This window comes from Oncorhynchus nerka, linkage group LG15, assembly GCF_034236695.1.
Source record: "Oncorhynchus nerka isolate Pitt River linkage group LG15, Oner_Uvic_2.0, whole genome shotgun sequence".
NCBI classification, from domain to species: Eukaryota; Metazoa; Chordata; class Actinopteri; order Salmoniformes; family Salmonidae; genus Oncorhynchus; species Oncorhynchus nerka.
Genome location: NC_088410.1, coordinates 6,129,247 through 6,273,425, shown reverse-complemented (window position 1 = coordinate 6,273,425; position 144,179 = coordinate 6,129,247). Strand labels below are relative to the sequence as shown.

General features: G+C 43.1%; 4 protein-coding genes across 5 annotated transcripts in view; 2 read left to right on the top strand and 2 right to left on the bottom strand.

The window, feature by feature from the left end:
* The first annotated feature begins 44,228 nt into the window (after positions 1–44,228).
* Positions 44,229–47,300, top strand: LOC135560368 (zinc finger protein 776-like). Its single transcript, XM_065002262.1, has one exon. It carries the CDS (start codon positions 44,379–44,381, stop codon positions 45,195–45,197), a length of 819 nt encoding a protein of 272 aa, XP_064858334.1. The 5' UTR covers positions 44,229–44,378; the 3' UTR covers positions 45,198–47,300.
* A 25,920-nt stretch (positions 47,301–73,220) lies between these two features.
* LOC135560314 (zinc finger protein 850-like) lies at positions 73,221–110,521 on the top strand. Its single transcript, XM_065002171.1, has 8 exons — positions 73,221–73,710; positions 74,150–74,247; positions 74,381–74,555; positions 81,459–82,594; positions 103,815–104,046; positions 104,442–104,539; positions 104,673–104,850; positions 108,087–110,521. Exons 1-8 carry the CDS (start codon positions 73,494–73,496, stop codon positions 109,103–109,105), a joined length of 3,153 nt encoding a protein of 1,050 aa, XP_064858243.1. The 5' UTR covers positions 73,221–73,493; the 3' UTR covers positions 109,106–110,521.
* A 1,730-nt stretch (positions 110,522–112,251) lies between these two features.
* Positions 112,252–127,550, bottom strand: LOC135560348 (zinc finger protein 85-like). The gene is made up of 6 exons (XM_065002234.1): positions 126,826–127,550; positions 126,334–126,430; positions 126,023–126,200; positions 120,418–120,515; positions 120,108–120,282; positions 112,252–117,580 (listed from the first exon to the last, which is right to left on the bottom strand). The coding sequence occupies exons 2-6, from the start codon at positions 126,334–126,336 to the stop codon at positions 116,766–116,768; spliced, it is 1,269 nt and encodes a 422-aa protein (XP_064858306.1). The 5' UTR covers positions 126,337–126,430; positions 126,826–127,550; the 3' UTR covers positions 112,252–116,765.
* A 7,464-nt stretch (positions 127,551–135,014) lies between these two features.
* The window catches only part of LOC135560352 (zinc finger protein OZF-like), a 44,076-nt gene continuing 34,911 nt past the window's right edge, over positions 135,015–144,179 (bottom strand). Inside the window, exons 5-6 of one of the 2 annotated variants that reach the window (XM_065002239.1) lie at positions 142,259–142,265; positions 135,015–138,251 (exon numbers count right to left, since the gene is read on the bottom strand). In XM_065002239.1, the coding sequence (XP_064858311.1) occupies positions 137,305–138,251; positions 142,259–142,265 (954 nt within the window). In that variant the 3' untranslated portion in view covers positions 135,015–137,304. Of the gene's footprint in view, positions 138,372–141,621; positions 141,795–142,258; positions 142,266–144,179 lie in introns of those variants that run through there. The other variant, XM_065002238.1, reaches the window with a different exon arrangement.

Here is a 144,179-nt window from a genome sequence, read left to right as displayed (position 1 = left end):
CATCCAGAGGAATGCACTAAACCACGACTGGATAAACATCCAGAGGACTGAAACCAACCACGACTAGATAAACATCCAGAGGACTGAAACCAACCACGACTAGATAAACATCCAGAGGACTGAAACCAACCACGACTAGATAAACATCCAGAGGAATGCACTGAAACCACGACTAGATAAACGTCCAGAGGAATGCACTGAAACCAACCACGACTAGATAAACATCCAGAGGACTGAAACCAACCACGACTAGATAAACATCCAGAGGAATGCACTGAAACCACGACTAGATAAACATCCAGAGGACTGAAACCAACCACGACTAGATAAACATCCAGAGGCATGCACTGAAACCAACCACGACTAGATAAACGTCCAGAGGACTGAAACCACGACTAGATAAACATCCAGAGGCTTGCACTGAAACCAGGACTAGATAAACGCCCAGAGGACTGAAACCAAAACTAGATAAACATCCAGAGGAATGCACTGAAACCAACCACGACTATATAAACATCCAGAGGATTGTACTGAAACCACGACTAGATAAACGTCCAGAGGAATGCACTGAAACCACTCACGACTAGATAAACATCCAGAGGAATGCACTGAAACCAGGACTAGATAAACGTCCAGAGGACTGAAACCAACCACGACTAGATAAACATCCAGAGGAATGCACTGAAACCAACCACGACTATATAAACATCCAGAGGATTGCACTGAAACCACGACTAGATAAACATCCAGAGGAATGCACTGAAACCACGACTAGATAAACATCCAGAGGACTGAAACCAACCACGACTAGATAAACATCCAGAGGAATGCACTGAAACCAACCACGACTATATAAACATCCAGAGGAATGCACTGAAACCATGACTAGATAAACGTCCAGAGGAATGCACTGAAACCAACCACGACTAGATAAACATCCAGAGGAATGCACTGAAACCAACCACAACTAGATAAACGTCCAGAGGAATGCACTGAAACCAACCACAACTAGATAGACATCCAGAGGAATGCACTGAAACCAACCACGACTAGATAAACATTCATAGGAATGCACTGAAACCACGACTAGATAAACATCCAGAGGAATGCACTGAAACCATGACTAGATAAACGTCCAGAGGAATGCACTGAAACCATGACTAGATAAACATCCAGAGGATTGCACTGAAACCACGACTAGATAAACGTCCAGAGGAATGCACTGAAACCAACCACGACTAGATAAACATCCAGAGGAATGCACTGAAACCAACCACGACTAGATAAACATCCAGAGGAATGCACTGAAACCACGACTAGATAAACATCCAGAGGCCTGAAACCGACCACGACTAGATAAACATCCAGAGGACTGAAACCAACCACGACTAGATAAACATCCAGAGGACTGAAACCAACCACGACTATATAAATGTCCAGAGGTGTGCACTGAAACCACGACTAGATAAACGTCCAGAGGAATGCACTGAAACCAACCACGACTGGATAAACATCCAGAGGACTGAAACCAACCACGACTAGATAAACATCCAGAGGAATGCACTAAACCACGACTGGATAAACATCCAGAGGACTGAAACCAACCACGACTAGATAAACATCCAGAGGACTGAAACCAACCACGACTAGATAAACATCCAGAGGACTGAAACCAACCACGACTAGATAAACATCCAGAGGAATGCACTGAAACCACGACTAGATAAACGTCCAGAGGAATGCACTGAAACCAACCACGACTAGATAAACATCCAGAGGACTGAAACCAACCACGACTAGATAAACATCCAGAGGAATGCACTGAAACCACGACTAGATAAACATCCAGAGGACTGAAACCAACCACGACTAGATAAACATCCAGAGGAATGCACTGAAACCAACCACGACTAGATAAACGTCCAGAGGAATGCACTGAAACCACGACTAGATAAACATCCAGAGGATTGCACTGAAACCAGGACTAGATAAATGTCCAGAGGACTGAAACCAACCACGACTAGATAAACATCCAGAGGCATGCACTGAAACCAACCACGACTATATAAACATCCAGAGGATTGCACTGAAACCAACCACGACTAGATAGACATCCAGAGGAATGCACTGAAACCAACCACGACTAGATAAACATTCAGAGGAATGCACTGAAACCAACCACGACTAGATAAACATCCAGAGGAATGCACTGAAACCAACCACAACTAGATAAACGTCCAGAGGAATGCACTGAAACCAACCACGACTAGATAAACATCCAGAGGAATGCACTGAAACCAACCACAACTAGATAGACATCCAGAGGAATGCACTGAAACCAACCACGACTAGATAAACATTCAGAGGAATGCACTGAAACCACGACTAGATAAACGTCCAGAGGTGTGCACTGAAACCACGACTAGATAAACGTCCAGAGGACTGAAACCAACCACGACTAGACAAACATCCAGAGGAATGCACTAAACCACGACTGGATAAACATCCAGAGGACTGAAACCAACCACGACTAGATAAACATCCAGAGGACTGAAACCAACCACGACTAGATAAACATCCAGAGGCATGCACTGAAACCACGACTAGATAAGCATCCAGAGGACTGAAACCAACCACGACTAGACAAACATCCAGAGGGATGCACTGAAACCACGACTAGATAAACATCCAGAGGACTGAAACCAACCACGACTAGATAAACATCCAGAGGCATGCACTGAAACCACAACTAGATAAACATCCAGAGGACTGAAACCAACCACGACTAGATAAATGTCCAGAGGAATGCACTGAAACCACGACTAGATAAACGTCCAGAGGAATGCACTGAAACCAACCACGACTAGATAAACGTCCAGAGGTATGCACTGAAACCACGACTAGATAAACATCCAGAGGACTGCACTGAAACCATGACTAGATAAACGTCCAGAGGAATGCACTGAAACCACGACTAGATAAACATCCAGAGGAATGCACTGAAACCATGACTAGATAAACATCCAGAGGACTGAAACCACGACTAGATAAACATCCAGAGGAATGCACTGAAACCAACCACGACTAGATAAACGCCCAGAGGTATGCACTGAAACCACGACTAGATAAACATCCAGAGGACTGCACTGAAACCATGACTAGATAAACGTCCAGAGGAATGCACTGAAACCACGACTAGATAAACATCCAGAGGAATGCACTGAAACCATGACTAGATAAACATCCAGAGGAATGCACTGAAACCACGACTAGATAAACGTCCAGAGGAATGCACTGAAACCATGACTAGATAAACATCCAGAGGACTGAAACCACGACTAGATAAACATCCAGAGGAATGCACTGAAACCAACCACGACTAGATAAACGCCCAGAGGTATGCACTGAAACCACGACTAGATAAACATCCAGAGGACTGCACTGAAACCATGACTAGATAAACGTCCAGAGGAATGCACTGAAACCACGACTAGATAAACATCCAGAGGAATGCACTGAAACCATGACTAGATAAACATCCAGAGGAATGCACTGAAACCACGACTAGATAAACGTCCAGAGGAATGCACTGAAACCACGACTAGATAAACGTCCAGAGGAATGCACTGAAACCAACCACGACTAGATAAACATCCAGAGGAATGCACTGAAACCAACCACAACTAGATAGACATCCAGAGGAATGCACTGAAACCAACCACGACTAGATAAACATTCAGAGGAATGCACTGAAACCACGACTAGATAAACGTCCAGAGGTGTGCACTGAAACCACGACTAGATAAACGTCCAGAGGACTGAAACCAACCACGACTAGACAAACATCCAGAGGAATGCACTAAACCACGACTGGATAAACATCCAGAGGACTGAAACCAACCACGACTAGATAAACATCCAGAGGACTGAAACCAACCACGACTAGATAAACATCCAGAGGCATGCACTGAAACCACGACTAGATAAGCATCCAGAGGACTGAAACCAACCACGACTAGATAAACATCCAGAGGGATGCACTGAAACCACGACTAGATAAACATCCAGAGGACTGAAACCAACCACGACTAGATAAACATCCAGAGGCATGCACTGAAACCACAACTAGATAAACATCCAGAGGACTGAAACCAACCACGACTAGATAAATGTCCAGAGGAATGCACTGAAACCACGACTAGATAAACGTCCAGAGGAATGCACTGAAACCAACCACGACTAGATAAACGTCCAGAGGTATGCACTGAAACCACGACTAGATAAACATCCAGAGGACTGCACTGAAACCATGACTAGATAAACGTCCAGAGGAATGCACTGAAACCACGACTAGATAAACATCCAGAGGAATGCACTGAAACCATGACTAGATAAACATCCAGAGGACTGAAACCACGACTCAGATAAACATCCAGAGGAATGCACTGAAACCAACCACGACTAGATAAACGCCCAGAGGTATGCACTGAAACCACGACTAGATAAACGTCCAGAGGACTGCACTGAAACCATGACTAGATAAACGTCCAGAGGAATGCACTGAAACCACGACTAGATAAACATCCAGAGGAATGCACTGAAACCATGACTAGATAAACATCCAGAGGAATGCACTGAAACCACGACTAGATAAACGTCCAGAGGAATGCACTGAAACCATGACTAGATAAACATCCAGAGGACTGAAACCACGACTAGATAAACATCCAGAGGAATGCACTGAAACCAACCACGACTAGATAAACGCCCAGAGGTATGCACTGAAACCACGACTAGATAAACATCCAGAGGACTGCACTGAAACCATGACTAGATAAACGTCCAGAGGTATGCACTGAAACCACGACTAGATAAACATCCAGAGGAATGCACTGAAACCATGACTAGATAAACATCCAGAGGAATGCACTGAAACCACGACTAGATAAACGTCCAGAGGAATGCACTGAAACCACGACTAGATAAACGTCCAGAGGAATGCACTGAAACCATGACTAGATAAACATCCAGAGGACTGCACTGAAACCACGACTAGATAAACGTCCAGAGGTATGCACTGAAACCACGACTAGATAAACATCCAGAGGAATGCACTGAAACCACGACTAGATAAACATCCAGAGGAATGCACTGAAACCACGACTAGATAAACGTCCAGAGGAATGCACTGAAACCACGACTAGATAAACGTCCAGAGGAATGCACTGAAACCATGACTAGATAAACATCCAGAGGACTGAAACCACGACTAGATAAACGTCCAGAGGAATGCACTGAAACCACGACTAGATAAACATCCAGAGGAATGCACTGAAACCAACCACGACTAGATAAACATCCAGAGGACTGAAACCAACCACGACTAGATAAACATCCAGAGGAATGCACTGAAACCACGACTAGATAAACGTCCAGAGGATTGCACTGAAACCATGACTAGATAAACATCCAGAGGACTGAAACCACGACTAGATAAACGTCCAGAGGAATGCACTGAAACCACGACTAGATAAACATCCAGAGGAATGCACTGAAACCAACCACGACTAGATAAACATCCAGAGGACTGAAACCAACCACGACTAGATAAACATCCAGAGGAATGCACTGAAACCAACCACGACTAGATAAACATCCAGAGGACTGAAAGCAACCACGACTAGATAAACATCCAGAGGAATGCACTGAAACCAACCACGACTAGATAAACATCCAGAGGAATGCACTGAAACCACGACTAGATAAACATCCAGAGGAATGCACTGAAACCACGACTAGATAAACATCCAGAGGACTGAAACCAACCACGACTAGATAAACTTCCAGAGGAATGCACTGAAACCAACCACGACTAGATAAACGTCCAGAGGCATGCACTGAAACCACGACTAGATAAACGTCCAGAGGACTGAAACCAACCACGACTAGATAAACATCCAGAGGACTGAAACCAACCACGACTAGATAAACATCCAGAGGACTGAAACCAACCACGACTAGATAAACATCCAGAGGAATGCACTGAAACCAACCACGACTAGATAAACATCCAGAGGAATGCAATGAAACCACGACTAGATAAACATCCAGAGGACTGAAACCAACCACGACTAGATAAACATCCAGAGGAATGCACTGAAACCACGACTAGATAAACATCCAGAGGCCTGAAACCAACCACGACTAGATAAACATCCAGAGGAATGCACTGAAACCAACCACGACTAGATAAACGTCCAGAGGAATGCACTGAAACCACGACTAGATAAACATCCAGAGGATTGCACTGAAACCATGACTAGATAAACGTCCAGAGGACTGAAACCAACCACGACTAGATAAACATCCAGAGGAATGCACTAAACCACGACTGGATAAACATCCAGAGGAATGCACTAAACCACGACTGGATAAACATCCAGAGGAATGCACTGAAACCAACCACGACTAGATAAACGCCCAGAGGTATGCACTGAAACCACGACTAGATAAACATCCAGAGGACTGCACTGAAACCATGACTAGATAAACGTCCAGAGGAATGCACTGAAACCACGACTAGATAAACATCCAGAGGAATGCACTGAAACCATGACTAGATAAACATCCAGAGGATTGCACTGAAACCACGACTAGATAAACGTCCAGAGGAATGCACTGAAACCACGACTAGATAAACGTCCAGAGGAATGCACTGAAACCATGACTAGATAAACATCCAGAGGACTGAAACCACGACTAGATAAACGTCCAGAGGAATGCACTGAAACCACGACTAGATAAACATCCAGAGGAATGCACTGAAACCAACCACGACTAGATAAACATCCAGAGGACTGAAACCAACCACGACTAGATAAACATCCAGAGGAATGCACTGAAACCAACCACGACTAGATAAACATCCAGAGGACTGAAAGCAACCACAACTAGATAAACATCCAGAGGAATGCACTGAAACCAACCACGACTAGATAAACATCCAGAGGAATGCACTGAAACCACGACTAGATAAACATCCAGAGGAATGCACTGAAACCACGACTAGATAAACATCCAGAGGACTGAAACCAACCACGACTAGATAAACTTCCAGAGGAATGCACTGAAACCAACCACGACTAGATAAACGTCCAGAGGCATGCACTGAAACCACGACTAGATAAACGTCCAGAGGACTGAAACCAACCACGACTAGATAAACATCCAGAGGACTGAAACCAACCACGACTAGATAAACATCCAGAGGACTGAAACCAACCACGACTAGATAAACATCCAGAGGAATGCACTGAAACCAACCACGACTAGATAAACATCCAGAGGAATGCACTGAAACCACGACTAGATAAACATCCAGAGGACTGAAACCAACCACGACTAGATAAACATCCAGAGGAATGCACTGAAACCACGACTAGATAAACATCCAGAGGACTGAAACCAACCACGACTAGATAAACATCCAGAGGAATGCACTGAAACCAACCACGACTAGATAAACGTCCAGAGGAATGCACTGAAACCATGACTAGATAAACGTCCAGAGGACTGAAACCAACCACGACTAGATAAACATCCAGAGGAATGCACTAAACCACGACTGGATAAACATCCAGAGGAATGCACTAAACCACGACTGGATAAACATCCAGAGGACTGAAACCAACCACGACTAGATAAACATCCAGAGGAATGCACTAAACCACGACTGGATAAACATCCAGAGGACTGAAACCAACCACGACTAGATAAACATCCAGAGGACTGAAACCAACCACGACTAGATAAACGTCCAGAGGAATGCACTGAAACCACGACTAGATAAACGTCCAGAGGAATGCACTGACACCACGACTAGATAAACATCCAGAGGACTGAAACCAACACTAGATAAACATCCAGAGGACTGAAACCAACCACGACTAGATAAACGTCCAGAGGAATGCACTGAAACCACGACTAGATAAACATCCAGAGGATTGCACTGAAACCAACACTAGATAAACATCCAGAGGACTGAAACCAACCACGACTAGATAAACGTCCAGAGGAATGCACTGAAACCACGACTAGATAAACATCCAGAGGATTGCACTGAAACCATGACTAGATAAACGTCCAGAGGACTGAAACCAACCACGACTAGATAAACATCCAGAGGAATGCACTAAACCACGACTGGATAAACATCCAGAGGAATGCACTAAACCACGACTGGATAAACATCCAGAGGAATGCACTGAAACCAACCACGACTAGATAAACGCCCAGAGGTATGCACTGAAACCACGACTAGATAAACATCCAGAGGACTGCACTGAAACCATGACTAGATAAACGTCCAGAGGAATGCACTGAAACCACGACTAGATAAACATCCAGAGGAATGCACTGAAACCATGACTAGATAAACATCCAGAGGATTGCACTGAAACCACGACTAGATAAACGTCCAGAGGAATGCACTGAAACCACGACTAGATAAACGTCCAGAGGAATGCACTGAAACCATGACTAGATAAACATCCAGAGGACTGAAACCACGACTAGATAAACGTCCAGAGGAATGCACTGAAACCACGACTAGATAAACATCCAGAGGAATGCACTGAAACCAACCACGACTAGATAAACATCCAGAGGACTGAAACCAACCACGACTAGATAAACATCCAGAGGAATGCACTGAAACCAACCACGACTAGATAAACATCCAGAGGACTGAAAGCAACCACAACTAGATAAACATCCAGAGGAATGCACTGAAACCAACCACGACTAGATAAACATCCAGAGGAATGCACTGAAACCACGACTAGATAAACATCCAGAGGAATGCACTGAAACCACGACTAGATAAACATCCAGAGGACTGAAACCAACCACGACTAGATAAACTTCCAGAGGAATGCACTGAAACCAACCACGACTAGATAAACGTCCAGAGGCATGCACTGAAACCACGACTAGATAAACGTCCAGAGGACTGAAACCAACCACGACTAGATAAACATCCAGAGGACTGAAACCAACCACGACTAGATAAACATCCAGAGGACTGAAACCAACCACGACTAGATAAACATCCAGAGGAATGCACTGAAACCAACCACGACTAGATAAACATCCAGAGGAATGCACTGAAACCACGACTAGATAAACATCCAGAGGACTGAAACCAACCACGACTAGATAAACATCCAGAGGAATGCACTGAAACCACGACTAGATAAACATCCAGAGGACTGAAACCAACCACGACTAGATAAACATCCAGAGGAATGCACTGAAACCAACCACGACTAGATAAACGTCCAGAGGAATGCACTGAAACCATGACTAGATAAACGTCCAGAGGACTGAAACCAACCACGACTAGATAAACATCCAGAGGAATGCACTAAACCACGACTGGATAAACATCCAGAGGAATGCACTAAACCACGACTGGATAAACATCCAGAGGACTGAAACCAACCACGACTAGATAAACATCCAGAGGAATGCACTAAACCACGACTGGATAAACATCCAGAGGACTGAAACCAACCACGACTAGATAAACATCCAGAGGACTGAAACCAACCACGACTAGATAAACGTCCAGAGGAATGCACTGAAACCACGACTAGATAAACGTCCAGAGGAATGCACTGACACCACGACTAGATAAACATCCAGAGGACTGAAACCAACACTAGATAAACATCCAGAGGACTGAAACCAACCACGACTATATAAACATCCAGAGGAATGCACTGAAACCACGACTAGATAAACGTCCAGAGGAATGCACTGAAACCAACCACGACTAGATAAACATCCAGAGGAATGCACTGAAACCAACCACAACTAGATAAACGTCCAGAGGAATGCACTGAAACCAACCACAACTAGATAAACATCCAGAGGAATGCACTGAAACCAACCACAACTAGATAGACATCCAGAGGAATGCACTGAAACCAACCACGACTAGATAAACATTCAGAGGAATGCACTGAAACCACGACTAGATAAACATCCAGAGGAATGCACTGAAACCATGACTAGATAAACGTCCAGAGGAATGCACTGAAACCATGACTAGATAAACATCCAGAGGATTGCACTGAAACCACGACTAGATAAACGTCCAGAGGAATGCACTGAAACCACGACTAGATAAACATCCAGAGGCCTGAAACCGACCACGACTAGATAAACATCCAGAGGACTGAAACCAACCACGACTAGATAAACATCCAGAGGAATGAACTGGAAACCACGACTAGATAAATGTCCAGAGGTGTGCACTGAAACCACGACTAGATAAACGTCCAGAGGAATGCACTGAAACCAACCACGACTGGATAAACATCCAGAGGACTGAAACCAACCACGACTAGATAAACATCCAGAGGAATGCACTAAACCACGACTGGATAAACATCCAGAGGACTGAAACCAACCACGACTAGATAAACATCCAGAGGACTGAAACCAACCACGACTAGATAAACATCCAGAGGACTGAAACCAACCACGACTAGATAAACATCCAGAGGAATGCACTGAAACCACGACTAGATAAACGTCCAGAGGAATGCACTGAAACCAACCACGACTAGATAAACATCCAGAGGACTGAAACCAACCACGACTAGATAAACATCCAGAGGCATGCACTGAAACCACGACTAGATAAACATCCAGAGGACTGAAACCAACCACGACTAGATAAACATCCAGAGGCATGCACTGAAACCAACCACGACTAGATAAACGTCCAGAGGAATGCACTGAAACCACGACTAGATAAACATCCAGAGGCTTGCACTGAAACCAGGACTAGATAAACGTCCAGAGGACTGAAACCAACCACGACTAGATAAACATCCAGAGGACTGCACTGAAACCAACCACGACTATATAAACATCCAGAGGATTGCACTGAAACCACGACTAGATAAACGTCCAGAGGAATGCACTGAAACCACGACTAGATAAACATCCAGAGGACTGAAACCAACCACGACTAGATAAACATCCAGAGGAATGCACTGAAACCAACCACGACTATATAAACATCCAGAGGAATGCACTGAAACCACGACTAGATAAACGTCCAGAGGAATGCACTGAAACCAACCACGACTAGATAAACATCCAGAGGAATGCACTGAAACCAACCACAACTAGATAAACGTCCAGAGGAATGCACTGAAACCAACCACAACTAGATAAACATCCAGAGGAATGCACTGAAACCAACCACAACTAGATAGACATCCAGAGGAATGCACTGAAACCAACCACGACTAGATAAACATTCATAGGAATGCACTGAAACCACGACTAGATAAACATCCAGAGGAATGCACTGAAACCATGACTAGATAAACGTCCAGAGGAATGCACTGAAACCATGACTAGATAAACATCCAGAGGATTGCACTGAAACCACGACTAGATAAACGTCCAGAGGAATGCACTGAAACCAACCACGACTAGATAAACATCCAGAGGAATGCACTGAAACCAACCACGACTAGATAAACATCCAGAGGAATGCACTGAAACCACGACTAGATAAACATCCAGAGGCCTGAAACCGACCACGACTAGATAAACATCCAGAGGACTGAAACCAACCACGACTAGATAAACATCCAGAGGAATGCACTGAAACCACGACTAGATAAATGTCCAGAGGTGTGCACTGAAACCACGACTAGATAAACGTCCAGAGGAATGCACTGAAACCAACCACGACTGGATAAACATCCAGAGGACTGAAACCAACCACGACTAGATAAACATCCAGAGGAATGCACTAAACCACGACTGGATAAACATCCAGAGGACTGAAACCAACCACGACTAGATAAACATCCAGAGGACTGAAACCAACCACGACTAGATAAACATCCAGAGGACTGAAACCAACCACGACTAGATAAACATCCAGAGGAATGCACTGAAACCACGACTAGATAAACGTCCAGAGGAATGCACTGAAACCAACCACGACTAGATAAACATCCAGAGGACTGAAACCAACCACGACTAGATAAACATCCAGAGGAATGCACTGAAACCACGACTAGATAAACATCCAGAGGACTGAAACCAACCACGACTAGATAAACATCCAGAGGAATGCACTGAAACCAACCACGACTAGATAAACGTCCAGAGGAATGCACTGAAACCACGACTAGATAAACATCCAGAGGATTGCACTGAAACCAGGACTAGATAAACGTCCAGAGGACTGAAACCAACCACGACTAGATAAACATCCAGAGGAATGCACTGAAACCAACCACGACTATATAAACATCCAGAGGATTGCACTGAAACCACGACTAGATAAACGTCAAGAGGAATGCACTGAAACCAACCACGACTAGATAAACATCCAGAGGAATGCACTGAAACCAACCACGACTAGATAGACATCCAGAGGAATGCACTGAAACCAACCACGACTAGATAAACATTCAGAGGAATGCACTGAAACCAACCACGACTAGATAAACATCCAGAGGAATGCACTGAAACCAACCACGACTAGATAAACATCCAGAGGAATGCACTGAAACCAACCACAACTAGATAGACATCCAGAGGAATGCACTGAAACCAACCACGACTAGATAAACATTCAGAGGAATGCACTGAAACCACGACTAGATAAACGTCCAGAGGTGTGCACTGAAACCACGACTAGATAAACGTCCAGAGGACTGAAACCAACCACGACTAGATAAACATCCAGAGGACTGAAACCAACCACGACTAGATAAACATCCAGAGGCATGCACTGAAACCACGACTAGATAAGCATCCAGAGGACTGAAACCAACCACGACTAGATAAACATCCAGAGGGATGCACTGAAACCACGACTAGATAAACATCCAGAGGACTGAAACCAACCACGACTAGATAAACATCCAGAGGCATGCACTGAAACCACAACTAGATAAACATCCAGAGGAATGCACTGAAACCACGACTAGATAAACATCCAGAGGACTGAAACCAACCACGACTAGATAAACATCCAGAGGAATGCACTGAAACCACGACTAGATAAACGTCCAGAGGAATGCACTGAAACCAACCACGACTAGATAAACGTCCAGAGGTATGCACTGAAACCACGACTAGATAAACATCCAGAGGACTGCACTGAAACCATGACTAGATAAACGTCCAGAGGAATGCACTGAAACCACGACTAGATAAACATCCAGAGGAATGCACTGAAACCATGACTAGATAAACATCCAGAGGACTGAAACCACGACTAGATAAACATCCAGAGGAATGCACTGAAACCAACCACGACTAGATAAACGCCCAGAGGTATGCACTGAAACCACGACTAGATAAACATCCAGAGGACTGCACTGAAACCATGACTAGATAAACGTCCAGAGGAATGCACTGAAACCACGACTAGATAAACATCCAGAGGAATGCACTGAAACCATGACCAGATAAACATCCAGAGGAATGCACTGAAACCACGACTAGATAAACGTCCAGAGGAATGCACTGAAACCATGACTAGATAAACATCCAGAGGACTGAAACCACGACTAGATAAACATCCAGAGGAATGCACTGAAACCAACCACGACTAGATAAACGCCCAGAGGTATGCACTGAAACCACGACTAGATAAACATCCAGAGGACTGCACTGAAACCAGGACTAGATAAACGTCCAGAGGAATGCACTTAAACCACGACTAGATAAACATCCAGAGGAATGCACTGAAACCATGACTAGATAAACATCCAGAGGAATGTACTGAAACCACGACTAGATAAACGTCCAGAGGAATGCACTGAAACCACGACTAGATAAACGTCCAGAGGAATGCACTGAAACCATGACTAGATAAACATCCAGAGGACTGAAACCACGACTAGATAAACGTCCAGAGGAATGCACTGAAACCACGACTAGATAAACATCCAGAGGAATGCACTGAAACCAACCACGACTAGATAAACATCCAGAGGACTGAAACCAACCACGACTAGATAAACATCCAGAGGAATGCACTGAAACCAACCACGACTAGATAAACATCCAGAGGACTGAAAGCAACCACGACTAGATAAACATCCAGAGGAATGCACTGAAACCAACCACGACTAGATAAACATCCAGAGGAATGCACTGAAACCACGACTAGATAAACATCCAGAGGAATGCACTGAAACCACGACTAGATAAACATCCAGAGGAATGCACTGAAACATTTACATTTAAGTCATTTAGCAGACACTCTTATCCAGAGCGACTTACAAATTGGTGCATTCACCTTATGACATCCAGTGGAACAGTAGTGCATCTAAATCTTTTAAAGGGGGGGAGGGATTACTTCATCCTATCCTAGGTATTCCTTAAAGAGGTGGGGTTTCAGGTGTCTCCGGAAGGTGGTGATTGACTCCGCTGTCCTGGCGTCGTGAGGGAGTTTGTTCCACCATTGGGGGGCCAGAGCAGCGAACAGTTTTGACTGGGCTGAGCGGGAACTGTACTTCCTCAGTGGTAGGGAGGCGAGCAGGCCAGAGGTGGATGAACGCAGTGCCCTTGTTTGGGTGTAGGGCCTGATCAGAGCCTGGAGGTACTGAGGTGCCGTTCCCCTCACAGCTCCGTAGGCAAGCACCATGGTCTTGTAGCGGATGCGAGCTTCAACTGGAAGCCAGTGGAGAGAGCGGAGGAGCGGGGTGACGTGAGAGAACTTGGGAAGGTTGAACACCAGACGGGCTGCGGCGTTCTGGATGAGTTGTAGGGGTTTAATGGCACAGGCAGGGAGCCCAGCCAACAGCGAGTTGCAGTAATCCAGACGGGAGATGACAAGTGCCTGGATTAGGACCTGCGCCGCTTCCTGTGTGAGGCAGGGTCGCACTCTGCGGATGTTGTAGAGCATGAACCTACAGGAACGGGCCACCGCCTTGATGTTAGTTGAGAACGACAGGGTGTTGTCCAGGATCACGCCAAGGTTCTTAGCGCTCTGGGAGGAGGACACAATGGAGTTGTCAACCGTGATGGCGAGATCATGGAACGGGCAGTCCTTCCCGGGAGGAAGAGCAGCTCCGTCTTGCCGAGGTTCAGCTTGAGGTGGTGATCCGTCATCCACACTGATATGTCTGCCAGACATGCAGAGATGCGATTCGCCACCTGGTCATCAGAAGGGGGAAAGGAGAAGATTAATTGTGTGTCGTCTGCATAGCAATGATAGGAGAGACCATGTGAGGTTATGACAGAGCCAAGTGACTTGGTGTATAGCGAGAATAGGAGAGGGCCTAGAACAGAGCCCTGGGGGACACCAGTGGTGAGAGCACGTGGTGTGGAGACGGATTCTCGCCACGCCACCTGGTAGGAGCGACCTGTCAGGTAGGACGCAATCCAAGCGTGGGCCGCGCCGGAGATGCCCAACTCGGAGAGGGTGGAGAGGAGGATCTGATGGTTCACAGTATCGAAGGCAGCCGATAGGTCTAGAAGGATGAGAGCAGAGGAGAGAGAGTTAGCTTTAGCAGTGCGGAGCGCCTCCGTGATACAGAGAAGAGCAGTCTCAGTTGAATGACTAGTCTTGAAACCTGACTGATTTGGATCAAGAAGGTCATTCTGAGAGAGATAGCGGGAGAGCTGGCCAAGGACGGCACGTTCAAGAGTTTTGGAGAGAAAAGAAAGAAGGGATACTGGTCTGTAGTTGTCGACATCGGAGGGATCGAGTGTAGGTTTTTTCAGAAGGGGTGCAACTCTCGCTCTCTTGAAGACGGAAGGGACGTAGCCAGCGGTCAGGGATGAGTTGATGAGCGAGGTGAGGTAAGGGAGAAGGTCTCCGGAAATGGTCTGGAGAAAGAGGAGGGGATAGGGTCAAGCGGGCAGGTTGTTGGGCGGCCGGCCGTCACAAGACGCGAGATTTCATCTGGAGAGAGAGGGGAGAAAGAGGTCAGAGCACAGGGTAGGGCAGTGTGAGCAGAACCAGCGGTGTCGTTTGACTTAGCAAACGAGGATCGGATGTCGTCGACCTTCTTTTTCAAAATGGTTGACGAAGTCATCTGCAGAGAGGGAGGAGGGGGGAGGGGGAGGAGGATTCAGGGGGGGAGGAGAAGGTTGCAAAGAGCTTCCTAGGGTTAGAGGCAGATGCTTGGAATTTAGAGTGGTAGAAAGTGGCTTTAGCAGCAGAGAGAGAAGAGGAAAATGTAGAGAGGAGGGAGTGAAAGGATGTCAGGTCCGCAGGGAGGCGAGTTTTCCTCCATTTCCGCTCGGCTGCCCGGAGCCCTGTTCTGTGAGCTCGCAATGAGTCGTCGAGCCACGGAGCGGGAGGGGAGGACCGAGCCGGCCTGGAGGATAGGGGACATAGAGAGTCAAAGGATGCAGAAAGGGAGGAGAGGAGGGTTGAGGAGGCAGAATCAGGATATAGGTTGGAGAAGGTTTGAGCAGAGGGAAGAGATGATAGGATGGAAGAGGAGAGAGTAGCGGGGGAGAGAGAGCGAAGGTTGGGACGGCGCGATACCATCCGAGTAGGGGCAGTGTGGGAAGTGTTGGATGAGAGCGAGAGGGAAAAGGATACAAGGTAGTGGTCGGAGACTTGGAGGGGAGTTGCAATGAGGTTAGTGGAAGAACAGCATCTAGTAAAGATGAGGTCGAGCGTATTTCCTGCCTTGTGAGTAGGGGGAAGGTGAGAGGGTGAGGTCAAAAGAGGAGAGGAGTGGAAAGAAGGAGGCAGAGAGGAATGAGTCAAAGGTAGACGTGGGGAGGTTAAAGTCGCCCAGAACTGTGAGAGGTGAGCCGTCCTCAGGAAAGGAGCTTATCAAGGCATCAAGCTCATTGATGAACTCTCCGAGGGAACCTGGAGGGCGATAAATGATAAGGATGTTAAGCTTGAAAGGGCTGGTAACTGTGACAGCATGGAATTCAAAGGAGACGATAGACAGATGGGTAAGGGGAGAAAGAGAGAATGACCACTTGGGAGAGATGAGGATCCCGGTGCCACCACCCCGCTGACCAGAAGCTCTCGGGGTGTGCGAGAACACGTGGGCAGACGAAGAGAGAGCAGTAGGAGTAGCAGTGTTGTCTGTGGTGATCCATGTTTCCGTCAGTGCCAAGAAGTCGAGGACTGGAGGGAGGCATAGGCTGAGATGAACTCTGCCTTGTTGGCCGCAGATCGGCAGTTCCAGAGGCTACCGGAGACCTGGAACTCCACGTGGGTCGTGCGCGCTGGGACCACCAGATTAGGGTGGCCGCGGCCACGCGGTGTGGAGCGTTTGTATGGTCTGTGCAGAGAGGAGAGAACAGGGATAGACAGACACATAGTTGACAGGCTACACAAGAGGCTACGCTAATGCAAAGGAGATTGGAATGACAAGTGGACTACACGTCTCGAGTGTTCAGAAAGTTAAGCTTACGTAGCAAGAATCTTATTGACTAAAATGATTAAAATGATACAGTACTGCTGAAGTAGGCTAGCTGGCAGAGGCTGTGTTGTTGACTATGTAGGCTAGCTGGCAGTGTCTGCGTTGTTGACACTACACTAATCAAGTCGTTCCGTTGAGTGTAATAGTTTCTACTGTGCTGCTATTCGGGGCTAGCTGGCTAGCTAGCAGTGTTGATTACGTTACGTTGCGTTAAAAGTCGTGGTTGGTTTCAGTGCATTCCTCTGGACGTTTATCTAGTCGTAGTTTCAGTGCATTCCTCTGGATGTTTATCTAGGATTGCACTGAAACCACGACTAGATAAACATCCAGAGGAATGCACTGAAACCAACCACGACTAGATAAACATCCAGAGGACTGAAACCAACCACGACTAGATAAACATCCAGAGGAATGCACTGAAACCACGACTAGATAAACATCCAGAGGAATGCACTGAAACCATGACTAGACACACATCCAGAGGACTGAAACCAACCACGACTAGATAAACATCCAGAGGACTGAAACCAACCACGACTAGATAAACATCCAGAGGAATGCACTGAAACCACGACTAGATAAACGTCCAGAGAAATGCACTGAAACCAACCACGACTAGATAAACATCCAGAGGACTGAAACCCCGACTAGATAAACGTCCAGAGGAATGGACTGAAACCACGACTAGATAAACATCCAGAGGAATGCACTGAAACCAACCACGACTAGATAAACATCCAGAGGACTGAAACCAACCACGACTAGATAAACATCCAGAGGAATGCACTGAAACCACGACTAGATAAACATCCAGAGGAATGCACTGAAACCATGACTAGATAAACATCCAGAGGAATGCACTGAAACCAACCACGACTAGATAAACATCCAGAGGAATGCACTGAAACCATGACTAGATAAACATCCAGAGGACTGAAACCAATCACGACTAGATAAACATCCAGAGGAATGCACTAAACCACGACTGGATAAACATCCAGAGGACTGAAACCAACCACGACTAGATAAACCAGAGGAATGCACTAAACCACGACTGGATAAATATCCAGAGGACTGAAACCAACCACGACTAGATAAACATCCAGAGGACTGAAACCAACCACGACTAGACAAACATCCAGAGGAATGCACTAAACCACAACTGGATAAACATCCAGAGGACTGAAACCAACCACGACTAGATAAACATCCAGAGGAATGCACTGAAACCACGACTAGATAAACATCCAGAGGAATGCACTGAAACCATGACTAGACACACATCCAGAGGACTGAAACCAACCACGACTAGATAAACATCCAGAGGACTGAAACCAACCACGACTAGATAAACATCCAGAGGAATGCACTGAAACCACGACTAGATAAACGTCCAGAGAAATGCACTGAAACCAACCACGACTAGATAAACATCCAGAGGACTGAAACCACGACTAGATAAACGTCCAGAGGAATGGACTGAAACCACGACTAGATAAACATCCAGAGGAATGCACTGAAACCAACCACGACTAGATAAACATCCAGAGGACTGAAACCAACCACGACTAGATAAACATCCAGAGGAATGCACTGAAACCACGACTAGATAAACATCCAGAGGAATGCACTGAAACCATGACTAGATAAACATCCAGAGGAATGCACTGAAACCAACCACGACTAGATAAACATCCAGAGGAATGCACTGAAACCATGACTAGATAAACATCCAGAGGACTGAAACCAATCACGACTGGATAAACATCCAGAGGACTGAAACCAACCACGACTAGATAAACATCCAGAGGAATGCACTAAACCACGACTGGATAAACATCCAGAGGACTGAAACCAACCACGACTAGATAAACATCCAGAGGACTGAAACCAACCACGACTAGACAAACATCCAGAGGAATGCACTAAACCACGACTGGATAAACATCCAGAGGACTGAAACCAACCACGACTAGATAAACATCCAGAGGAATGCACTGAAACCACGACTAGATAAACATCCAGAGGAATGCACTGAAACCATGACTAGACACACATCCAGAGGACTGAAACCAACCACGACTAGATAAACATCCAGAGGAATGCACTGAAACCACGACTAGATAAACATCCAGAGGATTGCACTGAAACCACGACTAGATAAACGTTCAGAGGACTGAAACCAAACACGACTAGATAAACGTCCAGACGACTGAAACCAACCACGACTAGATAAACATCCAGAGGAATGCACTGAAACCATGACTAGATAAACATCCAGAGGACTGAAACCACGACTAGATAAACATCCAGAGGAATGCACTGAAACCAACCACGACTAGATAAACATCCAGAGGAGTGCACTGAAACCACGACTAGATAAACATCCAGAGGAATGCACTGAAACCACGACTAGATAAACATCCAGAGGAATGCACTGAAACCACGACTAGATAAACATCCAGAGGACTGAAACCAACCACGACTAGATAAACGTCCAGAGGACTGAAACCAACCACGACTAGATAAACATCCAGAGGAATGCACTGAAACCATGACTAGATAAACATCCAGAGGACTGAAACCACGACTAGATAAACATCCAGAGGAATGCACTGAAACCACGACTAGATAAACATCCAGAGGAATGCACTGAAACCACGACTAGATAAACATCCAGAGGACTGAAACAAAGTTACAAAGTTGTATTTTTAGTTGTCACCCTGAAATGTCCCCTGATGTTGATCCCTGTACGGGGAGCGCAGCCATAATTAACCTCTTATTGCTGCATCCCTTGTTCTCAATTTCCGCCTGAAGACATACCCTAATCTAACTGCCTGTAGCTCAGCCCCAGAGGCAAGGATATGCATATTCTTGGTATCATTTGAATGGAAACATTCTGAAGTTTGTGGAAATGTTAATTGAATATAGGAGAATATAACACAGTAGATCTGGTGGAAGAAAAGAGAAAGAAAGAGCATACGTTTTCTGTTTTTATTGTTGTATCATCATCTTTCATATGTACTGGAATAGCCACACAGTCAGATAGGATGATGGAGATAATTTAGATGGATAACACAAGAGGGCAACTGTGGGTGTGCAAAGTTTCAGACTGAAAACTTCAGGAATGGGTGAGCTACATGACATTTAGCATGAAGTCACCTAGGTGTCCCACACAAGTTGCCCAAATGTACCCAAGTGGCCGAATTGGTGAAATGACCTATAACTATATACAACAGTGCAAATAACTATATACAATTTATCAAAAATCTATTCTAACACACACAAAAAAAATATATATATATATTTTTTAAATATTAGAACAGAATATTTTTCTGCCTGTGCCATGTCCCATAGCAGTCTCTTTCTGCTACAAAGCAGAGGCAAACTGAACAACTGGTGCAGATGATGGGGGACTTCATGTGACAAAGAACACAACAACACCTCCATGCTCCGCTCCTTTGTCTCAGAGGTACAGTCACGCCTGCAGTAATGAACTGTGGTATATGAACACCACTGGAGGCAGGAGTAGAGGCGGCAGAGGTAGAGGCGGCAGGGGTAGAGGCGGCAGAGGTAGAGGCGGCAGAGGTAGAGGCGGAAGAGGTAGAGGCGGCAGGGGTAGAGGCGGCAGGGGTAGAGGCGGCAGGGGTAGAGGCGGCAGAGGCGGCAGAGGTAGAGGCGGCAGAGGTGGCAGAGGTAGAGGCGGCAGAGGTAGAGGCGGCAGAGGTAGAGGCGGTAGAGGTAGAGGCGGCAGAGGTAGAGGCGGCAGAGGTGGCAGAGGTAGAGGCGGCAGAGGTGGCAGAGGTAGAGGCGGCAGAGGTGGCAGAGGTAGAGGCGGCAGAGGTAGAGGCGGCAGAGGTGGCAGAGGTAGAGGCGGCAGAGGTGGCAGAGGTAGAGGCGGCAGAGGTAGAGGCGGTAGAGGTAGAGGTGGCAGAGGTAGAGGCGGCAGAGGTAGAGGCGGCAGAGGTGGAGGCGGCAGAGGTGGAGGCGGCAGAGGTGGCAGAATGTGATGCAGTGGACTTGCTGTAGCCAGCAAGCTCCTTGATGAGCAGCTCCCTGAAGACTAGCTGTGAGATGGGGGGCTGTCCACAGCTCCTGGCCATTTCCTTCTGGAGGATGAAGGAATTCACCACAGCAATGTCAATGAAATGATAAAACAATGTCTTGTACCATTTATTTGTCTTATGTAGAACATTGTAGTATCCTATAAGAGCGTCTGACAAGTCTACACCTCCCATGCTCTGGTTGTAGTCCTTGATGGCTGCAGGAATGGGGACATTTTTGGTGGTCCATGCCCCAGTAGCGTCCTTCACACGCCTGATGACGTGATCGCCACTGAAGGACTTGTGGATAGTGGAGCACATCGCCACCTCTCTGGTGTCCATCCACTTCACAAACAGCAGGCCATCTTCACGGATCCATCGCATGGTCCCCCGCTCAGCCCGCTTAGGCATGTCGTTCACCCTGGTTTTCGGAAAGCCCACTCTGTTGGACCGAATGGTGCCACAGGCCCACACATCCAGCTTCCTCAGGTCTGCAAACAGGGTAGGGTTTGTGTAGAAGTTGTCCACAAAGAGTTTGTAGCCCTTCCCCAGCAGTTGAAAATCCAATAATTCCATTACAGAGTCATAACTCAGTCCTTTACCAGTCGCACACGTGTTCTTCCCCTCATTGACAAAAAAATTGCATGTGTAGGCACACACAGAATCAGCCAAAACAAACAGCTTGTAACCCCACTTAGTTGGTTTGTTACTCATGTATTGTTTTAGGCCAATTCTGGCCTTTGAGGCTACCATCCTCTCATCTATGGACAAGTTCTGGGCGGGCTGAAAATGGGCCTTGCAGGCTTCAACCATGCTGGAGTAGAGAGGTTTGACTTTGCAGAGCCTGTCAAACCTTGCGGTGCCTTTCCTCCTGTCATTCTCCTCATCAACATCTGGGTCACTGATTTGAAGCGCCCGTGAGATATTTAAAAACCTTGTAGAGGACATGACAGTGCGGGGGAAAGGCAGCTGATAGAGTGTGGCTGTTTTCCAGTAATCCTTTAGGGTTTTTAACTTCACCAGCCCCATGTAAATTACCAGTGAAATGTAGCAGAAAAGGTCTGACCTGGAAATGGGCTTCCATGTCTCTTTCTTGCCTTCCTGCTTCTTAGCTCCGTACTTATTAGTGTTCAACACCAGGGAATCAACAACTGCCGAGGTGAAAAACAACTGAAAAAGTTGCATGGGGCTGTACTTGGAGTTCATGTCCAGCTGAGGACCTGGTGGCCTCTTTGGTCTGAAAATTGGAGGTGGTGGGGCCACATCTTCCTCCAGCACAGAGTGCCAACGACCCCCCTCCACACTGCCAGCAGGTTCCACACTTCCCTTCCTCCGCTTCTTTGTGACCGGCTTCACACCTCTTGATGGCCGGGCGGGGGTAGGTGTGGTGCCGGAGACAGCAGGGGTCCGGCTGGATGGACCAGCTTCAGTGGGGGATTTGCACCTCGGCAGTATGGGCTCCCAATCAGAATCGCTGGGACTGTGAAATGAAGACAAAACAGACACAGATTATATATAGAGTAAGTAAACATCCACTAAGGTGAGGTGTTGTATTTTATCAAACATGGAATGGACATGTAAAAATATATGTAATATATACAGACACACCCACAATGTAGAGCAATGTTTACTTTATACATATGTGTACTTTATATTTCATGTCCTAGTCATAATTTTATATATGGCAAAACATTTTTTTTATCTCAAACAACTCAAATGAATAATATTTGATATTATTCATTTCAAACAACATTACTCATCAATCCAACACAGAATCTTCTCCATTTAGAGTCAAAACAATAGTCACTGTCTGACTGATGTCTGACTCATCTTGTAGGAATTCACTCTCTATCTCTATCAATCTCATCTCGTCAAGGATATTGTGTAGATCTGTATACTTTGTATTTGCCTTCGATTTTAAAGATTTACTTGGTGTATAATACTTGTATGTTTGAGGAATTTTAATTATGGGATATCTGTTGTTTTTAATCTGGCGCCCTGCAATTTCACTGGCTGTTGTCGAGGTGGGACGCACTTGTACCAGAGACGTTAACAAGAAATTTATGGAGTGGTTGAAAAACGAGTTTTAAGGACTCCAAACTAAGTGTATGTAAACTTTGACTGTGTGTGTGTGTATGTATATATAAATAAATATGCAACCATTTAAACAACTGCATTAGCATGAGAAGTAAAAACTTGTTTTACTTACATTTCTTCCGCGCTGGAATCAAAACTCTGGTCACCCACAGAGTCCTCATCCATTCCTTCTGTGTCACTCTCCTGGTCAATTTCTGCAACAATATCATCAAAATGATTATACTTGGACTGAGATTTAGCTTTTCCACTCTTAGTAACCATGTTTAACTTTTTCAGACTTGAGAAGTCTGTAGAAGAGAACGAACTGCTGTGAAACGTAAACTACCGTGCATCTGGTTTCCTTTCACCAGAGAATGAACTCTGTTGTGCACAGCTCTAGCATGATGGCTGTTTGTCCTACAAACGGCGTTCACATACTGCTGGAAATCCCAGCTCATTGGCTACCTAGCTAGGTTTCAAAACGATAGGTGGTCATTGGTCCAAGAACCTTCATGGGCTAATTCAGGTCTTGTATAGCCAATACGTAATGTAGAATTATGAAACATGTTAGGTTGCCTTCTAGAGTGTCTGAGGATTGCACAGAAACCGAACTTGACCGTGTTAAGCTATGTTTGATTGCTGACAAAATTTGATTTCATAAAATTGTTTTGTTGCAAGTTGAAAGAGTCGTAATTCATGCAGAATGCTGTTTACAACACGGATCGTGTTAGGATATACATGTCCTTTTGTCAGTTAAAATAACAAATTGATCATAAATGCAGTGCAGACATTGTTAATGCTATAAATGACTATTGTACCTGGAAATGGCTGATTATTTGTGGATTATCTATATAGAGGCCCATTATTATCTACAGAGGCCCATTATTATCTACATAAAGGCCCATTATTATCTACATAAAGGCCCATTATTATCTACATAGAGGCCCATTATTATCTACATAAAGGCCCATTATTATCTACATAAATGCCCATTATTATCAACAGAGGCCCATTATTATCTACATAGAGGCCCATTATTATCTACATAGAAGCCCATTAGTATCTACAGAGGCCCATTATTATCTACAGAGGCCCATTATTATCTACAGAGGCCCATTATCAGCAACCATCAGTCCTGTGTTCCAATGGCACGTTGTGTTAGCTAATCCAAGTTTATCATTTTAAAATGCGAATCGAACATTAGAAAACGCTTTTGCAATTATGTTAGCACAGCTGAAAACTTGTTCTGATGAAAGAAGCAACAAAACTGGCCTCCTGTAGACTAGTTGAGTATCTGGAGCATCAGCATTTGTGGCTGTGATTGTCGATGTTATTTTAATGGACCAAAAAAAAGTTTTTCTTTCAAAAACAAGGCCATTTCTAAGTGACCCCAAACTCTTCAACGGTAGTGTATATATAGAAATACATGTTTAAAATTTGCACCAATTGATTGGTGAAAAGAACAGGTGGCTAAGTCAAACAATATTTTTATTAGTCGGGGACAGCCCCACTGGTAAAATATACTAGTCCATCTTCATGTCAACTAACAGAACTCTGCTGGTTGTCCTGGTAACAGATACCAGTGGGAAGATCTATTATATTTGTTCAAACTAAACTACAGGACTTACTTTGATGTGTCCAATCTGATCCTTTCTTCTCTTCTCCTCCTCTCACAGTTCCACTCAGCCCCGTTGTTTTCCTGCAGTCCACCAGCAGCACAGACAACCTCTTCATACCCAGCAGTAAGGTGCTACCGGGAGAGGTACGAAACGGGGACTCCGGGAGGGAGGGGCTAGCGTTGTCCTGGTAACCATAAAGAGGGGACACAGACGCATATCATTATGGATGCTGATGTCACTGTTGAAAAAGTGCTTTACAGAAGCCCAGACCAGACCCTGAGAGCAAGCTGTATGCTAGACCAAACCAAGCTGTACCATCTGGTGTTCTGATCTGGAGAGACTCTTCTCTACCTCGTCAGCATCAGGATGTTGTTGAGGCTCCGCAGAGGATCCACCATAGTCATGTCTCTCTCCTGTGTGAATGAGAACATCAAACATATGGTAAACAGGAGGAATGAATACATATCTAAAAGGGGACTAAATTAGCCACTTTAATTATGTTTTTTTAAATATTGTTTGTGATCAGTGGTGTAAAGTACTTAAGTAAAAATACTTTAAAGTACTATTTAAGTAGCTTTCCAGGGAATCTGTACTTTACTATTTGTACTTTTACTTCACTACATACATTAAGAAAATGTACTTTTTACTCCATACATTTCCCTGACACCCAAAAGTACTCATTACATTTCGAAGGCTTGGCAGGACAGGAAAATGGTCCAATTCACTCACTAATCAAGAGAACATCCCTGGTAATCATTACTGCCTCTGATCTGGTGGACTCACTAAACACACGTTTCAATTGTAGATTGTCAGAGAGTTGGAGTGTGTCCCTGGCTATCCGTCAATAAAATAAAAACAAACAAGAAAATGGCACCATCTGGTTTGCTTAATATAAGGAATTTGAAATTATTTATATACTTTTGATACTTCAGTATATTTTAATTTTTACTCAAGTAGTATTTTACTGGGTGACTCACTTTTACTTGCGTACTTTTCCCACCACTGTGATGCAAATGTAAAAGGGACGTTCCACAAAATGGGTGCATTTTGCGTCCACTTGATATTTGAAGTACAAATGCACTGTATATTATATTTTAAAACCCGGCTATACTAGAATAAGTGCACTTTAATATAGACCACATAGAGAATTCAATAAATCCATTTTTGAAGTTACAAAAATATATGTACCAATGGCAGATTGCCCCAAACAATTCCTACAGTACTGAACAACATATTCAAGTGTAGAACTTCAGTATAATGCCCCTTTAAAAACAACTGCATAGTTTGTGCCCGTTTTTAAGACAGTACTCACTGGTGGTAATCGGATCTTCAGTCTCATTTTTCACTCCCAAAACGTCTTCCTCTTTTATTGAGATATCCTCCTCTTTTACTCCAAAAGGGTCTTCCTCCTCTTTCAATTTTACGGCATCTTCCTCCTTTTTGATTCTGAAAGCTTCTACCTCTTTTTCCACTTTGACAACCTCGTTCCCATATTCATCTTTCACTGTAATATCATCCTCTTTTTTCAATGTGATAGCCTCCTTATTCATTCTTCAAGCTTCTTTGCCTCCTTTCACCAGTTTCTTTCTCCGTCTAGATTAGTGAGTTTATGCTTCTGGAGATTAGCCTAGTGCAGTATCAATGTAACACATTTGCTAATTTAACAAGCAAATTACGTTTAAATGAACCAGTAGATATGTAAACAGAATGTTGAAAACACTAAGAGTAATATACACAAGATTGGTCTAAAGAGCTACAATTTTTAGGTTTGCTAGCAAAGCACAGCGTGGTTAAATCAGAAGCCTTTTGTCGCTGTTGAAGAAGCCTCCTGTCCCGTCCACTAGATTATACGTCACGCAAGAAGCATCACCTGAAAAATTCATATCGCCATCTGCTGACTGGAGTGGGTAACGCAGACTGAAAAATATGAATTACAATGTTCAGTCTGGCAAGCAATGTCATAAGAAGTCATTTAAAAATAACCAGATGTTATGTTCTTACTTCTTACAGCCAATACTTTCCTCCAGGATGGGCCTGCCTATTAGGCAGGATTAGGTATGTATATAGATTCTCTTTTTTTTCTACTGTGTTATTGACTTGTTAATTGTTTACTCCATGTGTAACTCTGTGTTGTCTGTTCACACTGCTATGCTTTATCTTGGCCAGGTCGCAGTTGTAAATGAGAACTTTTTCTCAACTAGCCTACCTGGTTAAATAAAGGTGAAAAAAAAGGTGACAGATAGAATAGGGTGGCATACTCTGAGCTAAATTGACCAAGGCTCATCGCGAACAACACATAACACTTCCTATGGTGGCATATGGGCTATTTAGGCAAGTGTTGGTGTCTCCCATCTCCACAGAGGAACTCTATATCTCTGTCAGAGTGACCATCAGGTTCTTGGTAACCTCCCAGACCAAGGCCCTTCTCCCCTGATTGCGCAGTTTGGCCAGGCGGCCAGCTCGAGGAAGAGCCTTGGTGGTTCCAAACTTTTCCTTTTAAGAACGATGGTAGCCACTGTGTTCTTTGGGAACTTTAATGCGGCATATTTTTTGTTGTCGTCTCCCTTCCCCATATCTGTGCCGGCGCTCTACGGATAATTCCTTCCACTTCATGGCTTGGTTTTTGCTCTGACTTGCGCTGTAAACTGTGGGACCTTATATAGACAGGTGTGTGCCTTTCCAAATCATGTCCAATCAATTGAATTTACCACAGGTGGACTCCAATCAAGTTGTAGAAACATCTCAAGGATGATCAATGGAAACAAGATGCACCTGAGCTCAATTTCGATTCTCATAGCAAAGGGTCTGAATACTTATGTAAATAAGTTATTTCTGTTTAAAAATACATAAACATTTGTAATACTTTCTGAAGGCACTGTATGTATAAACATTGTTTTCCACTAACCCTATCACCCCTTCCCTGATTGGAGGAAACTAATGCACAACAACTTTCAGGCTTCTATGTCCAGCTTATTCATACTATGTACATTTTACAGACAATGTGTTATACAATAGTTATATTTAGTTTGTTTTTAATCCTATCCTTCAGTTACCCTAAACCTCTCCCATCTATCTCTGAAGACCACCCAGTCCTATCCTTCAGTTACCCTAAACCTCTCCCATCTATCTCTGAATACCATCCAGTCCTATCCTTCAGTTACCCTAAACCTCTCCCATCTATCTCTGAAGATCATCCAGTCCTATCCTTCAGTTACCCTAAACCTCTCCCATCTATCTCTGAAGACCACCCAGTCCTATCCTTCAGTTACCCTAAACCTCTCCCATCTATCTCTGAAGATCATCCAGTCCTATCCTTCAGTTACCCTAAACCTCTCCCATCTATCTCTGAAGATCATCCAGTCCTATCCTTCAGTTACCCTAAACCTCTCCCATCTATCTCTGAAGACCACCCAGTCCTATCCTTCAGTTACCCTAAACCTCTCCCATCTATCTCTGAAGACCACCCAGTCCTATCCTTCAGTTACCCTAAACCTCTCCCATCTATCTCTGAAGACCACCCAGTCCTATCCTTCAGTTACCCTAAACCTCTCCCATCGATCTCTGAAGATCATCCAGTCCTATCATTCAGTTACCCTAAACCTCTCCCATCTATCTCCGAAGACCATCCAGTCCTATCCTTCAGTTACCCTAAACCTCTCCCATCTATATCTGAAGACCATCCAGTCCTATCCTTCAGTTACCCTAAACCTCTCCCATCTATCTCTGAAGACCATCCAGTCCTATCCTTCAGTTACCCTAAACCTCTCCCATCTATCTCTGAAGACCACCCAGTCCTATCCTTCAGTTACCCTAAACCTCTCCCATCTATCTCTGAAGACCACCCAGTCCTATCCTTCAGTTACCCTAAACCTCTCCCATCTATCTCTGAAGACCATCCAGTCCTATCCTTCAGTTACCCTAAACCTCTCCCATCTATCTCTGAAGACCACCCAGTCCTATCCTTCAGTTACCCTAAACCTCTCCCATCTATCTCTGAAGACCACCCAGTCCTATCCTTCAGTTACCCTAAACCTCTCCCATCGATCTCTGAAGATCATCCAGTCCTATCATTCAGTTACCCTAAACCTCTCCCATCTATCTCCGAAGACCATCCAGTCCTATCCTTCAGTTACCCTAAACCTCTCCCATCTATCTCTGAAGACCACCCAGTCCTATCCTTCAGTTACCCTAAACCTCTCCCATCTATCTCTGAAGACCATCCAGTCCTATCCTTCAGTTACCCTAAACCTCTCCCATCTATATCTGAAGACCATCCAGTCCTATCCTTCAGTTACCCTAAACCTCTCCCATCTATCTCTGAAGAACATCCAGTCCTATCCTTCAGTTACCCTAAACCTCTCCCATCTATCTCTGAAGACCACCCCGTTTGATTTCTATTTGCCATATATTTTTAACTGTGCTGTTTCACAAACGTTCTTGACCTTTATTTTCTCATAGTTGCTACAGATAGTAAATTAAAAATAAACATGTTTGCTAAAAGTATTATTATATTATTGATCAATTGACTATGATTTTTCAAATCCCCCAGTAGTGCTGTCTGCAGAGTTAGCTCCAGGTAAATGTTGCCATTCCTTCACCTGCGACCAAAAACAAGCTACATATGGATAGTACCAAAACAAATTATCTAAAATGATCAAATGATTCTGTCTCTTTGTAGCTAAATCTGCAGAGGTTCATAATGTTCTTTAACCAATTTTGGTCTTTAATTATTATTCATTTTTTTTCACCTTTATTTACCAAGGTATGGAAGTTGAGAACAAGTTCTCATTTACAATTGCGACCTGTCCAAGATAAAGCAAAGCAGTTCCACACATACAACAACACAGAGTTACACATGGAGTAAAACAAACATACAGTCAATAATACAGGAGAAGAATAAGTCTATATACAATGTGAGCAAATGAGGTGAGATAAGGGAGGTAAAGGCAAAAAAGGCCATGGTGGCGAAGTAAATACAATATAGCAAGTAAACCATTGGAATGGTAGATTTGCAGTGGAATAATGTGCAAAGTAGAAATAGAAATAATGGGGGTTTTATTATTATTATTATTTTTATCAATTAGTAACCAGAATGTTCTGTCTTTTCTGGTGGATTAAACTGAAATTGCAACCAACTTCCTATGGCTTTCATTGTGCATCTGTAAAACTGTGTGAGGGTTTTAGGTGACAAGCCTGATGTTGAAGAGGCTCTGTTCCACCTTCTTCACCACAGTGTGTTCTTGGGGTCATTTCATTGTGCATCTGTAAAACTGTGTGAGGGTTTTAGGTGCCTCCTGATGTTGAAGAGGCTCTGTTGCACCTTCTTCACCACAGTGTGTTCTTGGGGTCCTTTAATGCTGTAGAAGTGTTTTGGTACCCTTCCCAAGATTTGTGCCTCAACGTAATCCTGTCTCGAAGTTCTACGGACAATTCCTTCGACCTCATGGCTTGGTTTTTGCTCTGACAGTCTCATAGCAAGGGGTCTGAATAATTACTGTTATGTAAATAAGGTATTTCTGTTTGTTACTGTTTACTGTTCTTCACTGTACGTGCAGATGCACTCACACCTGCCTGCTGCCATTCCTGAGCAAGGTCTGTACTGGTGGTGCCACGATCCCGCAGCTGAATCAACTTTAGGAGACGGTCCTGGCGCTTGCTGGACTTTCTTGGGCGCCCTGAAGCCTTCTTCACAACAATTGAACCGCTCTCCTTGAAGTTCTTGATGATCCGATAAATGGTTGTGTCACGACGCTGGCCTGGGGGTAGGTTTATGACAGTCATAAATACCCCCCCCCCTTTTCCTCTCTCTACCCTACTGATGTGACATTTGAAAATCCCTTGGTTAACATAGAGATTCTGGGAACATCAGAAGGTGGGGGGAAATGAACCATATTTTGGTAATCCGACCAGTTGAACATATGCGGTGGTACTTAATGAATATGATGTCAGTTCGGTTGTTATCTGAGACATTCTCATCAATGATAGGATGACATAAACTCTACAGTGGAAAGTCTGCACATTGTAGTTATCGGATTCACATGGAATTGTTGTTCAACTTAAATGTTTGAATATAAAATTATTGGTGAAAATATTAAATGTAATTTTATCTTCCAAATGAGAGATTTGGGTTTTCATAAGGTTAGGGCTCTGCTCAATCAGTGGTCCGCCCCTGTGAAGAGACATGGGTTATAAAACTATGCAAACACACCCTTCTCCCTCCACTATTTAAAGCCTTGACGAAAATGTAACCTCCTGTTCCGGAGATATTAGGATGACGATCCGATGTCAGAATGGTTCAGATAATAACTACAGAACAAAGCCAACCTCAGCGTGAACTTTGGTTGCGAATGGTTTGAACTTTGAACTCTCATTCACTACAGAAGTGATACCTCCTAGCCTTTGAGTTAGCAACAGCAGCTGCAAATGTGGGCTAGGAAAGAACAGACAGAGTATCCCGTCTACCACACAACGACGTTACTACAACGTTTCCCGTTCACCACCAGAGACACTCTTCAAAGGACTCTGTTGGGCAACACGGCTTTCCATCTGCCACCAACCTACTGAAGCGCAGCTCAGAGTAAATATTTATTGCATTTTCCTTTTCCAAATGGGTGATAATTTAGAATGCATAGGATATTGTATTTACAATAGCACATCTTCTCCCTTTGTTCCTCAGACTTCCCGCTCTTCCATTCTTTTTCACCCATTTTCTTTTGTGTAACCAGCTGTCATATCTGCTTTGTCCGCTAGGGACGTTTTCCTTTATGACATAATTTGTAATCGAGGTATGATTAATTATGTGTATATGTAATTCTGTGTGATTAGTTAGGTATGTAGTAAATAAATAAATAAACCCAATTTTGTATTGTTGATTCAACTTGTTCACCAGGGTTCGTGAAGATAACCAAGAATTTAAAACTTTCAGATGAGACTGAAATAAGGTGACGATTAATATTGACTGCTATTGATGTAAAATGTTACTAGGTCTTTAAGAGTTTATTCGAAAGATAACTGCTCTATAAATATTATTTTGTGGTGCCCCGACTCTCTAGTTAATTACATTTACATGATTAGCTCAATCAGGTAATACTATTACAGAGAAAGGATTTTATAGAATAGCATGTCATATCACTTAATCCGGCATAGCCAAAGACACAACAGTTGATTTAGTTGCAATATCCTTGCCTTTGAAGCCCTTTTTGTGCAAAGTAATGATGACGGCACGTATTTCCTTGCAGGTAACCATGTTTGACAGAGGAAGAACAATGATTCCAAGCACCACCCTCCTTTTGAAGCTTCCAGTCTGTTATTCGACCTCAATCAGCATGACAGAGTGATCTCTAGCCTTGTCCTCGTCAACACTCACACCTGTGTTAACGAGAGAATCACTGACATGATGTCAGCTGGTCCTTTTGTGGCAGGGCTGAAATGCAGTGGAAATGTTTTTTGGGATTCAGTTCATTTGCATGGCAAAGAGGGACTTTGCAATTATTTGCAATTCATCTGATCACTCTTCATAACATTCTGGAGTATATGCAAATAGCCATCATACAAACTGAGGCAGCAGACTTTGTGAAAATGTATATTTGTGTCATTCTCCAAACTTTTGGCCACGACTGTACAGTGTTGGTAGGCTACCTACATGGTGAGATTATTATGGATAAGAGATATTATTTTATTTGTCAAATGACAACCAAGCATCGATCATCATGTCACCAGAATAAGACCATCAAAATGTATTGGAAAGGAGCATCAAGCTCATCACATGCAGTTTCACCACCCTGTGAAGTTCATAACTTATTTAATCTGTAGCCTAATAAACTGCATGGTTTCCCAAGTCATAGTGGGAGGACCAATCAACATATCATCACATGACTCCACGTTTAACTTTGATATGATGGTTATTATATAAATACTTGCGCATAAAGGAGTTTCCACTGCCATTTATCACTTATTCATTTTTACTGACACAAAAAGACCCACCATGTAAAACAAACCAACAAATTGTCTGTCTTCATTTATAAAATTGTAAAAGCATATCCTGTTTCCATCAGCCCGGTCATTACTTTGGAAATGGTTGGATCAATATCCACCTTCAAGATATGGATGAAGCCTAATTTGGAATGTCTGAGTCATTCTATCTGATGTCATAATACACCCCTCTGATAGTGATACATTTGCTCCATTGTTTCCATGTCAGTTGGTTTCCCACTCTGATGATTTATATCTGACAGGGGGGCTTGAAATAAATAGTATGGTCACATTTTACAGATTGTGGCTCAGTATGTTGATGTAAACTATTTATTGATAATGTATTTTACTATTCAGATTATACATCTGCATAGACTCAAACAGTATTTTAAAGTTGATTAAAAATATATAAATTGTACACTTCTATTTTCACAATTTGAATTATTATTAATCATAAACTCCTATAGCAACAATACACTGCAGCTTTGACATCAATAAGAGAACGGGCTGATGGGTGGGGGTGCTGCTCTATAGGTAAGGCTGTCCAATATGAATGTTCAATACACACAATAGGTTGATCAGTAGCCAGTTAGCTACCTGCTACAGTCAAATATGAATGTTCAATACACACAATAGGTTGATCGGTAGCCAGTTAGCTAGCTGCTACAGTCCAATATGATTGTTCAATACACACAATAGGTTGATCAGTAGCCAGTTAGCTAGCTGCTACAGTCCAATATCAATGTTCAATACACACAATAGGTTGACTGTTGACCAATATGAATGTTCATAATGAGGGAGAAATAAAGATGGGCTCTCCTGTCAACATGGGGCTCCTGCTGCACGTAGCCTAGCGGTTAATAGTGTTGGGCCAGTAACTGAAAGGTCTCTGGTTTGAACCCCAGAGACGACTAGGTGAAAAATCTGTCAATGTGCCCTTGAGGGCAGCAGGAGCCTCATGTTTCTCACATTCTTCTCTGCAGATCCTCTATAGCTCTGTCAGGTTGGATGGGGAGCGTCGCTACAAAGCTATTTTCAGGTCTCTCCAGAGATGTAGGACGGGTTCAAATCCGGGCTCTGGTTGGGCCACTCAAGGACATTCAGAGATATCTCCCAAAGCCACTTCTGCGTTGTCTTGGCTGTGTACTTAGGGTCGTTGTCCTATTGGAAGGTTAACCTTTGCCCCAGTCTGAGGTCCTGAGTGCTCTGGAGCAAGTTTTCAAAATGGTCTCTCTGTATTTTGCTCCGTTCATCTTTCCCTTGATCCTGATGTGTCTCCCAGTCCAGTCCATGCCACTGAAAAATATCCCCACCATGCTTCACCGTAGGAATGGTGCCAGGTTGTAGCGGTATTTATTAGAGAGGGGTAAAGAAAGATTTTGTTCGGGCGCCAGGCAGGTATTAACCATGCCGAAAGGAAAAGAGTAGAATAGAGAGAGTACCACTACCAGACCCACACACATCAGCAGAAGAGACTGCCTAGAGAGTAGCCTGTTTACCAGATAGCCAGTGGAGAGAAAAGAGAATACACACCATATAAAACCCACATCACAGCACAGGGGTAACCTAAACACGAATACCTCATACAATAATACTAATACTAATAATGGCAGAGCAATTCAACAGCAACTTCATACAAGAACGAACCCAGTCATCAACATAGGATTTGCAATAATCTGTATTATTTTCTAGTGGATGAGTGCACAGGGTATGAATGTGGGGGGTGTTCATCGACACAACAAAGGCCTTAAAAATGTCCACAGTCTTCTCGGCTACATGTCATTAGTACACCCCACCTCAATAAAGTTCACATAATATACAACTTGCAAGCAACCTACTAAAATGTCCATCCAAATACTTCTGGCAGGGAAATAATAGTCCAGCTCTAATGAACTTCAATGGGAAGTGCATTTAAAAAATAGAGAGTCTGTTGCAGGGTAAAGCACTGGAATGAGAGGGAAGAGAAAGAGAGAGAAAAAAAGATAAGAGAGATCTTAGCTGTGGTCTTCAGGCGTGCAGGTGTACTGTCTGACTGTCCAATGGTTTGTTGGTTTGTATGTTAAAGCTTCGCAACAATGTTGCTACTAATCCATGCGATTCATAACGGGCGCGGTCCCAAACGAAAACAACCTGACCGAGAGGGTAAACCGAACCCTGAAGGGGATGATTGCTTCATTCGTGGGGGATCAGCACACAAGGTGGGATCAGCATCTCCCTGAATTTCGCTTTGCACTGAACTCTGCCGTGCAGGAGACTTCTGGGGTCACTCCCGCCGAACTCCACCTGGGAAGACCACTAAAAGGTCCGATGGACAGGGTCTTAAATACCGCTACAGAATTGGCGCCCAAACAGGGACTTGAACCCTGGACCCTCAGATCCTCCTTCCTTACTGCTCATGCACTTTTAAAGTGCCAGCGCATGGTGAAGGCTCCGTGCAGATTTCGCCACAAGGTTTCCTCCAGACGTGACCCTTGGCATTCAGGCCAAAGAGTTAAATCTTGGTTTCATCAGACCAGATAATTTTGCTACTCATGGTCTGAGAGTCCTTTGGGTGCCTTTGGGTAAACTCCAAGCTGGCTTTCATGTGCCTTTTACTGAGGAGTGACTTTCATCTGGCAATTCTGCCATAAAGTCCTGCTTGGTGGAGTGATGCAGAGATAGTTGTCCTTCTGGAAGGTTCTCCCATTTCCACAGAGGAGCTCTGTCAGAGTGACCATTGGGTTCTTGGTCACCTCCCTGACCAAGGCTCTTCTCCCCCGATTGTTCAGTTTGGCCGGCCAGCCAGCAGTAGGAAGAGTCTTGGTGGTTTCAACTTCTTCCTTTTAAGAATGATGGGGACCTTCAATGCTGCAGAAATGCTTTGGTCCACTTCCCCAGATCCGTGACACAATCCTGTCTCGAAAGGAATATATCACATCAAATATAGGCTACTTAAAGTTCTTGAGAGAACACACATATGTTCGTACTCTTGTCTCATTTGTACAAAAATAGATTTGTGCTTTTGGTCATGCAATATTTTCTTTATATATGTACACTGATCATGCCAAACATTTGGAGAGAAAAAGCGTCCTAATATGGACTAGGAACCTCCTCCTTTTCCTTCAGAAGAGACTCAATTAGTCTCTTCTGAGGGAATGTGTTGTGTTGTGCAATTGAAGTCCAGAAACAAAGGGAGAAGGTGATAAGAGGAGAGAACATAGATGCAAGAAGGAATACAACGTGTCTGTAATGAAAGTGAACTGTGTTTATGCATGATCAGGGGTGTATTCATTCCGCCGATTCTGTTGACAAATGTTTCTTAAACGGAACACAACCAGGATAAACATACGTGAATTTGTCCAATAGAATCTCTATTTCAGCTAGATGCAGGCGAGAGTGTGCAAGTCGATATTGAATGTGTCACTGTCAGTGACCTCAAAATTTTCTCTCGACCTGTGTGAACCTACATTCTAAACTTTCATTCATAAGCTAGGTTGTTACCTCATGATGGGTATAGGGAAAATTCTAGTATCATGTTGTAGCCTAAACCTACCACTGTTACATTGAACAAGGTGAATGGAATATGAATGACAGTCATCTAATATGCTGTAATAGAAATAAGGCCATGAAAAAACAAATCGTCCTGCCTCAACTTAAACGGCAGTGACCGCCACTGTTTGGATGGTGGACCACTCTTGGTACACATGGGGAACTGTTGAGCTGAAAAACCCAGCAGTGTTGCAGTTCTTGACACAAACCGGGGCGCCTGGCACCTACTACCATCCCCCGTTCAATGTAACTTAAATATTTTGTCTTCCCCATTTACCCTATGAATGGCACACATGCACAGTCCATGTCTCATGTCTCACTGATTAAAATTCCTTATTTAACCTGACTCCCCCCTTCATCTACACTGACTGAGGTGGATTTAACTAGTGACATCAATAAGGGATCATAGCTTTAGCCTGGATTCACCTAGTCAGTCTACGGTCATGGAAGGAGCAGGTGTTCTTAATGTTTTGTCTACCCAGTGTAAAGCACTACAGATAATCAAGTGCTATTTGCATGTGATGCATTTGTTCTGTTGTTTACAGGACGATTTGTATCTTACCCACTCCAGCCAGCAGATGGCGATGGGCGTCTTTCAGGTGATGCTTCATGCGTGACGTATAATGGACTGAACGGGACGCTTCTTCAGGAACCACAACACGGCTACTCTTTCAACCACCTCGGTAGCTTGCTAGCCAACATAAAACCGATAGATTGACGCTTTACACCGTGTTTGTGTACATTAGCTAATCTCAGTGTTTTAAACGCATTTCTGTTGACTTATCATCATTCTGTTGACTTATCATCATTGACTCATCATCATCTTGTTAAATTTGAAAACGTGTTAAAGATTGATACTGAGGTTAACACTAGGCTAGTCGCTAATGCTAACTAACTAGCTCACATCCCTGACCATGAGCTCACTAAACTACTCCTCCCTTGCTAAAGAAGAGGTGGTCTGCTGGACGGAGAAAGAAGCTCTGGGACTGAACATTGTCGTGGAAAATGAGGCTGTTACAGTGAAAGAAGAGGAGGCTGTTATAGTGAAAGAAGAGGAGGCTGTTATAGTGAAAGAAGAGAAAGAACCTTTTAGAGAGGAAGAGGATGCTATCTCAATAAAGGTGAAGGAGGAAGACGTTATGAGAGTGAAAGAGGAGACAGAATATCAGATTAACACCAGTGAGTACTGTCTTAAACAGGGGCACAAACTATGCCCCACAAACTATGACTTTTAAATTAGATTTATTGAATTCTCCATGTGGTCTACATTAAAGTCCACCTCATCTAATATAACAGTCTTTTAAAATTCAATATTGGTGCATATTTTCTACTTAAAAGATCAATGGGATGCAAAAGTCAACCAATTTGTGGAACGAGCCTTTTACATCACAAACAACATTTTCGGAAATCATGATGAAAGTGGGCATTTTAGGCCCTTTTTAGACATATTAATGCCTCTTGTAAGACGCTATGATTGCAATAGATGATCATAAGTTTACCGTCTGTTTGATGTTCTCATTCACACAGGAGAGAGACATGACTATGGTGGATCCTCTGGGGAGCCTCAACAACATCCTGATGCTGACGAGGCAGAGAAGAGTCTCTCCAGATCAGAACACCAGATGGTACAGCTTGGTCTGATCTAGCATACAGCTTGCTCTATCGGGTTCTGGGCTGAGTTTCTGTAGAGCACTTCATGACAATAGTGACATCAGCATCCATAATGATGTGTGTCTGTGTCTCCTCTTTATGGTTACTAGGACAACGCTAGCCCTTCCACCCTCCCGGAGTCCATGTGTCGTGCCTCTCCTGGTAGCACCTTACTGCTGGGTATGAAGAGGTTGTCTGTGCTGCTGGTGGACTGCAGGAAAACAACGGGGCTGAGTGAAACTGTGAGAGGAGGAGAAGAGATGAAAGGATCAGATTTGACACATCAAAGTAAGTGCTGTAGTTTAGTTTGAACAAATACAATAGATCTGCCCACTGGTATCTGTTACCAGGACAACCAGCGGAGTTATGTTAGTTGACAGGAAGATAGACTGGTGGATATGGATGTTATGAATATCATAACACTGAAAAAGGATTCTGCCAATGAAAAGAGAGAAACCAATAGACCATATAAAACCTTGATGAAAGTTAGCTTCAGAGAGAAAGTTTCAAGATGATCCAATGTAAGGTGCTCGTTTTCCAAAAACTTTTCCTTAAAACATTATGGATATTACATTGGCTGTCCCAATCAACCCCCTATCTTTACAAGACTGTAGAACAGGCAAACTAAACTCAAGACACTGTTAATTAATTAACTAATACTGGAGGAAAGCTGTGATCATGCTGCCCACTCAAGAGAAAGCTTCAAACTGTAACCAGTGCTGGCAACCTGGTTCAGGTTATCAGTCAACCTACCAGGGTAGTTACAAACAATAGAGGAATGAAATCATCAACATATTTTGATCATATCTTTACTAATGCTGCAGAAATGGGTTTTAAAGCAGCATCCAGATCCATCAGATGTAGTGATCACAATATAGGAGCCATGTCTAGGAAAACCACCGTTCCAACGGCTGTGACTAATATTGTGTATAAGAGGTCATACAATTTTTTGTGGTGATTCCTATGTTGTTGATTTAAATAATATTTGTTGGTCTGTGGTGTGTAATGATGAGCAACCAGACGCTGCCCTTGACACATTTTAAACTGCTTATCCCAGTTACTAATAAGCATGTGCCCATTAAGAAAATGACTGTAAAAACAGTTAAATCCACGTGGATTGATGAGGAATTACAAAATGGTATGATGAAGAGGGAGGCAAAAGAGATGGCAAATAGGTCTGGCTGTATAACTGGTTGGCAAACGTATTGCAAATTGAGAAATCATGTGACTAAACTGAATAAAAAGATGAAGAAACTACACTCTGAAACAAAAATAAATTACATGAAGAATGATAGTAAAAATCTTTGGAGCTTCAATGACATTTTTGGAAAACAAATCAACAATGACATGTCACCGGTGTCTGACAACGTGGATGGAAAATTGAGGATAATAGCAGCCAATATTGCCATTCCTATTTGCCTTGTCTTTAATTTAAGCCTACTAGAAATTGTGTGCCCTCAGGCCTGGAGGGAAGCTAAAGTCATTCCACTACCCAAGAATAGTAAAGCTCCCTTTTACTGGCTTAAATAGCCGACCAATCAGCCTATTTTCTTTTTTTTACCTTTATTTTACTAGGCAAGTCAGTTAAGAACAAATTCTTATTTTCAATGACGGCCTAGGAACAGTGGGTTAACTGCCTGTTCTGGGGCAGAACGACAGATGTTGTACCTTGTCAGCTCGGGGGTTTGAACTTGCAACCTTCTGGTTACTAGTCCAACGCTCTAACCACTAGGCTACCCTGCCGCCCCGACCCTTATATTTTTGGAAAAGAAATAGTTTGGCCAGATAGAATGCTATTTTACAGTAAGCAAATTGATACTTTCAGCTTATAGGGAAGGACATTCAATAAACACAGCACTTACAGATGACTGATTGGCTGAGAGAAATTGATGATAATAAAAATATTGTTGGGGCTGTTTTGTTAGACTTCAGTGCGGCTTTTGACATTATCGATCATAGTCTGCTGCTGAAAAAAATGTATGGCTTTACACCCCCTGCTATATTGTGGATAAAGAGCTTTTTTTTTTTAAAGGACTCTTTATTTAACAAGGCAAGTCAGTTAAGAACACATTCTTATTTTCAATGACAACCCACTGTTCCGAGGCCAACTGCCTTGTTCAGGGGCAGAAGGACAGATTTTTACCTTGTCAGCTCAGGGATTCAATCCAGCAACATTTCGTTTAATGGCCTACCGCTCTAACCACTAGGTTACCTGCCGCCCCAGAGCTACCTGCTTAACAGAACACAGAGTGTTCTTTAATGGAAGCCTGTACAACAAAATCAAGGTAGAATCAGGAATTCCCCAGGGCAGCTGTTTGGCACCTACCTTTTTCAATCTTTACCAACGACATTTGAGTAAAGCCAGTGTGTCTGTATGCGGATGACTCAACACTGTACACGTCAGCTACCACAGAAACTGAAATGACAGCAACACTTACAAAGAGCTGCAGTGAGTTTCAGAATGGGTGGCAAGGAATAAGTTAGTCCTAAATATTTCAGATTACCTTAAATTACATGGCCTACTATGCTAATTCTGTAGCGGTATTGTTAGAGGGGGTTAAGATAAAGTTTTGTTGGGACGCCAGGTAGGTATTAACCCTAGTTATTAAAGTTAGTTGAATAGACAGAGTAGTGCTTCCAGACACATTCTAAACATGATGGAGTCTTAAAGGAGGACTGTAGCATCTAATGATGAATTACTATGGAGTCTGATGCTTTAAAGGAGAAGTTTACCCAAAATCCAGTAACTTCTAAGTGATTCCATACATTGAAACTAGTCCAGTGGATTTTTTCAGTTTTAGAAACTTCCAAGTATTTCTCTCCAATATGCATAGTAATATGCATATATTAGCTTCTTGGCCTGAGTAGCAGGAAGTTTACTCTGGGCACACTTTTCATCTGAACGTGAAAATGCTGCCCCCTATCCCAAACAGGTTAAATTAGGACTGTAGCATCTAATGATGAAACATTATGGAGTCATATAAAGGAGGCTTGTTGCATCTGATGATGAATTACTATGGAGTCTGATGCTTTAAAGAAGAAGTTTACCCAAAATCCAGAAACTCCTAGGTGATTCCATACATTGAAACTAGTCCAGTGGATTTTGTCCCTCTCCCCCTCTCTCTCCCTGTGGTGCTGTACTGAAACAGCTGCTCCCCCTCTCTCTCCCTGTAGTGCTGTTCTGAAACAGCTGCTCCCCCTCTCTCTCCCTGTAGTGCTGTTCTGAAACAGCTGCTCCCCCTCTCTCTCCCTGTAGTGCTGTACTGAAACAGCTGCTCCCCCTCTCTCTCCCTGTGGTGCTGTACTGAAACGGCTGCAAAAACGAGACTCGTGACGTTGCTGGATGCGGGCCTCACTCTGCTGCTTTGCCAGTTAATTTGTTATTTTATTACAGCTATGGCCTTTGTCTTTCACCTGGAGTTGTTTGTTTATGTTTGAGAAAAAAACACCTTTCAACTCATAAAACGTACAAAATAAACTCAGCAAAAAAATGTATGTATCTTTTCAGGGCCCTATCTTTCAAAGATTATTGGTAAAAAATCCAAATAACGTCACAGATCTTTATTGTAAAGGGTTTAAACACTGTTTCCCATGCTTCAATGAACCATAAACGATTAATGAACATGCACCTGTGGAACGGTCGTTAAGACATCAACAGCTTGCAAACGGTAGCCAATTAAGGTTACAGTTATGAAAACTTAGGACACTAAAGAGGCCTTTCTACTGAATCTGGAAACACCAAAAGAAAGATGCCCAGGGTCCCTGCTCAACTGTGTGAATGTGCCTTAGGCATGCTGCAAGGAGGCATGAGGACTGCAGATGTGGCCAGGGCAATAAATTGCAATGTCTGTACTGTGAGACGCCTAAGACAGCGCTACAGTGAGACAGGACGGACAGCTTATCGTCCTCGCCGTGGCAGACCACGTGTAACAACACCTGCACAGGATCGGGACATCCGACCATCACACCTGCGGAACAGGTACAGGATGGCAACAACAACTGCCCAAGTTACACCAGGAACGCACTATCCCTCCATCAGTGCTCAGAGTGTCCTCAATAGGCTGAGAGAGGCTGGACTGAGGGCTTGCAGGCACTGCAGTACTTAATGCAGCTGGTGGCCACACCAGATTTTTAATGTATTTTTTACCTTTATTTATCTAGGCAAGTCAGTTAAGAACAAATTCTTATTTTCAATGACGGCCAGTGGGTTAACTGCCTGTTCAGGGGCAGAACGACAGATTTGTACCTTGTCAGCTCGGGGATATGAACTTGCAACCTTTCGGTTACTAGTCCAACTCTCTAACCACGAGGCTACCCTGGCACCCCATATACTGACTGTTACTTTTGATTTTGACACCCCCCCCTTTGTTCAGGGACACATTATTCCATTTCAGTTAGTCACATGTCTGTGGAACTTGTTCAGTTTATGTATGTTGTTGAATCTTATGTTCCAACAAATATTTACACGTCTTAAGTTTGCTGAAAATAAACGCAGTTGACAGTGAGAGGATGTTTCTTTGTTTGCTGAGTTTAGATTGGCGAGGGGGGAAAACAATTTAATCAATTTTAGAATAATGCTGAAATGTAACAACATTTGGAAAAGGTGAAGGGGTCTGAATACTTAACGAATGCACTGTGTCTGTGTGTATACTGAACCAAAATATAAACAACCATTTCAACGATTTACAGTTCATATAAGTCATTCATTGTAAATAAATAAATTAGGCCCTAATCTATGGACTTTACATGACTGAGGGGTGCAGCCATTGGTGGGCCCTTGAGGGCATAAGCCCACCCATTGCGGAGCCAGGCCCAGCCAATCAGAATGAGTTTTTCCCCACAAAAGGGCTTCATTACAAATAGAAATACAACTCGGGTGGCTGGTCTCAGATGCTGTGGAGATCCTGGGCTGGCGTCGTTATATGTGGTCTGTGGTTGTGAGGCCAGTTGGATGTACTGCCAAGTTCTCTAAAATGAAGTTGTGAGGTGGCTTTTGGTAGAGAATTGAACATTCAATTTTCTGGTAACAGCTCTAGTGGATATTCCTGCAGTCAGCATGCCAATTGCACGCTCCCTCAACTTGAGACACCTGTGGCATTGTGTTGTGTGACAAAACTGCACATTTTAGTGTGGCCTTTTATTCTCCCCAGCACAAGTTGCACCTGTGGAATGATCATGCTGTTTAATCAGCTTAATATGCCACACCTGTCAGGTTGATGGATTATCTTGGCAGAGAATAAATGTTAACTAACAGGGATGTAAAAAATTCTGCAATCTTTTTTTTCAGCTCATTAAACATCCAACACTTCACATGTTGCATTTTATAATTTGTTTATTGTAGTTACTATCAGTTTTAGGAACATCTTTCCAAATATTTCACATTATTTTTTACTTTACTCAAAATATGACATCAGTGATAGTCAAAATGTTGATAATCTGTGAACGTCTAAATAAGAAATTGGTCCATTTAAACAGCAATGTGTCGAACCCTTTCAACAACGGGGAGATTTTACTGATGTGCTTTGTGTCTTCGATGTAAAAACAAGTTTTGGACTTACACTTAAAATTACTTTTTTACTTATTTTACTGCATCAACTTCATGTCATTGTAAATAAAAGCCTTTGACACTTATGAAATGCTTGTAATTATACTTCAGCATTCCATAGTAACATCTGACAAAAATATCTAAAGACACTGAAGCAGCAAACTTTGTGGAAATTAATATTTTTCATTCTCAAAACTTTTGGCCACGACTGTAGGTCGCATTCTGTATCATACAGCTATGAAAGTTATATATTTAGAACTACCTTCTCGATTGGAATCCAGTGACGTCTGTGTCTTGAGTGTTCTAGAACTGTTTATTTGTTTGTGTTCTGACTTGTAAAACAGAATGAATAAATAAGTAGTGTAACCATTATCAGTAATTACCAGGAAACTCTACAACATTTGTTTTAAAATCACACTAAGATTGTTAAAACTGGCCTTAGGTTATTGAGGGATCTGATTAGGATTTACCCTCGTAGCAAGGCCGTTTTATCATGTGGAGGTTTCATTCGGGTCTCTATTTAAAAAAAACACTGTATTTGGCAGGAGAAAGACCAGATTCAGAGGAACCAGAGCCAGGGACGTCCAAACCAGCAAAACAACACCAGTGTTCCCACTGTGGAAAGGGTTGTAACCACTTATGTGAGCTGAAACAACATGAGAGAATACACACCGGGGAGAAGTCTTACCACTGCTCCCAGTGTGGAAAGAGTTGTAACGATTTGGGGAAGCTGGAACGGCAAGAGAGAATACACAGAGGGGAGAAGCCTTACCACTGCTCCCGCTGTGTCAAGTGTTTTCACCAGTTAGGGGCCCTGAAACAGCACGAGAGAATACACACAGGGGAGAAGCCTTACCACTGCTCGCAATGTGAAAAGATGTATAACCAGAAAGGACACCTGAAAGCCCATGAGAAAATACACACAGGGGAGAAGCCTTACCAGTGCTCCCAGTGTGGAAAGTGTTTCACCTGGGCAGGGTATCTGAAAAAACACGAAAGAATACATACAGGAGAGCAGCCTTACCACTGCTCCCAGTGTGGCAAGTGTTTTAACGATACAGGGGATCTGAAAAAACACGGAAGAATACACACAGGAGAGAAGCCTTACCACTGCTCCCGCTGTGTCAAGTGTTTTAACCAGTTAGGGGCCCTGAAACAGCACGAGAGAATACATACAGGGGAGAAGCCTTACCACTGCTCCCAGTGTGGCAAGTGTTTTAACCAGTTAGGGACCCTGAAACAGCACAATATAATACACACAGGGGAGATGCATTACCACTCCTCCCAGGATGCAAAGCTTTTGCCCATTTAGGAAGCCTGAAATAACATGAGACACAAAGGAGAAGGCTTACAGAAGGTTAGATTTTGGGAAAACATATTACTCATAACAATCACTTAAACATCATTAGAGAATCCACACAGGAGAGAAAAATTACTTCTCTTAGCATGTATATTGATATTTCACATCTCATTGACTCACAACTCATCAGAGAACATACACAGTGCTCCCATTGTCTTATATTGTTGACTGATAATGTGAGAAATTGCTTCTTCCAATTATTGATAAACATGTACCTGTTAAGAAACGGACTGTTAGATATGTTAAGGCTCTATGGATTGATGAGGAATTTAAAAACTGTATGTTTGAAAGAGTTGGGGCTAAAGGAGTAGTGAATAAGTCTGGCTGCACATCTGGCTGACTCTCGTACTGCAAATTGAGAAATTATGTGAACAAACTCAACAAAAATAATTAACTTATTAAGAAGCCAAGATCAATGATATAAAGAATGATGTAAAAAAACATCATGAAAGAAAAGCATGCAAGTTTTGAGTGGGAGAGTTAGTGTGGGAGAGGTGGAACAATTGTTATCGATCAATAATGACAAACCTCCTGGCATTGACAACAGATGGAAAGCTACTGAGGACAGTAGCTGACTCTATAGCCACTCCTATCTGTCATAGTAATTCCACTACCCAAGAGTGGTAAAGCGGCCTTTACTGGTTCTGGTTGCTGCCAGCTCTTAGCAACCTTTTGTAAAAATTTGTGTTTGACCAAATACAATGCTATTTCTCTGTAAGCAAATGAACAACAGACTTTCAGCATGCTTATAGAGAAGGGCACTCAACATGTACTGCACTAACACAAATGACTGATGATTGGTTGAGAGAAATTGATAACAAGACGATTGTGGGAGCTCTATTGTTAGATTTCAGTGCAGCCTTTGATATTATTGACCATAACCTGTTGTTTAAGAATGTTTGTGCTATGGCTTTTCAACCTCTGCCATAATGTGGATTCAGAGCTATCTATCTAATAGAACTCAGAGGGTTTTTAATGGAAGCTTCTCTAATGTCAAACATATGAAGTGTGATTTACTGCAGGGCAGCTCTCTAGGCCTTCTACTCTTTTCTATTTTTACCAATGGCCTGCCACTGGAATTAAACAAAGCATGTGTGTCCATGTATGCTGATGATTCAACTATATAAGCACCAGCAACCACAGCTAATGAGTTCACTGAAACCCTTAACAAATAGTTGCAGTCTGTTTTGGAATGCATGGCCAGTAATAATCTGGTAATAATCTGAACATCTCTAAAACTAAGAGCATTGTATTTGGTACAAATCATTCCTCAAGTTCTAGACATCAGCTGAATCTGGTAATGAATTGTGTGGCTGTTGAACAAGTTGAGGAGACTAAATTACTTGGCATTACCTTAGATTGTAAACTGTCATGGTCAAAACATATAGATTCAATGGTTGTAAAGCTGAGGAGAGGTCTAGCCATAATAAAGAGATGCTCTGCTTTTTTGACACAACTCTCCACAAAGCAAGTTCTGCAGGCTCTAGTTTTGTCTAATCTTGATTATTGTCCAGTCGTGTGGTCCAGTGCTGCAAGGAAAGACCTAGTAAAGCTGCAGCTGGCCCAGAACAGAGCGGCTGTCACGCCCTGGCCATGGAGAAGCTTTTATTCTCTATTTTGATTAGGCCAGGGTGGGCATTCTATGTTCCTTTTTCTGTGTTTTTCTATTTCTTTGTTTTTGGCAGAGTGTGGTTCCCAATCGGAGGCAGCTGTCTATCGTTGTCTCTAATTGTGAATCATACTTAGGCAGCCTTTTTCCACCTGTGTTTTTTGGGTAGTTGTTTTCTGTATAGTTGATTTGCCTTACAGAACTGTTCATTCTTCTCTTTGTTATTTTGTTCGAATGTTTTTTGATGAAATAAAAATCATGAACACTTACCACGCTGCGCTTTGGTCCATGCCTTCCGACGAGAGACGTGACAATCTTGTCATGTTTTGTGTTGACCGCAGGAGGGGTAGCTGCTGCTTTTGCAACAGCTAATGGGGATCCTAGTAAAATACCAAATACCAAACTGTTGTTGTCTCTGAGCTCAGAAATAAAGAATCTTGGTTTGACTTGGACTCCAGCAGATCCTTATACTTCAATATCCACTACAACTCACCCACAGATTGCTGTTTCATGATTGTCTCAATGAAGAGTTCCTCATTCCACTTTCCTGTGGGCTTTTACAAGCCTCCCACTGGTTGAATAAACATTGTTTCCACATCAAATTAAAAAAACATCCTTAACATTGATGAACCTTCTATATTCATCCCTAAACTAGCAACATTAACTATTGTCTATTGTTATTCTCAATGACATTCCTGGCCTCATGAAATCCTGACTAAATACAATGTTGATGTTGATGTTCCCACCAGCAACCATTTGTTTATTAGATTATATTTCTCATTAAGATGAATATAGTTTTAATTCTACATGGGTCACGCATTGCTTTGGTCATGTGTTCCCTTATGGGTCAATGATTTTAATTAGAATATAGCAATTATGCTCTGTCCTCAATCACTTACAGTTTCTTTGGAAAGTATTCAGACCCCTTGACTTGTAGGTTTAGGTCATCAGTAAAGGGGACATCTTAAATATTACAATGACCCTTTCAAAGACAGACATCCCCCGGACCTCCCCCTATAACTATTTTTAAAAGGGATGATCTGTTTTCTACAGCATTAAGGTCAGGGCGTTGTGATGCCCACTCCAATACCTTGACTTTGTTGTCCTTAAGCCATTTTGCCACAACTTTGGAAGTATGCTTGGCGTCATTGTCCATATTAGAAGAACCATTTGCGACCAAGCTTTAACTTCCTGACTGATGTCTTGAGATGTTGCTTCAATGTATTCATGTAATTTTCCTCCCCCATGATGCCATCTATTTTGTGAAGTGCCCCAGTCTTTCCTCCAGCGAAGCACCCCCACAACATGATGCTGCCACCTGTGTGCTTCACGGTTGGGATGGTGTTCTTTGGCTTGCAAGCATCCCCCTTTTTCCTCCGATCATAACGATGGTCATTATGGCCAAACAGTCCTATTTTTGTTTCATCAGACCAGAGGACGCCTTCAGGCGTTTGGAAATCGCTCCCAAGGATGAACCAGACTTGTGGAGGTCTACCATTTTATTCTGAGATCTTGGCAGATTTGTATTTATTTTTATATCAAGTAAAGAGGCATTGAGTTTCAAGGTAGGTCTTGAAATACATACACAGGTGCTCTCCCAATTGACTCATGATGTCAATTAGCCTATCAGAAGCTACGAAAGCTATGACATAATTTTCTGGAATTTTCCAAGGCTGTTTCAAGGCACAGTCAACTTACTGTATGTAAACATCTGACCAACTGGGATTGTGAAATAATCTGTCTGTAAACAATTGTTGAAAAAATGACTTGTGTCATTAACACAGATGTCCTAACCGACTTGCCAAAACTATAGTTTGTTAACAAGAAATGTGTGGAGTGGTTGAAAAATGAGTTTTAATGACTCCAACCTAAGTGTATGTAATCTTTGACTTCAACTGTAAATACTGTATCCTTCACTATCTATTCTTCACTATATATTGCATCTTAGCTGCTGTGTTTCTGCTCATCCATGTTTTATACTTCTATATTTCCCATTCCTTTACTGGATTATGTGTATTAGGTTTAGTTGTGGAATTTGTTAGATATTATCAGTTTGATACTGCTGTACTGTTGGATCTAGAAGCACAAGCATTTCACTACACTCACAATAACATCTGCTAACCATGTGTATGTGACCAATAACATCTGCTAACCCTGTGTATGTGACCAATAACATCTTATAACCATGTGTATGTGACCAATAACATCTGCTAACCATGTGTATGTGACCAATAACATCTTATAACCATGTGAATGTGACCAAAAACATCTTATAACCATGTGAATGTGACCAATAACATCTGCTAACCCTGTGCATGTGACCAATAACATCTTATAACCATGTGTATGTGACCAATAACATCTGCTAACCATGTGTATGTGACCAATAACATCTGCTAACCATGTGTATGTGACCAATAACATCTGCTAACCATGTGTATGTGACCAATAACATCTGCTAACCATGTGTATGTGACCAATAACATCTGCTAACCAGGTGTATGTGACCATTAACGTCTGCTAACCATGTGTATGTGAACAATAACATCTGCTAACCATGTGTATGTGACCAATAACATCTGCTAACCATGTGTATGTGACCAATAACATCTGCTAACCATGTGTATGTGACCAATAACATCTGCTAACCATGTGTATGTGACCAATAACATCTGCTAACCATGTGTATGTGACCATTAACATCTGCTAACCATGTGTATGTGACCAATAACATCTGCTAACCATGTGTATGTCAAATCAAATCAAATCAAATTTATTTATATAGCCCTTCGTACATCAGCTGATATCTCAAAGTGCTGTACAGAAACCCAGCCTAAAACCCCAAACAGCAAACAATGCAGGTGTAAAAGCACGGTGGCTAGGAAAAACTCCCTAGAAAGGCCAAAACCTAAGAAGAAACCTAGAGAGGAACCAGGCTATGTGGGGTGGCCAGTCCTCTTCTGGCTGTGCCGGGTAGAGATTATAACAGAACATGACCAAGATGTTCAAATGTTCATAAATGACCAGCATGGTCGAATAATAATAAGGCAGAACAGGTATGTGAACAATAACATCTGCTAACCATGTGTATGTGACCAATAACATCTGCTAACCATGTGTATGTGACCATTAACATCTGCTAACCATGTGTATGTGACCATTAACATCTGCTAACCATGTGTATGTGACCATTAACATCTGCTAATCATGTGTATGTGACCAATAACATCTGCTAACCATGTGTATGTGAACAATAACATCTGCTAACCATGTGTATGTGACCATTAACATCTGCTAACCATGTGTATTTGACCAATAACATTTGATTTGATTTGATTTCAACAAAACAAATCCATGTGATGATGTTTATTCAATGTGGAAAACGGATTGGATTTATATAAGGTATTTTTATTAATTTTCACACAACTGGCAACCTAAATCCGTTTCAAAGAAATGTAACGAGAAACTGAATGTTGAACTGAGGTCTTTGCCAAGTGGGCTGGTTTGAATAAGCGGCAGGTGTTGGATCAATATCCACCTTAGTAGGTACATTTCCATGTAATTTGCGACAGATTTTCATGTGAATATTCTCAAATCTGCATGAAACAATATACGCATTTTCCCACCGGAAATGTTTGCATCAAACAGGTTTATTGCGGATAAAAGTCTTTGCGTGATGACGTAGTGCACGGAAAGAAAATAAAAAATACTGTTGAATTCCCATGTACTGAATGAAAAATGCAAGTTAAATGGGTTTCCATTGCATTTTCAACTCTACTGAGGGTTTTGAAAAACCGTTGAGTTATATAGCAAAAGTCCTCTTGTCCCGTCCACTGTAGCCAACAGCTCACAGATACAGTGCTGGTAGGCTACCGACATGATGAGATTATTATGGATAAGAGGATAAGATTTAAGATGGATAAGATTTATTTGTCAAATGGCAACCAAGCATCAATCATCATCATGTCACCAGAAGAAGACCCTCAAAATGTATTGGAAAGGAGCATCAAGCTCAACACATGCACTTTCACCACCCTGTGAAGTTCATCATTTATTTAATATGTAGCCTAATAAACTGCATGGTTTCCCAAGTCGTAGTGGGAGGACCACACAATATATCATCACGGGACTCCAAGTTAATTAAGATATTATCATTATAAAATCAATATTTGCGCATAAAGGATTAATACCGCCACTTCTCGTTTATACATTTTTACTGACACAAAATGACCCCACCATGTCAAACGAAGTAACAAATCGTCTGTCGGCATTTAGAAAAGTGTACAGGCATATCCTGTTTCCATCAGCCCGGTCATTACTTTTGAAATGGTTGGATCAATATCCACCTTCATGATATGGATGAAGCCTGATTTGGAATGTCTGAGTAGTTCTATATGATGTCATAATACACCCTCTGATAATCAAGTGATATTTGGAATGTCTGAGTAGTTCTATCTGATGTCATAATACACCCCTCTGATAATCAAGTGATGTCCACATGTGATGCATTTGCTCCATTCTTTACATTTAAATGGGAGGCCCACTCTGATGATGTATGTCTTACATAGTGGGGCTTTAAAGAATAGTATGGTGACATCTTAGTGGGGCTTGAAATGAATAGGATTATTCATCATAAACTCCTATAGCAACAATACACTGTGGCTTTGACTTCAAGAGAATGAGTGGTGGTGCTGCTCTATAGGTAAAACTGTCCAGTATGAATGTTCAATACACACAATAGGTTGATCAGTAGCCAGTTAGCTGCCAGTTAGCCAGCTGTACAGTCTAATACGAATGTTCAATACACACAGGTTGATCTAGGCAGTTAACACAGCTCTCGCTAACACAGCTCGCTAACACAGCTCGCTAACACAGCTCGCTAACACAGCTCGCTATCAACAAAGTCAAAATGGACTCCAGGCATGGTAGTGGCAGCAGTGCACAACAACCACTGTTTACCCGAGCTTCCTACGTGAAAAATAATTTGGCTATTGTTAGCAATTGGATATGTAGATGGGTGAGCCGGTCAAGGATCGATTCAGACTAAGTGATAAATTTTATGACAAGTAAACAGTTTATTCAGAGTGAAAATATGTAGTACAACGTAATTACGGCTCTTCCGTTAGTTCGTGTTGGAACAGCAGGAAAGAGACCGTTCTTATTCAGTCCACCACTAATATACGGAACAAACAGAAGGTTGATTCTAGGAAGATCGGATCTCCGGATTGGTTCAGCTGGTAGTAGTCTTTGGTCTTCCGCCATTGGCTCAGTTGTCTGTCCGTCATCGTAGAATCTTCTTCGGGCACACAGTGTTCGGTTACAAAGGAGATTATGTGTAATGTGGGAGCTATCCTGTAGGGGACCCCACAGGCTTTACTGTGAGTTGTAGCCATGTAATTAGCAGTAAGTTAGTCACCTGCATACGAAATAGCAATTCCTTACAAAACCCTCTCTTCACGTCTCACCAGAGACGTGACACAACCTAACTGGATCCAGACACAAAGAGAAACTTCTCCCATAAGGGACTATGAAATAAGGCACGGTATTAAACAGAAATAGACATATATGTATTACCATCATGTTCTCCCTTCAATCCCACTATGTACTAAGTTGGCTACCAGCCACCTAGGAACTTACAACCCTCATCTAACAGAGCAGAGAACAACAGCTCAAAATAAAAGTAAAAATGCTTGTCTACATAAGCCAACTTTTTCCCGCAGGAAAAAGTTTTGATTCCCTCTCTTCACATCTCCAAAGAGATGTGACATAAACTAGGGAAGTCAGGCGGAATAATCCACTTGCATAACACATACATACATCCCCCCAAGGCAACAGCAGATATAGTATAAACCTAATAGGCACTCTCCTCCTCATCCTCGAATTCAAGTAGGTCTTTATCCAGCAGAGGAAACATCTGGGAAGGGGAGGAAGGGTCAATAGCTCTAGAGATGACCCTAGTAGTAAGGGAACGGATGCATGGAATGCAACAGCATCCACAGAGAACTAAAATGGCAGCGAACACTGAAACGGATACCAAAATGGAGGACATCAGGGTTCTATATTTACCAAACGCACTCATCCAGGAATCCCACATCGAGGTATCTATCCCAGAATGAGATTTCATTTTACCATTAAGCGTCCGCAGACCTTCCAGAGCGACCGTCAAACTACCATCCGAGGCTGTGTTATTAGGGATGAAAGTACAACACTGGTCACCAAACATAGAGCAAACTCCGCCCTTCTCAGAGAGTAACATATCAATGGCAATACGATTTTGGAAAGCCATCAGGCTGGTTGCAGCCAGTTGACCATGTACTGCTTCAAAACCCTGCTGAGTCCAGTTGCCTAGTCTTTGGACGTTGTAATGAATATAGTTAATACGATCAACATTCTTGTTAATTGTGCACCACCAACAGATGGATGATTCAAACCCTGCAGCTACCTGATCTATTAACTTATACTCATCAGGCACTCCCCTAGGGACTCCGATAGCGTCTATGTAGGAGGGGTCTCCACTAGATGGGGTGGTGGTTCTCCTGAAACGTCCCCTATATCCGAGATTCACTCCTGGATCCGCAGAACAAGGTCCTCGGCTCCTATAGGGTAGATAGAAACAGGCAACAAGAGAGTAACAAGTGCACAGCGTCCAGTACTGTTGGAGGGTAACTTATCAAACAGGACCGTACTACCACACCACCACCACACATCTGCTCTGGAAATTGGCCTGAGGCTCCCCCTAATATTAATTTTATCCAGACACCAATCCGCAGGAATCCCTCCCACCTCGGTTCCTCCTCCCGTCATATTGACACAAGTAAAATTTGCCCTTGCAACCTGGTTGGAAAACACTGGGTTCCTAGTGGTGAATTTAGTAACCGGATAGACCTCATCCCAGGCAGTACAATTATCCCTGGGGTTATCTGTAGTCATAAGAGGGATTAGACATGCTAGAGTCACTACTGCTGGGACAATGCGGAGCAATGGACGAGCTCCCATGCACACCACACAACTCTGCCTGGTGGTATTTGCAGCTTCCTCGGTCAATAATAGCCAATTATTGGAAAAACCTGAGATTCCTGTGGCTGTTAAAATTACATCATCCGGACTTTTAAGCCTGGATATTGCCTCCACCGGGCCAAACAGTGGGGATGACGGGGACCCTTTTACGGGTGTGGCCATGTCATTCCTTACTGTTACCGAAGTCGGTTTAGAATTATTAGTCACGCAAATTCGCCACAACCAATAACTGACCCCGGAATTCCCTGGGGCCAGTATGAAATCATAACACCCTAAGGGCTGGCCCCCTGGCCTGACAGTAAGTTTCAGTCCCGTATTTGTCTTAGTTAAAGTCAGTCGCTTCCGCCATTTCACTGCCCCCTCGTCTGTTGTCCAGTCTTCCCACCCATTACCTGTCTCCCCCACCAAATTCCTCCAAGACCAATCTCCAACCTTCCCTAATGTCATATACCAGACATGTCCGGCAAACCGGAGTGCATTGGCCCCCACCTGTTCCCTCCCCTTTAGCCTAGAGTACCCTAAAGTCCCCCAAGGGATGTTAATGATATTGGTTGCGTGTGCGGGGACGCAAACGGTCGTGCTCCGTATTTCGTTGGCCTTACAATCAGTGTCAGGGGTGGTGGAATGCCTCTTATGCAAATGATTGGTCAGTTCTATATGTGCCATGGATGTGGTCAGGTTGGATGACCCATTAGGGGGTCCTAAATCTGCATGTAATGTGGGTGTATGATGCTCTAATACCCACAGGAGAATCCCCATGGAAACTCCTGTGACTACAATGAAAATAACAAACACGGGGCCTGATATCCCCAATCTCGTCCAGGGATAGCCCCTATCTCTGGACGACCTGTTAGTTGGTGTGCTGGGGAGTTGCTCCCACATCCTCACCAACTAAGGGTTCTGTGGTTGTAATCAAATTTAGGTCGCTCAAATCGACCCTGACTTCAGTCAGAGTTCTGGAAGGAGTCGGTGCTGGTGTACAATGAGTCAGGTGGTGCCAAGGTGCGCCCGATTTACCTTTGACCTGGACTGAGTGTGAAGTAACCTCCTTCACTTCGTACGGTCCAGTCCACCTGGGATCCGCCCACTTTCTTTTGTGGACCTTGATCCTTACCCAATCGCCGACCTTTACCCTCAGTTTCTCCGGATCTCCCGTCAGCTCCCCCTCATGGACTTTGTGTATCTGTTTGGAAAGAGCTGCGGACAGTTCCGTCAATTTTCTTACATAGTCAGACATACCTATCTGGTGTACATCAAGAGGGGGCATATGACCTCCCTCTCTTGGTGGACCTGGCATTACTCTCCCTGTCATTATTTCGTGGGGTGAGAGATGAGTCCCTGCCCCAGGTGATGACCTCATGGCCATCAACGCCAGTGGCAGGGCCTCCACCCATGTCAGTTTGGTACCAGCACACACTTTGGCTATCTTACACTTAAGAGATTGGTTGCAGCGCTCCACAAGGCCTTGGGCCTGCGGCTTATACACGGAACCAAACTTGTGTATAATGCCGAACCTCTCCTCCACCTGTCTCAGATGTTTGTTTGCGAAGTGGGACCCATTGTCGCTTCGGATATGTCTAGGGACCCCATATCTAGGTATTAGTTCTGACTGCAGCCACTTAATGACCGTTTGCCCATCCTCCTTAGCTGTTGGAATTGCTTCTACCCATCTAGAGAATCTATCTACCATTACTAGCAAATATCTCTTCCCGTTCTTTACATTGTCTTCTCCCATGTCTGTATAGTCTATACTGATGTCTTGAAACATGCGTTTGGCACCGGGTAAGCCCCATCGGGGTTTGGTAGGGCTTCTTTGGATTGTGGCTCCCACATATGTTGCATTCGTCACAGAATAAATCTGTCATGTCCTTCATGTGGGGGTGCCACCATATGTATGAAACCTTCTGTAAAGTTCTGGGTTTCCCTTCATGAGTGGGTCCATGGGCTTCCCTTATCAGTTCTGGACAGAGATTAGCCGGAGCCACCAGTCGGCCGTCATGGCATCTCCATATTCCATCTGGTCCCTTGGAGCCTCCCTTCTGTGTCCAAACCGAATGTTCGTAAGGGCCCGCCTCTTCCTGTAGTTCTAGTATGTGTTGGCTTGTCAATTCAGTCCTTGCCGGTTCTATCCCGAGCACCATCTGTCGGGGCTGTATCCTCCTGCGGCCTTGGCTGCCAGGTCTGCGGCATCATTTCCTTGATTGATTCTGCTGGTCAGTCTTTGGTGGCCTCGGCATTTCATTATGGCCACTGTCTTTGGTAAGGACACGGCATGCATCAAACGTTCCATTTGGGCTCGGTGCTTGATGGGTAGGTTACCTGTGGTGGTAAAGTTGCGCCTAACCCATTGTGGTCCATCTATGTGCACAGCTCCGTGTGCGTATGCCGAGTCCGTGTAAATGTTTACAGTTTTTCCTTCGGCTTTCTCTAGAGCTTGAGTCAAGGCCACAATTTCCGCAAGTTGTGCCGATGCTGGCTGGGGATAATTCCTGATTCCAACGTGACATGTGTTTTGTCATGCAGCTGCTGTACGACCGCATAGGCAGCTACGTTTCCTGTGTCTCCCTTGTAGCAACATCCGTCTGTGTACAGCCATAGGTCTGGAGATGTCAGTGGTTCATTTTCCAGGTCTGGTCTCAGTTTGAGCTCTTGTGCTGCCCTCTCTTGGCAGGAGTGTGCTAGGCCATCTTCTGCGGTAAGTGCATCTGCCATGTTCTTGTCGGTGTTCACAAAGGTGATGTGTGACTGGGTGCATTTGTTCTGGATTTTGTTTTTTTCTGTCCGCACTGAAGGTAAATTCTTTGCTGATGAGGTATGCTGCCACCCCGTGGTGGGTGTGTATTTGCATCTTGTGGCACATTACCAGATGGGCTGTCTTCTCAATCGCCTTGGCTACCGCCGCAACGTACCTGGAGCAGGCGGTCTGGCCAGTTTCAATGTGGTCAAGTTTTGAAGAGTGGTACATAAGTACTCTTCTCTCCCCCTCCCTCATGTTTCTTAAATGTAAAATGTAAATGTAATGTTTCTGAAAAAGGACGGCGGATGCAAAACCTTCCTTTTCAGAAACATCCAAGTGAAATGTTTTACCGTAGTCTGGTGCCGTGAGAGCAGCAGCCACAGACAGGTCAGTCTTCAGGTGCCCAAACGCCGTTGAAGCTTCAGGAGTCCATGTAAGTGGGGCCTGTAGGTTTCTTGGGCCAGCTTCTCGAACAATTTCTCTCAGAGGTTCAGTTCTTTCAGTATAGTCTGGGATGTGAGTACGGCTGTATCCCGTCAACCCCAGGAAAGAGAGCATTCCTGAAACAGTAATGGGCCTGGGATGATGTAAGATTGAGTCTCTGTGTGATTTTGAGAGTCCGGCCCCCTCGCTTGAGATTTCCCTTCCCAGGAACAGAACGGTTCGTCTGCATGATTGGACTTTTGACATCTTGACTTTGTAGCCTTTGACTGCCAGAAAGTCTAACAGGGTTTTAGTCATTTCTAGACAGAGGTCTGAGGTGGGAGCCCCCAGCAACAGGTCGTCTACGTATTGTATGAGTATCACTCCTTCTGGGATTTTCAGTTCTGCCAGGTGAGTCTTCAGAATATAATTGAAGATTCCCGGGGAAGAAGTGTAACCTTGGGAAGTACGGAATAGGTAAATTGCTGATTCTCGTAGGTAAAGGCAAAAAGTGGCTGGGAAGCCTCATCCAATGGGATGCTGAAAAAGGCATTGGCCAAGTCCACTACGGTGAAATACCGATGTTTGGGTGACAGGTTGCTCAGTATGATGTATGGGTCTGGAACCGGGAGATCGATGGGTGTGGTAACTTCATTTACAGCCCGGAAATCTTGCACCATCCGGTATGTTTCTCCTCCTGCCTTCAGAACAGGAAGTATGGGGGTGTTCCAGGGTGACCAAGTCCTGTATATGCACCCAGCTCCAAGGAGGCCTTCGATAGTGGGTCTGATCCCCTCAGTCTGTTCTTGCTTCAATCGATATTGGGTTCGAAATATTGGTATCTGTGCCGGATTGGTTAGGGTAATGCACACTGGTTGGACCTGTAACTTTCCCACGTCAAATGGTGTGGTTGTCCATATTGCCTTGTCTATGGACTCCAAGACAGCAGGAGAGGAAGGGTGATCAGAATATGGTTTCCCGTGATGCCTGGGGAGAGTGAGGCGCTCAGGCTGGCACTGTTCTTCAGTGTCCACCATGGTCAGACGCCACATCTCTTCGGTGGTGGCCTTCAACAGGCCTGGTGTACTAGTCGCTTCCCAAGTGAGTTTCGAGGCCCTTTTTATCATTGGACCCAGGCTTCGGGCCTCGTGTCCATTCCCTACTGCGAGGGTCACGTGTGGAGCAGAGTCGGGTCCCAGTTGATACCAAGGTTTAGTATGGTGTGGGAGTATGACTAGGGCTGCCACCCCCTCAGGGCCGCACACGATGGTAAGGCAGCGTATGTTTGGGGTAAGATGCATCATGTTTTCATCCCAATCTTGTGTGTAAGGTGTGTCTTCGTCGTCAGTGACGTTGAGAGTGCAGTGCAACTCTGCCAGTGGTGTCTTATAGGGATGAAAGGTGTATATTAGCTTCCTCCATTGGTTGAATTGAAATTGGATGGCAGGAGTTCCAGGTCCAGATTGTAGACACTTGAGCCAGTAAACCTCCTGTGTGGTGGATAGAGCAGGTGCGGGCAGAATTGGGAGCATCAGGATTCGGGCCCTTGGCGGTGGATCGAGCGCGACCTCCACACCTGACTCAGTTAGGTAGATTGCGCATCCTAACTTACAGAGTAGGTCTCGACCTAGTAGGTTGATTGGGCAATTTGGACAATATAGGAATTGGTGTTTCAAACTGGAAGGGCCCCACTGGAACAATAGGGGAGTAGTTTTGTATTGATCTTCAGGATTTCCTGAAACCCCCACCACCTTTACCTTGTCTGAAGAGAGGGTTTGATTAGAATTGATGGCGGAATATGTACATCCCGTGTCCACAAGGAACCTGTGGGTGACCCCTTGTACTACACATGTAATAGTGGGTTCCGTGTGGACAGAGAATTGTTGGCCATCTAACCCGACTGGTGGTGGTGGGCAGCCTCATTCCCATGGGGGATATCCCTCGGACATCCCCTGGAAGGTGGGACTGGTAGGAGGTGCTGGGTTGTAGACTGGTTGATATCCCTGGGCAGGGGCTGGTGGATATCCCTGTGCAGGGGCTGGTGGATATCCCTGTGCAGGGGCTGGTGGATATCCCTGTGCAGGGGCTGGTGGATATCCCTGTGCAGGGGCTGGTGGATATCCCTGGGCAGGGGCTGGGTACCTTGGGGCCCCTCTTCCCCGTTGTCCACCTCTCCTCCCCCTGTAGGCCAAGAATGACTGGCGCTGCTGTGAGAGGGGAGCGGGGCAGTCTCTGGCGTAATGGCCTACGTGGTTACAGTTGTAGCAATGAATGGGTCTTGCTTGTGGCGGTCCCCCCCCCATGCTGGTCCTGGGGGGTTGAAGTAACTCGGCTGGGCATAACCTCCATATCCGTAGCTTGCTCCTGGATTTGGAGGGGCGGCGTATACGACCGGTGCCTGTGCGAGGGTCGGTGGTGCTGGAGCGGCCACCAACATCTGGTTCATGGTCTGAGTGAAAATCTTGGCTATATCAGTGGGTTCCTCCGCCACCATTTGCTTTTTTGGCTTTGCGGTCTTTTGGGCCTCATTCAATTGTAATTTGAGCAACTGGAGTTGCAGCGACAGAACTTGTGAATCAGCCGTGCCCTTGTCTTTGTTGTATTGAGAGATGTGATGGTGGACATGGGAGTTGAATTGGGTAGTGGGCAAGGCCATCAGCCCCACTGTGGCCCTTAGCTTGTTTTTCACCTCTGTCGGCGTCCCATTTACCACCATCTCCTTCCACATGCTGAGAGTGGTTCCGCTTTGGTCATGGGATTCAATGTGGACTGACCTCCAGGTGGTCTTGGCCCTATCTAGGTATTGAGCTGCCTGCTCCCCGTCTTCCATCGCAAAAGAGGTAAGGGTTGCGTAATTTTTCTCGGTGGGATATGCCCTTCTGAGCTCATTCCACAGTGATACTCTGTATTTCTCAGGTTCTGTTGCTGACCCCAATTTTCCCAGTCCTGCTATGTTTTTAGGGCATTCATGGTCATGTAGTCGGTTGACCTAGCCAATAAGGCCTTCATGTCCCCCAAGGCAAGCCGGACCCCGGAAGTTAGGGACTGAAGCTGAAGCAGCCAGGCTGAGGCTCCCCCATGTAAGCTCGGGAGCTGTTCCATCAGGGCCGTTAAATCTTGCATCTTCCAGGCAACGTATTCCTCTCGGTGCGTTGTGTCGTCCATCCTGAGTGGCATTTGATGCGACCCATGTCGTCTTTGGGCTTCTTCTTCTTCTTTTCTCCTTTGTCTGGCTATGAGGCGCCTCGACCGTCTTACTGCCGTTTCAACGGGGGTTGATTTTCCCTTAAAAACTCCTTGTATCAGGACTATTTCATCCGTTTCTCCTGCGACTTCTTCCATGAGTTTCAGTTGGCTTTCTGCCTCCCATACACCTGCGGCCGTGAGGGGAACGTCTTCCCCTGTCTCCTCTTGTGGTTCCATATCATCTCCTTCCTGTTCTTCCGGTTCGCTGAAAGACATTAAATTTTCTTCTTGTCGGCGGCCACTTGTGAAATACTCCTTACTAATATCGCTCCTTGGTTCCCCTCTATGTTCTCTGTACACACTGGATGTGCAGGAGGTGGGGGTTCCCCTCCCCTCTGACTTCAAGCTGCTCCCGTTGCCCCCTGCTCCATCTATGAATGGATTCCTCGTGTGGCCACTGGGGTGGAGCTGTTCTCGCATAGATCGAGGGGCATGCATGTCAGATGGCCCTGGTGTACACCTTTGTGCGCCCCCTGGTGTGGAGTAATCCTGTGGGCCAGGCTTTAATTCTTCACATTCCAGGTGGCCCCCTGTGATCAACGTATCCCCTCTAAGTACTCCTTCTTTTACAAGGAACACAGGGGCCTGTGTTGACGCGGGCCCGGCCCTTTTCCCCTTTTCAGTATAAGGTGGAGGCAGATTTGGTAGCACCGGGTAAAGGGGTCGGGTCGTTGAGGGCACATGTGTTGGCGGGGCAGAGGGAAATGGATTTGGCGCCATCTCCTGGTGGTGGTCCGTCTGCTCATCTTCCCCTTGTGAGGGAGTGGCCACCCCCATCATTTCCGGTTTTTTATTCAGTTGTGATCTTAGCGCCTCTTCGATGGCCCAAGTTCCTATCTTCAATTCCACTTCTGCCCTTTCTCTCTGTTTAGTCCCTTCTTTCTTAAATACGTGATTTTTGTTCTTTTCTGCCTCGTTCTCTCTAGCTTCCTTCAGCGTCTCTCTTAACCCACATTCCATTGTTTTCAGCTGAACTGCGGATGGGGGTCCCCCTCCTAAATAACCTTCCTGTGTCCATTTTAGCTTTAATCCCTCCCAAACTTTCTTCATGTGCTTCCATTGTTCCCTTCCCCCTGATCTATATTCTATTTTTTGTTCTAGGAACTCATTAAACCTCAGCTTTGGAGTATTGGGGGTCGCCATTGTGAATTTGCTTTAATCGTAATTTTATTTAATTCAATCGGAATTTAATCGTAGTTTTATTCGGAATTCTCTCCTTTTATCTGAATATAGTTAGTATATACTTCGCCCAACGTTGACTAATAACCACTATGTACTCGAAGAGAGACTGCTGCACGTGCTCTGTCTTCTCTCTGAACCTCTCCTTTGTATGTTTTAGTTATAGAAAAACGCATGGGTCCGTATAGCGTTTGTGGAGCGCACAACCAAGGGATCTATTCGACTAATTAATCTCAACATTCAAATATTATATTCAGATATTATTTCAATTATACATCAGTCATTTCGTTACTAATTATACATTTAACACAGAAGTCATAGGTACATACAATATAGAGGTTCCGGATTTATCCAATATCCCTTATTATAATTGTATCTCTCTCTCTCTATCTAACCACCAACAATCTTAATGGAAACAATTACAACCACCTTGCATTTTAATATAAACAGTTACAAATAGACAAAACATACAAATACAGGTTATATTTCTGACCTCTTATTAAAACGACCCCTATCAGACCGGACTAAGCGGATTTACTGGATAGAATTCAACTTTTAGAATCCAATTCTATCCCCTACTGATCCCTATCGCATTAATCCCTATCAAAATTAATACACGTTATCTCTCTGTCCCCTGAAAGCCGATCCCTATCGGTGAACCTCTTATCAGTCTAGCCTCGACCGGTTCCCGGGACAAAATTGCAATTTCTCCCCTCGGCGTTAGGTTTAATGAATAGTGGTTAACTATCCCCTGACTGATCTCTATTCCCGACTCTTATCAGTGAATTTCTCAGACTAGCCTCTACCGGTTCACGGGACAAAATTCCCCTCGGCGTTAGGTTTAATGAATAGTAGCTAACTATCCCCTGACTGATCTCTATTCCCGACTCTTATCAGTGAATTTCTCAGACTAGCCTCTACCGGTACACGGGACAAAATTGCAATTTCTCCCCCTCGGCGTTAGGTTTCTGACTGATCTCTATTCCCGACCCCTATCGTGCTAACCCCTATCAGCATTGATACACATATCCGATCCCTATCGAAACTGAATTTATATATGTTCGACCCCTATCGGAATTATTTAGGCCTCTCATCAATTGAAAGCTATCAGACTGTGACTGATATCTCATCAGTGATTCATATCACACCGGCCGTCGCCGGGTCGTTACTAGATATGTTCACTACACTGTTCTTTCGACTCGTCAGCAAATTATAAATTTACACAAGAATTCATACTTACTCGGAAATACTGATCAAAATTTAGGCAGACTATACGACAATATGCAAAGTTTGATTTAACAGGTTTTGCTTACCTTATTTATGGTGCACCTTTAGATCAGTTTCCCGAGTTGAGTAGAATTGTTGTCCACCCCCCGAGAATCAAATCACCCGTCCTTCTCGGATCTTCCTCTCCACGCGCTCACCCCTCTCTCACACCCAATCTGCTCGCTTCGACTGGACCGTTAGTTAACCATCCTCTGCGTACCATTTCTGTTAGTAATTGGATATGTAGATGGGTGAGCCGGTCAAGGATCGATTCAGACTAAGTGATAAATTTTATGACAAGTAAACAGTTTATTCAGAGTGAAAATATGTAGTACAACGTAATTACGGCTCTTCCGTTAGTTCGTGTTGGAACAGCAGGAAAGAGACCGTTCTTATTCAGTCCACCACTAATATACGGAACAAACAGAAGGTTGATTCTAGGAAGATCGGATCTCCGGATTGGTTCAGCTGGTAGTAGTCTTTGGTCTTCCGCCATTGGCTCAGTTGTCTGTCCGTCATCGTAGAATCTTCTTCGGGCACACAGTGTTCGGTTATAAAGGAGATTATGTGTAATGTGGGAGCTATCCTGTAGGGGACCCCACAGGCTTTACTGTGAGTTGTAGCCATGTAATTAGCAGTAAGTTAGTCACCTGCATACGAAATAGCAATTCCTTACACTATATAAAGAGGGCACGACAAAACCTATTCCCCCTCAGGAGACTGAAAAGGTTTGGCATGGGTCCTCAGATCACAACGCAGGGCCAGACGGATTACCAGGACGTGTACTCCATGCTGGAAAATGATGGTGGCCACAGAAAATATTGACACTTTGGGCCCAATTTGGACATTTTCACTTAGGGGTGTACTCACTTTTGTTGCCAGTGGTTTAGACATTAATGACTGTGTGTGGAGTTATTTTGAGGGGACAGCAAATTTACACTGTTATACAAGCTGTACACTCACTACTTTACATTGTAGCTGTTATGTTCTGTTAATTACTGATGTCCCCTTTAAGGATGGAGCACCCTTGGTCATGCGCAGTATTGTTCTATGTTATTCTGGTATTAACTAGTTTGAGTAAATGTGAAGCTCCAGTTCAGTTGCTTGTATTCCGAGTCTTTCTTATTACATAAATAAGTACTAAGTGTTAAGACACTACAATGGCGACGAGGATGATTACCTGCAGTGTGCATCATGAATACAGATGGAGTTCGTAGGAAGAGAGGAAGATTTTGACCCTGTAGCACAACAGCTAGCAAGCAGTGAAGACGAGGGGAGAGCTGACGAGAATGAGACGGCAGATCAAAGACCCGTGGAGCCAGAGGTAAAGAGAATGGCTAGCATCGGGAAAATAGATGTGTTTGATGACACGCAAGAACTGGGCAACTTACATTGAACGACTGGAACAGTACTTCATTGCAAACGACATTGCTGATAACAAAAGAGTACCAGCGTTGTTGAGTTTAATTGGCCCAAAAAACATACAGTTTGCTAAGAGATCTGACTGCCCCTCTGAAGCCCTCAAATAAAACATTCACAGAGATTGTGGAGATATTGCAAAATCACCTATCACCTCAACCACTCCTCATCGCGGAACGTTTTCGTTTCCACAAGAGAGATCAGAATGAGGGGGAGTGGGTTAGTACATATGTAGCAGTGTTGAAGAAACTGTCTGAACATTGCCAGTTGGGAGAGAACCTAAATGACACATTAAGGGATAGATTTGTTTGTGGACTGAAACATGAACACATTCAAAAACGTTTGCTCACAGAATCAGAGCTCACGTTTGCAAAGGCTGTTGAAATTGCTGTGGCTATGGACATCGCGACTAAAGATGAATTTGAGTTGCAAAGTAAAAGAAGTACTGACCTGTCACAAATTTCCCTGCACAAGTTTTCACGCAGTCGACAGCGCCCCCGTGTGGCCGAAAAATGCAACAGGTGTGACAGAGATGGTCACAGAGCAGAGGATTGCCGTTTCAAAGACGAAATTTGTCACAAATGCAGTAGAAGGGGGCACATTCAAAGAGCATGCAAAGCAAAATTCAGTCACAACAGGAAAACTGAGAAAATTAAAGGGTCTGTGAATGCACTAGCAGAGAACAGTGGCAGTGATTCAGAACGATTAATTGGTACAATGGAGTTAAACACAGTGACTTCTCCCAGCAGTAGCATAATATGGGTGACACCAGATATCGAAGGCAAACCCCTCAAAATGGAGCTGGACACAGGATCTGAAGTGTCTATAATTTCCACTACTGTCTACAATGAGCACTTTAAGGCTATCAAGCTGAAGAACACACATGTGTTGCTGAAGACATACTCAGGAGAGAGATTGAGCCCAATGGGGGCGTTGCAGGTCAGAGTGCATTATGGGGGACAAACACAGCAGTTACAGCTGTATGTCGTGCCTGGAACTGGCCCCCCATTATTTGGCAGGGAATGGCTTTCAAAAATAAAGCTGAACTGGTGTGACTTGAAAATGCTCCACACGTTCCAGTCCAAAGAGAAAGGCACAGACCAAACACTGGAACACTTGCGGAAGAAATACAACACAGTTTTCAGTGATCAGATGGGAACAGTAAAAGGCTTCACAGCTAAACTTGTACTAAGAGATGATGCAACCCCCAAATTCTGCAAAGCCAGATCTGTTCCATACTCCCTGAGACCAAAGGTGGAAGCGGAAATCGATCGCTTGCAGGATACAGGGATCCTGACGAAAGTGGACAGAGGCGAATGGGCCACACCCATAGTTCCTATTGTGAAGAAAGACGGGTCTGTTAGAATGTGTGGGGACTTCAAGGTAACTGTGAATCCAATGTTGCATGTGGACCAATACCCCCTACCACGCCTAGATGACATCTTTGCTGCACTAGCTGGTGGGAAACACTTCAGTAAAATCGATCTGAAACAGGCTTACCTGCAGCTACCGGTTGAAGAGAGTTCCAAACAGTACCTGACAATAAACACACACAAAGGTCTATACAGGTATAACCACCTGGTTTTTGGCATTGCATCAGCCCCAGCCATTTGGCAACGAACTATTGACCAGATTTTGCAAGGAATCCCAGGAACCCAGTGTATCCTGGATGACATGATCATAACAGGACGCACCGACAAAGAGCACCTGGCTAACCTGGAAGAGGTCCTGAAAAGACTGAAAGAGTATGGTCTACAGGCAAATTAAAGAAGTGTGAGTTCTTCAAAGACAAGATTGTCTTCTGTGGACATGAGATTGACTGTAATGGATTGCACAAGACACAGGACAAAATCGAGGCAGTGGTACAGGCACCACGAACACAAAATATCACAGAAGTGAGATCTTTCACGGGACTGATCAATTACTACAGAAGATTCCTCCCAAACCTTTCAGCAGTACTCCAGCCTCTAAATCAGCTCCTGGAAAAGAATGGGACATGGCGGTGGACAGAGCAGTGTGAAAATGCATTTCTGGAGGCAAAACGGCTCATAACATCTGAACAGGTCCTGATGCATTACGACCCTGAAATGCCAGTGAAGTGGGCTTGTGATGCGTCCCCTTATGGCTTAGGTGCCGTCCTTTCACACACACTGAAAGATGGGTCAGAGAGGCCTGTTGCATTCGCGTCACGAACATTGAATGATGCAGAGAAAAACTACTCACAAATCGACAAAGAAGCACTGGCACTAGTGTGGGGCGTCAAGAAATTCCACGCATACCTATATGGCAGATCACCAGCCGTTGCTTTCCATTTTCAGTCCAAAGAAAGGCATTCCGGCAATGACAGCAGCCAGGTTACAGCGATATGCCCTGTTCCTTGCCAGTCATATGTATAACATTGAGTTTAAGCCGTCATCCCTCCACACAAATGCAGATGGATTATCCAGACTGCCGTGTACAAGAGAAAGACAAAAGGAGGGTGGATGCAGTGGACATGTTCCATACCGCTCAGCTCGAGGCCCTACCGGTCACAAGCACAGTTATCAAACAGGCGACAAGGAAAGATGTGACCTTGTCACAAGTGTACACCTACACCATGTCAGGATGGCCAGCTACTGGCAGAAAGGAGCTGACTCCGTATTTCCAACGGATAAACGAAATTACAACGTACCAAGGATGTTTGATGTGGGGAATGAGAGTCATGATACCCCAGAAATGCCAACATCTAGTCTTGCAGCAACTACATGAAGGTCATGTTGGAATTGTCAAAATGAAGCTGCTCGCAAGGAGCCACTTCTGGTGGCCAGGTCTGGATCAACAGATAGAAAACATGGCGAAGAACTGTAGCGGATGTTTGGAAACCCTTCACATGCCTGCTCCTGTCCCAGTCCACCCATGGGAATGGCCCGCAGAGCCATGGCAGAGAATTCATGTGGACTACGCTGGTCCCTTTGAAAAGCACATGTTTCTGGTTATAGTGGATGCCCATTCCAAATGGCCAGAGGTGTTTTGCACTGACTCCTTCACCTCAGCTCAGACGATAGAGTGTCTCAGAACAACGTTTGCACGCTTCGGTTTACCACTGCAGCTGGTAAGTGACAACGCGCAAGCTTTTGTAAGTGACAAGTTTACAAGATTCATGTCAGTAAATGGAATCAAACACTCAACCTCAGCTCCGTACCACCCTGCCACCAATGGGCTGGCAGAACGCTTTGTGCAAACCCTAAAGCAAGGACTCCGTGCAGCAAAACGAGACGAAGGGACTTTGCAAACAAAACTGGCCAAGTTCCTGGCCTCCTACCGAAACACCCCACATGCCACGACAAATGAAAGCCCAGCCGCACTGATGTTCGGGAGGCCTCTCCGCACACAGCTGGACATCATGAAGCCAAACAGGCGTAATGAAGTGCTGAACAAACAAGCCAAGATGCTCTCCGGTGGCCGGGAGCACCATCTCCAAACAGGACAGGAAGTGATGGTGCGAGACTACAGAAGAGGAGGGAAATGGACAAGAGGGACCGTACACACACAAACGGGACCCAGAACTTACCAGGTTCAAGTGAGCCCAGACATAATCTGGCGGCGTCACATTAACCAAATGCATTCCACGGAAAACAGCACAACAATCGAGAGAGAACAGGCACAGAGAGCTCCTGAGAGTGACACACAGGGAACTGTAGAGGACGGTGGGGCAGTAAAGAGACCCCAGGCTGAAAGAAGGGAATGTGTTGATGAAGGTGCTGCTATAGCAGAAGCTATAATGGAACAAGCACACACTGAGGATGTTCAGGAGCCTCCAGACAATCCGAGGCGCTACCCAGAACGAAGGCACCGTCCACCAGACAAACTAGACTTATAAACAAACAAACAAAAACTAACTGTTCAAATTAAAAGATGCAAAATAACTACAACAAGTTCTGGGAAATGTTTCAGTTGTGGTTTGGTAAAAGTAACTCTGATTGTATAAGAGAAGGAATGTTATGTTCTGTTAATTACTGATGTCCCCTTTAAGGATGGAGCACCCTTGATCATGCGCAGTGTTGTTCTATGTTATTCTGGCACTAACTAGTTTGAGTAAATGTGAAGCTCCAGTTCAATTGCTTGTATTCCGAGTCTTTCTTATTACATAAATAAGTACTAAGTGTTAAGACACTACAGTAGCAAAGTGTAATTTCTTCAGTGTTCTCACATGAAATGATATACTCAAATATTTACAAAAATGTGAGGGGTGTACAAAATCATACAATGTGATTTTCTGGATTTTTGTTTTAGATTCCATCTCTCACAGTTGAAGTGGAGCTATGATAAAAATTACAGACCCCTACATGCTTTTCTACATGCTTTTCTACATGCTTTGTAAGTAGGAAACCTGCAAATTGGCAGTGTATCATATACTTGTTCTCCCCACTGTGTATAAATATATATACAGTGGGGCAAAAAAGTATTTAGTCAGCCACCAATTGTGCAAGTTCTCCCACTTAAAAAGATGAGAGAGGCCTGTCATTTTCATCATAGGTACACTTCAACTATGACAGACAACCGCTAGTCATGAGTGCACACGATTTGGTTTCATTTGAAGTGATCTATTTGAAGATATGTCTGTCAGAGTTTACATTGTAGGGGATAGACTGGCTAGCCGGGTCCTCCATATTACTTCACCGCCTGTAAAAAAAACAATTCTGTACTGGAAAAATAGAAAAATAGAAAAGAGAGGTGTAACTTTGCATTGGGACTTGTGATGCTATACTAATGCAGATCCATATGTTACATGTGGTTACATTTAGCTACCTTCACTTTAAGGGAGTTGTATGGCCACATTTAGATGTGAGAAAAAAAAACAGACAGAGAAAACCATTTCTATTCTAACAGTATTTGGGTCATTCTTGAGCTCTGGTAATATTTCAGTCCCACTGACTGATTTTGTATATAAATTGAAATGTCCAGTATAATGAATTGAAATAAATATAGAATTAATTTAAACTTTATTAATTACAAAATCATATATTTTTATATATGTTCCCCAGGCGTTTCAATTCATTTTTACTTGGGAAATTAATATTAAAATGTGCACATAATTGAATGCAAACATACATTTGTGTTATTTTGTTGAGAAAGTATTTTTATCAAATAAATGCATGATTATTGATTAAAATCACACCATGTAGCTCTGTCCCTCAGTCTACATGTAACGGGTTGTAAACCTGTGACAGGGTTGAGTTATTTACTTTATTTATGAGTATTGCATCTAAACAAATTAATCATTGAATATATTATACATTATATATTGTTTATATTCACTTATAAAACATGCTGTAATGTGTTCCATGTGAACAGAATATATATTTTAAGGCAGGTAGACTGGTGGTAGGAGAGTTGGTCAAGGCTCTTCAGTTGTTCCTTTAAGTTGCTCTGGATCCTAAATTACTCAATGATTATAGTGTATACATGTGTATATTATAAGAATCTTTGATTTAATGTTATTCCATTGAAACATCTAGGGAATGATGGCACCCACATCAGCAGCAGAACGACAAAGGCAGTGTTTAGCACGTCACAATGCTGACCCAGTAAAAAGGGAACAGTACCTTGAGAGAGAGATGGAAAAGGAATGTTGATTCAGGGGGAAAAAGAAAAGATCAGTGATTTATTAAATGAGAGAGACCCGCATCAGAAGTGTAAACAGTGGAGAACAGCATACAAAAGAAGCAAGGAGAGGAACGGAGCACTGAGGAACTTGACCACTAAGTCCACATCATGAACGTTGAAGAGAACGGCAGACAGGTTGGTGGCTGAGGGCCGTTATGTCAGCGATGCACAGGAGCTTTACAAAGGCCTCCATGAGACAATCACGTTAGTGAAGCTGTTCTGTGTGAAGAGTGCCGATGTTGAACGTGCGATGGAGATGATGCTAAGGGCCGTTATGTCAGTTAGATTCCGTCTCTCACAGTTGAAGTGTACCTACGGTGAGTAGAGTGGGGACCTCTGAGGGATGATCCTGTCTAGACTTGGCATCAGAGAGTATATGAGCTCTATGGTTGTTGACTATATCCCCAAAGTGAGAGACTAACAAGTCATTGAAATAGAACGGAAGGTTACCTAACAGAACCCTGATTCTATGATATTCACCAGGTTACCTAACAGAACCCTGATTCTATGATATTCACCAGGTTACCTAACAGAACCCTGATTCTATGATATTCACCAGGTTACCTAACAGAACCCTGATTCTATGATATTCACCAGGTTACCTAACAGAACCCTGATTCTATGATATTCACCAGGTTACCTAACAGTACCCTGGTTCTATGATATTCACCAGGTTACCTAACAGAACCCTGATTCTATGATATTCACCAGGTTACCTAACAGAACCCTGATTCTATGATATTCACCAGGTTACCTAACAGAACCCTGGTTCTATGATATTCACCAGGTTACCTAACAGAACCCTGATTCTTTGATATTCACCAGGTTACCTAACAGTACCCTGGTTCTATGATATTCACCAGGTTACCTAACAGAACCCTGGTTCTATGATATTCACCAGGTTACCTAACAGAACCCTGATTCTATAATATTCACCAGGTTACCTAACAGAACCCTGGTTCTATGATATTCACCAGGTTACCTAACAGAACCCTGGTTCTATGATATTCACCAGGTTACCTAACAGAACCCTGGTTCTATGATATTCACCAGGTTACCTTTCACACATGGAAGACAAACATGTACTTAGATGTGAAGATGGGAGCGACTATGTCCCTTATATAGGAAGTGGAGTCGTCTGCTATTAGCTGTTGCTTGACAGATGTTGTTTGATTGGATCTCCCTAGACTCCGCCCCTAACGAGGCTTATAATATCATAGAACCGGGTTATGTTAGGTAACCTTAAGTTACATGTCCTACTATGCTAATTTCTCTGTATTAAATTGCCCATAACTTTAACACTGGCAGAGATCATGGAACTAATATACCATTAAAGTATATTATATTCAACAATATATGTAAAAAATCGAAACATTTATATTTTCAATATTTATATTTTCTATATTAATAAATTAATGTAAGAAATGTATGAATGAAATCAAAATACAAGTGAAATGCTTACAGTGAAATACTTACTTACAAGCCCTTAATTAACCAACAATGCAGTTTTAAGAAAAATAAGTGTTATGTATAAAATACAAATAATTAATATTAAAGAGCAGCAGAAAAATAACAGTAGTGAGGCTGTATACAGGTATTACCAGTACAGAGTCAATGTGGAGGCTATATACAGGAGGTACCAGTACAGAGTCATTGTGGAGGCTATATACAGGAGGTACCGGTAAAGCGTCAATGTGGAGGCTGTATACAGGTATTACCAGTACACAGTCAATGTGGAGGCTGTATACAGGTATTACCGGTACAGAGTCAATGTGGAGGCTTTATACAGGTATTACCAGTACAGAGTCATTGTGGAGGCTATATACAGGAGGTACCGGTAAAGCGTCAATGTGGAGGCTGTATACAGGTATTACCAGTACACAGTCAATGTGGAGGCTGTATACAGGTATTACCAGTACACAGTCAATGTGGAGGCTGTATACAGGTATTACCGGTACAGAGTCAATGTGGAGGCTAAATACAGGAGGTACCGGTAAAGCGTCAATGTGGAGGCTGTATACAGGTATTACCAGTACACAGTCAATGTGGAGGCTATATACAGGAGGTACCGGTACAGAGTCAATGTGGAGGCCATATACAGGAGGTACCGGTAAAGTGTCAATGTGGAGGCTGTATACAGGTATTACCAGTACAGAGTCAATGTGGAGGCTATATACAGGAGGTACCGGTACAGCGTCAATGTGGAGGCTACATACAGGAGGTACCATTACAGAGTCAATGTGGAGACTATATAAAGGAGGTACCAGTACAGAGTCAATGTGGAGGGTATATACAGGAGGTACCAGTACAGAGTCAATGTGGAGGCTATATACAGGATGTACCGGTACAGAGACAATGTGGAGGCTATATACAGGATGTACCGGTACAGAGACAATGTGGAGGCTATATACAGGAGGTACCGGTACAGCGTCAATGTGGAGGCTACATACAGGAGGTACCATTACAGAGTCCATGTGGAGGCTATATACAGGAGGTACCCATTACAGATTCAATGTGGAGGCTAAATACAGGAGGTACCGGTACAGCGTCAATGTGGAGGCTACATACAGGAGGTACCATTACAGAGTCCATGTGGAGGCTATATACAGGAGGTACCAGTAAAGAGTCAATGTGGAGGCTAATACAGGAGGTACCATTACAGAGTCAATGTGGAGGGTATATACAGGGGGTACCAGTACAGAGTCAATGTGGAGACTATATACAGGATGTTCCGGTACAGAGTCAATGTGGAGGCTATATACAGGAGGTACCGGTACAGAGTCAATGTGGAGGCTATATACAGGAGGTACCGGTACAGAGTCAATGTGGAGGGTATATACAGGGGGTACCAGTACAGAGTCAATGTGGAGGGTATATACAGGATGTTCCGGTACAGAGTCAATGTGGAGGCTATATACAGGAGGTACCGGTACAGAGTCAATGTGGAGGCTGTATACAGGAGGTACCGGTACAGCATCAATGTGGAGGCTGTATACAGGAGGTACCGGAACAGAGTCAATGTGGAGGGTATATACAGGAGGTACCGGTACAGCGTCAATGTGGAGGCTGTATACAGGAAGTACCGGAACAGAGTCAATGTGGAGGCTATATACAGGAGGTACCGGAACAGAGTCAATGTGGAGGCTATATACAGGAGGTACCGGAACAGAGTCAATGTGGAGGGTATATACAGGAGGTACCGGAACAGAGTCAATGTGCGGGGACACAGGTGAGTCTAGGGATTCATTTTAAGCTTCTACGTCTGTGTACAGGAAAGTATTATTTGTAAGACGTAAGAGAAAATATATCTGTTTATTGTTAAATTATTATGACGTTCTTTCCAACACAAAAATTGTAGTACCTATTGTTTCCAAACTGCGTTACCCACTCCAGCCAGCCGTCTTTCAGGTGATGCTTCTTGCGTGACGTGTAATAGACTGGACGGGACGGTTCTTCAGGAACAGGCGCCAACTCTTTCAACCACCTCGGTAGCTTGCTAGACAACATAAAACTGAAAGATTGATTCTTTCGACGATGTTATTGTACATTAGCTAATCTCAGTGTTTTAGACAAATTTCGGTTGACGTATCTACTGGTGAACTTTAACCTAATGTGCTTGTTCAATTTGCAAACGTGTTAAAGATTGATACTGAGGTTAGCACTAGGCTAGTCGCTAATGCTAGCTAGCTAGCTAACATCCCTGACCATGAGCTCACTGAACTACTCCTCTCTTGCTAATGAAGAGGAGGTCTGCTTTACGGAGAAAGAATATTTCAGAATGAAAAAGGAGGAAGAGGAGGCTGTTATAGTGAAAGAAGAGAAAGAACCTTTTAGAGAGGAAGATGATGCTGTCTTAATAAACGTGAAGGAGGAAGACGTTTTGAGAGTGAAAAAGGAGGAGACAGAAGATCCGATTAACACCAGTGAGTACTGTCTTAAAAACAGGGACTATGCCGTTGTTGAACTAATGTGGGGTTTTTAAGGGGCATTCTACTGAAGTTCTACACTTGAATATGTTGTTCAGTACTGTATAAATTGTTAAAGGGTCGATCTGGTATATATTTTTGGGACTTTTCAATTAGATGTATTGAATTCTCCATGTGGTCGACATTAAAGTTCTCATCTAGTATATCAGGCTTTTAAAATGCAATATTGGTGCATATGTTCTACTTAAAATATAAAAAAGGCACCCATTTTGTGGAACAACCCTTTACATTTGCATCACAAATTTTGTTTTAGGAAATCAAGATGAAAGTGGCCATTTTAGGCCCTTTTTAGACATATTCATGCCTCTTGTAAGACTCTGTGATTGCAATAGATGGTCGTAAGTTTACCATCTGTTTGATGTTCTCATTCACACAGGAGAGAGACATGACTATGGTGGATCCTCTGGGGAGCCTCGACAACATCCTGATGCTGACGAGGAAGAGAAGAGTCTCTCCAGATCAGAACACCAGATGGTACAGCTTGGTCTGGTCTAGCATACAGCTTGCTTTATCGGCTTGGGCTGGGTTTCTGTAGAGCACTTCATGACAACAGTGACATCAGCATCCATAATGATGTGCGTCTGTGTCCCCTCTTTATGGTTACCAGGACAACGCTAGCCCTTCCACCCACCCGGAGTCCATGTGTCGTGCCTCTCCTGGTAGCACGTTACTGCTGGGTATGAAGAGGTTGTCTGTGCTGCTGGTGGACTGCAGGAAAACAATGGGGCTGAGTGGAACTGTGAGAAGAGGAGAAGAGATGAAAGGATCAGATTTGACACAAAGTAAGTGCTGTAGTTTAGTTTGAACAAATACAATAGATCTGCCCACAGGTATCTGTTACCAGGACAACCAGCAGAGTTCTGTTAGTTGACAGGAAGATAGACTGGTGGATATGGATGTTATGACTATCATAACACTGAAAAAGGATTCTGCCAATGAAAAGAGAAACAATAGAAATAAAACTTGATGAAAGACTTTAGAGAGAACATATAAAACCTTGATGAAAAGTAGCTTTAGAGAAAACAATAGACCATATAAAACCTTGATGAAAGGTAGCTTTAGAGAGAAAACAATAGACCATATAAAACCTTGATGAAAGGTAGCTTTAGAGAGAACAATAGACCATATAAAACCTTGATGAAAGGTAGCTTTAGAGAGAACAATAGACCATATAAAACCTTGATGAAAGGTAGCTTTAGAGAGAGTTTCAAGATGATCCAATGTAAAGGTGCTTGTTTAAAAAAAAAACTTTTCCTTAAAACATTATGGATATTACATTGCCTGTCCCAGTCAACCCCCCTATCTTTACAAGACTGTTGAACAGGCAAACTAAACTCTAGACACTGTTAATTAATTAACTAATACTGGAGGAAAGCTGTGATCAACCAGTGCTGGCAACCTGGTTCAGGTTATCAATCAACCTACCAGGGTAGTTACAAACAGTAGAGGAATGAAATCATCAACATGTTTTGATCATATCTTTACTAATGCTGCAGAAATGGGGTTTAAAGCAGTATCCAGATCCATCAGATGTAGTGATCACAATATAGGAGCCATGTCTAGGAAAACCACAGTTCCAACGGCTGGGACTAATATTGTGTATAAGAGGTCATACATTTTTTTGTAGTGATTCCTATGTTGTTGATGTAAATAATATTTGTTGGTCTGTGGTGTGTAATGATGAGCAACCAGACGCTGCCCTTGACACATTTGAAAATGCTTATCCCAGTTACTAATAAGCATGCGCCCATTAAGAAAATGACTGTAAAAACAGTTAAATCCACGTGGATTGATGAGGAATTACAAAATGGTATGATGAAGAAGGAGGCAAAAGAGATGGCAAATAGGTCTGGCTGTATAACTGGTTGGCAAACGTATTGCAAATTGAGAAATCATGTGACTAAACTGAATAAAAAGAAGAAGAAACTACACTATGAAACAAAAATAAATGACATGAAGAATGATAGTAAAAATCTTTGGAGCATCTTCAATTACATTTTTGGACTAGGCTAGTCAGTTAAGAACAATTTATTATTTTCAATGACAACCTACTGTTCCGAGGCCAACTGCCTTGTTCAGGGGCAGAAGGACAGAGTTTTACCTTGTCAGCTCAGGGATTCAATCCAGCAACATTTCGGTTACTGGCCTAACGCTCAAACCACTAGGTTACCTGCCGCCCCAGAGCCACCTGTCTAACAGAACACAGAGAGTGTTCTTTAATGGAAGCCTGTACAACACAATCAAGGTAGAATCAGGAATTCCCCAGGGCAGCTGTTTGGCACCTGCTTGTTTCAATCTTTACCAACGACATGCCAATGACATTTGAGTAAAGCCAGTGTGTCTGTATGCAGATGACTCAACACTGTACACGTCAGATACCACGGAAACTGAAATGACAGCAACACTTCCAAAGAGCTGCAGTGAGTTTCAGAATGGGTGGCAAGGAATAAATTAGTCCTAAATATTTCAGATTACCTTAAATTACATGGCCTACTATGCTAATTCTGTAGCTTATTGTTAGAGGGGGGTAAAGAAATATGTTGTTGGGGCGCCAGGCAGGAATTGACCCTAGTTATTAAAGTTAGTTATTACCTGTTATAACATTATTATTATTAAATATTATTAAAACTGAAAGGATGAGAGTAGAATAGATAGAGTAGCGCTTTCAAACACATTCTAAACATGGAGTCTTAAAGGAGGATTGTAGCATCTAATGATGAAACACTATGGAGTCTTAAAGGAGGAAGCATCTAATGATGAAACATTGAGTCTTAAAGGAGGACTGTAGCATCTAATGATGAAACATTATGGAGTCTTAAAGGAGGACTGTAGCATCTAATGATGAAACATTATGGAGTCTTAAAGGAGGACTGTAGCATCTAATGATGAAACATTATGGAGTCTTAAAGGAGGACTGTAGCATCTAATGATGAAACATTATGGCGTCTTAAAGGAGGACTGTAGCATCTTTTTTTTTTTTTCACCTTTATTTAACCAGGTAGGCTAGTTGAGAACAAGTTCTCATTTGCAACTGCGACCTGGCCAAGATAAAGCATAGCAGTGTGAACAGACAACACAGAGTTACACATGGAGTAAACCATTAACAAGTCAATAACACAGTAGAAAAAAATGGGCAGTCTATATACAATGTGTGCAAAAGGCATGAGGAGGTAGGCGAATAATACAATTTTGCAGATTAACACTGGAGTGATAAATGATCAGATGGTCATGTACAGGTAGAGATATTGGTGTGCAAAAGAGCAGAAAAGTAAATAAATAAAAAATAAAATAGTATAAAAACAGTATGGGAATGAGGTAGGTGAAAATGGGTGGGCTATTTACGAATAGACTATGTACAGCTGCAGCGATCGGTTAGCTGCTCGGATAGCTGATGTTTGAAGTTGGTGAGGGAGATAAAAGTCTCAAACTTCCGCGATTTTTGCAGTTCGTTCCAGTCACAGGCAGCAGAGTACTGGAACGAAAGGCGGCCAAATGAGGTGTTGGCTTTAGGGATGATCAGTGAGATACACCTGCTGGAGCGCGTGCTACGGATGGGTGTTGCCATCGTGACCAGTGAACTGAGATAAGGCGGAGCTTTACCTAGCATGGACTTGTGATGAATTACTATGGAGTCTGATGCTTTAAAGGAGAAGTTTACCCAAAATCCAGAAACTCTTAGGTGATTCCAAACATTGAAACTAGTCCCGTGGATTCTCTCTCCCTGTAGTGCTGTACTGAAACAGCTGCTCTCCCTCTCTCTCCCTGTAGTGCTGTCCTGAAACGGCTGCAAAAACATGACTCGTGACGTTGCTGGATACGGGCCTCACTCTGCTATTTTGCCAGTTAATTTGTTATTTTATTTACAGCTATGGCCTTTGTCTTTCACCTGGAGTTGTTTATTTATGTTTGAGAAGAAAAAAAACTTTTCAACATATACAAAATAAACTCAGCAAAAAAATGTACGGATCTTTTTCAGGACTTTGTCTTGTTACTGATGTGCTTTGTGTCTGTCTCCAATGTAAAAAAATATATATATAAAAATGGACATTCCTGCAGTCAGCATGCCAATTGCACGCTCCCTCTGAGACATTTGTGGCGTTGTGACAAAACTGCACATTTTAGTGGCCTTTTATTTTTCCCAGCACAAGGTGCACCTGTGTAATAATCAAGCTGTTCAATCAGCTTCTTGATATGCCACACCTGTCAGGTGGATGGATTATCTTGGCAAAGAATAAATGTTAACTAACAGGGATGTAAAAAATTCTACAATCCTTTTTTTTTCAGCTCATGAAACATCCAACACTTTACATGTTGCGTTTATATTTTGTTTATTGTAGTTACTATCAGTTTTAGGAACATCTTTCCAGATATTTCACCTTATTTTTTACTTTACCCAAAATATGACATCAGCGATAGTCAAAATGTTGAAAATCTGTGAACGTCTAAATAAGAAATTGGGCCATTTAAACAGCAGGTGTCGAACCCTTTCAACAACGGGGAGATTTTACTGATGTGCTTTGTGTTTTAGACGTAAAAACAAGTTTTGGACTTACACTCTTAAAATGACTTATTTACTTATTTTATGTTTAAGGAAGTGTGTACAGTCGTGGCCAAAAGTTTTGAGAATGACACAAATGTTAATTTTCACAAAGTCTGCTGCCTCAGTTTGTATGATGACAATTTGCATATACTCCAGAATGGTATGAAGAGTGATCAGATGAATTGCAAAGTCCCTCTTTGCCATGCAAATTAACTGAATCCCCCCCCCCAAAAAAAACTGTAAGCTTCAAAAGGAGGGTGGTACTTGGAATCATTGTTTTTCATATGTCGCCCACGGTTACCTGCAAGGAAACACGTTCCGTCATCAATGCTTTGCACAAAAAGGTCTTCACAGGCAAGGATATAGCTGCCAGTAAGATTGCACCTAAATCAACCATTTATCGGATCATCAAGAACTTCAAGGAGAGCGGTTCAATTGTTGTGAAGAAGGCTTCAGGGCACCCAAGAAAGTCCAGCAAGTGCCAGGACCGTCTCCTAAAGTTGATTCAGCTGCGGGATCGGGGCACCACCAGTACAGAGCTTGCTCAGGAATTGCAGCAGGCAAGTGTGAGTGCATCTGCAAAGAAGCCACTTCTCTCCAGGAAAAACATCAGGGACAGACTGATATTCTGTAAAAGTTACAGGGATTGGACTGCTGAGGACTGGGGTAAAGTCATTTTCTCTGATGAATCCCCTTTCCGAATGTTTAGGGCATCCGGAAAAAAGCTTGTCCGGAGAAGACAACCATCAGTCCTGTGTCATGCCAACAGTAAAGCATCCTGAGACCGTTCATGTTTGGGGTTGCTTCTCAGCCAAGGGTGTCGGCTCACTGACAATGTTGCCTAAGAACACAGCCATGAATAAAGAATGGTACCAACACATCCTCCGAGAGCAACTTCTCCCAACCATCCAGGAACAGTTCGGTGACGAACAATGCCTTTTCCAGCATGATGGAGCACCTTGCCATAAGGCAAAAGTGATAACTAGGTGGCTCGGGTAACAAAACATCAGTATTTTGGAAACTCCCAGACCTTAAGAACTTGTGGTCAATCATCAAGAGGCGGGTGGACAAACAAAAACACACAAATTCTGACAAACTCCAAGCATTGATTATGCAAGAATGGGCTGCCATCAGTCAGGATGTGGCCCAGAAGTTAATTGACAGCATGCCAGGGTGGATTGCAGAGGTCTTGAAAAAGAAGGGTCAACACTGCAAATATTGACTCTGCATCAACTTCATGTCATTGTAAATAACAGCCTTTGACACTTATGAAATGCTTGTAATTATACTTCATCATTCCATAGTAACATCTGACTAAAATATCTAAAGACACTGAAGCAGCAAACTTTGTGGAAAGTAATATTTTTCAATCTCAAAACTATTGGCCACGACTGTCGGTCGCATTCTGTATCATACATCTAGGAAAGTTATATACACTGCTCAAAACAATAGAGGGAACACTGAAACAACACAATGTAACTCCAAGTCAATCACACTTCTGTGAAATCAAACTGTCCACTTAGGAAGCAACACTGATTGACAATAAATTTCACATGCTGTTGTGCAAATGGAATAGACAACAGGTGGAAATTATAGGCAATTAGCAAGACACCCCCAATAAAGGAGTGGTTCTGTAGGTGGGGACCACAGACCACTTCTCAGTTCCTATGCTTCCTGGTTGATTTTTTGGTCACTTTTGATTGCTGGTGGTGCTTTCACTCTAGTGGTAGCATGAGACGGAGTCTACAACCCACACAAGTGGCTCAGGTAGTGCAGCTCATCCAGGATGACACATCAATGCGAGCTGTGGCAAGAAGGTTTGCTGTGTCTGTCAGCGTAGTGTCCAGAGCATGGAGGCGCTACCAGGAGACGTGGAGGAGGCCGTAGGAGGGCAACAACCCAGCAACAGGACCCCTACCTCCGCCTTTGTGCAAGGAGGAGCAGGAGGAGCACTGCCAGAGCCCTGCAAAATGACCTCCAGCAGGCCACAAATGTCCGTGTGTCTGCTCAAACGGTCAGAAACAGACTCCATGAGGGTGGTATGAGGGCCCGACGTCCACAGGTGGGGGTTGTGCTTGCAGCCCAACACCATGCAGGACGTTTGGCATTTGCCAAGATTGGCAAATTCGCCACTGGCCCCCTGTGCTCTTCAAAGATGAAAGCAGGTTCACACTGAGCACATGTGACAGAGTCTGGAGACGCCGTGGAGAATGTTCTGCTGCCTGCATGACCGGCAGCGGTGGGTCAGTCATGGTGTGGGGTGGCATTTCTTTGGGGGGGCCGTACAGCCCTCCATGTGCTCGCGAGAGGTAGCCTGACTGCCATTAGGTACCGAGATGAGATCCTCAGACCCCTTGTGAGACCATATGCTGTTGCGGTTGGCCCTGGGTTCCTCTTAATGCAAGACAATGCTAGACCTCATGTGGCTGGAGTGTGTCAGCAGTTCCTGCAAGAGGAAGGCATTGATGCTATGGATGGCCCGCCCGTTCCCCAGACCTGAATCCAATTGAGCACATCTGGGACATCATGTCTCGCTCCATCCACCAACGCCACGTTGCACCACAGACTGTCCAGGAGTTGGCGGATGCTTTAGTCCAGGTCTGGGAGGAGATTCCCCAGGAGACCATCCTCCACCTCATCAGGAGCATGCCCAGGCATTGTAGGGAGGTCATACAGGCACGTGGAGGCCACACACACTACTGAGCCTCATTGTGACTTGTTTTAAGGACATTACATCAAAGTTGGATCAGCCTGTATTGTGGTTTTCCACTTTAATTTGGAGTGTGACTCCAAATCCAGACCTCCATGGGTTGATAAATTTGATTTCCATTGATATTTGAGTGATTTTGTTGTCAGCACATTCAACTATGTAAAGATCATTCAGATCTAGGATGTGTTATTTTAGTGTTCCCGTTATTTTTTTGAGCAGTGTATATTCATATTCAGAATGAATAAATAAGTAGTGTAAACATTATCAGTAATTACCAGGAAACTCTACATTCGTTTTAAAATCACACTAAGATTGTTAAAACTGGCCTTAGGTTATTGAGGGATCTGATTAGGATTTACTCTCGTAGCAAGGCCGTTTTATCATGTGGAAGTTTCATTCGGGTCTCTATTTTAAAAAACACACTGTCTTTGGCAGGAGAAAGACCAGACTCAGAGGAACCAGAGCCAGGGACGTCCAAACCAGCAAGAAGACACCAGTGCTCCTACTGTGGAAAGGGTTGTAACTGGTTAGGGGCCCTGAAACAGCATGAGAGAATACACACTGGGGAGAAGCCTTACCACTGCTCGCAGTGTGGAAAGTGTTTCAGCCGGTCAGGGGGTCTGAAAAAACACGAAAGAATACACACAGGGGAGAAGCCTTATCATTGCTCGCAGTGTGGCAAGTGTTTTAACCAGTCAGGGGACCTGAAACAACATGAGAGAATACACACAGGGCAGAAGCCTTACCACTGCTCCCAATGTGGAAAGTTTTTCACCTGGTCAGGGAATCTGAAACAACACAAGAGAATACACACAGGGGAGAAGCCTTACCACTGCTCTCAGTGTGGCAAGTGTTTCAACCTGTCAGGGGATCTGAAACAACACAAGAGAATACACACAGGGGAGAAGCCTTATCGCTGCTCCCAGTGTGGAAAGTGTTTCAACCAGTCAGGACACCTAAAAACTCATGAGCTAATACACACAGGGGAGAAGCCTTACCACTGCTCCCAGTGTGTAAAGTGTTTCAAACGGTCAGTTGATCTGAAAAAACACGAAAGAATACACACAGGAGAGAAGCCTTACCACTGCTCCCAGTGTGGAAAGTGTTTTAACAAGTTAGGGGGCCTGAAACAACATGAGAGAATACACACGGGGGAGAAGCCTTACCACTGCTCCCAGTGTGGAAGGTGTTTCAGTCTGTCAGGACACCTGAAAGCTCATGAGCTAATACACACAGGAGAGAAGCCTTACCACTGCTCCCAGTGTGGCAAGTGTTTCAACCGGTCAGGGGAGCTGAAACGACACGAGAGAATACACACAGGGGAGAAGCCTTACCACTGCTCCCAGTGTGGAAAGTGTTTTAACAAGTTAGGGGGCCTGAAACAACATGAGAGAATACACACGGGGGAGAAGCCTTACCACTGCTCTCAGTGTGGAAAGTTTTTCGGCTGGTCAGGGAATCTTAAAAGACATGAGAGAATACACACAGGGGGGATGCATTACCACTCCTCCCAGGGTGCAAAGCTTTGCCCATTTAGGAAGCCTGAAAGAACACGAGACACAGAGGAGAAGGCTTACAAAAGCTCATGCTTTTGGAAAACAAATTTCTCATAACAATCACTTAAACATCATTAGAGAATCCACACAGGGAGAGAAATTACTTCTCTTAGCATGTATATTGATATTTCACATCTCATTGACCTATAATTCATCAGAGAACATACACAGTGCTCCCATTGTCTTATATTGTTGACTGATAATGTGTTGACCTGCTTTTACCAGATGAAATTGCTTCTTCCAATTATTGATAAACATGTACCTGTTAAGAAACGGACTGTTAGATATGTTAAGGCTCCATGGATTGATGAGGAATTTAAAAACTGTATGTTTGAAAGAGATGGGGCAAAAGGAGTAGTGAATAAGTCTGGCTGCACATCTGGCTGGCTTATGTACGGCAAATTGAGAAATGATGTGACCAAACTCAACAAAAATAATAAACTTTATTAGGAATCCAATATCAATGATATAAAGAATGATGTAAAAAAACATCATGAAAGAAAAGCAGTGCAAGTATCGAATTTTGTAAAGTTAGTGTGGGAGAGGTGGAAAAATTGTTATCGATCAATAATGACAAACCTCCTGGCATTGACAACTTAGATGGAAAGCTACTGAGGACAGTAGCTGACTATAGCCACTCCTATCTGTCATATTTTTAATATGAGCCAAGAGGAAAGTCTGTTCTCAGGCCTGGAGGGAAGCCAAATTAATCCACTACCCAAGAGTGGTAAAGCGGCCTTTACTGGTTCTGCCAGCTCTGTTGGAAAAAATTGTGTTTGAACAATTACAATGCTATATTTCTGTAAACAAATGAACAACAGACTTTCAGCATGCTTATAGAGAAGGGCACTCAACATGTACTGCACTAACACAAATTACTGATGATTGGTTGAGAGAAATTGATAACAAGAAGATTGTGGGAGATTGTGGTTAGATTTCAGTGCAGCCTTTGATATTATTGACCATAACCTGTTGTTTAAGAATGTTTGTGCTATGGCTTTTCAACCTCTGCCATAATGTGGATTCAGAGCTATCTATCTAATAGAACTCAGGGGGTTTTAATGGAAGCTTCTCTAATGTCAAACATATGAAGTGTGATGTACCGCAGGGCAGCTCTCTAGGCCCTCTACTCTTTTCTATTTTTACCAATGGCCTGCCACTGGCATTAAACAAAGCATACACATGCTATGCTGATGTATGCTGATGATTCAACTATATAACCACCAGCAACCACAGCTAATGAAGTCACTGAAACCCTTAACAAAGAGTTGCAGTCTGTTTTGGAATGCGTGGCCAGTAATAAACTGGCCCTGAACATCTCTAAAACTAAGAGCATTGTATTTGGTACAAATCATTCCTTAAGTTCTAGACCTCATCTGAATCTGGTAATGAATTGTGTGGCTGTTGAACAAGTGGAGGAGGCTAAATTACTTGGCATTACCTTAGATTGTAAACTGTCATGGTCAAAACAAATAGATTCAATGGTTGTAAAGATGAGGAGAGGTCTAGCCATAATAAAGAGATGCTCTGCTTCTTTTTTCTTTTTCTTCTTCCACCTATTACAGCGGCACGTTTTGCTCTTAATTGTAATCAGAGGTCTGATATGTGTTGAAAATCCCAAATAGTTTGCATAGTCTGTAAGGGAATTCTGCCCTATGTGCACAGAAGAGACCACAGGAAAACTTCTTTGATCAGAGGTTAGTTTGTTTAATAAGGATTGCAACCCGGAGTTTACACTTACAGCAATTTGCAAGCAAGACACTCAGTTCAAAAGATGGTGTTTTCCCTTTTTATCCCCTACTGAGGATCACCCCGCCCAGGCTGATGTCCCTTAACTTTAATAGCCTATACGCTCATAATTAATAGTTGCTACTACAAAGATGTCTCTGCAATGCGGGGTTCAGCTTATTGCGTTATTGGCAGTTAGTTTCCCAATGATTGTTCCCCTTATTGCAATCATGTAAGACTGGAAGTAGGACTGGAACATAGTATCAACAGGAACTCTTAGTTCCCTTTATCCATCTGTTACCTAAAATATAGTTTCAACACACAGACATCTGACTTTGTACAGTTGACCTTTTCATACACTTGCAAGGTGTCTACCACTGATTCTTTATCTCAAGCTAAAGCAAAACATGAATCATTGTACTTTTGTCATCACAGCTGTTCCTATAATGTACAGATATCATCAAAGTTCTTACAAGTCAAATTACACACATCTCTGACACACACACTTATCCCACCAGACATGCCACTGGGGGTCTTTTCACAGTTCACAAGATTCCAGAACAAATTCAAGAAAGCATACAGTATTATATAGGGCCCTTATTGCATGGAACTTCCTTCCATCTCATATTGCTCAAATAAACAGCAAACCTGGTTTCAAAAAACAGATAAAGCAACACCTCTCCCCTATTTGACCTAGGTAGTTTGTGTGTATGCATTGATTTGGAGGCTACGTGTGCCTTTTACAAAATGTATGTAGTTCTGTCCTTGAGCTGTTCTTGTCTATTGATGTTCTGTATTATTGTCACGCCATAGAGAGGCTTTTTATTCTCTATTTTGGTTAGGCCAGGGTGTGACTCGGTTGGGAATTCCAGTTTCTTTATTTCTATGTTTTCTATTTCTTTGTTTTTGGCAGAGTGTGGTTCCCAATCGGAGGCAGCTGTCTATCGTTGTCTCTAATTGGGAATCATACTTAGGGAGCCTTTTTCCACCTGTGTTTTTTGGGTAGTTGTTTTCTGTATAGTTGATGTGTCTTACAGAACTGTTCATTCTTCTCTTTGTTATTTTGTTCGAATGTTTTTTGATTAAATAAAAATCATGAACACTTACCACGCTGCGCTTTGGTCCATGCCTTTCCGACGAGAGACGTGACAATTGTGTCATGTTTTGTGTTGACCGCAGGAGGGGTAGCTGCTGCTTTTGCAACAGCTAATGGGGATCCTAGTAAAATACCAAACTCTGTTATTCTCTCTGAGCTCAGAAATAAAGAATCTTGGTTTGACTTGGACTCCAGCAGATCCTTATATTATAATATCCACTACAACTCACCCACAGATTGCTGTTTCATGATTGTCTCAATGAAGAGTTCCTCATTCCACTTTCCTGTGGGCATTTACAAGCCTCCCACTGGTTGAATAAACGTTGTTTCCACGTCAAATTAAAAACATCCTTAACATAGATAAACCTTCACTATCTTCATCCCTAAACTAGCAACATTAACTATTGTCTATTGTTATTCTCAATGACATTCCTGGCCTTATGAAATCCTGACTAAATACAATGTTCCCACCCGTTTTCATGTCTTTGGTTATGCAAACATTTGTTTATTCGATTATATTTCTCATTAAGATGAATATTGTTTTAATTCTACATGGGTCACGCATTGCTTTGGTCATGTGGTACCTTATGGGTCAATGATTTTAATTAGAATATAGCAATTATGCTCTCTCCTCAATCACTTACAGTTTCTTTGGAAAGTATTCAGACCCCTTGACTTTTAGGTTTAGGTCATCAGTAAAGGGGACATCTTAAATATTACATTGACCCTTTCAAAGACAGACATCCCCCGGACCTCCCCCTATAACTATTTTTAAAAGGGTAAAAATGATCTGTTTTCTATAGCATTAAGGTCAGGGTGTGGTGATGCCCACTCCAATACCTTGACTTTGTTGTCCTTAAGCCATTTTGCCACAACTTTGGAAGTATGCTTGGCGTCATTGTCCATTTGGAAGACCCACTTGCGACCAAGCTTTAACTTCCTGACTGATGTCTTGAGATGTTGCTTCAATATATTCACGTAATTTTCCTCCCCCATGATGCCATATATTTTGTGAAGTGTCCCAGTCCTTCCTGCAGCGAAGCACCCCCACAACGTGATGCTGCCACCTGTGTGCTTCACGGTTGGGATGGTGTTCTTCGGCTTGCAAACATCCCCCTTTTTCCTCCGAACATAACGATGGTCATTATGGCCAAACTATACTATTTTTGTTTCATCAGACCAGAGGACGCCTTCAGGCGTTTGGAAATCGCTCCCAAGGATGAACCAGACTTTGGAAAGGTCTACCATTTTTTTCTGAGATCTTGGCAGATTTGTATTTATTTTCCCATGATGTCAAGTAAAGAGGCACTGAGTTTCAAGGTAGGTCTTGAAATACATACACAGGTGCTCTTCCAATTGACTCATGATGTCAGTTAGCCTATCAGAAGCTATAGACATAATTTTCTGGAATTTTCCAAGGCTGTTTAAAGGCACAGTCAACTTAGTGTATGTAAACTTCTAACCCACTGGGATTGTGAAATAATCTGTCTGTAAACAATTTTTGGAAAAATGACTTGTGTCATTAACACATATGTCCTAACCGACTTGCCAAAACTATAGTTTGTTAGATATCTGTTTGATACTGCTGCACTGTCGGATCTAGAAGCATAAGCATTTCACTACACTCACAATAACATCTGCTAACCATGTGTATGTGACCATTAACATCTGCTAACCATGTGTATGTGACCAATAACATCTGCTAACCATGTGTATGTGACCAATAACATCTGCTAACCATGTGTATGTGACCAGTAACATCTGCTAACCATGTGTATGTGACCAATAACATCTGCATGTCACCAATAACATCTGATAACCATGTGTATGTGACCAATAACATTTGCTAACCATGTGTATGTCACCAATAACATCTGCTAACCATGTGACCAATAACATCTGCTAACCATGTGACCAATAACATTTGATTTGATCAAAACAAATCCATGTGATGATGTTTGATCAATGTGGAAAACGGATTTGATTTGTAAAAATCCATCTACATAAGGTATTTTTTATTAATTTTCACACAACTGGTAACCAGTGACTGGTGACATTTTGTGTTTCACCCAACTGGCAACCTAAATCCAATGCCGGGTGACATTTTATGTTGATTTAATGTTGAATTCACTTTAGTTGACGAATCAAAGAAATGTAAATAGAAACCAGATGTTGAACTGATGTCTGTGCCCAGTGGGACGGTTTGAATAAGCAGCAGGTGTTGGATCAATATCCACCTTAGTAGCTACATTTCCGTGCAATTTGCGACAGATTTTCATGTGAATATTCTCAAATCTGCATAAAACAATATACGCATTTTCCCACCGGAAATGTTTGCATCAAACAGGTTTATTGCGGATAAAAGTCTTTGCGTGATGACGTAGTGCACGGAAAAAATGTTTTCCTGTTGAATTCCCATGTACTGGGGAAGGACTGCCCGTTCCATGATCTCGCCATCACGGTTGACAACTCCATTGTGTCCTCGTCCCAGAGCGCTAAGAACCTTGGCGTGATCCTGGACAACACCCTGTCGTTCTCAAATAACATCAAGGCGGTGGCCCGTTCCTGTAGGTTCATGCTCTACAACATCCGCAGAGTACGACCCTGCCTCACACAGGAAGCGGCGCAGGTCCTAATCCAGGCACTTGTCATCTCAAAATGTCTGGATTACTGCAACTCGCTGTTGGCTGGGCTCCCTGCCTGTGCCATTAAACCCCTACAACTCATCCAGAACGCCGCAGCCCGTCTGGTGTTCAACCTTCCCAAGTTCTCTCACGTCACCCCGCTCCTCCGCTCTCTCCACTGGCTTCCAGTTGAAGCTCGCATCCGCTACAAGACCATGGTGCTTGCCTACGGAGCTGTGAGGGGAACGGCACCTCAGTACCTCCAGGCTCTGATCAGGCCCTACACCCAAACAAGGGCACTGCGTTCATCCACCTCTGGCCTGCTCGCCTCCCTACCACTGAGGAAGTACAGTTCCCGCTCAGCCCAGTCAAAACTGTTCGCTGCTCTGGCCCCCCAATGGTGGAACAAACTCCCTCACGACGCCAGGACAGCGGAGTCAATCACCTTCCGGAGACACCTGAAACCCCACCTCTTTAAGGAATACCTAGGATAGGATAAAGTAATCCTTCTCACCCCCCTTAAAAGACCTAGATGCACTATTGTAAAGTGGCTGTTCCACTGGATGTCATAAGGTGAAAGCACCAATTTGTAAGTCGCTCTGGATAAGAGCGTCTGCTAAATGACTTAAATGTAATGTAAATGTACTGAATGAAAAATGCAAGTTAAATGGGTTTCCATTGCATTTTCAACTCAACTGATGGTTTTGAAAAACCGTTGAGTTATATAGCAAAAGTCCTCTTGTCCCGTCCACTGTAGCCAACAGCTCAAAGATACAGTGTTGGTAGGCTACCTACATGATGAGATTATTATGGATAAGAGCGACATTATTTTATTTGTCAAATGGCAACCAAGCATCAATCATCATCATGTCACCAGAAGAAGACCATCAAAAAATAAAGGTGAAATAAAAAAATATATATATATTTTTTAAATGTATTGGAAAGGAGCATCAAGCTCAACTCCTCCACTTTCACCACCCTGTGAAGTTCATCATTTATTTAACCTGTAGCCTAATAAACTGCATGGTTTCCCAAGTCGTAGTGGGAGGACCACACAATATATCATCACGTGACTCCAAGTTAACTAAGATATGATCGTTATTAAATCAATATTTGCGCATAAAGGATTAATGCCGCCATTTCTCATTTATACATTTTTACTGACACAAAATGACCCCACCATGTCAAACGAAGTAACAAATCGTCTGTCGGCTTTTATAAAAGTGTACAGGCATATCCTGTTTCCATCACCCGGGTCATTACTTTGGAAATGGTTGGATCAATATCCACCTTCATGATATGGATGAAGCCTGATTTGGAATGTCTGAGTAGTTCTCTCTGATGTCATAATACACCCCTCCGATAATCAAGTGATATTTGGAATGTCTGAGTAGTTCTCTCTGATGTCATAATACACCCCTCCGATAATCAAGTGATATTTGGAATGTCTGAGTAGTTCTATCTGATGTCATAATGCACCCCTCCGATAATCGAGTGATGTTCACATGTGATGCATTTGCTCCATTGTTTACATTTAAGTTGGAGGCCCACTCTGATGATGTATGTCTTACATAGTGGGGCTTTAAATGAAAAGTATGGTGACATCTTAGTGTGGCTTGAAATGAATAGGATTATTAATCATAAACTCCTATAGCAACAATACACTGTGGCTTTGACTTCAAGAAGAGAATGGGCTGAAGGGTTGGTGGTGCTACTCTATAGGTAAGGCTGTCCAATATGAATGTTCAATACACACAACAGGTTGATCAGTAGCCAGTTAGCTGCTTAGCCGCACAGCTCGCTAACAGAACTCGCTAACACAACTCGCTATCAACAAAGTCAAAATGGACTCCAGGCATGGTAGTGGCAGCAGTGCACAACAACCACTGTTTATCCGAGCTTCCTGGGTAAAAGATAATTTGGCTATATAAAGAGGGCACGACAAAACCTATTCCCCCTCAGGAGACTGAAAAGGTTTGGCATGGGTCCTCAGATCACAACGCAGGGCCAGACGGATTACCAGGACGTGTACTCCATGCTGGAAAATGATGGTGGCCACACAAAATATTGACACTTTGGGCCCAATTTGGACATTTTCACTTAGGGGTGTACTCACTTTTGTTGCCAGCGGTTTAGACTTGAATGGCTGTGTGTTGAGTTATTTTGAGGGGACAGCAAATTTACACTGTTATACAAGCTGTACACTCACTACTTTACATTGTAGCAAAGTGTCATTTCTTCAGTGTTATCACATGAAAAGATTTACTTAAATATTTACAAAAATGTGAGGGGTGTACTCACAAAATCATACAATGTGATTTTCTGGATTTTTGCTTTAGATTCCATCTCTCACAGTTGAAGTGTACCTATGATAAAATAAAAAAAATCTGACATGACTTCGGCATTCTTTGGAATTCTGATCGGTTTTATGTACTGGAAAAATAGAAAAGAGAGGTGTAACTTTGCATTGGGACTTGTGATGCTATACTAATGCAGATCCATATGTTACATGTGGTTACATTTAGCTACCTTCACTTTAAGGGAGTTGTATGGCCACATTTAGATGTGAAAAAATAACAGACAGAGAAAACCATTTCTATTCTAACAGTATTTGGGTCATTCTTGAGCTCTGGTAATATTTCAGTCCCACTGACTGATTTTGTATATAAATTGAAATGTCCAGTATAATGAATTGAAATAAATATAGAATTAATTTAAACTTAATTATTACAAAATCATATATTTTTTTATATGTCCCCCAGGCGTTTCAATTCATTTTTACTTGGGAAATTAATATTAAAATGTGCACATAATTGAATGCAAACATACATTTGTGTTATTTTGTTGAGAAAGTATTTTTATCAAATAAATGCATGATTATTGATTAAAATCACACCATGTAGCTCTGTCCCTCAGTCTACATGTAACGGGTTGTAAACCTGTGACAGGGTTGAGTTATTTACTTTATTTATGAGTATTGCATCTAAACAAATTAATAATTGAATATATTATACATTATATATATACAGCATTCAAAAGTGACCAAAACATCAGCCAGGAAGCATAGGAACTGAGAAGTGGTCTGTAGTCCCCACCTGCAGAACCACTACTTTATTGGGCGTGTCTTGCTAATTGCCTATAATTTCCACCTGTTGTCTATTCCATTTGCACAACAGCATGTGAAATTTATTGTCAATCAGTGTAACGGCTTTCTTGTGATGAAGGAGAGTCGGACCAAAATGCAGCGTTGTGATGATTCATGTTATTTTAATAAAGGAAAACCTATACACGGAAAAACTACCAAAATAATGAAAATGTGAAAACCGAAACAGTCCTATCTGGTGCAAACACAGAGACAGGAACATCAGGACACTAAGGACAATCACCCACGAAACACTCAAAGAATATGGCTGCCTAAATATGGTTCCCAATCAGAGACAACGATAAACACCTGCCTCTGATTGAGAACCACTTCAGACAGCCATAGACTTAACTAGAACACCCCACAAAGCTACAATCCCAATACCAACACACCACATACAAAAACCCATGCCACACCCTGGCCTGACCAAATAAATGAAGATAAACACAATATATTATGACCAGGGCGTGACAGATCCCCCCCTAAGGTGCGGACTCCCGGACGCACATCAAAACAATAGGGAGGGTCCGGGTGGGCGTCTGTCCATGGTGGCGGCTCCGGCGCGGGACGTGGACCCCACTCTATCAATGTCTTAGTCCCTCTTCCTCGCATCCTAGGATAGTCCACCCTCTCCGCCGACCATGGCCTAGTAGTCCTCACCCAGAACCCCACTGGACTGAGGGGCAGCTCGGGACTGAGGGGCAGCTCGGGACTGAGGGGCAGCTCGGGACTGAGGGGAAGCTCGGGACTGAGGGGAAGCTCAGCACTGAGGGGAAGCCCAGCACTGAAGGGAAGCCCAGCACTGAGAGGAAGCCCAGCACTGAGAGGAAGCCCAGCACTGAGAGGAAGCTCAGCACTGAGTGAAAGCACAGGCAGGTAGTTGGATCCGGCAGATTCTGGCTGGCTGGCGGTTCTGGCAGATCCTGGCTGACTGGCGGATCTGGAAGAGTCTGGTTGACTGGCAGATCTGGAAGAGTCTGGTTGACTGGCGGATCTGGAAGAGTCTGGTTGACTGGCGGATCTGGAAGAGTCTGGTTGACTGGCGGATCTGGAAGAGTCTGGTTGACTGGCGGATCTGGAAGAGTCTGGTTGACTGGCAGATCTGGAAGAGTCTGGCTGACTGGCGGATCCTGGCAGACTGACGTCTCTGGAAGAGTCTGGCTGACTGGCGGATCTGGAAGAGTCTGGCTGACTGACGGATCTGGAAGAGTCTGGCTGACTGACGGATCTGGAAGAGTCTGGCTGACTGACGGATCTGGAAGAGTCTGGCTGACTGGCAGATCTGGAATAGTCTGGCTGACTGGCAGATCCTGGCAGACTGACGGATCTGGCTGTTCCATGCTGACTGGTGGCTCTGGCTGCTACATGCTGACTGGCAGCTCTGGCAGCTCCTTGCAGACTGACAGCTCAGGCTGCTCCATGCAGACTGGCAGCGCTGGCTGCGCTGAACAGGCAAGAGACTCCAGCAGCGCTGTAGAGGAGGAAGGCTCTGGCAGCGCTGAACAGGCGGGAGTCTCCAGCAGCGCAGGAGAGGAGAAAGGCTCCGGCAGCGCTGAACAGGCGGGAGACTCCGGCAGCGCAGGCGGGAGAGCAGCGAGGAGGAGAAAGGCTCCGGCAGCGCTGGAGAGGCGAGGCGCACTGTAGACCTGATGCGTGGTGCTGGCACTGGTGGTACTGGGCCGAGGACACGCACAGGAAGCCTGGTGCGGGGAGCTGCCACCGGAGGGCTGGTGTGGAGGTGGTACTGGATAGACCGGACCGTGCAGGCGCACTGGAGCTCTTGAGCACCGAGCCTGCCCAACCTTACCCGGTTGAATGGTCCCGGTCGCCCTGCCAGTGCGGCGAGGTGGAATAGCCCGCACTGGGCTATGCAGGCGAACCGGAGACACCGTGCGCAAGGCTGGTGCCATGTAAGCCGGCCCAAGGAGACGCACTGGGGACCAGATGCGTAGAGCCGGCTTCATGGCACTTGGCTCGACGCTCACTCTAGCCCGGCCGATACGCGGAGCTGGAATGTACCGCACCGGGCTATGCACCCGCACTGGGGACACCGTGCGCTCCAAAGCATAACACGGTGCCTGCCCGGTCTCACTAGCCCCCCGGTAAGCACAGGGAGTTTGCACAGGTCTCCTATCTGGCGTAGCCATACTCCCTGTGAGCCACCCCCAAGAAATTTTTGGGGCTGACTCCCGGGCTTCCTTGCCAACCGTGTTCCCTCATATCGCCGGCTCCTCTCTCCGGCTGCCTCTGCTCTCCTCGCTGCCTCCACCTGTTCCCATGGAAGGCGATCCCTTCCCGCCAGGATCTCCTCCCATGTGTAGCAACCCTTGCCATCCAATATATCTTCCCATGTCCAATCCTCATTGCGCCGCTGTTGCTGTTGCCTGTTGTCACGCCGCTTGGTCCTGTTGTGGTGGGTGATTCTGTAACGGCTTTCTTGTGGTGAAGGAGAGTCGGACCAAAATGCAGCGTTGTGATGATTCATGTTATTTTAATAAAGGAAAACCTATACATGGAAAAACTACCAAAATAATGAAAATGTGAAAACCGAAACAGTCCTATCTGGTGCAAACACAGAGACAGGAACATCAGGACACTAAGGACAATCACCCACGAAACACTCAAAGAATATGGCTGCCTAAATATGGTTCCCAATCAGAGACAACGATAAACACCTGCCTCTGATTGAGAACCACTTCAGACAGCCATAGACTTAACTAGAACACCCCACTAAGCTACAATCCCAATACCAACACACCACATACAAAAACCCATGCCACACCCTGGCCTGACCAAATAAATGAAGATAAACACAATATATTACGACCAGGGCGTGACAATCAGTGTTGCTTCCTAAGTGGACAGTTTTATTTCACAGAAGTGTGATTGGCTTGGAGTTACATTGTGTTGTTTAAGTGTTCCCTTTATTTTTTTGAGCAGTGTATAACGATATTTTGGAGGTTATTTTGTTTTCAAAAAAACTAGAGTGACCGATTGTAATCTGAATAAAGGCCAAAACATGTATTTCTGTTTTTAGAGGGAGAGAAACGCTGGGCCAGTTGTGCTCCGCCCTGTGGGACTCCCAATCACAGTCAGATGTGATACATAATAATACATTTTGCTATATTATTTGTTTGGTCTTTTCTGGTGGATTAAACTGAAATTTCAACCAATCACGGCCTGTTGTGATACAGCCAACCTAACTAAGAAATACATTTGATGATAGAATTCTCCCCCTATCCTGCTTCTAGGCAAGTCTATTGTCCAGCTTCTTGCTAATAGCCATAATGGCGCTGTACGACATGACCGTGTGTGTTTTGAAAGAGTGTTTTCCATTTAGCAACAATTTGTTTACCTTCATTAGACAACTTTGTTCCAATATTTCTGTCATTCATTGATATTTATTCCCATAGTAATTTGTTATAGATCCATAACTAAATAAACATCTGCATTTTGAAAGAGTATTTGTATCATTGTTAAAGAAAGCATAAAGATGTTGATGAAGATATACTGTACTGCTGTTTTGAGTTAGAAATGTAACACTTAAGAGCACTTAAGCATGGAATACTTTGCAGTTGTTCACACCTACAGTAGCCGGGATATAAAGAGTCTATTGTCCTGCTAATTGACCTACAAGTGTTTGAAAACCTGTTTTGAAAATGCCACCAGCTGTCCATCACTACTGTAAACAAAAACACAGCATCTTGGTTACATTCTTTATTTTGACCACATCACAAATCATTTGTATCTACCTTTCCAATTGCTTTTAGAGTTTGGGATTTACAAATGTGCGCTTTTCATATCATTTTTTTGTTAAATCCAGTTCGGATTTAAGTATAACTTTTGACTGACGCCTTTAATGAGAGGTCTACTGCTTTAATATTGAATAATATCTGCCCTCCGAATTAATATCTAAGGGGCATTTTTCACACCATTATTAGTTACATTGTTTTAGTTTGAATGTGCAGACAGGCTCTAAGAACAGCGGGAGCGTTTCCCTAGTCAGCGCCATTATGAATGCAATGCCCCTTAAAGTGTTGCTCTGTGCTACCCAGTGGGGTGGGGATCCAACCCCCCTTCCTCCTTCTCCCTTTCCCATAGGGTGTTACAGTGAAAGACAAGAAAGAACCTTTCAGAATGGAAGAGGTGGCTGTTATCGTGAAATAACCTTTTAGAGAGGAAGAGGATGCTGTCTCAATAAAGGTGAAGGAGGAAGACGTTTTGGGAGTGAAAGAGGAGGATACAGAATATCAGATTAACACCAGTGAGTACTGTCTTAAACAAGGGCACAAACTGTTGTTGAACTAATGTGGGGTTTTAAAGGGGCATTCTACTGAAGTTCTACACTTGAATATGTTGTTCAGTACTGTATAAATTGTTTAATTGTCAATCTGTCGTTGGTACATACATTAGATTTTTTGGATCCCTACAAATCTGGATCCCTACAAATCAGCAGGGCCAGACAATCTGGACCCTGTCTTTCTAAATATTATCTGCCGAAATTCTTCCAATCCCTATTACTAGACTGTTCAACCTCTCTTCCGTATCGTCTGAGATCCCCAAAGATTGGAAAGCTGCTGCGGTCAACCCCCTCTTCGAAGGGGGAGACACTCTAGACCCAAACTGTTATAGACCTATATCCATCCTGCCCGGCATTTCTAAAATCTTCAAAAGCCAAGTTAACAAACGATCACCGACCAGTTCGAATCCCACCGTACCTTCTCCACTATGCAATCTGGTTTCCGAGCTGGTCATGGGTGCACCTTAGCCACGCTCCAGGTCCTAAACGATATAATATCCGCCATCGATAAAAGACAGTACTGTGCAGCCGTCTTCATCGACCTGGCCAAGGCTATCGACTCTGTCAATCACTGCATTTTTATTGGCAGACTCAATAGCCTTGGCTTCTCAAATGACTTCCTCGCCTGGTTCACCAACTGCTTCTCAGATATAGTTCAGTGTGTCAAATCGGAGGGCCTGTTCTCCGGACCGTTGGCAGTCTCTATGGGGGTGCCACAGGGTTCAATTCTCGGGCCGACTCTTATCAATGTCGCCCTCTTGCTGCTGGTGACTCTCTGATCCTCCTCTACTCTGACGACACCATTCTGTATACATCTGGCCCTTCTTTGGACACTGTGTTAACAAACCTCGAAACGAGCTTCAATGCCACACAACACTCATTCCGTGGCCTCCAACTGCTTTTAAATGGTAGTAAAACTAAATGCATGCTCTTCAGCCGATTGCTGCCCACACCCGCCTGCCAGACTAGCATCACTACTCTGGACGGTTCTGACCTAGAATATGTGGACAACTACAAATACCTAGGTGTTTGGTTAGACTGTAAACTCTCCTTCCAGACTCACATTAAGCATCTCCAATCCAAAATTACATCTAGAATCGGCTTCCGATTTCGCAAGAAAGCCTCCTTCACACATGCTGCCAAACATACCCTCGTAAAACTGACTATCCTACCGATCTTTGACTTTGGCGAGGTCATTTACAAAATAGCCTCCAACACCCTACTAAGCAAACTGGATGTAGTCTATCACAGTGCCATCCGTTTTGTCACCAAAGCCCCATATACTACCCTACATATTCGTCGCCAAACCCACTGGCTCCAGGTCATCTATAAGCCTTTGCTAGGTAAAGCCCCGCCTTATCTCAGCTCACTGGTCACCAAAGCAACACCCACCCATAGCACACGCTCCAGCAGGTATATTTCACTGGTCATCCCCAAAGCCAACACTTCCTTTGGCTGCCTTTCCTTCCAGTTCTCTGCTGCCAATGACTGTAACTAATTGCAAAAATCACTGAAGCTGGAGTCTTGTATCTCCCTCTCTAACTTTAAGCTTCATCTGTCAGAGCAGCTTACATATCACTGTACCTGTACACAGCCAATCTGTAAATAGCACACCCAACTACCTCATCCCCATATTGTTTTTTATCCTCTTGCTATTTTGCACCCCAGTATCTCTATCTTGCACATCATCATCTGCACATCTATCACTCCAGTGTTAATGCTAAATTGTAATTATTTTGCCTCTATGGCCTATTTATTGCCTTACCTCCCTACTCTTCTACATTTGCACACACTGTACATAGATTTTTCTATTGTGTTATTGACTGCACATTTGTTTATGTGTAACTCTGTGTTGTTGTTTTTGTCGCACTGCTTTGCTTTATCTTGGCCAGGTCGCAGTTGTAAATGAAAACTTGTTCTCAATTAGCCTTCCTGGTTAAAAAAGGCTAAATAAATACAAATAAAAAAATACCTTCATGAGGTTCTATAGTAGCAAGGATCTGAAACCTCCAGAGGGCTTGATGGCTCAATCCACCAGAGGTATGGCTACAACATATACATTGTTTAAAGGCATCTCTGTTCAAGAGATCTGTAATGATGCATGTTGTGGTGATGAACCTTCATGAGGTTCTACTGAATGGACATCACTACACATACGGTGAGTAGAGTGGGGACCTCTGAGCGATGGTCCTGTCTAGACTTGGCATCAGAGAGTATATGAGCTCTATGGTAGTTGGTAGTTGACTAGGTTACCTTTCACACATGGAAGACAAACGTACTTAGATGTGAAGACGGGAGAGACTATGGCCCTATATAGGAAGTGGAGTCATCTGCTATTAGCTGTTGCTTGACAGATGTTGTTTGATTGGATCTCCCTAGACTCCGCCCCTAACGAGGCTTATAATATCATAGAACAGGGGTTATGTTAGGTAACCTTAAGTTACATGTCCTACTATGCTAATGTCTCTGTATTAAATTGCCCATAACTTTAACACTAGCAGAGATCCTGGAACTAATATACCCTTAAAGTATATTATATTCAACAATATATATAAAAAATTGAAACATTTATATTTTCAATATTTATATTTTCTATATTAATAAATTCATGTAAGAAATGTATGAATGAAATCAAAATACAAGTGAAATACTTACTTACAAGCCCTTAATTAACCAACAATGCAGTTTTAAGAAAAATAAGTGTTATGTATAAAATACAAATAATTTAGGTTAAAGAGCAGCAGTAAAATAACAGTAGCGAGGCTTTATACAGGTAACACCGGCACAGAGTCAATGTGGAGGCCATATACAGGTATTACCGGTACAGAGTCAATGTGGAGGCCATATACAGGAGGTACCAGTACAGAGTCAATGTGGAGGATATATACAGGAGGTACCAGTACATAGTCAATGTGGAGGGTATATACAGGAGGTACCAGTACATAGTCAATGTGGAGGGTATATACAGGAGGTACCGGAACAGAGTCAATGTGGAGGGTATATACAGGAGGTACCAGTACATAGTCAATGTGGAGGGTATATACAGGAGGTACCAGAACAGAGTCAATGTGGAGGGTATATACAGGAGGTACCGGAACAGAGTCAATGTGGAGGCTATATACAGGAGGTACCGGAACAGAGTCAATGTGGAGGCTATATACAGGAGGTACCGGAACAGAGTCAATGTGGAGGGTATATACAGGAGGTACCAGTACATAGTCAATGTGGAGGCTATATACAGGAGGTACCGGAACATAGTCAATGTGGAGGGTATATACAGGAGGTACCGGAACAGAGTCAATGTGGAGGGTATATACAGGATGTACCGGTACAGAGTCAATGTGGAGGCTATATTTCTTTGTATCATAGATAATTGCGTAATTATCGTATTTCGTCGTCCTAACGCAGTCTACACTGCCCTGCAGCTAGCCAGCTAGCTAACGTCCACCGTTAGCTAGTCCACCGTCTACCGATTAGCAGCACAACTATTACACTCAACTGAACGACTTGATTAGTGTAGTGTTAGCTAGCTACATAGTTGTCTTTGCTGTCTTCGTACCCAAGATAATTGTGTAGTTTAGAGTGTGTAGTTTTATGTCGTCCTTAACATAGGAGACTCTGCTTGCTAGCCAACAGCTAGCCAACGTCTACCGAACAGAACTTCTGCACTCAACAATCCGGTCGCATTTCGCTTCGCTCCACAGGTAGTATCACATTTTTCATTTCATTTCATTACAGTACAACGGCTTGATTTGTTTGATCGTAGCTAGCTACACAGCTAGCTACATAGCCGTCTTTGTATCAAAGATAATTGTGTAGTCTAGAGCGATTTCCTAGGTTAACTAGCCAGCTATTGTCGTTCTTTTAACGCAACGTAACGTAATCAACACTGCTAGCTAGCCAGCTAGCCCCGAATAGCAGCACAGTAGAAACTATTACACTCAACGGAACGACTTGATTACTGTAGTGTCAACAACGCAGCCAATGCCAACTAGCCTACTTAGTCAACAACGCAGCCTCTGCCAGCTAGCCTACTTCAGCAGTACTGTATCATTTTAATCATTTTAGTCAATAAGATTCTTGCTACGTAAGCTTAACTCTCTGAACACTCGTGACGTGTAGTCCACTTGTCATTCCAATCTCCTTTGCATTAGCGTAGCCTCTTGTGTAGCCTGTCAACTATGTGTCTGTCTATCCCTGTTCTCTCCTCTCTGCACAGACCACACAAACGCTCCACACCGCGTGGGCGGCCACCCTAATCTGGTGGTCCCAGCGCGCACGACCCACGTGGAGTTCCAGGTCTCCGGTAGCCTCTGGAACTGCCGATCTGCGGCCAACAAGGCAGAGTTCATCTCCGCCTATGTCTCCCTCCAGTCCCTCGACTTCTTGGCACTGACGGAAACATGGATCACCACAGACAACACTGCTACTCCTACTGCTCTCTCTTCGTCTGCCCACGTGTTCTCGCACACCCCGAGAGCTTCTGGTCAGCGGGGTGGTGGCACCGGGATCCTCATCTCTCCCAAGTGGTCTTTCTCTCTTTCTCCCCTTACCCATCTGTCTATCGCCTCCTTTGAATTCCATGCTGTCACAGTTACCAGCCCTTTCAAGCTTAACATCCTTATCATTTATCGCCCTCCAGGTTCCCTCGGAGAGTTCATCAATGAGCTTGATGCCTTGATAAGCTCCTTTCCTGAGGACGGCTCACCTCTCACAGTTCTGGGCGACTTTAACCTCCCCACGCCTACCTTTGACTCATTCCTCTCTGCCTCCTTCTTTCCACTCCTCTCCTCTTTTGACCTCACCCTCTCACCTTCCCCCTACTCACAAGGCAGGAAATACGCTCGACCTCATCTTTACTAGATGCTGTTCTTCCACTAACCTCGTTGCAACTCCCCTCCAAGTCTCCGACCACTACCTTGTATCCTTTTCCCTCTCGCTCTCATCCAACACTTCCCACACTGCCCCTACTCGGATGGTATCGCGCCGTCCCAACCTTCGCTCTCTCTCCCCCGCTACTCTCTCCTCTTCCATCCTATCATCTCTTCCCTCTGCTCAAACCTTCTCCAACCTATCTCCTGATTCTGCCTCCTCAACCCTCCTCTTCTCCCTTTCTGCATCCTTTGACTCTCTATGTCCCCTATCCTCCAGGCCGGCTCGGTCCTCCCCTCCCGCTCCGTGGCTCGACGACTCATTGCGAGCTCACAGAACAGGGCTCCGGGCAGCCGAGCGGAAATGGAGGAAAACTCGCCTCCCTGCGGACCTGACATCCTTTCACTCCCTCCTCTCTACATTTTCCTCTTCTCTCTCTGCTGCTAAAGCCACTTTCTACCACTCTAAATTCCAAGCATCTGCCTCTAACCCTAGGAAGCTCTTTGCAACCTTCTCCTCCCTCCTGAATCCTCCTCCCCCTCCCCCCCCTCCTCCCTCTCTGCAGATGACTTCGTCAACCATTTTGAAAAGAAGGTCGACGACATCCGATCCTCGTTTGCTAAGTCAAACGACACCGCTGGTTCTGCTCACACTGCCCTACCCTGTGCTCTGACCTCTTTCTCCCCTCTCTCTCCAGATGAAATCTCGCGTCTTGTGACGGCCGGCCGCCCTACAACCTGCCCGCTTGACCCTATCCCCTCCTCTCTTCTCCAGACCATTTCCGGAGACCTCCTCCCTTACCTCACCTCGCTCATCAACTCATCCCTGACCGCTGGCTACGTCCCTTCCGTCTTCAAGAGAGCGAGAGTTGCACCCCTTCTGAAAAAACCTACACTCGATCCCTCCGATGTCAACAACTACAGACCAGTATCCCTTCTTTCTTTTCTCTCCAAAACTCTTGAACGTGCCGTCCTTGGCCAGCTCTCCCGCTATCTCTCTCAGAATGACCTTCTTGATCCAAATCAGTCAGGTTTCAAGACTAGTCATTCAACTGAGACTGCTCTTCTCTGTATCACGGAGGCGCTCCGCACTGCTAAAGCTAACTCTCTCTCCTCTGCTCTCATCCTTCTAGACCTATCGGCTGCCTTCGATACTGTGAACCATCAGATCCTTCTCTCCACCCTCTCCGAGTTGGGCATCTCCGGCGCGGCCCACACTTGGATTGCGTCCTACCTGACAGGTCGCTCCTACCAGGTGGCGTGGCGAGAATCCGTCTCCACACCACGTGCTCTCACCACTGGTGTCCCCAGGGCTCTGTTCTAGGCCCTCTCCTATTCTCGCTATACACCAAGTCACTTGGCTCTGTCATAACCTCACATGGTCTCTCCTATCATTGCTATGCAGACGACACACAATTAATCTTCTCCTTTCCCCCTTCTGATGACCAGGTGGCGAATCGCATCTCTGCATGTCTGGCAGACATATCCGTGTGGATGACGGATCACCACCTCAAGCTGAACCTCGGCAAGACGGAGCTGCTCTTCCTCCCGGGGAAGGACTGCCCGTTCCATGATCTCGCCATCACGGTTGACAACTCCATTGTGTCCTCCTCCCAGAGCGCTAAGAACCTTGGCGTGATCCTGGACAACACCCTGTCGTTCTCAACTAACATCAAGGCGGTGGCCCGTTCCTGTAGGTTCATGCTCTACAACATCCGCAGAGTACGACCCTGCCTCACACAGGAAGCGGCGCAGGTCCTAATCCAGGCACTTGTCATCTCCCGTCTGGATTACTGCAACTCGCTGTTGGCTGGGCTCCCTGCCTGTGCCATTAAACCCTACAACTCATCCAGAACGCCGCAGCCCGTCTGGTGTTCAACCTTCCCAAGTTCTCTCACGTCACCCCGCTCCTCCGCTCCCTCCACTGGCTTCCAGTTGAAGCTCGCATCCGCTACAAGACCATGGTGCTTGCCTACGGAGCTGTGAGGGGAACGGCACCTCAGTACCTCCAGGCTCTGATCAGGCCCTACACCCAAACAAGGGCACTGCGTTCATCCACCTCTGGCCTGCTCGCCTCCCTACCACTGAGGAAGTACAGTTCCCGCTCAGCCCAGTCAAAACTGTTCGCTGCTCTGGCCCCCCAATGGTGGAACAAACTCCCTCACGACGCCAGGACAGCGGAGTCAATCACCACCTTCCGGAGACACCTGAAACCCCACCTCTTTAAGGAATACCTAGGATAGGATAAAGTAATCCCTCTCACCCCCCCTCCCCCTGAAAAGATTTAGATGCACTACTGTTCCACTGGAGGTCATAAGGTGAATGCACCAATTTGTAAGTCGCTCTGGATAAGAGCGTCTGCTAAATGACTTAAATGTAATGTAAATGTATATACAGGAGGTACCGGAACAGAGTCAATGTGCGGGGACACAGGTGAGTCGAGGAAAAATACTACTCCTATTACAGAGCAAGTGGTAAAGATTCATATGACATCCATTGTTGGAGGACTGTAGCATCTAATGATGACACATGTAGCATCTCCACAGAGGAGCTCTGTCATGATTGTAGCAGGTTACTAACAAGTTACTTATATTAGCTGTGTTGACTATGACGTTACTTTAGCTAATATGGTGACAACGATGTAGGCTGTGTGTAGCAGTTATGAAATGGTTTGGTTTGGAAAGGTTTTAACTCCTGGTCACCTACAGCTGATGTGTTGTGCATTGACGTCCACAAGCGAAGGGAAAAGGTGAGCGAATTGATGTGAGAGGAAATACAACGTGGCAGTTGTGAAAGTGAACTGTGTTTACGCATCATCAGGGGTGAATTCATTCAGCCGATTCTGTTGCATGTGATGCATTTGCTCTATTGTTTACATTATGATTTGTATCGCATAGAGCGTGGCTTTAAGGGAAAAGTATGGTCACATCTAATAAAAACAAATGTGAGAGTATTAATTAACACAAATGTGTTTTAACACACTACCTATTCGTAGAAGTATTTATTCATCATCCACATATTCATTTTAAGCTTCTACGTCTGTGTACAGGAAAGTATTATTTGTAAGACGTAAGAGAAAATATATCTGTTTATTGTTAAATTATCATGACGTTCTTTCCAACACAAAAAGTGTAGTACCTATTGTTTCCAAACTGCGTTACCCACTCCAGCCAGCAGATGGCGTCTATCGGGTGATGCTTCTTGTGTGACGTATAATGGACTGGACGGGACGGTCCTTCAGGAACAGGCGCCAACTCTTTCAACCACCTCGGTAGCCTGCTAGACAACATAAAACTGAAAGATTGATTCTTTAGGTCATGTTATTGTACATTAGCTAATCTCAGTGTTTTAGACACATTTCGGTTGACGTATCTACGGGTGAACTTTAACCTAATGTGCTTGTTCAATTTGCAAACTTGTTAAAGATTGATACTGAGGTTAGCACTAGGCTAGTCGCTAATGCGAAATAACTAGCTAACATCCCTGACCATGAGCTCACTGAACTACTCCTCCCTTGCTAATGAAGAGGAGGTCTGCTTTACGGAGAAAGAATCTTTCAGAATGAAAAAGGAGGAAGAGGAGGCTGTTATGGTGAAAGAAGAGAAAGAACCTTTTAGAGAGGAAGAGGGTGCTATCTTAATAAACGTGAAGGAGGAAGACGTTTTGGGAGTGAAAAAGGAGGAGACAGAAGATCCGATTGACACCAGTGAGTACTGTCTTAAAAACAGGGACACAAACTATGCAGTTGTTGAACTAATGTGGGGTTTTTAATGAGCATTTTTACTGTAGGAATTGTTAGATGGTCGATCTGCCATTGGTTCATATACTTTTGGGACTTTTCATTTAGATGTATTGAATTCTCCATGTGGTCGACATTAAAGTTCCCCTCATCTAGTATAACAGTCTTTTAAAATTCAATATTGGTGCATATGTTCTACTTAAAATATAAAAAAGGCACCCATTTTGTGGAACAACCCTTTTACGTTTGCATCGCAAATGTTATTTTAGGCTCGTTTTAGACATATTCATGCCTCTTGTAAGACTGTGATTGCAATAGAAGATCATAAGTTTACCATCTGTTTGATGTTCTCATTCACACAGGAGAGAGACATGACTATGGTGGATCCTCTGCGGAGCCTCAACAACATCCTGATGCTGACGAGGCAGAGAAGAGTCTCTCCATATCAGAACACCAGATGGTACAGCTTGGTCTGGTCTAGCATACAGCTTGCTTTATCGGCTTGGGCTGGGTTTCTGTAGAGCACTTTATGACAACAGTGACATCAGCATCCATAATGATGTGCATCTGTGTCCCCTCTTTATGGTTACTAGGACAACGCTAGCCCTTCCAGCCTCCCGGAGTCCATGTGTCGTGCCTCTCCCGGTCGCACCTTACTGCTGGGTATGAAGAGGTTGTCTGTGCTGCTGGTGGACTGCAGGAAAACAACGGCGCTTAGTGGAACTGTGAGAGGAGGAGAAGAGAAGAAAGGATCAGATTTGACTCATCAAAGTAAGTGCTGTAGTTTAGTTTGAACAAATACAATAGATCTGCCCACCGGTATCTGTTACCAGGACAACCAGCAGAGTTCTGTTAGTTGACAGGAAGATAGACTGGTGGATATGGATGTTATGAATATCATAACACTGAAAAAGGATTCTGCCAATGAAAAGAGAGAAACCAATAGACCATATGGGGCAGCAGGGTAGCCTAGTGGTTAGAGCGTTGGACTAGTAAACAGAAGGTTGTAAGTTCAAACCCCGAGCTGACAAGGTACAAAATCTGTCGTTCTGCCCCTGAACAGGCAGTTAACCCACTGTTCCTAGGCCGTCATTAAAAATAAGAATTTGTTAGCTTTAGAGAGAGTTTCAAGATGATCCAATAAGGTGCTTGTTTTACAAAAACTTATCCTTAAAACATTACATTGCCTGTCCCAGTCAACCCCCCCTATCTTTACAAGACTGTTGAACAGGCAAACTAAACTCTAGACACTGTTAATTAATGAACTAATACTGAGGAAAGCTGTGATCAGGTTTATAGGGAAGGACATTCAATAAACACAGCACTTAAAAGGACTGATTGGCTGAGAGAAATTGATGATGATAAAAATATTGTTTGGGCTGTTTTGTTAGACTTCAGTGCGGCTTTTGACATTATCGAATGTAGTCTGCTGCTGAAAAAACGTATGGCTTTACACCCCCTGCTATATTGTGGATAAAGAGTTTAAAAAAAACAACTAACCTTTTATTTAACTAGGCAAGTCGGTTAAGAACAAATTCTTATTTTCAATGACGGCCTAGGACTGCCTTGTTCAGGGGCAGAACGACATAGTTTTACCATGTCATCTCGGGGATAAGATCCAGCAACCTTTTGGTTACTGACCTACCACTCAAACCACTAGGTTACCTGCCGCCCCAGAGCCACCTGTCTAACAGAACACAGAGAGTGTTCTTTAATGGAAGCCTGTACAACAAAATCAAGGTAGAATCAGGAATTCCCCGGGGCAGCGGTTTGGCACCTACCTTTTTCAATCCTTACCAACGACATGCCAACGACATTTGAGTAAAGCCAGTGTGTCTGTATGCGGATGACTCAACACTGTACACGTCAGCTACCATGGAAACTGAAATGACAGCAACACTTACAAAGAGCTGCAGTGAGTTTCAGAATGGGTGGCAAGGAATAAGTTAGTCCTAAATATTTCAGATGACCTTAAATTACATGGCCTACTATGCTAATTCTGTAGCGGTATTGTTAGAGGGGGGTAAAGATAAAGTTTTGTTGGTGCGCCAGGCAGGTATTAACCCTAGTTATTAAAGTTGAATAGAATCCCTGTTGTGCTGTCCTGAAACAGCTGCAAAACGTGACTAGTGACGTTGTGTGTGTTTTGTGTGACAAAACTGCATATTTGAGAGTGGCCTTTTATTTTCCCCGGCACAAGGTGCACCTGTGTAATAATCAAGCTGTTCAATCAGCTTCTTGATATTCCACACCTGTCAAATTGATGGATTATCTTGGCAGAGAATAAATGTTAACTAACTAATGTTAACTAACAGGGATGTAAAAAATTATTGTAGTTACTATCAGTTTTAGGGAACATCTTTCCAAATATTTCACTTTATTTTTTACTTTACCCAAAATATGACATCAGCGATAGTCAAAATGTTGAAAATCTGTGAACGTCTAAATAAGAAAACAGCAGGTGTCGAACCCTTTCAACAACGGGGAGATGTTACTGATGTGCTTTGTGTCTTCAACGTAAAAACAAGTTTTGGACTTCCACTTAAAATGACTTATTTACTTATGTTATGTTTAAGGAAGTGTGTACAGTCGTGGCCAAAAGTTTTGAGAATGACACAAATGTTAATTTTCACCAAATCTGCTGCCTCAGTTTGTATGGTGGCAATTTGCATATACTCCAGAATGTTATGAAGAGTGTGCAGATGAGTTGCAATTAATTGCAAAGTCCCTATTTTCTATGCAAATTAACTGAATTTCCCCAAAAACTGGAAGCTTCAAAAGGAGGGTGGTGCTTGGAATAATTGTTCTTCATATGTTACCCACGGTTACCTGCAAGGAAACACGTGCCGTCATCATTGCTTTGCACAAAACGGGCTTCACAGGCAAGGATATAGCTGCCAGTAAGATTGCACCTAAATCAACCATTTATCGGATCATCAAGAACTTCAAGGAGAGTGGTTCAATTGTTGTGAAGAAGGTTTGTTGATTCAGGTGCGGGATCGGGGCACCACCAGTACAGAGCTCAGGAATGGCAGCAGGCAGGTGTGAGTGCATCTGCACGCATAGTGAAGCAAAGACTTTTGGTGTCAAGAAGGACAGCAAAGAAGCCACTTCTCTCCAGGAAAAACATCAGGGACAGACTGATATTCTGCAAAAGTTACATGGATTGGACTGCTGAGGACTGGGGTATTCATGTGTGGGGTTGCTTCTCAGCCAAGGGTGTGGGCTCACTCACAATGTTGGAACACAGCCATGAATATAGAATGGTACCAACACATCCTCCGAGAGCAACTTCTCCCAACCATCCAGGTACAGTTCGGTGACAAACAATGCCTTTTCCAGCATGATGGAGCACCTTGCCATAAGGAAAAAGTGATAACTAAGTGATTATTATGCAAGAATGGGCTGCCATCAGTCAGGATGTGGCCCAGAAGTTAATTGACAGCATGCCAGTGCGGATTGCAGAGGTCTTGAAAAAGAAGGGTCAACACTGCAAATATTGACACTGCATCAACTTAATATCATTGTAAATAAAAACCTTTGACACTTATGAAATACTTGTAATTATACTTCAGCATTCCATAGTAACATCTGACAAAAATATCTAAAGACACTGAAGCAGCAAACTTTGTGGAAATTAATATTTTTCATTCTCAAAACTTTTGGCCACGACTGTAGGTCGCATTCTGTATCATACAGCTATGAAAGTTATATATTCAGAACTACCTTCTCGATTGGAATCCAGTGACGTCTGTGTCTTGAGTGTCCTAGAACTGTTTAGTTTTTTGTGTTCTGACGAAAACAGAATGAATAAATAAGTAGTGTAAACATTGTCAGTAATTACCAGGAAACTCTACAACATTTGTTTTAAAATCACACTGAGATTGTTAAAACTGGCCTTAGGTTATTGAGGGATCTGATTAGGATTTACCCTCATAGCAAGGCCATTTTATCATGTGGAGGTTTCATTCGGGTCTCTATTTTAAAAAACACACTATCTTTGGCAGGAGAAAGACCAGACTCGGAGGAACCAGAGACAGGGACGTCCAAACCAGCAAGACGACACCAGTGTTCCCACTGTGGAAAGGGTTGTAATCACTTATGTGAGCTGAAACAACATGAGAGAATACACACCGGGGAGAAGCCATACCACTGCATGCAGTGTGGAAAGAGTTTTCGCCATAAAGGAAACCTGAAAGCTCATGAGAAAATTCACACAGGGGAGAAGCCTTACCACTGCTCCCAGTGTGGAAAGGGTTGTAACGATTTGGGGAAGCTGAAGCGACATGAGAGAATACACACAGGGGAGAAGCCTTACCACTGCTCCCACTGTGGAAAGCGTTTTAACGATTTGTGGAAGGTGAAACAACACGAGAGAATACACACAGGGGAGAAGCCTTACCACTGCTCCCACTGTGGAAAGTGTTTCAACCAGTCAGGGGAGCTGAAACGGCATGAGAGAATGCACACAGGGGAGAAGCCTTACCACTGCTCCCAGTGTGGAAAGGGTTGTAACGATTTGGGGAAGCTGAAACGACATCAGAGAATACACACAGGGGAGAAGCCTTACCACTGCTCGCAATGTGAAAAGATGTATAGCGAGAAAGGACACCTGAAAGCTCACGAGAAAATTCACACAGGGGAGAAGCCATACCAGTGCTCCCAGTGTGGAAAGTGTTTCACCTGGGCAGGGGATCTGAAAAAACACGAAAGAATACACACAGGGGAGAAGCCTTACCACTGCTCCCAGTGTGGAAAGTGTTTCAACGGGACAGGGGATCTGAAAAAACACGAAAGAATACACACAGGGGAGAAGCCTTACCACTGCTCCCAGTGTGGCAAGTGTTTTAACCAGTTAGGGGCCCTGAAACAGCACAAGAGAATACACACAGGGGAGAAGCTTTACCATTGCTCCCAGTGTGGCAAGTGTTTTAACCAGTTAGGGACCCTGAAACAGCACAAGATAATACACACAGGGGAGATGCATTACCACTCCTCCCAGGGCGCAAAACTTTTGCCCATTTAGGAAGCCTGAAAGAACATAAGACACAGAGGAGAAGGCTTACAGAATATTAGATTTTGGGAAAAGATGTTACTCATAACAATCACTTAAATGTCATTAGAGAATCCACACAGGAGAGAGAAATTACTTCTCTTAGCATGTATATTGATATTTCACATCTCATTGACTCACAACTCATCAGAGAACATACACAGTGCTCCCATTGTCTTATATTGTTGACTGATAATGTGTTTACCTGTTTTTACCAGATGAAATTGCTTCTTCCAATTATTGATAAACATGTACCTGTTAAGAAACTGACTGTTAGATATGTTAAGGCTCCATGGATTGATGAGGAATTTAAAAACTGTATGTTTGAAAGAGTTGGGGCAAAAGGAGTGGCTAATAAGTCTGGCTGCACATCTGGCTGGCTTACATACTGCAAATTGAGAAATTATGACCTATAAGCTTGCTGCCAGCTCTTAGCAAACTGTTGGAAATAATTGTTTTACCAAATACAATGCTATATTTCTGTAAACAAATGAACAACATACTTTCAGCATGCTTATAGAGAAGGGCAATCAACATATACTGCACTGACACAAATGACTGATGATTGGTTGAGAGAAATTGATAACAAGAATATTGTGGGAGCTCTATTGTTATATTTCAGTGCAGCCTTTGATATTATTGACCATAACCTGTTGTTTAAGAATGTTTGTGCTATGGCTTTTCAACCTCTGTGTTAGAGGGTGTTTGAACTTTTGGGGCCCATGCCCCCCCTACACCCCCCAGTTTTATCTCCCTTATGGTTGTTATCTATGAAGCAGGAATGTCTGGGGTTATAGATAGCGCTGGGGCCTCAGCATTATAAATGGCCAGAACAAGCCATTTTTTAAGACCTGAATATTAAGCATCTAAAAATATGTCTACAAGGGGAATTCTCGGAGTGCTCTGTAGCTCATGTCACGAACCCAACGCCAAAAGCTTGGAGGATATTTTGGTAGAGGCTCCCGAATGTTTTAACGGATTTCTGTGTACAAGCGAGGGCCATATTTCGTACATATTCAACCCGGAGGAATCTACGGTTAAGATATTCACAGACAGCATGTCCCAACCCTTTTATCGTGCAGAACCCGAGCCTTTTTCTCTAGCGCTAAGGATGCGAGAATGGCTTAAAATAAGGCTAGCTTTGTGTCAAATGGAACGTGCCCTGAGTGCTTCAAGGCTGCCAGGATATGCGCTGGAAGAACAAGTCTGGGGACGTCAGGACCTAATGGCCCTGAGAGTCACATCCATGGGCTATACCCCGGACTCCAGAGTGACAATTTTAGCATGTGAACAATTTGACAGGTCAAATGCTACGAAAACGGTCAGTCCATATGTATCCTCCAAAGCATGCAAGGATGTAAATTTTTTCAAATAATGTTCAGTTTTAAATGGCGCGATTACCACATTTTCCGAACCCTGATGAATAAACTGGACAGTCTTTTCGAAAATCGTGAACAATTACGACGATGGCGTGTGTGTGTGTGTGTGAAAATCCTAAAGTTGGGGGGTCCCAGAACTCTTATCTGTAGAGAACCGTTTGAAACCAAGGTGTGCACTATCATGCATAAGGCATGTCGAGATATCAGCCGAACAGCGGGGGTTAAACATAGATATCTCTAATCTGCGGCCCCCACACACCCGGTTTGCAGACAGAATGTCACGACATCCCCTCCTGTTGTTGGCGTGTAGCATACATCTCTCAAAAAACTCATTCCGAACTTTTAGATAGTTAGGGACAGAACTATTTTTTAACGTTGTCAGCATTGCTTTAGCGCAAACATAAAGGCCCGAATATTGAGCTGCACGGACAGATTAAAATAATAATAATAATATTCGGAATAAGGGAATCTCGCATAATGGATATTTCGGGAGGTGAGTAAATGAAAAAAACATATTTTAAGATTTGTTTGAATATTATTGGAATATTAAACCCTAGTTATTTGGGTATTTCAGGCCAAAAGCCCAATATAGGTTTAAAAAAAAACGTGTAGATATAGCGTATAACTGTTAACATTGTCTAATGGAATCTAGGATCCCCGACATTTACGCAGCTTTTACGCGATTTACCTGATCTGGAACATGATGGGGGTTCGCAGGAGCAAAAGTCTGGCAGACAATCACCAACGGCCTTTTTTCGTTGTAAGTCCTTATAATTAAACACATACCCAAGAAATATTTATATATAAACATTTTAAAAATAGGTTGTACTATTTTTTTAAAACTATTTTTATGTATTTACAGCCGACATACAGCCCTTTATGATAAAGGATGCGTTATGGCCAGCTGACACGCAGGACTTTGATGCAATTCTACCGGCCCAAGTACACTGCTCAGAATCAAGCCCACCCGAAAACTACTGTTGGGCCGGGAACTTGCTGCTTCACGAGCCGGCGCTCCAGGGACAAGGTATGGGACCATTATACAGGTTTCAGTTGCACTCCTCCCCGGAGTCACTCCAGAGTCACAGCCCCAACGACTCCGTGTTTCAGCAGAGCCCACCCGGACACTTCTCTTGGCACAGCACGGCGCGCAGCCCGACCATCTCGTACCCAACGGTGCCGCTTTCCGCACCGACGCAACAGCACCATGGTGGCTACCTGTCACCAGTGCAAGGACTTGACCATCACTACTTCAACTTTTTCAACGGCCACCCGCACGCGAATGCGTTCAGTTTGCACAGTACGCAACATGCGTTGTAAATAGAATCCGGTTACCGTTTTGTGTTGTCTTTATTTATATATGTAATAATAATGTCATAATAAATACTTAAAGATTGTGGATATTGTATACTGTACAATACATCTTCCTTTTTAAAGAAAAGTAAATGTTTATTTCCCACAGTTTGTTGTTTTCTTGTGGTGTTATAACGTACATTGTTAATCAATTGGTGAAAACCTCCCTAAAAACCTGATGGTATAATAGCGTTGGTCTATTGATTATGAATAGGCCTAATTGTTCATTCTTCTAAATCATTTATTACAGAAGAGCTCTGCCCATTTCTACACAAATATATATTAGTTAACTTTTTTTCACATCTTATTTTCAACTAACCAAGGGTGTGGTGCTTTTATTCAAACCGTTTTTAATCCAATTAAATCACATTTTATTGGTCACATGCACACATTTAGAAGGTGTTTATTGCGGGTGTAGCGAAATGCTTGTGTTACAAGCTACAACAGTGCAGTAGCATATAATAATTCACAACAATACATCAACATCTAAAAGTAAAATAATGGAATTAAGAAATATATATAACGTCCTTAACAGGTTATTTAGAAAGTTCCAGAATATCCTAGCATTTTTGGAGCGTATGGCAATGTTAGTGGACACGGATTGTGGCCTATTTAATTGCCAGTAAGATGCTTGTTGACAAGCAACCGTGGTCCACTTATCTTTAACCTCTATAGGCAGGTGTCATGTATCGATAGGACCTTAGGACACTTACAATTAAATAAACACTGAACTAACTCACTAAACTGGGACTTCTCTTCTTCTGTGAAGGATGAACTCTTGTTAACTCAAATATGAATGATATGTTGAGGTTGACAGTTAGGCTACTCTCCTCTTCCTCATCAGACAGTTTCTTTCCTCTTCCTCATCAGTTACTCCTCTTACTTATTAAAGCATATGTACCAGCATAAACATGCTGGAGGTTGCTTTTCTATGAATTGACGATTTTTAATGGCTATTGAAAGTTGAAAAAAGAAAGAAAGTCACACTCCCAAATACATATTATTCATTATAACTCATTGCTGAACTAATGTTTTGGCATCCTTCTGGGTGAAGTACAGATGTAAGACCTAAAACTGACCACCCTGTTGCAGGATTACAAAAACTTGTAGTGTGTGAGATTGAGATTGTGTGAGAATGTGAGATTTAAAAACACTTCTGAGTTTGTAATTTTCACTTTTAAATGTCAGGCTTGATTTTTCCTTACAAAAATCTATCACCCCTACCAACATTTCCATTCATTATAATCCACATAATAATTCACATTTCCTGTTGCTGCAGTATTATTTTCCAGCTGTAGTGTACAGGCTCAAATTAAGATCCTACATATTTATCAATGCTTTTACTAAGTTATTTAAAGGCAGTGCATCAGTGCAACCAATGGCTATAGTGAGAGGTGTTGTCTTGTTAAGTGATGGGATAATATATATATATATATATATATTAAAATCATTGAGTAAAATAATAGCACATTATGAAATATGATTATGAAAATATTGATGACAACATATTAGGTCATACACAAGCTCCATCATATACTTCTGCCAGATTTGGGCTACACATTTTTTAAGATGGGGTCAATAAGGTATTGTGCACTTCTTCTTGGTTAAACACAAATGAACAAGCTGATCATAACTATCCATCAGAATAGGTGATTGGAATAAGTCTAATTTTATGCAATGGACTGTTGAACTCCAACACCATGATTGACATTAAGCTTCTTTCCTGGGTGATCCATTAATAACAGTGCATATTCACAGTGCACCATCCATCCCTAGTTTTCTCCACCGATATTTAAATCAAATGCAAAATAACAAAATATAGCTGCAAGCAGCAATGCCGGGGTTCAAGCTGCGGGCCCAATGTGCCACCATCAGGACAAATTTGACACACCACCCTAAAATGAGCTAAATCTGTGCTCCTTATCGCGCTTGCCAATTATCCAAACTCCAAATTAAACAGATCATGCAATATGCACATTTTGGACTATTTTTAATGATGTTGACTCCTTTAAAAGTCTTCTTCTCCAGAACCACTACACCAGTCAGCACCACATTTGGTATGTACAGTGCCTTCAGAAAGTATTCACACCCCTTTATTTTTTCCACATTTTGTTGTGTTACAAAGTGGGATTAAAATGGATTTAATTGTATTTTTGGTCAATGATCTACACAAAATACTTTGTAATGTAAAGTGGAAGAAAAATTCTAACTTTTTTTTTTTAATGAATGGAAAATAAAACACTAATATATTTTGATGAGATAAGTATTCAACCCCCTAAATCATTGCATGTTAGAATCATTTTTGCAGTGATTACAGCTGTGAGTCTTTCTGGGTAAGTCTCTAAGACTTTTGCAAACATGGATAGTACAATATTTTCCCATGATTATTTTTAAAAAGTCGCCATAGATTGCCATAGATTTTCAAGACAATTCAAGTCAAAACTGTAACTCAACCACAGGAACATTCAATGTTGTCTTGGTAAATAACTCCAGTGTGCATTTGGGCTTGTGTTTTAGGTTATTGTACTGCTGAAAAGTGTATTTGTCTGGAAAGCAGACTCAACCAGGTTTTCCTCTAGGACTTTGCCTGTGCTTAGCTCTATTCCTTTTCTTTTTATGCTTAGTCCTTGTCATAAGGTCAGCAATCAATCCAATTTGACAGGCGCCGTATCCTATTACTCTCTGACAGAACTACAAACATTTTGTAAAAGGCACACGTAGCCTACATATCAATGCATACACACAAACTTATATGGTTTTAAAGTTAAGGGACATCAGCCTGGGCGGGGTGATCCTCAGTAGGGGATAAAAAGGGAAAACACCATCTTTTGAACTGAGTGTCTTGCTTGCAAATTGCTGTAAGTGTAAACTCCGGGTTGCAATCCTTATTAAACAAACACGTTTTCCTGTGGTCTCTTCTGTGCACATAGGGCAGAATTCCCTTACAGACTATGCAAACTATTTGGGATTTTCAACACATTCATGTTTCTTATAAAAAGAAGAAGTGATGCAGTCAGTCTCTCCTCAACTCTTAGCCAAGAGAGACTGGCAGCATAGTATTTATATCAGCCCTCTGTTTACAATTATGAGCAAAATGTGCCACTCTGTTCTGGGCCAGCTGCAGCTTAACTAAGTCTTTCCTTGTAGCACTGGACCACACGACTGGACAATAATCAAGATTAGACTAAACTAGAGCCTGCAGAACTTGATTTGTGGAGAGTAGTGTCAAAATAGAAGAGCATCTCTATTACATATAGACCTCTCCCCATCTTTACAACCATTGAATCTATGTTTTGACCATGACAGTTTACAATCTAAGGTAATGCCAAGTAATTTAGTCTCCTCAACTTGTTCAACAGCCACACAATTCATTACCAGATTCAGCTGAGGTCTAGAACTTGAGGAATGATTTGTACCAAATACAATGCTCTTAGTTTTAGAGATGTTCAGGACCAGTTTATTACTGGCCACGCATTCCAAAACAGATTGCAACTCTTTGTTAAGGGTTTCAGTGACTTCATTAGCTGTGGTTGCTGATGCTTATATGGTTGAATCATCAGCATACATGGACGCACATGCTTTGTTTAATGCCAGTGGCAGGCCATTGGTAAAAAATAGAAAAGAGTAGAGGGCCTAGAGAGCTGCCCTGCGGTACATCACACTTCATATGTTTGACATTAGAGAAGCTTCCATTAAAAACCCTCTGAGTTCTATTAGATAGATAGCTCTGAATCCACATTATGGCAGAGGTTGAAAAGCCATAGCACAAACATTCTTAAACAACAGGTTATGGTCAATAATATCAAAGGCTGCACTGAAATCTAACAATAGAGCTCCCACAATCTTCTTGTTATCAATTTCTCTCAACCAATCATCAGTCATTTGTGTCAGTGCAGTACATGTTGAGTGCCCTTCTCTATAAGCATGCTGAAAGTCTGTTGTTCTTTTGTTTACAGAGAAATAGCATTACATTTGGTAAAACACAATGTTTTCCAATAGGTTGCTAAGAGCTGGCAGCAAGCGTATAGGTCTGCTGTTAGAACCAGTAAAGGCCGCTTTACCACTCTTGGGTAGTGGAATTACTTTGGCTTCCCTCCAGGCCTGAGAACAAAGACTTTCCTCTTGGCTCATATTAAAAAATGACAGATAGATGGAAAGCTACTGAGGACAGTAGCTGACTCTATAGCCACTCCTAAGCTGTCAATGCCAGGAGGTTTGTCATTATTGGTCGATAACAATTTTTCCACCTCTCCCACACTAACTTTACAAAATTCGATACTTGCACTACTTTTCTTTCATGGTGTTTTTTTCCATCATTCTTTATATCATTGATCTTGGCTTCATATTAAAGTTGATTATTTTTGTTGAGTTTGGTCACATCATTTCTCAATTTGCAGTATGTAAGCCAGCCAGACTTATTAGCCACTCCTTTTGCCCCATCTCTTTCAAACATACAGCTTTTAAATTCCTCATCAATCCATGGAACAGTTCTAACAGTCAGTACATGTTTATCAATAATTGGAAGAAGCAATTTCATCTGGTAAAAACAGGTAAACACATTATAAGGCAACAATATAAGACAACGGGATCACTGTGTATGTTCTCTGATGAATTGTAAGAAAAATGATATGTGAAATATCAATATACACGCTAAGAGAAGTAATTTCTCTCTCCTGTGTGGATTCTCTAATGACGTTTAAGTGACTGTTATGAGTAATATGTTTTCCCAAAGTCTAAGCCTTTGTAAGCTTTCTCCTCTGTGTCATGCTCTTTCAGGCTTCCTAAATGGGCAAATGCTTTGCACCCTGGGAGGAGTGGTAATGCATCTCACCTCTGTGTATTTTCTCATGTTGGTTCAGGCTGTTTTTCTGGTTAAAACTTCTTCCACACTGGGAATAGTGTTAAGGCTTCTCCCCTGTGTGTACTAGCTCATGTTGTTTCAGGCTCCCTAACTGGTTAAAACACTTACCACACTGGGAGCAGTGGTAAGGCTTCTCCCCTGTGTGTACTAGCTCATGTCGTTTCAGAGTCCTTAACTGGTTAAAACACTTGCCACACTGGGAACAGTGGTAAGGCTTCTCCCCTGTGTGTACTAGCTCATGAGCTTTCAGGTGTCCTGACCGGTTAAAACACTTGCCACACTGGGAGCAGTGGTATGGCTTCTCCCCTGTGTGTACTAGCTCATGTAGTGTCAGAGTCCTTAACTGGTTAAAACACTTGCCACAATGGGAGCATTGGTAAGGCTTCTCCCCTGTGTGTACTAGCCCATGCTGTTTAAGATTCCCTAACTGGGTGAAACACTTGCCACACTGGGAGCAGTGGTATGGCTTCTCCCCTGTGTGAATTCTCTCGTGCTGTTTCAGGTCGAATGACTGGCTGAAACACTTTCCACACTGGGAGCAGTGGAAAGGCGTCTCCCCTGTGTGAATTGTCTCATGTCGTTTCAGGCTCCCTACCCGGTTAAAACACTTGCCACACTGGGAGCAGTGGTAAGGCTTCTCCCCTGTGTGAATTTTCTCATGTTGTTTCAGGCTCCCTACACAGTTAAAAATCTTTCCACACTGGGAGCAGTCGTAAGACTTCTCCCCTGTGTGTATTTTCTCATGTTGTTTCAGGTCCCATAACCGGTTACAACCGTTTCCACAGTGGGAGCACTGGTGTCTTCTTGCTGGTTTGGACGTCCCTGGCTCTGGTTCCACTGAGTCTGGTCTTTCTCCTGCCAAAGACAGTTTATTTTTTTAAATAGATACCCGAATGAAACCTCCACATGATAAAACAACAGTGCTATGAGAGTAAATCCTAATCAGATCTCAATAACCTGAGGCCAGTTTTAACAATCTTAGTGTGATTTTAAAACAAATGTAGATCTTTCTGGTAATTACTTATATGTTTACATTACTTATTTTATTCATCCTGTTTTACAAGTCAGAACACAAAAAACTAGACAGTTCTAGGACACTGAAGACACAGACATCACTGGATTCCAACCGAGCAGGTGGTTCTAAATATATAACTTTCATAGCTGTATGATACAGAATGTGACCTACACACTTCCTTAAAACATAAAATAACTAAAGAAGTAATTTTGTGTGATTGTAAAAAACTTGTTTTTACATCGAAGACACAAAGCACATCAGTAAAATCTCCCCATTGTCGAAAGGGATCGACACCTGCTGTTTAAATGGACCAATTTCTTATTTAGACGTTGACAGGTTTTCAACATTTTGACTATCGCTGATGTCATATTTTGGGTAAAGTAAAAAATAAGGTGAAATATTTGGAAAGATGTTCCTAAAACTGATAGTAACTACAATAAACAAAAATATAAATGCAACATGTAAAGTGTTGGATGTTTCATGAGCTGAAACAAAAGATTGCAGAATTTTTTACATCCCTGTTAGTAAACATTTCTCCTTTGCCAAGAAAATTCATCCACCTGACAGGTGTGGCATGTCAAGCTGATTAAACAGCATGATCATTACACAGGTGCACCTTGTGCTGGGGAGAATAAAAGGCCACACTAAAATGTGCAGTTTTGTCACACAACACAATGCCACAGGTGTCTCAAGTTTTGAGGGAGCGTGCAATTGACATGCTGACTGCAGGAATATCCACTAGAGCTGTTACCAGATAATTGAATGTTCAATTCTCTACCAGAAGCTGCCTCCAACATCGTTTTAGAGAATTTGGCAGTACATCCAACTGGCCTCACAACCACAGACCACATATAACGACGCCAGCCCAGGATCCCCACAGCATCTGAGACCAGCCACCTGAGTTGTATTTCTATTCGTAATGAAGACCTTTTGTGGGGGAAAACTAAATTCTGATTGGCTGGGCCTGGCACCGCAATGGAAGGGCTTATGCCCTCCAGGGCCCACCAATGGCTGCTCCCCTGCCCAGTCATGTAAAGTCCATAGATTAGGGCCTAATGTATTTATTTACAATGAATGACTTGAATGAGCTGTAAATCGTTGAAATGGTTGTTTATATTTTGGTTCAGTAAACACACAGACACTGTGCATTCGTTAAGTATTCAGACCCCTTCACCTTTTCTTGCTCTTTTGAAATCAGACACGATGGGTAGATTAACAAGAAGTTAAGCTATAATTTGGTGTATTGCACTTGTGAATGTATGAAAGTTAATATTTCAATCAAATATTTTGTATTTCGCGCTCTGCCTTTTCAGAGGAATGTTGTTGAGGGGTTCCGCTAGCCATAAGAAGTTAGGACTCCATGTTTCATTAGATGCTACGGTCCTCCTTTAAGACTCCATAATGTTTCATCATTAGATGCTACAGTCCTCCTTTAAGACTCCATGTTTCATTAGATGCTACGGTCCTCCTTTAAGACTCCATAATGTTTCATCATTAGATGCTACAGTCCTCCTTTAAGACTCCATAATGTTCATCATTAGATGCTACAGTCCTCCTTTAAGACTCCATAATGTTTCATCATTAGATGCTACAGTCCTCCTTTAAGACTCCATAATGTTTCATCATTAGATGCTACAGTCCTCCTTTAAGACTCCATAATGTTTCATCATTAGATGCTACAGTCCTCCTTTAAGACTCCATAATGTTTCATCATTAGATGCTACAGTCCTCCTTTAAGACTCCATGTTTCATCATTAGATGCTACAGTCCTCCTTTAAGACTCCATGTTTCATCATTAGATGCTACAGTCCTCCTTTAAGACTCCATGTTTCATCATTAGATGCTACAGTCCTCCTTTAAGACTCCATGTTTCATTAGATGCTACAGTCCTCCTTTAAGACTCCATGTTTCATCATTAGATGCTACAGTCCTCCTTTAAGACTCCATAAGGTTTCATCATTAGATGCTACAGGCCTCCTTTAAGACTCCATGTTTCATCATTAGCTGATACAGTCCTCCTTTAAGACTCCATCATGTTTTCCTGTTCTAGAGTCTTGTAAAGATAGGTGGGTTGACTAGGACAGGCAATGTAACATCCATAATGTTTTAAGGAAAGGTTTCTGTAAAACACGCACTTCGCATTGGATCAAACTTTTTCTCTAAAGCTAACTTTCATCAATGTTTAATATGGTCTATTGGTTTCTCTCTTTTCATTGGCAGAATCCTTTTTCAGTGTTATGATATTCATAACATCCATATCCACCAGTCTATCTTCCTGTCAACTAACATAACTTTACTGGTTGTCCTGGTCACAGATACCAGTGGGCAGATCTATTGTATTTGTTCAAACTAAACTACAGCACTTACTTTGATGTGTCAAATCTGATCCTTTCTTCTCTGCTCCTCCTCTCACAGTTCCACTCAGCCCTGTTGTTTTCTTGCAGTCCACCAGCAGCACAGACAACCTCTTCATACCCAGTAAGGCGCTACCGGGAGAGGCACGACACAGGGACTCTGGGAGGGAGGAAGGGCTAGCGTTGTCCTAGTAACCATAAAGAGGGGACACAAACACATATCATTATGGATGCCGATGTCACTGTTGTCATGAAGTGATTTACAGAAACCCAGCCCAGACCCCAATAGAGCAAGCTGTACGCTAGACCAGACCAAGCTGTACCATCTGGTGATCTGATCTGGAGAGACTCTTCTCTGCCTCGTCAGCATCAGGATGTTGTTGAGGCTCCCCAGAGGATCCACCATAGTCATGTCTCTCTCCTGTGTGAATGAGAACATCAAACAGATGGTAAACTTATGATCTTCTATTACAATCACAGAGTCTTACAAGAGGCATGAATAGGTCTAAAAAGGGCCTAAAATGCAAACTTTCATCATCATTTTGTAAAATACTGTTTGTGTTGCAAATGTTAAAGGGTTGTTCCACGAAATGGGTGCCCTTTTGCGTCCCTTTGATAATTTAAGTAGAAATTATGCACCAATGTTGAATTTGAAAAGCCTGTTAGATGAAGAGTACTTTAATGCGACCACATGGACATTTCAATAAATCTAATATAAAAGTCTAAATATATGTACCAATGACGGATTGCACCTTTAACAATTTATTCAGTACTGAACAACATATTAAAGTGTAGAACTTCAGTAGAATGCCTCTTTAAACCCCACATTAGTTTGAGAAATGCATATTTTGTGCCCGTTTTTAAGTCAGCACTCACTGGTGTTAATCGGATCTTCAGCCTTTTTTCACTCGCAAAACGTCTTCCTCCTCCTCTTTAATTGAGGTAGCCTCCTCTTCCTCTTTTACTCCAAAAGGTTCTTCCTCTTCTTTCAATGGTATGTCATCTTCCTCCTTTTTCATTGTTAAAGATTCTACCTCCTCCCCTACTCTGACAACCTCTTTCACATCTTCCTCTTTCACTGTAATAACATCCTCTTCTTCTTTCAATGTGATAGCCTCATCTTCCTCCTTTATCATCCTGAAAGCTTCTTCCTCTCCTTTCATCAGAGCTTCTTTCTCCGTCTAGCTTAGTGAGCTCATGCTCCGGGCGATTAGCCTAGTACAATTTCATGATTGGGATGGTGTTTTTCGGCTTGCAGGCATCCCTCTTTTTCCTCCAAACATAATTATGACCAAACAGTTATTTTTTTGTTTCATCAGACCAGAGGACATTCCTCCAAAAAGTACGATCTTCGTCCCCATGTAGTCTGACTTTTTGGAGCAGTGGCTTCTTCCTTGCCGAGCGGCCTTTCAGGTTATGTCAATATAGAACTCGTTTTACTGTGGATATAGATCATTTTGTACCTGTTTCATCCAGCATCTTCACAAGGTCCTTTGCCGTTGTTCTGGGATTGATTTGCACTTTTCGCACCAAAGTACATTCATCTCAAGGAGACAGAAGGCGTCTCCTTCCTGAGCGGTATGACGGCTGCGTGGTCCCATGGTGTTTATACCTGCGTACTATTGTTTGTACAGATAAACGTGGTACCTTCAGGCATTTGGAAATTGCTCCCAAGGATGAACCAGACTTGTAGAGGTCTACAATTTTTTCTGATGTCTTGGCTGATTTCTTTTGATTTTCCCATGATGTCAAGCAAAGAGGCACTGAGTTTGAAGGTAGGCCTTTGAAATACATCCACAGGTACACCTCCAATTGACTCAAATGATATCAATTAGCCAATCAGAAGCTTCTAAAGCCATGACAACATTTCCTGGAATTTTCCAAGCTGTTTAAAGGCACAGTCAACTTAGTATATGTAAACTTCTGACCCACGGGAATTGTGATACAGTGATATATAAGTGAAATAATCTGTCTGTAAAAAAATGTTTGAAAAATGACTTGTGTCAGGGAAATTCGATGTCCTAACCAAAACTAGTTTGCTAACAAGACATTTGTGTAGTGGTTGAAAAACGAGAACTTGTTGGCTGCTTTTCCTTCACTCTGCGGTCTAACTAATCCCAAACCGTCTCAATTTGGTTGAGGTCGGGGGATTGTGGAGACCAGGTCTTCTGATACAGCACTCCATCACTCTCCTTCTTGGTCAATTATCCCTTACACCACCTGGAAGTGTGTTGGGTCATTGTCCTGTTGAAAAACAAATGATAGTCCCACTATCATTTGTCCCACCAAACGAGATGGATGGCGTATCGCTGCAGATGCGGAGATCATCCGTTCACCAACTTTGAGTTTGAAACCAAAGATCGCAAATTTGGACTGATCAGACCAAAGGACAGATATCCACCAGTCTAATGTCCCTTGATCATGTTTCTTGGCCCAAGCAAGTCTCTTCTTATTGGTGTCCTTTAGTAGTGGTTTCTTTGCAGACATTTAACCATGAAGGCCTGATTCATGCAGTCTCCTCTGAAGAGTTGATGTTGAGAAGTGTCTGTTACTTGAACTCTATGAAGCATTTATTTGGGCTGCCATTTCTGAGGCTGGTAACTCTAATGAACGTATCCTCTGCAACAGAAGTAACTCTGGGTCTTCCATTCCTGTGGTGGTCCTTAAGGTAATGATGGACTGCTGTTTCTCTTTGCTTATTTGAGCAGTTCTTGACATAATATGGACTTGGTCTTTTACCCAATATACCATATCTTCTGTATACCACCCCTACCGTGTCACAACACAACTGATTGGCTCAAACGCATTGAGGAAGAAATTCCACAACTTAACTTCTAACAAGGCACACATGTTAATTGAAATGCATTCCAGGTGACTACCTCATGAAGCTGGTTGAGAGAATGCCAAGCGTGTGCAAAGCTGTCAAGGCAAAGGGTGGCAACTTTGTGATTTTTCAAATATAACATATATTTGGATTTGTTTAACACTTTTTTGATTACTACATGATTCCATATGTGTTATTTCATAGTTCATGTCTTCACTATTATTCTGCAATGTAGAAAAGAGTAAAAATACATTTTAAAAACCCTGGAATGAGTAGGCACAACAATTTTTGACCGGTAATTGGAATGCTGACTGCAGGAATATCCACTAGAGCTGTTACCAGATAATTGAATGTTCAATTCTCTACCAGAAGCCAACTGCAGACCACATGTAACCACGCCAGACCAGTACATGCGGCTTCTTCGCCTATGGGAACTGAGACCAGCCACCCGGACATCTGATGAAACTGAGGAGTAGGTCTCTCCGTAATAAAGCCAATGGCTGTGCCCCTGCCCAGTCATGTTAAGTCCAAAAAAGCAGCAGAGCGAGGCCCGCATGCCACAACATTACAAGTCACGTGTTTGCAGCTGTTTCAGTACAGCACTACAGGGAGAGAGGGGGAGCAGTACAGCACTACAGGGAGAGAGGGGGAGCAGCTGTTTCAGTACAGCACTACAGGGAGAGAGAGGGAGAGCAGCTGTTTCAGTACAGCACTACAGGGAGAGAGAGGGAGAGCAGCTGTTTCAGTACAGCACTACAGGGAGAGAGAGGGAGAGCAGCTGTTTCAGTACAGCAATACAGGGAGAGAGAGGGAGAGCAGCTGTTTCAGTACAGCACTACAGAGAGAGAGGGAGAGCAGCTGTTTCAGTACAGCAATACAGGGAGAGAGAGGGAGAGCAGCTGTTTCAGTACAGCACTACAGGGAGAGAGAGGGAGAGCAGCTGTTTCAGTACAGCACTACAGAGAGAGAGGGAGAGCAGCTGTTTCAGTACACTACAGGGGAGAGAGGGAGAGCAGCTGTTTCAGTACAGCACTACAGAGAGAGAGGGAGAGCAGCTGTTTCAGTACAGCAATACAGGGAGAGAGAGGGAGAGCAGCTGTTTCAGTACAGCACTACAGGGAGAGAGGGGGAGCATCTGTTTCAGTACAGCACTACAGGGAGAGAGAGGGGGAGCAGCTGTTTCAGTACAGCACTACAGGGAGAGAGAGGGAGAGCAGCTGTTTCAGTACTGCACTACAGGGAGAAAGAGGGAGAGCAGCTGTTTCAGTACAGCACTACAGGGAGAGAGAGGCAGAGCAGCTGTTTCAGTACAGCACTACAGGGAGAGAGAGGGGGAGAGCAGCTGTTTCAGTACAGCACGACAGAGAGAGAGGGAGAGCAGCTGTTTCAGTACAGCACTACAGAGAGAGAGGGGGAGCAGCTGTTTCAGTACAGCACTACAGGGAGAGAGCAGCTGTTTCAGTACAGCACTACATGGAGAGAGCAGCTGTTTCAGTACAGCACTACAGGGAGAGAGAGAGGGGGAGAGCAGCTGTTTCAGTACAGCACTACAGGGAGAGAGAGGGAGAGCAGCTGTTTCAGTACAGCACTACAGGTAGAGAGAGGGAGAGCAGCTGTTTCAGTACAGCACTACAGAGAGAGAGGGGGAGCAGCTGTTTCAGTACAGCACTACAGGGAGAGAGCAGCTGTTTCAGTACAGCACTACAGGGAGAGAGCAGCTGTTTCAGTACAGCACTACAGGGAGAGAGCAGCTGTTTCAGTACAGCAGAGAGAGGGGAGAGCAGCTGTTTCAGTACAGCACTACAGGGAGAGAGAGGGAGAGCAGCTGTTTCAGTACTGCACTACAGGGAGAAAGAGGGAGAGCAGCTGTTTCAGTACAGCACTACAGGGAGAAAGAGGGGGAGCAGCTGTTTCAGTACAGCACTAAATGGAGAGAGCGAGAGCAGCTGTTTCAGTACAGCACTACAGGGAGAGAGAGGGAGAGCAGCTGTTTCAGTACAACACTACAGGGAGAGAGAGGGGGAGAGCAGCTGTTTCAGTACAGCACTACAGAGAGAGAGAGGGGGAGAGCAGCTGTTTCAGTACAGCACTACAGGGAGAGAGAAGGGGAGCAGCTGTTTCAGTACAGCACTACAGGGAGAGAGGGGGAGCAGCTGTTTCAGTACAACACTACAGGGAGAGAGAGGGGGAGAGATGCTGTTTCAGTACAGCACTACAGGGAGAGAGCAGCTGTTTCAGTACAGCACTACAGGGAGAGAGAGGGGGAGAGCAGCTGTTTCAGTACAGCACTACAGAGAGAGAGAGGGGGAGAGCAGCTGTTTCAGTACAGCACTACAGGGAGAGAGGGGGGGAGCAGCTGTTTCAGTACAGCACTACAGGGAGAGAGAGGGGGAGAGGGAAAAAATCCACTGGACTAGTTTCAATGTATGGAATCACTTAGGAGATTCTGGATGTTGGGTAAACTTCTCCTTTAAAGCATCATTGAGAAATAATGAATTGAAGTTGTAACATTTGAAGACTAGCGGGTAGGAATGTTGGGGCCGTAACCTAAAGGTCTCTGGTTTGAATCCCCACGCCAACAAGTTGGAAAAATCTGCTGTTCTGAACTTGAGCAAGGCAGTTAACCCCCAACAACAGCTAATCCCCGGGCACCGATGACGTGGACGTCGATTAAGGCTCTGATTCAGAGGGGATGGGTTCAATGTGAAAGACACATATCAGTTGAATGCATTCAGTTATACAACTGACTAGGTATCCCCTTTCCATCATTAGACTCCATAATGTTTCATCATTAGATTGGGGGGTTGACTGGGACAGGCAATGTAATATCCATAATGTTTTAAGGATAAGTTTTTGTAAAACAAGCACCTTGCATTGGATCATCTTGAAATTCTCTCTCTAAAGCTAACTTTCATCAAGGTTTTATATGGTCTATTGGTTTCTCTTTTCATTGGCAGAATCCTTTTTCAGTGTTATGATATTCATAACATCCATATCCACCAGTCTATCTTCCTGTCAACTAACAGAACTCCACTGGTTGTCCTGGTAACAGATACCAGTGGGCAGATCTATTGTATTTGTTCAAACTAAACTACAGCACTTACTTTGATGAGTCAAATCTGATCCTTTCATCTCTTCTCCTCCTCTCACAGTTTCACTCAGCCCCGTTGTTTTCCTGAAGTCCACCAGCAGCACAGACAACCTCTTCATACCCAGCAGTAAGGTGCGACCGGGAGAGGCACGACACATGGACTCCGGGAGGCTGGAAGGGCTAGCGTTGTCCTGTTAACCATAAAGAGGGGACACAGACGCACATCATTATGGATGCTGATGTCACTGTTGTCATAAAGTGCTCTACAGAAACCCAGCCCAAGCCGATAAAGCAAGCTGTATGCTAGACCAGACCAAGCTGTACCATCTGGTGTTCTGATATGGAGAGACTCTTCTCCGCCTCGTCAGCATCAGGATGTTGTTGAGGCTCCCAGAGGATCCACCATAGTCATGTCTCTCTCCTGTGTGAATGAGAACATCAAACAGATGGTAAACTTATGATCTTCTATTGCAATCACAGTCTTACAAGAGGCATGAATATGTCTAAAACGAGCCTAAAATAACATTTGTGATGCAAATGTAAAAGGGTTGTTCCACAAAATGGGTGCCCTTTTTATATTTTAAGTAGAACATATGCACCAATATTGAATTTTAAAAGACTGTTATACTAGATGAGGGGAACTTTAATGTCGACCACATGGAGAATTCAATACATCTAAATGAAAAGTCCCAAAAGTATATGAACCAATGGCAGATCGACCATCTAACAATTCCTACAGTAAGAATGCCCATTAAAAACCCCACATTAGTTCAACAACTGCATAGTTTGTGTCCCTGTTTTTAAGACAGTCCTCACTGGTGTCAATCGGATCTTCTGTCTCCTCCTTTTTCACTCTCAAAACGTCTTCCTCCTTCACGTTTATTAAGATAGCACCCTCTTCCTCTCTAAAAGGTTCTTTCTCTTCTTTCACCATAACAGCCTCCTCTTCCTCCTTTTTCATTCTGAAAGATTCTTTCTCCGTAAAGCAGACCTCCTCTTCATTAGCAAGGGAGTAGTTCAGTGAGCTCATGGTCGGGGATGTTAGCTAGCTAGCTAGCTAGCATTAGCGACTAGCCTAGTGCTAACCTCAGTATCAATCTTTAACAAGTTTGCAAATTGAACAAGCACATTAGGTTAAAGTTAACCAGTAGATACGTCAACCGAAATGTGTCTAAAACACTGAGATTAGCTAATGTACAATAACATGGTCTAAAGAATCAATCTTTCAGTTTTATGTTGTTTAGCAGGCTACCGAGGTGGTTGAAAGAGTTGGCGCCTGTTCCTGAAGAACCGTCCCGTCCAGTCCATTATACGTCACACAAGAAGCATCACCCGATAGACGCCATCTACTGGCTGGAGTGGGTAACGCAGTTTGGAAACAATAGGTACTACACTTTTTGTGTTGGAAAGAACGTCATGATAATTTAACAATAAACAGATATATTTTCTCTTACGTCTTACAAATAATACTTTCCTGTACACAGACGTAGAAGCTTAAAATGAATATGTGGATGATGAATAAATACTTCTACGAATAGGTAGTGTGTTAAAACACATTTGTGTTAATTAATACTCTCACATTTGTTTTTATTAGATGTGACCATACTTTTCCCTTAAAGCCACACTCTATGCGATACAAATCATAATGTAAACAATAGAGCAAATGCATCACATGCAACAGAATCGGCTGAATGAATTCACCCCTGATGATGCGTAAACACAGTTCACTTTCACAACTGCCACGTTGTATATCCTCGCACATCAATTCGCTCACCTTTTCCCTTCGCTTGTGGACGTCAATGCACAACACATCAGCTGTAGGTGACCAGGAGTTAAAACCTTTCCAAACCAAACCATTTCATAACTGCTACACACAGCCTACATCGTTGTCACCATATTAGCTAAAGTAACGTCATAGTCAACACAGCTAATATAAGTAACTTGTTAGTAACCTGCTACAATCTTGACAGAGCTCCTCTGTGGAGATGCTACATGTGTCATCATTAGATGCTACAGTCCTCCAACAATGGATGTCATATGAATCTTTACCACTTGCTCTGTAATAGGAGTAGTATTTTTCCTAGACTTACCTGTGTCCCGCACATTGACTCTGTTCCGGTACCTCTTGTATATAGCCTCCACATTGACTCTGTTCCGGTACCTCCTGTATATAGCCTCCACATTGACTCTGTTCCGGTACCTCCTGTATACAGCCTCCACATTGACGCTGTACCGGTACCTCCTGTATATAGCCTCCACATTGACTCTGTTCCGGTACCTCCTGTATATAGCCTCCACATTGACTCTGTTCCGGTACCTCCTGTATACAGCCTCCACATTGACGCTGTACCGGTACCTCCTGTATATAGCCTCCACATTGACTCTGTACCGGTACATCCTGTATATACCCTCCACATTGACTCTGTAATGGTACCTCCTGTATATACCCTCCACAATGACTCTGTAATGGTACCTCCTGTATATACCCTCCACATTGACTCTGTAATGGTACCCCCTGTATATACCCTCCACATTGACTCTGTAATGGTACCTCCTGTATATACCCTCCACATTGACTCTGTACCGGTACATCCTGTATATACCCTCCACATTGACTCTGTACCGGTACATCCTGTATATACCCTCCACATTGACTCTGTACTGGTACCTCCTGTATTTACACTCCAAATTGACTCTGTACTGGTACCTCCTGTATATACCCTCCACATTGACTCTGTACTGGTACCTCCTGTATTTAGCCTCCACATTGACTCTGTACTGGTACCTCCTGTATTTAGCCTCCACATTGACTCTGTACTGGTACCTCCTGTATTTAGCCTCCACATTGACTCTGTATTGGTACCCCCTGTATATACCCTCCACATTGACTCTGTACTGGTACCTCCTGTATATAGCCTCCACATTGACTCTGTACTGGTACCTCCTAGCCTCCACATTGACTCTGTACTGGTACCTCCTGTATTTAGCCTCCACATTGACTCTGTACTGGTACCTCCTGACTTTAGCCTGTATTTCTACATTGACTCTGTACTGGTACCTCCTGTATATAGCCTCCACAATGACTCTGTACTGGTACCTCCTGTATTTAGCCTCCACATTGACTCTGTACTGGTACCTCCCGTATTTAGCCTCTACATTGACTCTGTTCTGGTACCTCCTGTATATAGCCTCCACAATGACTCTGTACTGGTACCTCCTGTATTTAGCCTCCACATTGACTCTGTACTGGTACCTCCCGTATTTAGCCTCTACATTGACTCTGTTCTGGTACCTCCTGTATATAGCCTCCACATTGACTCTGTACTGGTACCTCCTGTATTTAGCCTCCACATTGACTCTGTTCTGGTACCTCCTGTATATAGCCTCCACATTGACTCTGTACTGGTAATACCTGTTTACAGCCTCCACAATGACTCGGGGTTCTGTTAGGTAACCTGGTGAATATCATAGAACCAGGGTTCTGTTAGGTAACCTGGTGAATATCATAGAATCAGGGTTCTGTTAGGTAACCTGGTGAATATCATAGAATCAGGGTTCTGTTAGGTAACCTGGTGAATATCATAGAATCAGGGTTATGTTAGGTAACCTGGTGAATATCATAGAATCAGGGTTCTGTTAGGTAACATGGTGAATATCATAGAACCAGGGTTCTGTTAGGTAACCTGGTGAAGATTATAGAATCAGGGTTCTGTTAGGTAACCTTCCGTTCTATTTCAATGACTTGTTAGTCTCTCACTTTGGGGATATAGTCAACAGCGATAGAGCTCATATACTCTCTAATGCCAAGTCTAGACAGGGTCATCCCTCAGAGGTCCCCACTCTACTCACCGTAGGTACACTTCAACTGTGAGAGACGGAATCTAACTGACATAACGGCCCTTAGCATCATCTCCATGGCACGTTCAACATCGGCACTCTTCACACAGAACAGCTTCACTGACGTGATTGTCTCATGGAGGCCTTTGTAAAGCTCCTGTGCATCGCTGACATAACGGCCCTCAGCCACCAACCTGTCTGCCGTTCTCTTCAACGTTCATGATGTGGACTTAGTGGTCAAGTTCCTCAGTGCTCCGTTCCTCTCCTTGCTTCTTTTGTATGCTGTTCTCCACTGTTTACACTTCGGATGCTGGTCTCTCTCATTTAATAAATCACTGATCTTTTCTTTTTCCCCCTGAATCAACATTCCTTTTCCATCTCTCTCTCAAGGTACTGTTCCCTTTTGACTGGGTCAGCATTGTGACGTGCTCGACACTGCCTTTGTCGTTCTGCTGCTGATGTGGGTGCCATCATTCCCTAGATGTTTCAATGGAATAACGTTAAATCAAAGATTCTTATAATATACACATGTATACACTATAATCATTGAGTCATTTAGGATCCAGAGCAACTTAAAGGAACAACTGAAGAGCCTTGACCAACTCTCCTACCACCAGGCTACCTGCCTTAAAATATATATTCTGTTCACATGGAACACATTACAGCATGTTTTATAAGTGAATATAAACAATATATAATGTATAATATATTCAATTATTAATTTGTTTAGATGCAATACTCATAAATAAAGTAAATAACTCAACCCTGTCACAGGTTTACAACCCGTTACATGTAGACTGAGGGACAGAGCTACATGGTGTGATTTTAATCAATAATCATGCATTTATTTGATAAATACTTTCTCAACAAAATAACACAAATGTATGTTTGCATTCAATTATGTGCACATTTTAATATTAATTTCCCAAGTAAAAATGAATTGAAACGCCTGGGGGACATATAAAAAAATATATGATTTTGTAATTAATAAAGTTTAAATTAATTCTATATTTATTTCAATTCATTATACTGGACATTTCAATTTATATACAAAATCAGTCAGTGGGACTGAAATATTACCAGAGCTCAAGAATGACCAAAATACTGTTAGAATAGAAATGGTTTTCTCTGTCTGTTATTTTTTCACATCTAAATGTGGCCATACAACTCCCTTAAAGTGAAGGTAGCTAAATGTAACCACATGTAACATATGGATCTGCATTAGTATAGCATCACAAGTCCCAATGCAAAGTTACACCTCTCTTTTCTATTTTTCCAGTACATAAAACCGATCAGAATTCCAAAGAATGCCGAAGTCATGTCAGATTTTTTAAATTTTATCATAGGTACACTTCAACTGTGAGAGATGGAATCTAAAGCAAAAATCCAGAAAATCACATTGTATGATTTTGTGAGTACACCCCTCACATTTTTGTAAATATTTAAGTAAATCTTTTCATGTGACAACACTGAAGAAATTACACTTTGCTACAATGTAAAGTAGTGAGTGTACAGCTTGTATAACAGTGTAAATTTGCTGTCCCCTCAAAATAACTCAACACACAGCCATTCAAGTCTAAACCGCTGGCAACAAAAGTGAGTACACCCCTAAGTGAAAATGTCCAAATTGGGCCCAAAGTGTCAATATTTTGTGTGGCCACCATCATTTTCCAGCATGGAGTACACGTCCTGGTAATCCGTCTGGCCCTGCGTTGTGATCTGAGGACCCATGCCAAACCTTTTCAGTCTCCTGAGGGGGAATAGGTTTTGTCGTGCCCTCTTTATATAGCCAAATTATTTTTCACCCAGGAAGCTCGGGTAAACAGTGGTTGTTGTGCACTGCTGCCACTACCATGCCTGGAGTCCATTTTGACTTTGTTGATAGCGAGTTGTGTTAGCGAGTTCTGTTAGCGAGCTGTGCGGCTAAGCAGCTAACTGGCTACTGATCAACCTGTTGTGTGTATTGAACATTCATATTGGACAGCCTTACCTATAGAGTAGCACCACCAACCCTTCAGCCCATTCTCTTCTTGAAGTCAAAGCCACAGTGTATTGTTGCTATAGGAGTTTATGATTAATAATCCTATTAATTTCAAGCCACACTAAGATGTCACCATACTTTTCATTTAAAGCCCCACTATGTAAGACATACATCATCAGAGTGGGCCTCCAACTTAAATGTAAACAATGGAGCAAATGCATCACATGTGAACATCACTTGATTATCGGAGGGGTGTATTATGACATCAGATAGAACTACTCAGACATTCCAAATATCACTTGATTATCGGAGGGGTGTATTATGACATCATGTAGAACTACTCAGACATTCCAAATCAGGCTTCATCCATATCATGAAGGTGGATATTGATCCAACCATTTCCAAAGTAATGACCTGGGTGATGGAAACAGGATATGCCTGTACACTTTTATAAATGCCGACAGACGATTTGTTACTTCGTTTGACATGGTGGGGTCATTTTGTGTCAGTAAAAATGTATAAATGAGAAATGGCGGCATTAATCCTTTATGCGCAAATATTGATTTAATAACGATCATATCTTAGTTAACTTGGAGTCACGCGATGATATATTGTGTGGTCCTCCCACTACGACTTGGGAAACCATGCAGTTTATTAGGCTACAGATTAAATAAATGATGAACTTCACAGGGTGGTGAAAGTGGAGGAGTTGAGCTTGATGCTCCTTTCCAATACATTTAAAAAAAATATATATTTTTTTATTTATTTCACCTTTATTTTTTGATGGTCTTCTTCTGGTGACATGATGATGATTGATGCTTGGTTGCCATTTGACAAATAAAATAATGTCGCTCTTATCCATAATAATCTCATCATGTAGGTAGCCTACCAACACTGTATCTTTGAGCTGTTGGCTACAGTGGACCGGACAAGAGGACTTTTGCTATATAACTCAACGGTTTTTCAAAACCATCAGTAGAGTTGAAAATGCAATGGAAACCCATTTAACTTGCATTTTTCATTCAGTACATGGGAATTCAACAGGAAAACATTTTTTTCCGTGCACTACGTCATCACGCAAAGACTTTTATCCGCAATAAACCTGTTTGATGCAAACATTTCCGGTGGGAAAATGCGTATATTGTTTTATGCAGATTTGAGAATATTCACATGAAAATCTGTCGCAAATTGCACGGAAATGTAGCTACTAAGGTGGATATTGATCCAACACCTGCTGCTTATTCAAACCGTCCCACTGGGCACAGACATCAGTTCAACATCTGGTTTCTATTTACATTTCTTTGATTCGTCAACTAAAGTGAATTCAACATTAAATCAACATAAAATGTCACCCGACATTGGATTTAGGTTGCCAGTTGGGTGAAACACAAAATGTCACCAGTCACTGGTTACCAGTTGTGTGAAAATTCATAAAAAATACCTTTATGTAGATGGATTTTTACAAATCAAATCCGTTTTCCACATTGATCAAACATCATCACATGGATTTGTTTTGATCAAATCAAATGTTATTGGTCACATGGTTAGCAGATGTTATTGGTCACATGGTTAGCAGATGTTATTGGTGACATACACATGGTTAGCAAATGTTATTGGTCACATACACATGGTTATCAGATGTCATTGGTGACATGCAGATGTTATTGGTCACATACACATGGTTAGCAGATGTTACTGGTCACATACAGATGGTTAGCAGATGTTATTGGTCACATACACATGGTTAGCAGATGTTATTGGTCACATACACATGGTTAGCAGATGTTATCGGTCACATATACATGGTTAGCAGATGTTATTGGTCACATACACATGGTTAGCAGATGTTATTGGTCACATACACATGGTTAGCAGATGTTATTGTGAGTGTAGTGAAATGCTTATGCTTCTAGATCCGACAGTGCAGCAGTATCAAACAGATATCTAACAAACTATAGTTTTGGCAAGTCGGTTAGGACATATGTGTTAATGACACAAGTCATTTTTCCAAAAATTGTTTACAGACAGATTATTTCACAATCACAGTGGGTCAGAAGTTTAAATACACTAAGTTGACTGTGCCTTTAAACAGCCTTGGAAAATTCCAGAAAATTATGTCTATAGCTTCTGATAGGCTAACTGACATCATTTGAGTCAATTGGAAGAGCACCTGTGTATGTATTTCAAGACCTACCTTGAAACTCAGTGCCTCTTTACTTGACATCATGGGAAAATAAATACAAATCTGCCAAGATCTCAGAAAAAAATGGTAGACCTTTCCAAAGTCTGGTTCATCCTTGGGAGCGATTTCCAAACGCCTGAAGGCGTCCTCTGGTCTGATGAAACCAAAATAGTATAGTTTGGCCATAATGACCATCGTTATGTTCGGAGGAAAAAGGGGGATGTTTGCAAGCCGAAGAACACCATCCCAACCGTGAAGCACACAGGTGGCAGCATCACGTTGTGGGGGTGCTTCGCTGCAGGAAGGACTGGGACACTTCACAAAATATATGGCATCATGGGGGAGGAAAATTACGTGAATATATTGAAGCAACATCTCAAGACATCAGTCAGGAAGTCAGGAAGTTAAAGCTTGGTCGCAAGTGGGTCTTCCAAATGGACAATGACGCCAAGCATACTTCCAAAGTTGTGGCAAAATGGCTTAAGGACAACAAAGTCAAGGTATTGGAGTGGGCATCACAACGCCCTGACCTTAATGCTATAGAAAAGTGATTGAGGAGAGAGCATAATTGCTATATTCTAATTAAAATCATTGACCCATAAGGTACCACATGACCAAAGCAATGCGTGACCCATACAGAATTAAAACTATATTCATCTTAATGAGAAATATAATCTAATAAACACATGTTTGCATAACCAAAGACATGAAAACGGGTGGGAATATTGTATTTAGTCAGGATTTCATAAGGCCAGGAATGTCATTGAGAATAACTATAGACAATAGTTAATGTTGCTAGTTTAGGGATGAAGATAGTGAACGTTCATCAATGTTAAGCATGTTTTTTAATTTGACGTGGAAACAATGTTTATTCAACCAGTGGGAGGCTTGTAAAAGCCCACAGGAAAGTGGAATGAGGAACTCTTCATTGAGACAATCATGAAACAGCAATCTGTGGGTGAGTTGTAGTGGATATTATAATATAAGGATCTGCTGGAGTCCAAGTCAAACCAAGATTCTTTATTTCTGAGCTCAGAGAGAATAACAGAGTTTGGTATTTGGTATTTTACTAGGATCCACATTAGCTGTTGCAAAAGCAGCAGCTACCCCTCCTGCGGTCAACACAAAACATGAAACAATTGTCACGTTTCTCGTCGGAAGGCATGGACCAAAGCGCAGCGTGGTAAGTGTTCATGATTTGTATTTAATCAAAAAACATTCAAACAAAATAACAAAGAGAAGAATGAACAGTTCTGTAAGACAAATCAACTATACAGAAAACAACTACCCAAAAAACACAGGTGGAAAAAGGCTGCCTAAGTATGATTCCCAATTAGAGACAACGATAGACAGCTGCCTCCGATTAGGAACCACACTCCGCCAAAAACAAAGAAATACAAAAACACAGAAAAAGGAACATAGAATTCCCACCCTAGTCACAACCCTGACAGCCGCTCTGTTCTGGGCCAGCTGCAGCTTTACTAGGTCTTTCCTTGCAGCACTGGACCACACGACTGGACAATAATCAAGATTAGACAAAACTAGAGCCTGCAGAACTTGCTTTGTGGAGAGTAGTGTCAAAAAAGCAGAGCATCTCTTTATTATGGCTAGACCTCTCCTCAGCTTTACAACCATTGAATCTATATGTTTTGACCATGACAGTTTACAATCTAAGGTAATGCCAAGCAATGTAGTCTCCTCAACTTGTTCAACAGCCACACAATTCATTACCAGATTCAGCTGAGGTCTAGAACTTGAGGAATGATTTGTACCAAATACAATGCTCTTAGTTTTAGAGATGTTCAGGACCAGTTTATTACTGGCCACGCATTCCAAAATAGACTGCAACTATTTGTTAAGGGTTTCAGTGACTTCATTAGCTATGGTTGCTGGTGCTTATATAGTTGAATCATCAGCATACATGGACACACATGCTTTGTTTAATGCCAGTGGCAGGCCATTGGTAAAAATAGAAAAGAGTAGAGGGCCTAGAGAGCTGCCCTGCGGTACATCACACTTCATATGTTTGACATTAGGGAAGCTTCCATTAAAAACCCTCTGAGTTCTATTAGATAGATAGCTCTGAATCCACATTATGGCAGAGGTTGAAAAGCCATAGCACAAACATTCTTAAACAACAGGTTATGGTCAATAATATCAAAGGCTGCACTGAAATCTAACAATAGAGCTCCCACAATCTTCTTGTTATCAATTTCTCTCAACCAATCATCAGTCATTTGTGTCAGTGCAGTACATGTTGAGTGCCCTTCTCTCTAAGCATGCTGAAAGTCTGTTGTTCTTTTGTTTACAGAGAAATAGCATAACATTTGGTAAAACACCATTTTTTCCAACAGTTTGCTAAGAGCTGGCAGCAAGCTTATAGGTCTGCTGTTAGAACCAGTAAAGGCCACTTTACCACTCTTGGGTAGTGGATTAATTTTGCTTCCCTCCAGGCAAGAGAACAAAGACCTTCCTCTAGGCTCATATAAAAAACATGTCAGATAGGAGTGGCTATAGAGTCAGCTACCGTCCTCAGTAGCTTTCCATCTAAGTTGTCAATGCCAGGAGGTTTGTCATTATTGATCGATAACAATTTCCCCACCTCTCCCACACTAACTTTACAAAATTCAAAACTTGCACTGCTTTTCTTTCATTATGTTTTTTTACAAGTTTTTTTCCATCATTCTTTATATAATTGATCTTGGCTTCATAATAAAGTTGATTATTTTTGTTGAGTTTGGTCACATAATTTCTCAATTTGCAGTAAGCCAGCCAGATGTGCAGCCAGACTTATTAGCCACTCCTTTTGCCCCAACTCTTTCAAACATACAGTTTTTAAATGCCTCATCAATCCATGGAGCCTTAACATATCTAACAGTCAGTTTCTTAACAGGTACATGTTTATCAATAATTGGAAGAAGCAATTTCATCTGGTAAAAACAGGTAAACACATTATAAGGCAAACAATATAAGACAACGGGAGCACTGTGTATGTTCTCTGATGAATTGTTAGAAAAATGAGATGTGAAATATCAATATACATGCTAAGAGAAGTAATTTCTCTCTCCTGTGTGGATTCTCTAATGACGTTTAAGTGATTGTTATGAGTAATATGTTTTACCAAAGTCTAAGCTTTTGTAAGCTTTCTCCTCTGTGTCATGCTCTTTCAGGCTTCCTAAATGGGCAAATGCTTTGCACCCTGGGAGGAGTGGTAATGCATCTCACCTCTGTGTATTTTCTCATGTTGGTTCAGGCTGTTTTTCTGGTTAAAACTCCTTCCACACTGGGAGCAGTGTTAAGGCTTCTCTCCTGTGTGTATTCTCTCATGTTGTTTCAGGCTCCCTGACCGGTTAAAACACTTACCACACTGGGAGCAGTGGTAAGGCTTCTCCCCTGTGTGTATTCTTTCATGTTTTTTCAGATCCCCTGACTGGGTGAAACACTTGCCACACTGGGAGCAGTGGTAAGGCTTCTCCCCCGTGTGTATTCTCTCGTGCTGTTTCAGGGTCCCTAACCGGTTAAAACCCTTTCCGCAATGAGAGCAGTGGTAAGGCTTCTCCCCTGTGTGTATTCTATCATGTTTTTTCAGATCCCCTGACTGGCTGAAACACTTGCCACACTGGGAGCAGTGGTAAGGCTTCTCCCCTGTGTGTATTCTTTCATGTTTTTTCAGATCCCCTGACTGGCTGAAACACTTGCCACACTGGGAGCAGTGGTAAGGCTTCTCCCCTGTGTGTCTTCTCTCATGGTTTTTCAGATCCCCTGACTGGCTGAAACGCTTGCCACACTGGGAGCAGTAGAAAGGCTTCTCCCCTGTGTGTCTTCTCTCATGGTTTTTCAGATCCCTTGACTGGCTGAAACGCTTGCCACACTGGGAGCAGTAGAAAGGCTTCTCCCCTGTGTGTATTCTTTCGTGTTTTTTCAGATCCCCTGACTGGGCGAAACACTTGCCACACTGGGAGCAGTGGTAAGGCTTCTCTCCTGTGTGTCTTCTCTCATGGTTTTTCAGATGCCCTGACTGGCTGAAACACTTGCCACACTGGGAGCAGGAGAAAGGCTTCTCCCCTGTGTGTCTTCTCTCATGTTTTTTCAGATGCCCTGACTGGCTGAAACACTTGCCACACTGGGAGCAGTAGAAAAGCTTCTCCCCTGTGTGTATTCTTTCATGTTTTTTCAGATGCCCTGACCGGCTGAAACACTTTCCACACTGGGAGCAGTGGTATGGCTTCTCCCCTGTGTGTACTAGCCCGTGCCGTTTCAGGTTCCCTAACCGCTTAAAACACTTGCCACAGTAAGAGCACTGGTGTCTTCTTGCTGGTTTGGACATCCCTGGCTCTGGTTCCTCTGAGTCTGGTCTTTCTCCTGACAGACAGTGTTTAAAAGAAAAATAGAGACCGAAAGAAACCTCCACATGATAAAACGGCCTTACTATGAGGGTAAATCCTAATCAGATCCCTCAATAACCTAAGACCAGTTTTAACAATCTTAGTGTGATTTTAAAACAAATGTTGTAGAGTTTCCTGGTAATTACTGATAATGGTTACATTACTTATTCATTCATTCTGTTTTACAAGTCAGAACACAAACAAATAAACAGTTCTCGGACACTCAAGACACAGACGTCACTGGATTCCAATCGAGCAGGTAGTTCTAAATATATAACTTTCATAGCTGTATGATACAGAATGCGACCTACAGTCATGGCCAAAAGTTTTGAGAATGAAAGATATTACTTTCCACAAAATTTGCTGCTTCAGTGTCTTCAGATATTTTAGTCAGATGTTACTATGGAATGATGAAGTATAATTACAAGCATTTCATAAGTGTCAAAGGCTTTTATTTACAATGACATGAAGTTGATGCAGAGTCAATATTTGCAGTGTTGAACCTTCTTTTTCAAGCCCTCTGCAATCCTCTTCATAACATTCTGGGCCACATCCTGACTGATGGCAGCCCATTCTTGCATAAGCAATGCTTGGATTTTGTCAGAATTTGTGGGTTTTTGTTTGTCCACCCGCCTCTTGATGATTGACCACAAGTTCTCAATGGGATTAAGGTCTGGGGAGTTTCCTGGCCATGGACCCAAAATATTGACGTTTTGTTACCCGAGCCACTTAATTATCACTTTTGCCTTATTGCAAGGTGCTCCATCATGCTGGAAAAGGCATTGTTCGTCACCGAACTGTTCCTAGATGGTTGGGAGAAGTTGCTCTCGGAGGATGTGTTGGTACCATTCTTTATTCATGGCTGTGTTCTTAGGCAACATTGTGAGTGAGCCGACACCCTTGGCTGAGAAGCAACCCCACACATGAATGGTCTCAGGATGCTTTACTGTTGGCATGACACAGGACTGATGGTTGTCTTCTCCGGACAAGCTTTTTTCCGGATGCCCCAAACAATCGGAAAGGGGATTCATCAGAGAAAATGACTTTACCCCAGTCCTCAGCAGTCCAATCCCTGTGACTTTTACAGAATATCAGTCTGTCCCTGATGTTTTTCCTGGAGAGAAGTGGCTTCTTTGCTGTCCTTCTTGACACCAAAAGTCTTCGCTTCACTGTGCGTGCAGATGCACTCACACCTGCCTGCTGCCATTCCTGAGCAAGCTCTGTACTGGTGGTGCCCCGATCCCGAGCCCTTTTTGTGCAAAGCAATGAGGACGGCACATGTTTCCTTGCAGATAACCGTGGGTGACATATGAAGAACAATGATTCCAAGCACCACCCTCCTTTTGAAGCTTCCAGTTTTGGGGGGGACTCAGTTCAATTGCATGGAAAAGAGGGACTTTGCAATTAATTGCAATTCATCAGAACACTCTTCATAACATTCTGGAGTATATGCAAATAGCCATCATACTAACTGAGGCAGCAGATTTGGTGAAAATTAACATTTGTGTCATTCTCAAAACTTTTGGGCACGACTGTACACACTTCCTTAAACATAAAATAAGTAAATAAGTAATTAAGTGGAAGTCCAAAACTTGTTCTTAAGTCGAAGACACAAAGCACATCAGTAAAATCTCTCCGTTGTTGAAAGGGTTTGACACCTGCTATTTAAATGGCCCAATTTCTTATTTAGACGTTCACAGATTTTCAACATTTTGACTATCGCTGATGTCATATTTTGGGTAAAGTAAAAAATAAAGTGAAATATTTGGAAAGATGTTCCTCAAACTGATAGTAACTACAATAATTTTTTACATCCCTGTTAGTTAACATTAGTTAGTTAACATTTATTCTCTGACAAGATAATCCCTCCACCTGACAGGTGTGGCATATCAAGGAGCTGATTGAACAGCTTGATTATTACACAGGTGCACCTTGTGCCGGGGAAAATAAAAGGCCACTCTCAAATATGCAGTTTTGTCACACAAAACACACACAACGTCACTAGTCACGTTTTGCAGCTGTTTCGGGACAGCACTACAGGGATTCTATTCAACTAACTTTAATAACTAGGGTTAATACCTGCCTGGCGCACAAAGAAAACTTTATCCTTACCCCCCTCTAAAATTACCGCTACAGAATTAGCATAGTAGGCCATGTAATTTAAGGTAATCTGAAATATTTAGGACTGACTTATTCCTTGACACCCATTCTGAAACTCACTGCAGCTCTTTGTAAGTGTTGCTGTCATTTCAGTTTCCGTGGTAACTGACGTGTACAGTGTTGAGTCATCCGCATACAGACACACTGGCTTTACTCAAATGTCGTTGGCATGTCGTTGGTAAAGATTGAAAAAGGTAGGTGCCAAACAGCTGCCCTGGGGAATTCCTGATTCTACCTTGATTTTGTTGTACAGGCTTCCATTAAAGAACACTCTCTGTGTTCTGTTAGACAGGTGGCTCTGGGGCGGCAGGTAACCTAGTGGTTAGAGCGGTAGGCCAGTAACCAAAAGGTTGCTGGATCTTATCCCCGAGTTGACATGGTAAAACTCTGTCGTTCTGCCCCTGAACAAGGCAGTCCTAAGCAGTCATTGAAAATAAGAATTTGTTCTTAACCAACTTGCCTAGTTAAATAAAAGGTTAGTTTTTTTTTTTAACTCTTTATCCACAATATAGCAGGGGGTGTAAAGCCATACGTTTTTTCAGCAGCAGACTACGATCGATAATGTCAAAAGCCGCACTGAAGTCTAACAAAACAGCCCAAACAATATTTTTATCATCATCAATTTCTCTCAGCCAATCAGTCCTTTTAAGTGCTGTGTTTATTGAATGTCCTTCCCTATAAACCTGATCACAGCTTTCCTCAGTATTAGTTCATTAATTAACAGTGTCTAGAGTTTAGTTTGCCTGTTCAACAGTCTTGTAAAGATAGGGGGGGTTGACTGGGACAGGCAATGTAATGTTTTAAGGATAAGTTTTTGTAAAACAAGCACCTTACATTGGATCATCTTGAAATTCTCTCTCTAAAGCTAACTTTCATCAAGGTTTTATATGGTCTATTGCTTTCTCTCTTTTCATTGGCAGAATCCTTTTTCAGTGTTATGATATTCATAACATCCATATCCACCAGTCTATCTTCCTGTCAACTAACAGAACTCCACTGGTTGTCCTGGTAACAGATACCAGTGGGCAGATCTATTGTATTTGTTCAAACTAAACTACAGCACTTACTTTGATGAGTCAAATCTGATCCTTTCATCTCTTCTCCTCCTCTCACAGTTCCACTCAGCCCCGTTGTTTTCCTGCAGTCCACCAGCAGCACAGACAACCTCTTCATACCCAGCAGTAAGGTGCGACCGGGAGAGGCACGACACATGGACTCCGGGAGGCTGGAAGGGCTAGCGTTGTCCTGGTAACCATAAAGAGGGGACACAGATGCACATCATTATGGAAGCTGATGTCACTGTTGTCATAAAGTGCTCTACAGAAACCCAGCCCAAGCCGATAAAGCAAGCTGTATGCTAGACCAGACCAAGCTGTACCATCTGGTGTTCTGATCTGGAGAGACTCTTCTCTTCCTCGTCAGCATCAGGATGTTGTTGAGGCTCCACAGAGGATCCATCATAGTCATGTCTCTCTCCTGTGTGAATGAGAACATCAAACAGATGGTAAACTTCTGATCTTCTATTGCAATCACAGAGTCTTACAAGAGGCATGAATATGTCTAAAAAGGGCCTAAAATGGACACTTTCATCTTGATTTCCTAAAAAAAATATGTGGTGCAAATGTAAAAGGGTTGTTCCACAAAATGGGTACCTTTTTTATATTTTAAGTAGAACATACGCAGCCATATTGAATTTTAAAAGACTGTTATACTAGATGAGGGGAACTTTAATGTCGACCACATGGAGAATTCAATACATCTAATTGAAAAGTCCCAAAAGTATATGAACCAATGGCAGATCGACCATTTAACAATTCCTACAGTAAGAATGCCCATTCAAAACCCCACATTAGTTCAACAACTGCATAGTTTGTGTCCCTGTTTTTAAGACAGTCCTCACTGGTGTCAATCGGATCTTCTGTCTCCTCCTTTTTCACTCCCAAAACGTCTTCCTCCTTCACGTTTATTAAGATAGCATCCTCTTCCTCTCTAAAAGGTTCTTTCTCTTCTTTCACTATAACAGCCTCCTCTTCCTCCTTTTTCATTCTGAAAGATTATTTTTCCGTAAAGCAGACCTCCTCTTCTTTAGCAAGGGAGGGAGGAGTAGTTTAGTGAACTCACGGTCAGGGATGTTAGCTAGCTACCTAGCTAGCATTAGCGACTAGCCTAGTGCTAACCTCACTATCAATCTTTAACAAATTGAACAACAAGTTGAACAACAAATTGAACAAGCACATTAGGTTAAAGTTCACCAGTAGATACGTCAACCGAAATGTGTCTAAAACACTGAGATTAGCTAATGGACAATAACATGGTCTAAAGAATCAATCATTCAGTTTTATGTTGTCTAGCAGGCTACCGAGTTGGCGCCTTGTTGTTCCTGAAGAAGTGTCCCGTCCAGTCCATTATACGTCACGCAAGTAGCATCAACGGACAGACGCCCATCGCCATCAGCTGACTGGAGTGGGTAATGCAGTTTGGAAACAATAGTTATTACACTTTTTGTGTAGGAAAGAACGTCATAATAATTCAACAATAAACAGATATGTTTTCTCTTATGTCTTACAAATAATACTTTCCTGTACACAGACGTAGAAGCTTAAAATGAATATGTGGATGATGAATAAATACTTCTACGAATAGGTAGTGTGTTAAAACACATTTCTGTTAATACTCTTATTAATTTTTCACATTCGTTTTTATTAGATGTGACCATACTTTTCCCTTAAAGCCACGCGCTATACGATACAAATCATACTGTAAACATTGGAGCAAATGCATCACATGCAACAGAATCGCTGAATGAATTCACCCCTGATGATGCGTAAACACAGTTCACTTTCACAACTGCCACGTTGTATTTCCTCTCACATCAATTCGCTCACCTTTTTCCTTCGCTTGTGGACGTCAATGCGCAACACATCAGCTGTAGGTGACCAGGAGTTAAAACCTTTCCAAACCAAACCATTTCATAACTGCTACACACAGCCTACATCGTTGTCACCATATTAGCTAAAGTAATGTCATAGTCAACACAGCTAATATAAGTAACTTGTTAGTAAACCTGCTACAATCATGACAGAGCTCCTCTGTGGAGATGCTACATGTTTCATCATTAGATGCTACAGTCCTCCAACAATGGATGTCATATGAATCTTTACCACTTGCTCTGTAATAGGAGTAGTATTTTTCCTCGACTCACCTGTGTCCCCGCACATTGACTCTGTTCTGGTACCTCCTGAATATAGCCTCCACATTGACTCTGTTCCGGTACCTCCTGTATATAGCCTCCACATTGACTCCACATCCTGTATATACCTCTGACTCTTCCGGTACCTCCTGTATATACCCTCCACATTGACTCTGTTCCGGTACCTCCTGTATATAGCCTCCACATTGACTCTGTACCGGTACATCCTGTATATACCCTCCACATTGACTCTGTTCCGGTACCTCCTGTATATACCCTCCACATTGACTATGTTCCGGTACCTCCTGTATATAGCCTCCACATTGACTCTGTTCCGGTACCTCCTGTATATAGCCTCCACATTGACTCTGTTCCGGTACCTCCTGTATATACCCTCCACATTGACTCTGTTCCGGTACCTCCTGTATATACCCT

Bases quoted from the DNA above. Each gene is read 5' to 3' on its own strand.
- LOC135560368 (XM_065002262.1), top strand. From the start codon at position 44,379: ATGTGGAGGTTTCATTCGGGTCTCTATTTAAAAAAAACACTGTATTTG.
- LOC135560314 (XM_065002171.1), top strand. From the start codon at position 73,494: ATGAGCTCACTGAACTACTCCTCTCTTGCTAATGAAGAGGAGGTCTGC. The intron at 74,556-81,458 runs GTAAGTGCTGTA...TGTCTTTGGCAG, and splicing joins AGGATCAGATTTGACACAAA to GAGAAAGACCAGACTCAGAG. The intron at 104,851-108,086 runs GTAAGTGCTGTA...TATCTTTGGCAG, and splicing joins ATCAGATTTGACTCATCAAA to GAGAAAGACCAGACTCGGAG.
- LOC135560348 (XM_065002234.1), bottom strand. The intron at 120,516-126,022 runs GTAAGTGCTGTA...TCATTCACACAG, and splicing joins ATCAGATTTGACTCATCAAA to GAGAGAGACATGACTATGGT. The intron at 120,283-120,417 runs GTACAGCTTGGT...TATGGTTACTAG, and splicing joins CCAGATCAGATCACCAGATG to GACAACGCTAGCCCTTCCTC.